The following is a 144,179-nucleotide window of genomic DNA, read 5'->3' on the forward strand; positions in this document are numbered from 1 at the left end:
AGTGGTGAGAGGATGGTTCAGTTGCCTGATAACAGCTGGGAAGAAACTGTCCCTGATCGGGAGGTGTGCATTTTCACACTTCTGTACCTTTTGCACGATGGGAGAGGGGAGAAGAGAGAGTGGCCAGGGTGAGATTGATCCTTGATTATGCTGCTGGCAATTTTAAATCGCAAGCTGCAGTTCTGAGCCCAGCTGAGAATTCCTCATTAACGCCTGAGCTCAGCTCCAAACATGCTGCAGAATCACATGAATCTCCACGTCTGCGGGGATGGTCACAAGGGCACGTGGTAAACAGGGGCTCGTATCCAAGTGCACAGCTGAAGCACGATACACTCCGGCGTTCTGCTGACTCAGCGATTGGGACAGCGAACTTGGCACAATCAAATGCTGAGCAAAGGAACAAGACCTTGCTTCACACACACATTGTTTGCTGCACATGGTGGCGCAGCGCCAGAGACCCGGGTTCGATCCTGACCTCGGCTGCTGTCTGTACGTAGCTCGTACGTTCCCCCCGTGACCGCGTGGGTTTTCTCCGGATGCTCCGGTTTCCACCTACACTCTAAAGACGCACAGGTTGGAATTCATTGCCAAATCAATGGATATTTTTTAGGGAGAGATAGATAGATTCTTGGTTAGTACAGGTGTCAGGGGTTATGGTGAGAAGGCAGGAGAATGAGGTTAAGAGTGAAAGATAGATCAGCCATGATTGAATGGCAGAGTAGACTTGATGGGCTGAATGGCCTAATTTTTCTCCTATCACTAATGATCTTACGTAGTTTAAATGACTGGTGAAATTATAAAACTGTCCCTAGTGTGTAGGGTAGTGTTAGTGTACGGAGATCGCTGGTCAGCGCGTACTCGGGTGGGCTGAAGATCATGTTTCTGCACTGCATCTCTAAACTAAATGAAACACACCCCACCTCAGGAACACATGTCCATTGGCATCAGCTCAGCAGTGAAATCCTCATTCAGTACAGTTTACTTCAGTTTGTTGTCACATGTACCGAGGTACAATGAAAAGCTTTTGTTGCGTGCTAACCAGTCAGCGGAAAGACAATACATGATTACAATCGATCCGTCCACAGTGTACAGATACACGATAAGGGAATAACGTTTAGCGCAAGATGAAGCCAGTAAAGTCCGATCAAAGATAGTACGAGGGTCACCGATGAGGTAGACACAGTGGCTTGCAAAAGTATTCATACCCCTTGAACTTTTCCACATTTTGTCACGTTACAACCACAAACGTAAATGTATTTTATTGGGATTTTATGTGATAGACCAACACAAAGTGGCGCATAATTGTGAAGTGGAAGGAAAATGATACATGGTTTTCAAATTTTTTTACAAATAAAAAACTGAAAAGTGTGGCGTGCAAAAGTATTCAGCCCCCTTTACTCTGATACCCCTAAATAAAATCCACTGCAACCAATTGCCTTCAGAAGTCACCTAATTAGTAAATAGAGTCCACTTGTGTGTAATCTAACCTCAGTATAAATACAGCTGTTCTGTGAAGGCCTCAGAGGTTTGTTAGAGAACATTAGTGAACAAACAGCATCATGAAGCCCAAGGAACACACCAGACAGGTCAGGGATAAAGTTGTGGAGAAGTTTAAAGCAGAGTTATGTTATAAAAAAATATCCCAAGCTTTGAACATCTCACGGAGCACTGTTCAATCCATGTGTGGCATGCAAAAGTATTCAGCCCCCCTGAGTCAATACTTTGTAGAACCACCTTTCGCTGCAATTACAGCTGCAAGTCTTTTGGGGTATGTCTCTACCAGCTTTGCACATCTAGAGACTGAAATTTTTGCCCATTCTTCTTTGCAAAATAGCTCAAGCTCAGTCAGATTGGATGGAGAGCGTCTGTGAACAGTAATTTTCAAGTCTTGCCAGAGATTCTCAATTGGATTTAGGTCTGGACTTTGACTGAGCCATTCTAACACATGAATATGCTTTGATCTAAACCATTCCATTGTAGCTCTGGCTGTATGTTTAGGGTCGTTATCCTGCTGGAAGGTGAACCTCCGCCCCAGTCTCAAGTCTTTTGCAGATTCTAACAGGTTATCTTCCAAGATTGCCCTGTATTTGGCTCCATCCATCTTCCCATCAACTCTGACCAGCTTCCCTGTCCCTGCTGAAGAAAAGCATCCCCACAGCATGACGCTGCCACCACCATGTTTCACAGTGGGGATGGTGTGTTCAGGGTGATGTGCAGTGTTAGTTTTCCGCCACACATAGCGTTTTGCATTTAGGCCAAAAACTTCAATTCTGGTCTCATCTGACCAGAGCACCTTCCTCCACATGTTTGCTGTGTCCCCCACATGGCTTGTGGCAAACTGCAAACGGGACTACTTATGGATTTTTTTCAACAATGGCTTTCTTCTTGCCACTCTTCATTAAAGGCCCGATTTGTGGAGTGCACGACTAATAGTTGTCCTGTGGACAGATTCTCCCACCTGAGTTGTGGATCTCTGCAGCTCCTCCAGAGTTACCATGTTGGCTGCTTCTCTGATCAATGCTCTCCTTGCCCGGCCTGTCAGTTTAGGTGGACGGCCATGTCTTGGTAGGTTTGCAGTTGTGCCATACTCTTTCCATTTTCGGATGATGGATTGAACAGTGCTCCGTGAGATGTTCAAAGCTTGGGATATTTTTTTATAACCTAACCCTGCTTTAACCTTCTCCACAACTTTATCCCTGACCTGTCTGGTGTGTTCCTTGTGCTTCATGATGCTGTTTGTTCACTAATGTTCTCTAACAAACCTCTGAGGCCTTCACAGAACAGCTGTATTTATACTGAGGTTAGATTACACACAAGTGGACTCTATTTACTAATTAGGTGGCTTCTGAAGGCAATTGGTTGCACTGGATTTTATTTAGGGGTATCAGAGTAAAGGGGGCTGAATACCTTTGCACGCCACACTTTTCAGTTTTTTATTTGTAAAAAATTTGAAAACCATGTATCATTTTCCTTCCACTTCATAATTATGCGCCACTTTGTGTTGATCTATCACATAAAATCCCAATAAAATACATTTACGTTTGTGGTTGTAACGTGACAATGTGGAAAAGTTCAAGGGGTATGAATACTTTTGCAAGCCACTGTAGTAGTTCAGGACTGCTTTCTAGTTGTGGTAGGATGGTTCAGTTGCCTGATAACAATCTGAGCCTCAAAAGATTTAATGTATCATCTTAACAAATGTTGGGACACAAACATGTTCTGGTCCCGAAACTGAGTGGGACATTTTCTCCCGACGTATCAGGAAAAAAATGACCGCGAGGATTTTTCGCTGTAATCATTAGGCTCTCTTTTGAATGATTTCGGTCTGAATGCAGTAACTATTTTTTTAATCAAAAAAATTATTCAATTATTAAAAATTATATTTACAATACAATAATACAAACCAGAACCCACTACCATAAATCAAAAACAAACAAATATACAATATAAACTACTATACAACTATGTTACACTGCTTGTCAAGGATACATTCCACCCCCCGTGGTTCCAAGCGGTCCCAGAAATCCCCCAGGGCGCCCGTGGACAGGCGTATTTCCTCTCGAACACCACCCGGGCACGGACGTGACCCCCGGAAAAGGGGCAGGCAGCCGGCTCGGGCAGAACCCTCTTCCGCCTGGCGCTGTGACCCGCAGATGGCCAGATTGGCCAGGCCCAGGAGGAACACAACCAGGACATGTTCAGCCCTACCCGCTCCCCTACGCACAGGGATCTTGGGATGAAAGTGAATGATCTCACTCCCACAGGGCCACGGGCGAGGCGCTGCTGCTGCTACACTCCATGGGCTGCACTACGTCGGGACGGGTGAGGCGGGGCTGGACGCGGCGCTCCGACCCGACAGTCCCCTCGAGCCGAGTAGTAGCAGTAAAATACGGGACAAGGGCGGTCCCGTATGGGATAAACCAATTTAGCCCAATATACGGGATGTCCTGGCTAATACAGGACAGTTGGCAACCCTACCCTCCACATCAAGACCAATCACATTCATAAGCATAATCCATTAATATTTTGCATTAGTTGTCCAATTATACTGGCAATCTTGTAAAAAATCTGAAAATAAATTCAGTACCTTTTGTAAGTCAAGCTGTGCTTCAATGTCCTTCTCTCATTATTCAGAGGCTAACAGTAGATCCTGTGGGAAAAATAGGATTGGATTTAGTTTGTGACCTTAAAGTCAGTCAGGTACAGGTAGAATGATAAGCTCACTTGCTGAGCAGCATCCAGGAGTCAAGATTCAATTGTCATATGTCCCAGACAGAACAACAAGTATATAAAATACTTTGTAGTACCTAGGAATAAAATTAGGCCATTCGGCCCATCAAAACTACTCCGCCATTCAATCATGACTGATCTACCTTTCCCTCTCAACCCCATTCTCCTGCCTTCTCCCCACAACCCTTGACACCTGTACTGATCAAGAATCGGTCAATCTCTGCCTTAAAATAATAAGATTAAACGAGAACTTACCAGTTTGAAGTTTGATCTGTATTTTATGAGGAGTTACGATGAGGGATTACGTGAAGAGCCCGCATGCGCGGCATACTTCAAAGCAGCGGTGTGGAATCACAGATAGACACAGTTATTGAAGTAAACATAGTAAAGACAAGGAGACATCAGTTTATCAGTTTGACCCATATTATTGAGGGTGGGAGCGGAGGGCACGTAATCCCTCATCGTAACTCCTCATAAAATACAGATCAAACTTCAAACTGGTAAGTTCTCGTTTAATCTTACTATTTTACTTCGGAGTCACGTGAGTGACTACGTGAAGACTTCAAAGCTCTGTGATTTCAAACCGTGTAACAGTTATTACTTCACTCATTGCCGAAGTCCTTGAGGGAGGAAGTGTGTTATCGTAATCAACCAATGAATCTGTTTGTAGAAAAACACAATGGTATTTTTTAACAATAACAACAAAGAAATTAAATTGCTCCCCTGGGCTTAAATTAAATATTTGCAGTCTGTAAAATCTTTTCTGCAAATAAAACAGGTTTTGCCAATGGCTTATTATAAAATTTCTGAACGGTCTTTCCCCCGACCATCCTGCTGTAGCCAGGATGTGGTCTATAGGCACGTCCATTCTTTTAGCCGTCGACGTGGATGCTGCCCTGGTGGAATAAAATTTGTACATGTTAGTGTTTATCCCAGCAGCTTTTAGCACCTGCTTGAGCCATCTCGAAATGGTTTGGCTCGTCACCCGACCATAAGGTATTTTATGACTGACCCACAAGGCTTTTCATCTCCCTCGAATATTTTGGTTGTGTCTATGTAGGATAGTAGATGGGTCATGGCACATAACCGTGGTTTTGGCGGGTAAGCCCGGAATTCCACGACTGGATTAGGTGTTCCTGGTCTGCTCTGTTTGATCAGTCCCTGGATAACGACAGAGATCTGGTCTGGAGCTGTGAGCATGCTGTCCAGTCTCAATAGGTGTAGTGACTGGACCCTCTGTGCAGATACAAGTGCCATCAACATGAGTGTTTTGAGCATAGATTGTTCCAGGTTGAGGGATCTGGCTGGTGGCCATCCCCTGAGGTATGTCAGGACCACACTGACATCCCATATATGGGTGTACCTTGGTCTAGGGGGTTAGAGTTGTAAATACCCTTCATTAGTTTGACCACCAGTGGGTGGGACCCCATGGCCTGTTGTCCTGGAGCTGGTTTTAAATAGACAGGCAGGGCACTTCTAGCTGTGTTGATGGCTCTGTAGCTGAGTCCTTCATTGTGGTGAAGGTTCGCCAGGAATTCCAGTACGTTGGTAACTGTAGCGGTTGAGTAGGTGGTCCCTGTATCCAAGCAGTACTTCTCCCATTTTTTGATGCTGGACAAGTACTGTTTTTTAGTGGATGTTCGGAGGGATACTGACATGGTGTCGACGGTTTGTTCTGATAATCCCAGTCCCAGAAGTGGTTTGTGCAGAATCTGCAACCCAGGAGTTTGATTTATTCATGGCACGGGTGGCTTGTGCCCGACACTGGGTGTTAATAACTCTGGGTCACTGGGGAATACCATCGGAGTTTCAACAACCATGTCATGGAGTATTGGGAACCATGGCTGCGTAGGCCAGTTGGGTACTATCAAAATACCTGAAGCAGAGTCCATTTGTATTGTGCGTAGTCCCCGACTGATGAGGCAGAAGGGAGGAAATGCATAGAAGAAGAATTTCCCCAATCCAGCGCGAACGCATCTACCGCTGCTGCCTCAGGGTCTGGTTCCCAAGCGACATACATAGGTACCTGGTGATTTAGCCTTGATGCAAATAAATCGATATCTGGCGTGCCATATTGCTTGATAACTTTTGCAAATTTTTTGGGGTTTAACATCCATTCGATGTTGTCATTAAATTTACGTGACCTGGTGTCTGCCACTGTATTTAGCTTACCTGGCAGGTAAGTTGCTGATAGCCAAATATGTCTTTCGACACACCATTGCCAAATTGTGTTGACCAACTTGTCACATGATACCGATTTTATGCCGCCTATATGGTTAATGTAGGCCACCACCGTAGTATTATCTATTTGTAACCGTACATGCAAGTGATGCATATTTGTGCATATGCTTTTAAACCATAAAAGTCACCCAACATCTCTAGATAATTAATGCCCAGTGTAAGTGGTAATGATGACTCTGGGTTAGTCCATCTGCTACTTGTGCTGGATATAGAGTTAGTTGCTTCCCCAGCCTTGAGCACTGGCATCTGTTTGGATAACTAACGTAGGGTTAGTAATGATAATAGGGATGAAACTATGCCAAACGTTTTTTGCCCACCACTGTAGTTCTGATATTGCTTCAGTGGGTAACTTTATGACACGATCATAATGACCTGTGTGTCGTTTTGGTGCCTGTACCTTTGCTCTTTGTAAGTTTTGACAGTGGAAAGGTCCGAATCATTAAATTGTTGCATGATTGTGCCAATTCAACTGTTTTGTCTCTTGGCAATGTTACAGTCACGTATGTATATATGAAATGTATATACTTAACAAACATATTTAGTGAAGTTAAGTCAATGATGATGCGACATACACCATCTTTTTTGGGTTTAGTGAATATATTTGATACGAATTCCAAGGGTTCATGTTTTCCCATGATATCCTTTGTAATTAGTCTCACCAGTTCAGCTTGTCCCTCTCGTTTCTTTAACTGAGAGGGAAAATACCCTCTGGGGTGAATGTTGAACTGGTGGCAATTTTTCTAGTATGAATTGTATTTTATATCCACTAATGCCATTGAGTATATACTGATCACTCGTGATATACTCCCGTGCTTCTTTAAACAGGTGTAATCTCCTCCCTGTTAGTATTAAGCCCCTATTTTCTATATGCTGGTAGGAACCAGACCCACCTAGCTCCATGGTTATGGGTATTGTTCTGTTTCCTGCCGGTCCAACGAGTCTTGCACGTCGTTTGACGTGGCGGTGATGTTGGGGGGTGGCGCATTTTCCATGGGGTCAGCTCTGAGCCCTGGTCTAAAGAAGACTTCCGGGGATAGAATGCGGACCCCGAGCTTTACACCAGTCCCATATGGTAGACGTCGACTGATGGACGCGATGGGGTGCTGCTGCTTAGGAATGATTGTTTTTGGTTTGCTCGTCCCGGGCCTGCCCTCATGAGATCGAAAGTTTTTTAAGGCCTCTTCCATATCCTTCATATGCTTTGTGAGGTTTTTGCCAAAGAGCAGTGGGTCTGGCTCAGTGGCTGGGGTATGCACAACCCCGCCAATTTAGGATTTTATGGCAGGTTTTATGATTTGTTTACGAAGGTTGTGGTCATCTCCGTATTTGTCCACGGAACGAGCAAACGATGTGATGGCTGACGTCAGGAGCCTGAGGATCCGCTGCAGTTTTCTAAGGCCTCATTGACCACCTCTCCTTTAGGGGCCTGTTGGAGAGGTGGTTAATGCTGGCCGCTGGTTTCGCCTTTAACGGCCTCCTGCACGTGGGGTTGCCACGTAGCGGTCCACCACACCTAGCAGCTCTTCCTGTTCCTGCACCCCTTGCATACTCCCGAGATCTTCAGCCAGCTCTTCTTGACCAGCCCAGTCCTGGTCACGAAAGCTACACTCGGGTAAGGAGGAAGCAATGGACAGTGCAGAAGGCACTGTGGAGGGAGTGCCTGAACTCCCCCTGCGAGAGCGCCCCTTCACGAAGCGCGTCTCGCTGGAGCTCCTGCTCCAGGAGCCGCTCCAAGCTGCTCAGCCGGCTGTCTCTCCCCCGGGCGGGTGGAGAGACGTCCCCATCCGACAAGTCGGAAGCCACCGGCCGGACGCCTCTTCCGTGGCTTTACTTCCAGCGCGGTGTCGGGGATAGCGTAGCGCCGGGTAAGCGGTCCTACCGCCTTGTTGCTGTGCCCCCCCAGATGGGACGCTCCTCCGTGGAGTCGAGCAGGGGACAGGTTTGTTCTAGAGCCTTTCTTCTCTGCCTGAAAGTAGAAGGCTCCCTGTGAAAGAAAAACCCGACCTCAGAGCTTACCTGACGGTCCGTTCTTTCACCCCGTAGCGGGAGCGCCTGAATCCCGATGCGCCGCTGTTGCACTGCTGAACGTAATGCCGCGCATGCGTGCTGAACGGGCTCTTCACGTAGTCACTCACGTGACTCCGAAGTAAAATTATCCACTGACTTGGCCTCCACAGCCATCTGTGGCAAAGAATTCCACAGATTCCCCACCCTCTGACGAAAGTCCTTCTCATCTCCTTTCTAAAGGTGCGTCCTTTTACTCTGAGGCTAAGGCTTCTGGTCCTAGACACATATACACATACATATATACACATTAAAACATACAAATTAAAAATAGTGCAAAAGCCAAAACCAATGCCCCAAAGTCTATTGTAGTTCAGAGCCTATTTGGAGGTTGTAGTGTTCAATAGCCTGATGGCTGTTCCTCAACCTGGACGTTACAGTTTTCAGGCTCCTGTACCTTCTTCCCGATGGCAGGAGTGAAATGAGAGCGTGGACAGGGTAGTGTGGGTCTCTGATGATGCTGGCTGCCTTTTTGAGGCAGCGAATCCTGTAGATCCCTTCGATGGTGGGGAGGTCAGTATCCGTGATGGATTCTTGTGAGAATAAATGCTGGGGGTAATAAGTACAGGGACTGCGGGATGTCGAGGGATACTTAGGATGTGACAGGGCGTCACAGTGGAAGGCCACAGTGGTGCAGCGGTAGAGTCGCTGCCTTACAGCGCTTGCAGCGCCAGAGACCCGGGTTCGATCCTGACTACGGGTGCTGTCTGTACGGAGTCGTCACCCAGATCTATCCAGAGATGCTGCCTGTCCCGCTGAGTTACTCCAGCATTTTGAGTCTATCTTCGGTTTAAACCAGCATCTGCAGTTCCTTCCGACAAAATATCAGGAGAAAAGGAATAGGTGACGTTTCGGGTCAAGACCCTTCTTCAGACTGAGAGACAGGTGAAAGGGGAACGAGAGAAATAGAAGGTAAATCAAACAAATGAATGAAATATATGCAAACAGCAACGATGATCAAGAAGAGGAGGAGCTCACCATGGTTCAAGCAAGCCAACAATTCAGTTTAGTTTCAGTTATTATTGTACAGTGAAAAGTGTTTTTTTTATTGGGTGCTATCCAGTCAATGAAAAGATGAAACATGACTACAATCAAGCACATCCTTGAGGTTAATCACATCCTTCCTGTAGTTTGGTGATGGCAACATAAACAACATTGCAATTGTAGAGTCATAGAGTCCTATAAGGTGGAAACAGGCCCTTCGGCCCAACTTGCCCACACCGACCTACACGTCCCAGCTACACTTGTCCCACCTGCCTGCATTTGGCCCATATCCCTCCAAACCTGTCCGATCCATGTGCATGTTGAATGTTTCTTAAATGTTGCAATAGTCCCTGCCTCAACTACCTCCTTTGGCAGCTTGTTCCATACACCTACCACCCTTTGTGTGAAAAAGATTCCCCTCAGATTCCTGTTAAATCTTTCCCTCTTCATCTTAAACCTATGTCCCCTGGTCCTCGATTCCCCTACTCTGGGCAAGAGACTCTGTTCATTTACCCGATCTATTCCTCTCATGATTTTATACACCTCTATAAGATCACCCCTCATCCTCCTGCGCTCCAAGGAGTCCCAGCCTACTCAACCTCTCCCGATAGCTCAGACCCTCAAGTCCTGGCAACACCCTCCGCTCCAGTGGCTGAGGCGGCGTTCTGGCAGCGCCGGCGGCGACCTGAATCTGGGGCTCGGCCGCGGGCTAGTGGATGACATCGTCGGGAGCTCGCGGGTCACAGGTTGATGCCTGTTTTCCGGAGCTCAAAGGTTCAAAGGTTCAAAGGTTGAATTTATTGTCACATACACCTTTAGGTGTAGTGAAATTCTTTTTGCCAATGCAGCACATAAAAAAGAATACAAACATAGCAATAATAAATAGCTTCAACATAAAAACATAAAAACATCCCCCCACAATGGTTCCCATTATGGGGGAAGGCACAAAGTCCAGCCCCATCCCCAATGTTCACCCATAGTCGGGCCTATTGAGGCCTCCACAGTTGCCTTCACGGAGACCCGATGTTCCAGGCCGTCCTCGCCGGGTGATGGTGTTCCGGCGTCGGGAGAGTCCTCTCAGCGGCATGGGAACCCTGGAACGGCCGCCTCCCTACTCGAGACCGTGGCTTCCGGAGCCGACAAGGCTGCGCCGAATGGAGCTCAACTGGCGATCTCATCACGAGATCCCAGGCTCCCGATGGAAAGTTTCAGCGCCGCCGCCCGTAGCTCCGCGATGTTTTTAACGCCGGTCCCAGCTCACCGGAGTTCCAGCGCGGCGGCCCAGGCAAGGCACCGCCCGCCCCGCAATGGCGCTCCAGCGCTGCACTGCCGTCCTCAGACCCGCAGCTCCGCCGCCGCCGATGCCGGTGCTGCCGCCGCCGCCGCCGATGCCGGTGCCGCCGCCGCCGATGCCGAGGCTCAGGGCGGTCCCCTCGCTCCTCGGACCCGCAGCTCCGCAGCCGCCGCCGATGCCCCGGGCGATCCCCTCAGGAAACGCCCCTCCAGGCCCGCTGGTAGGCCGCAAGGACGGGTCGAAAGTGCAGCCCGGAGAAAAGCTGCATCTCCGACCAGGTAGAGACCCTGAAAATTAGTTTCCCCCTTCCCCCCCCCCCTCCCCCACACATAAAAAAGCTAGAACTCCTCAAAAACAAAACACTAAACGAACTAAAAATAAGAAAAAAGATGAAAAAACAGACAGCTGCAGGCTAGGCAGCCATACCCCCTACAGGTCGGCGCCAACTCCCGTGGCAACAAATGCGTCCGCTGGACTGGAGGGCGGCAGCTTCGACCACCCCCGGGCTGCGGAGCTTGAACCGCGGGACTGACTCACCATCGCCCGGTGGGGTATCGCCTCGGCGCAGAGGGAGAAGAGGAGGGAAGAGCCAGTAACCCTAAGACGTTTCCCTCCATCACAGTGAGGAGGTGTTTAGTGAACTCACTGTGGTGGATGTTAATTTGTGTTTATTGTGTGTTGTTTATTATTACATGTATGGCTGCAGGCAACAACATTTCGTTCAGACCGAAAGGTCTGAATGACAAATAAAGGATTCAATTCAATTCAATTCAATTCAATTCAAATCTTCTCCAACTTGACAATATCTTTGTAACTTGCAATTGAAATTGTGCACAAGAGATCTCGTAGCTCATTTAAAAACTGTGTTATAGTTTCTATCCCCGTACGCAGGTCCTTAAACATGTCATCATCAGAAGTACAATTCAACATCAACGTATGTATCAGAGTTGTTGAATAGGTGACGTTTCAGGTCGAGACCTTTCTTTAGACTGAAGAAGGGTCTCGACCCGAAATGTCACCCAGTCCTTCGCTCCATAGATGCTGCCTCACCTGCTGAGATTCTCCAGCATCTTTATCTACCTCTGTTTTTCCAGCATCTGCAGTCCCTTCTTAAACAGAGTAGTTGAAAGTCACCATCTCAAGAAGCAGTTGAACTGAATCATAGATGTGAATTTAAAGATAATCTAGTTATGTCCACTCATAACTCCTTACTGCACTCTTGCCTATGTCAGGGTGATTAAATCTGAAGACAATCCTTGAAGTGTAGCCTCACCAGATGTTTCACACATCTGCCACATAACATCAATACTTCTATATCAATGCCCTAACCGATGAAGCCCTTCATGCCAAAAGCCTTCTTCACCACCTTGTCTATCTATATACCTAGTCTGAAGAAAACTCACCACCCGAAACTTTTCCTATCCATGTCCTCCAGAGGTGCTGCCTGACCTTCTGAGTGACTCCAGCACTTTGTGGTTTGCTCAAGATACCAGCATCTTGCTTGTGTCAGCTTGTACATCTGGATCTCTCTGTCCTGCAACACTTCCCGGGGCCATGCGCTCACGGCGATGGTCCTACCCTGATTTGACTTCCCAAAATGCAACTCCTTGCACTTACCTGAAGTAAACTCCGTTTGTCATTCCTCAGCCCACTTCCCCGGCCGATCAAAATACTGCTGTAATTCTAAATCATTGATGTAGATGGCAAACAGTATTGGGCGCTGCACTGATCCCTGAGGCACACCACCAGTCTCGGGACCCTAGTCTTTCATTGAACACCTACGCTCGGTCTGCCGAGGCCGACTGGATCTCCCGACTGCCAAACACTTCCTTTCCATTCCCACACTGACCTTTCTGTCCTGGGCCTCCTCTATTGTCAGAGTGAGGCCCAGCGCAAATTGGAGGAACAGCACCTCATATTTCGCTTGAGTAGCTCACACCCCAGCGGTGTGAACATTGACTTCTCTAACTTCAAATAGCCCTTGCTTTCCCTCTCTCTCCATCACCTTCCCCTTCCCAGTTCTCCCACCAGTCTTACTGTCTCCGACTACATTCTATCTCTGTACCGCCCACTCCCCTGCATCAGTCTGAAGAAGGGTCTCGACCCGAAATGTCACCCATTCCTTTTCTCCAGAGATGCTGCCTGTCCCGCTGAGTTACTCCAGCATTTGATATCTATCCAATTTAGTAGCTCTCCCTGAATCCTATGTAGCTACTTTCCAGAACAGCATAACATGCAGAACCTTATCAAAGGCCTTGTTGAAGTCCATAGAGAACAGGTGGAGATACGCAGCAAGTCGAGCGTCATTCGTGGTGAGAAAAAATAGTTCTTGTTGATGAGCTCTCTTCACAATAGTTCTGAATTTCAATGAAAGATGATAATTCTTGACCATTAACACTGATTCCTGCATCTGCTGCCTGACGTTTGAATGTGCGAGGAGGAGAAGGAATATTAGCTGGTTTAGTTTAGTTTAGTTTAACAGAGATACTGTGTGGAAACAGGCCCTTCTGCCCTACTAGTCCATGCTGACCTTCAAACACCCGTTCACATATACTGAGAGAATGGAGCGGCTGGGCTTGTACACTCTGGAGTTTAGAAGGATGAGAGGAAATCTTATTGAAACATATAAGATCATTAAGGGATTGGACACACTAGAGGCAGGAAACATGTTCCCGATGTTGGGGGAGTTCAGAACCAGGGGCCACAGTTTAAGAATAACGGGTAAGCCATTTAGAACGGAGACGAGGAAACACTTTTTCACATAGAGAGTTGTGAGTGTGGAATTCTCTGCCTCAGAGGGCGGTGGAGGCCGGTTCTCTGGATACCTTCAAGGGAGAGCTAGATCGGGCTCTTAAAGATAGCGGAGTCAGGGGATATGGGGGGAAGGCAGGAACGGGGTACTGAGAGGGGATGATCAGCCATGATCACATTAAATGGCGGTTCTGGCTCAAAGGGCTGAATGGCGTACTCCTACTATTGTCTATTGTCTATTGTCACACACTAATTCTAAACACTCCCTACACACTAGGAGCAATTTCTTTGGGAATGTGGGAGGAAACCAGAGCACCCGGAGAAACTCACACGTGCAAACTCCACACAAAGACTGCGCCCGAGGTCAGGATCGAACTCAGGTCCCTGGCGCTGTGAGTCTGCAGCTCTACCCACTGAGCCACTGCACTGCCCTAAGAGAGGGTGCTGAACGGGTGTTGTTAGAGTTTGGGGAAAGTGAATGGAAAAACCATAAAACTTCTGGAAAAGGACATTAATAGGCATTGAGCTCCTTGTAGTTTCTCCATCATTCAAAAAGAGCACGTTTAATCAATGTCTATTCTGGCAAAACATTGCCTGCTTCTCGTTCATTGCACCAGAATCCTTGTCGAGAGCTCTTCAGAACCTTTGGCAATGTATGAGCAAGGGCAGGCATGCATGGGTGATGTTCTAATGGTGGAGATTTTTAAGGCAAAGATAGATAGATTCTCGATTAGTACGGGTGTCTGGGGTTATGGGGTGAAGGCAGGAGAATGGGCTTAGGAGGGAGAGATAGATCAGCCAGGATTGAACGACAGAGTAGACTTGAGGGGCCGAATGGCCTAATTCTACTCCTATTCCTTATGACTTTATGAGATAGAAGCCCTGGTGCTGAAGTCCAAAGCTCGTTCCAGAATCTAACGTAACATAAAAATGGTAGGTGATCTGCTTCAAGTAGTCAGTGGGACGAAGGATGAAGTCAATCGCCAGCAAATGGTATTTCTAGTTAGTCCATAAGACCATGAGAGATAAGAGCTGAATTAGGCCATTCAGCCCATCGAGTCTATTCCGCCATTCAATCATGACTGATCCATCTTTCCCTCTCAATCTCATACTCCTGACTTCTCCTCACAACCTTTGACACCCTTTCTAAGCAAGAACCGTTTTAAAAATACCCAATGACCTGGCCTCCACATGAATTCCACAGCTCCACTGCTTTCTGGCTGAAGAAATTCCTCCTCATTCCCATTTTGAGGGTTTATCTATTCTTTAATCACAGGAAATGGTTATTTATTCAGAAGGCAAGTGGGAGCCAGAAGCCTAGCAATTCCTTGGCCCAGTTCCAGAGAAAACTGTTCAGTGTAGTTGAAAATCAGCGTAGTCTAGAGGAAAGTAATTGATTGCAGAATACTGGTGTCTCAGACCTGTTGGGGAATTGTAATGCTGTCGCTTGGCCAGGAGTTTTGTTCGACCAGCATGGTTTATCCACAATAAAACTCCCCCAAATTATGTCAATGGTGCTGCACCAAATAAAATTAATTGTCAGTGAGATTTATAACATTCATGGTTTGAAAAGTGGTGGTTGTAATTAGCTTATGATAGACACAAAGTGCTGGAGTAACTCAGCGGGACAGGCAGCATCTCTGGAGAGAAAGAATGGGTGATGTTTCGGGTCGAGACCCTTCTTCAGACTGACAATACAACAGCCAATAGACAATAGGTGCAGGAGTAGGCCATTCGGCCCTTCGAGCCAGCACCGTCATTCAATGTGATCATGGCTGATCATCCACAATCAGTACTCCGTTCCTGCCTTCTCCCCATATCTCCTGACTCAGCTATTTTTAAGAGCCCTATCCAGCTCTCTCTTGAAAGCATCCAGAGAACCTGCCTCCACTGCCCTCTGAGGCAGAGAATTCCACAGACTCACCACTCTCTATGAGATAAAGTGATTCCTCGTCTCCGTTCTAAATGGCTTACTCCTTATCCTTAAACTGTGGTCCCTGGTTCTGGACTCCCCCAACATCGGGAACATGTTTCCTGCCTCTAGCGTGTCCCAAGCCCTTAACAATCTTATTTGTTTCAATGAGAAATCTTCTCATCCTTCTGAACTCCAGAGTGTACAAGCCCAGCTGCTCCATTCTCTCAGCATATGACAGTCCCGCCATCCCGGGAATTAACCTTGTAAACCTACTCTTGCACTCCCTCAATAGCAAGAATGTCCTTCCTCAAATTAGGGGACCAAAACTGCACACAATAGTCCAGGTGTGCTCTCACTAGGGCTCTGTACAACTGCAGAAGGACCTCTTTGCTCCTATATTCGATTCCTCTTGTTATAAAGGCCAACATGCCATTCGCTTTCTTCACTGCCTGCTGTACCTGCATGCTTACTTTCATAGACTGATGTACAAGGACCCCCAGATCCCGTTGTACTTCCCCTTTTCCCAACTTGACACCATTTGACTGGTTAGGGATAAGGGAAATGGGAGATATAGACGGTGATGTGGAGAGATAAAGTAGTTTAGTTTAGTTTAGTTTGGTTTAGGGATCCAGCATGGAAACAGGCCCTTCGGCCCACCTGGTTCATGCTGACCGATCACCCATCAACACTAGTTCTATATTATCCCGCTTTCTCATCCACTCTCGACACACTAGATGCAATTTACAGAGGGCCAATTAACCTATAAACCCGCATGCCTTTGAGGGGTGGGAGGAAACCGGAACTCCTGGAGGAAACCCACGCGGTCACAGGGAGAACGTGCAAACTCCACACAGACAGCACCCGTAGTCAGGATCGAACCCGGGTCTCTGGCGCAGTAAGGCAGCAGCTTTACCAGCTGCACCACTGTACCAGTCAGTTGATAATGAGACATCTAACTAAAATGCATTTGGATATTAATATACAATGTTTTTGTGTTTGTAAATTAATCTACAGCAGGTTGCAGACAAAAACAATTCTCCAGCACTCAAAACAATAAAGAACTCTTGCAAATATATGGGAACACCAGAAATAAACACAACATATACCTCTTCACCTTTATCAACCTATTAACTGTATAGGATGGAACTGCAGATGCTAGTTTAAACCGAAGACAGATACAAAAACCTGGAGTAACTCAGTGGGTCAGGCAGCATCTCTGGAGAAAAGGAATAGGTGACGTTTTGGGTCGAGACCCTTCTTCAGGCTGAGAGTCAGGGGAAAGGGAACTGAGAGATATAGACAATGATATAGAGAGATATGGAACAAATTAATGAAAGATATGCAAAAGGTAACGATGATCAGGGAAAGGTGGAGCCCACAATGGTCCATTGTTGGCTGTGGGCCAGGTGTGAACAAGTTATACAGACAGTGAAACTAGCACGACGGCTGGGGGAGGGACAGAGGGAGAGGGGATACAAGGGTTACTTGAAGTTAGAGATATCAATGTTCATACCGCTGGGGTGTAAGCTGCCCAATTGAAACATGAGGTGCTATTCCTCCAATTTGCATTGGGCCTCACTCTAACAGTGGAGAAGGCCCAAGACAGAAAGGTCAGTGTGTGAATGGGAAGGGGAGTTAAAGTGTTTGGCAAGTGGGAGTAAGATCACGTAGGCCAAGGCAGACTGAGCGAAGGTGTTCTTATATAGGTGTACAAAGTTATGAGAGGAATAGATCGGGTAGATGCACTGTTTCTTGCCCAGAATAGGGGGATCGAGAACCAGAGGACATGGATTTAAGATGAGGGGGGAAATGTTTAATAGGAACCTGAGGGGAACTTTTTTTACACAAAGTGGTGGGTGTCAGGAACGAGCTGGTAGTTGAGGCAGGTAGTAACGCAACGTTTAAGCAACATTTGGACAGGTACATGGAGAGAGGATGGTTTAGAGGGATATGGCCCAAACGCAGGGAGGTGGGACTAGTGTAGATGTTACATGTTGGCCCGTTGTGGGCAAGTTGGGCCGAAGGGCCTGATTCCACACTGTATCACTCTATGACTCACGACACTCCTGACAAGAAATGCTGCCAACTGCATGACTGAGACGATGGGCAATGTCTTCCATGAGAAAGAGCAAGGTTTTACCTGTGCGATGTATCTTGCCACAGACGTGCCCTCTGGTTACAGAAACTGCCCGATGACTTTGTTCGGATGAGCGCCACAATGATCGCTAGCTCGCTCCAGGTTCGGAAGCTTCACCAGTTAGTTTATAGTTGGGGCAAAAAAATGTTCTGGAATAACATCACCACAGCAACTGACAGCACAAGCCTGACAGCACTGAATAATTCAACAACAGCCCGCACTGCTGATCAACAAACAATGGTACAGCAACACAATACAAAGTGTATGTGATGTGTGCCTTTGTAAACTCTAAAGCTGCTTTCACATCAGAGGTCGGATTTTCCTGTTTCAGGCAACTGACAGCATTGTTCTTGGATAGACACAAAAAGCTGGAGTAACTCAGCGTGACAGGCAGCATCTCTGGAGAGTTTCTGGTCTAGACCCTTCTACAGTCTCGACCCGAAACGTCACCCATTCCTTCACCCCAGAGATTCTGCCTGTCCCGCAGAGTTACGCCTGCACTTTGTGTCGAACTTCACTAACCCTAGAAACAGGAGCCGGACCTCAAGAGCCAAGAGTATTTTATTGTCATATGTCCCAGATAGAACAATTACATTCTTACTTGCAGCAGCACAACAGAATATGAAATGTAATATGGGATTTTAGTTTTGTTTAGTTTAGAGATACAGCATGGAAACAGGTCCTTCGGCCCACCGGGTCCGCGCTGACCAGCGATCCCCGCACACTTAAGGGCCTGTCCCAGGAGCATGCGACTTCATGTGGCAAGCGCGACCTAACGTGGTCGCTTGAGCCGTACGGCCTCGCGGGGCCGGTCCCACTTCGATCGCCGGAGCTGTATGGAGTTGTGCTGAGCTGGTCCCGACATCGCGCGGGGCTCCGAAAAACTGTTCTAAAATTCCACGAGGCAACGGCCTGCCGGCCCGCAGCCGCCTCGACGCCATACGCACGCGTGAACTTCCCGCGGACTTCGCTCAAACTTCATGTCACTCACTCGACCTCCGCCCGGCCCCCGCTTCCGGTTTGGTCGCGCTCGCCGCATGCAGGTCGCATGCTCGTTGGACAGGCCCTTAACACTATCCTATACACACTAGGGACAATTTTTACATTTACCAAGCCAATTAACCTACAAACCTGTACGTCTTTGGAGTGTGGGAGGAAACAGAAGATCTCGGAGAAAACCAACGCAGGTTACGGGGAGAACGTACAAACTCCGTACAGACAGCGCCCGTAGTCGGGATTGAACCTGGGTCTCCGAAGCTGCATTCGCTGTACTGTAACTCTACCGCTGAGCCACCGTGACCGCACAAATAATCTTCAATAGATCTTCAGATAGACACAAAAAGCTGGAGTAACTCAACAGGACAGGCAGCATCTCTGGAGAAAGGGAATGGACGACGTTTCTGGTCGAGACCCTTCTTCAGAAAATTCTTCAGTATCCCTCCGTTATCATCTCTTCCACAGCCAACAATGAACCATCTTGGCCGCTTTGGTCTAACCTGTTCTGTATCTTTGCATTCCTCTAGTTCCCCTCTCCTCTGACTCTCAGTCTGAAGAAGGGTCTCAACCCGAAACGTCACCCATTCCTTCTCTCCAGAGATGCTGCCTGTCCCGCTGAGTTACTCCAGCTTTTTGTGCCTATCTATGGTTTAAACCTATGGTTCCTTCCTAAACATAGTTCTTGGGATGGAAGGCTGTGTCCTTCCGCACTGCTGCTGAACTTGTTTAAGACTCGCGATGGGGAAGGACAGAGCAGGCATCCCACAGAGTCATAGAGTCGCAGAGACACAGAGACACAGAGACAGAGAGACACAGAGACAGAGAGTCACAGTGTCACAGAGACACAGAGACAGAGAGTCACAGTGTCACAGAGACAGAGACACACAGTCATAGAGTCACGGAGACAGAGTGACAGAGACATAGAAACATAGTGTCATAGAATCATCGAGTCATAGTCATAAGGTCATATCAAGTACTAGGAGCAGAATTAGGCTATTCGGCCCATCAAGTCTACTCTGCCATTCAATCATGGCTGAATTATACAGTCATAGAGACATAGTCATAGTCATATAGTCATATAGTCAGTGTAGACACAAAATGCTGGAGGAACTCAGAGGGTGAGGCAGCGTCTCTGGAGGGAAGGAATGGGCGACGTTTCGGGTCGAGACCCTTCTTCAAACTGATGTCAGGAGAGTGGATGGGACAGAGATCAAATGTAGTCGGAGACAGTAAGACTGGTGGGAGAACTGGGAAGTGGTGGGGAAAGAGAGGAAACGCAGGGACTATTTGAAGTTAGAGAAGTCCGTACATTAAAGCACCCGTGGTCAGGATGGAACCCGGGCCTCTGGTGCTGTAAGGCAACAACTCTACCGCTGCGCCACCATGTCGCCCGTATATTTGTACGAAGAATAATTTCACTGTGTTACCACATTGCAATAAAAGCACCATTAAAGCATTGAAGTACAGGCCCAGTGCTGTCAAACGCACATCATACGTTAACCCAGTCATCCCGGGATCATTCTCACCAACCTCCTCTGGACCCTCTCCAACACCAGCACATCTTGTAGGGCCGAGATGGCCTGTTTCCGTGCTGTAATTGTTATATGGTTATATGGTTATCCATCCTCAGATATGGGGCCCAGAACTGCTGTCTGACCAGCGCCTTGTAAAGCCTCAGCATAACGTCCCTGAGTGGTGTGGCACTGTGCAAGAACTCAACCCCTAATGAAAAACACACCAAGGCTGTTTATAGTTTACCATTCACTCTCTGCACCTGCATCAGAGGTGAACGCTGGCACCTCCAGCTGGAGTTGACAAATCACATTCAGAAAGTCACAGCATTTTAATGAAATGGCAGAAAACTCAATTATAAGTGACAATTCCCAGGACTATTTAACTCCAATTACAGAGAACATCCTTTTAAATGTTACATCAAAAGCCGTGGGGACAGAACATAGAACAGTACAGCACGGGAAGAGGCCCTTCGGCCCACAATGTCTGTGCCAAACACGATGCCAAGTTATACTGACCTCATATGATCCATATTCTCTGCATGTCCACGTGCCTATCTAAAAGCATCACCCTGTCTTAAACACTAGATTTCTGGTAGACAAAAGTGCTGGAGAAACTCAGCGGGTGCAGCAGCATCTATGGAGCGAAGGAAATAGGCAACGTTTCGGGCCAAAACCCTTCTTCAGACTGATGTAGGGTGGGGGGGCTGTTTCTGGTGCTGTTTTTCCGTCACAATTTGCCTTGAAAGCTGATTTACATTGCCTTTTCATAAGACCGTACGATCATAAGACATAAAGCAGAATCAGGCCCATCGTGTCTCCTCCACCATTCAACTCATGGCTTGATCTCTTCACCTCAACCCCATTCTCCTATTTTCTCCCAATAACAGTTAACATCCTTACTAATCATGAGCCTATCAATCTCCACTTCAAAATACCCCGTGACTTGGCCACCACAGTCGTTTGCGGTAATTAATTCCACATTCTGACTGTGAAAGAATTATTCCTCATCTCCATTATAAAGCTACGTCCATTTATTCTGAGGCTGTGCCCTCTGGTCCTAGACTCTCCCACTAGTGGAAACATCCTCTCCACATCCACGCTATCCAGGCCTACCATTGTTCGGTAGACTTCAGTGAGAAACCCCCTCATATCTTCCAAACTCCAGCAAATACAGGCCCAGAGCCACCAAACGCTCATCATATGTTCTCAATCATCCCTGGGATCATTCTCATAAGCCTCCTCTGGACCCTCTCCAACGCCAGCACATCCTTCCTCAGAAATGGGGCCCAAAACTGCTCACAATACTCCAAAGGTGTTCTGGTGAGTGCCTTATAAAGCAGCATTACATCCTGGCTTTTATATTGTAGCCCTCTTGAAATGAATGATAACGTTGTATTTGCCTTCCTGCGTCCTCCTCAGCCTTAGGATATTCCTCTGCTATTGTGCTGATTGATAAAAACAATTGGAGTTTCCAACTTCATCCAAATTCTTCTCTGAATAAGAAATTTGGTAACATTTTCTACCAATTAAAATAGACATTTGACAGTAATGTGAACTAGTGAACTAGATGTACCCAACCTTCAATCGAGAACCTCGTGTCTTGGTGTTGAGACAACAACCTTTCTCTCAATGTCAGCAAGACAGTGATGGACTTCAGGAAGTGAAGCGTTACACACGCCCCAGTTTGCATTGACGGTGCCGAAGTAGAGATGGTTGAAAACTTCTAATTCCCAGGAGTCAATATCACCAACAACTTCTCCTGGACCACCCATACTGAAGCAACGATCAAGAAAGCACACAAACGCCTCTACTTCCTTAGAAGGCTTCGGAAGTTTGGCATGTCCCCTACAACTCTCACCAACTTCATTTACACCTCACGCTGCCTCGGCAAGGCCACCAGCATAATCAAGGACGTGTCGCACCCTGGCCATTCCCTCTTCTCTCCTCTCCCATCGGGCAAAAGGTATAGAAATATGAAAAAACGTGCCTCCAGATTCAGGGACAGTTTCTTCCCAGCTGTTATCAGGTAACTGAACCATCCTACCGCAACCAGAGAGTGGTCCTGAACTACTATCTACCTCATTGATGACCCTCAGACTATCTTTGATCAGACTTTACTGGCTTTACCTTGCACTAAACGTTATTGCCTAATCGTGTATCTGTACACTGCGAATGGCTCGATTGTAATGATGTGTAGTCTTTCCGTTGGCTGGTCAGCACGCAACAAAAGCTGGACCTCGCTACACGTGACAATAAACTAAAACTGAACTAAACTGAAACTGAGTAAAGTGAATAAGTGAACTAGATGTCTCATCTTCAAGAGCTTCTTCAAAATTGTCAACTCATTCTAAAGAACAGAAGCAGAAACATGTTGACAGAGACCACCCCCTGCAGAGAGAGGGTCAAAGACAGAGACACACAGAGAGTCAGGCAGAAGAAGAATGGGAAAACATGTTATATAGTGAGTCAAGAGTTAAGAGTCAAGAGTGATTTTACTTCGGAGTCACGTGAGTGACTACGTGAAGAACCCCGCCAGGACGCATGCGTGTCATATCGCTTTCACGCTTGCGAAACGACAGGCGGGGTGGAGCGTTCCCCCGCAGCGGTAAGTTTGAAACCGCGCCCTGCAGGTAAGTAATTTACTCTGCGGTAGTGTTTGTCCCCGCGCTGTTTTTACACAGGGGGGGGAAGCTGGACAAAATAGTGTCCACAAGTGCTGCGAGTGAAGCTGGCTGAGGAGGACCGCGAAGTTGCGGGAGCCAGCAGCAGCTAAAGGCACAAGCCCCGTAAGTGGGATCAGCTGTGCCGACTTTTGGTCCCGCGCCGGCCAGAACACCACGGCCGGGCGGGAGACTATTCAGAATGGGGCCGTCGACTTTGACAAGTCGAAACGGCAGGAGGCGGGGTGGAACGACGTTCCCCTGTAGCGACAGTTTAAACCTGGACTTGCAGGTAAGTGAAACTGCGGTCTTTATTCTCCCCATACTGTTTCACAGGTGGGGAAACATGGAGAGCTGTGCAAACAACGGCAAGTTTTAAGCCTGGACCTACAGGTAAGTGATACTGCGGTCTTTATTGTTCCCATACTGTTCTACAGGTGGGGGAAACATGCACAAGACAAAGAAGTCGACCAGAGCTGCGACAAAGCTGGCGGGGGAAGACCGCGGAGTTGCGGACGCCAGCAGCGGCCGGCGGCACAGGAATCACTCGTAAGGGAACAGCTGTGCCCGACTTCGCCCCCGCACCGGCCAGATTAAACACTGCGTCTGGGCGGGAAGGCAAGAAGAAAACCAAAAGAGTCGTTGACTGATGAGTCCGACTTTGGGAGAACAGCGACCGTGAGCGCTGGAGCCGGTTGGAGCGGCTTATGGAGCCGAGCTCCAACATGACAGGCTCCGGGAGATGGAGTCTAGTCACTGTGGGCACTATGTAAAACCCACAGCAGCACCTCTTGTAGGGCTGCACAGTGCATCTCCCTCGTCAGAGGGGAGTACTGGGGGGTCAATTCTAGGCTGACCCTGAAGAGGGGGTTTTGACGAACAAAACTACAAGTGTGCAGGAAGGCAAAATCTACTGGTCATGGTGTCCAAATACATACAGCCAGAACACGATGGACACCACTGCAAAAATACTTGGGACCAGGAAACTGCGCATCCCTGAATGTTCCAGTCGTGGAAATAGCATCTGGAAACATGTCGGAGCAGGACTTAGGAAAGCCCTGGGGCTCATAAAGGCGACAACATTAAGGATCTCCTACAGCCAAAGACAGCACCCTTATGCACCCACCAGCAGAACAAGAGAAGCTGGTGAAAGCTCAAAGGCCGGGCATGCGGACTGCAGTCTTTTAGACCATAGCCCAGACCGACCTTTCTGGAAGATGCGCAAATCCCCAAACCAAAAACAAACCCAGACACCGGCGCCTCAACCTCCATGAAGACCACACAGAAGAAGCAAACTTCCACTGGTAACAATGGAGGTAGGTGAGTCTGGTCCCTTACAAATTATAGGAAGAGTGGATAATACACACATTGGTGGGAGATTACACTCTTTTGGATATGGTGTATATTAACTACAGACACTTATATCCTAAGCAGTACCCAGGGATATACCATTGAATTGTGCAAAAGGGGTAATGGGTAAACCCAACACGATTGGCTGGAATACATTGTACAAAATGGGAACTGGTAACTGCTAAAGGACTGATTTCCAAAGGCTACTCCATGGCTAGCATCGACCTAGAAGATGCTTACTATTCAGTGCCTACACGGACTGATCACAAACGTTATTTTAAAAAATTCAACTGGATGGGGCAGCTCTGGCAGTATAGAGCTCTACCAAATACATAATCATATGATCATACTAATTGTGGGCATAACTTTGGAGTTGGCCTAACTAGCTGTAACAGCCACCATACAATTGGGTGAAAACTGAGGTTATCATCCAACCAGTTAAATCTAAACTAACGCCTACCAACATAATGGATTATTTGGGGTTCACTATTGACAACTCAGATGTCGGTGACTTTACCAAAGGACAAGGCTACAGTCTTAACTGAGGCCTGCAACAACCCCACTGACATCAGTGAACCGTCTATCAGATTGGTAGCAAGTATAATTGGCATATAGTGCCTGCCTTTCCAGCCACACAATTTGGGCCTTTGTATTACCAAAAATCTACAAAGGGCAAAATATAAACACTCAAAGTTAATACTGGTCATTTCGACAGACCAATAAGCCACCAATCAAAGCTTATGGAATTAAAATGGTGGAGGGATAACATTCGGCATTGTTCCAACCCTATCGTTATCAGCAAACCCTTAGTGGTGCTACAAACTGATGCCAGTGCGCTTGGTTGGGGTACTACCAATTTCCATCTCCATCTGTGGAGGTAGATGAAAGGCACAGGAGGCATCATTATCACAGACACTGGGCATAAACTACCTGGAAATGTGGGGCGCGTTCTATGGCCTAAAGTCATACTGCTCTGGGATAAATCACCAACGTGTTAGACTACAGAGTGACAATCTGACTAATACAATTTGGTAATGGTGTATCCAGAGAAATATTGGAATATCAGCTACTTACCTACCAGGTAACCCAAAATTCAGTGACAGACATCAGGTCACGCAAATTCAATAAAATAAGACTTAATCACCAGTTACCAAACTGTGTTTCTTGGGAACCAGACCCTGGGACAGCAGGGACAGATGCTTCTCACTGCATTGAGGGGGCAATTGTTTATCTATGCATTCTCTCCTTTTCTGCATCATCAGTCGGGTATTACGAAAAATACAACAAGACTCAGCGTCTGTTAATTGGTAGTGCCGATTGGCCTACTTAACCATGGTTCCCTGTGATACTCAACATGGGGTTTAACCATGCATCACCATCCTGAAACAACCAGATTATTGGTTCATCCCGTAACAGGGGAACCCATCCATGTCAAAAACAACAAACCTATCAATTTGTAGAGTCTAAAGAAACCTCTACTGCAACTGGGACTGGCGGACCGAACATTGAACATTATCTCAGCGGGCCACAGATAGTCCACCAAAAACTATATCTGGTATACATCAGGAAATGGGAGATATATTGTCACAGAAACAACATCACCTACAGTTTGATGAACATAACGTCTGTTCTCGAATTCCTGGCAGGCCTCCATTATGATGAGGGGCTCAGTTACAGTGCCATTAACTGCGCCAGAAGTGCCCTATCAACATATCTATGGCAAGGATCAGAGCGTCATTCTGTTGGGACTCACCCCTGGTAACCAAACTTATGAGGGGAATTTTTAATATCTATCCCCCAAGAACCAGGTACTCTCTAAAATGGGATATGAGTATTGCCCTAACGTTGCTAAGGAATTGGTCTCCAGCGACAGCTCTGTCCCTGCAAAGATTGACGCACAAAACAGTCATGCTGATGGCTTTGGTCACGGCACTAAGGGTACAGTCGTACATAAGTTAAGGCTGGACTATATGACTTCTTCAACAGGAATATAACGTTTCATATTACGAATTAGTCAAACAGAACAGACTCAGGCCTCAAAATAGAATTTAGGGATTACCCTACAGATATCGTCTCTGTATAATAAAATAATTATTGTTCTATATGGAGAACACCAAAAACATCTGAGGCTATGAGATGGCACTACTAATCAGCCACAAACAAACCCACAAAAAAGTGTCGGTTCAAACTATTTCCAGATGGCTGAAACAGGTTTTAACAACAGCTGGGGTGGATACTAACATATTCAAATCTTATTCCACCAGGGCTGCAACTACATCGGCAGCTATGGAGTTGGATGTACCAATGAACCAAATCCTTGAGACAGCAGGATGGATCAGGGGAAAATGTTCCAACTATTCTACCACAAACCAGAAGTTAAACTGGAACTTTGCAGAGCCAATTTTAAGTTCTGTAATATAATTTCACCCCATAAATAGGGGCTATAATTTGTTGTTAACAATTTATCATGGATTTCAATGTTGGATTCATGTCTAAACATGTTAACACAATTCCTCCCACAGTCAATTAAGGCAGATGTGATGCATGGACTCGTTTCCACGGCATGAAATCACAGAGCTTTGAAATCTTCACGTAGTCACTCACGTGACTCCGAAGTAAAATAGTAAGATTAAACGAGAACTTACCAGTTCGAAGTTTGATCGTTATTTTATGAGGAGTACGTTGAGGGAATACGTGCCCTCCGCTCCCACCCTTGATCATATACTCAACTGGTATTTTCTTCTCTAATCTTACTATGTTCAGTCATTACAGTTATCTGTGATTTCACACCGCTGCTTTGAAGAATGACACACATGCGTCCTGGCGGGGTTTTTCACGTATTCCCTCAACGTACTCCTCATAAAATAACGATCAAACTTCGAACTGGTAAGTTCTCGTTTAATCTTACTATTTATTGTCACGTCCCAAACAGAAAGAACAATGACATTCTTACTTGCAGCTGCACAACAGAATATGTAAACATCCATTAATATAATGAATGGGAAAAAAGTTCAGTGCATATATATATATATATACTAGTGTTACCTGCCTATATCTCTCTATCTCTTTATCTATCTCTTTATCTATCTATCTATCTATCTATCTATCTATCTATCTATCTATCTATCTATCTATCTATCTATCTATCTATCTATCTATCTATCTATCTATCTATCTATCTATCTATCTATCTATCTATCTATCTATCTATCTATCTATCTATCTATCTATCTATCTATCTATCTATCTATCTATCTATCTATCTATCTTTCCATCTATCTATCTATCTATCTATCCATCTATCTATCCATCTATCTATCCATCTATCTATCTATCCATCCATCTATCCATCCATCTATCCATCCATCTATCCATCTATCTATCCATCTATCCATCTATCCATCTATCCATCTATCTCTATACACAACTAAAGCTCTGATCTTGTGCTCTTCCGGTTTGCGCGTTTTTTTATTTGCTCAAAAACGGTATGTGATAGGGCTACGATTTTTTGCCAGCTCACTCACCGTTCAACTGTGCTGCGAGTGCACCAAGTTTCGTTCCGATCGGTGGTATAATGGAAAAGCTAGCGGGATTTTAAAATCATAAAAACCGCGCAAGCGCAGATCGCTCTCCTCTCCTGCCAGTCAGCGCCGCGCGGTTTAGTCTCTTCTCCTGTCACACCGCGGGACGGTCCGCCCCTTCATGCGCTATCGCATCTTTACTGGAGCTGAGGATGGCTGGCGGAGGTCTCCAACCGGACACAATTTCAAGTTCAAGTTCAAGTGAGTTTATTGTCATGTGTCCCTGTATAGGACAATGAAATTCTTTCTTTGCTTAAGCACACAGAAAATAGTAGGCATTTACTACAAAACAGATAAATGTGTCCATATACCATGATATAAATATATACACACATGAATAAATAAACTGGTAAAGTGCAAATAACAGAAAGTGGTTATTAATAATCAGAGTTTTGTCCGAGCCAGGTTTAATAGCCTGATGGCTGTGGGGAAGTAGCTATTCCTGAACCTGATCAGAGGGACTGGAAGAGGCCTGGCCCGGCGCGGCGATCTCGCCAAACGGAAGGCGGAGAATCTGATCCCGGCGGAGGAGAACGCCCAGCGCCCACTGTTAGCCCCAAACGCACCGCCATCACAACGCCCAGCAGCTCCAGCCCCTTCCCCTCTGGTCCCCCTCACTGGCACCTGCCCCCGTCCCCATGATACCCCCCTTTCCCCCATGGCTCTTCCCCCGTCTTTTCTCCAAGCTCTTTAAAACCCGGGTGAGGATCACGGGAAGAACATACAAACTCCGAACAGACATACAGATTGAACCCGGGTCTGTGGCGTTGGGAGGCAGCAACTCTACCGCTGTGCCTCCATGCCTTCCTGCACGCTCTCCATTCTCAGCAGCGGGGTGGTGACTCCATAGAGGCGATCAGTGTGACTATCCTGAATACAGTCATAGCTGGAGCTGGCCATGTTAGGGACCGTTCATTCACTCGGACTGATCATTCAAACAACACCAAAGTCAAATAGCGATACCTGATGGAAAATATATGGAGAGTCCTAAGAATGGCTGCTCACAGTTCTTAAAGGTCATTGCACTAATATACTGAACTGCGAGGATTAGCGATGGACTGTAGATGATGGCAGTACCCGTGTCATCCATACCCCTCAAATGAATCAGAAAAATATAATCTGCAACAAACAGCAACCAGTATCCAGCTGGCAGTATCTTGGAAGGCCAGGAGTACATTTCAAATTAACATTAACCTTCCCGATTAAATAGTCTCCTTGACAGTTCAGCAGAGATAATTAATTCATCTATTCCCAGGTCTGCAGATTTAAATTTATTGCTGTATTAATGAGGTTGCCCCGACTATCAGCGGCCTTTGACTTAATTAATTCTGAATACAAGCATGTGCACCCGGGACAATTAAATCTCTCGTTGAATACATGGAGAGGTTTGTTCAATTACAACTGTGCAGAATTCTCCCATCTATCCCGTGGGAGACCCTTGGACTGTCTTTAATCGGAATTTGCTGCATTTTATCTTGCACTGAAAGTTATTCCCTTTATCCTGTATCAATTCTTTGGAGCGCAGAAGGTTAAGGGGGGACTTGATAGAGGTCTTTAAAATGATGAGAGGGATAGACAGAGTTGACGTGGATAAGCTTTTCCCACTGAGAGTAGGGAAGATTCAAACAAGAGGACATGACTTGAGAATTAAGGGACAGAAGTTTAGGGGTAACATAAGGGGGAACTTCTTTACTCAGAGAGTGGTAGCTGTGTGGAATGAGCTTCCAGTGAAGGTGGTGGAGGCAGGTTCGATTTTATCATATAAAAATAAATTGGATAGTTATATGGACGGGAAAGGAATGGAGGGTTATGGTCTGAGTGCAGGTAGATGGGACTAGGGGAGAATACGTGTTCGGTACGGACTAGAAGGGCCGAGATGGCCTGTTTCCATGCTGTAATTGTTATATGGTTAATACACTGTGGACAACTCGATTGTAATCAATGCATAGTCTTTTCGCTGACTGGATAGCACTGGTAGCTGGTGCAGCAGTAGAGTTGCTGCCTTAAGGGCCTGTCCCACGAGCATGCAACCTGCATGCGGCAAGCGCGACCAAACCGGAAGCAGGGGCCGCGTGGAGGTCGAGTGAGTGACATGAAGTTCGAGCGAAGTCCGCGGGAAGTTCGCGCGTGACGTACGGCGTCAAGACGCTGTGTACTGCGTCGAGACGCTGCACACGCCCGTCGAGGCGGTGCGTACAGCCTCAATGCGGCTGCGGGCCGGCAGGCCGTCGCCGCGCGGGATTTATGGACTGTCAGTTTTTCGGAGCCCCGCGCGATGTCGGGACCAGCTCCGCACAACTCCATACGGCTCCGGCGATCAAAGTGGGACCGGCCCCGCGAGGCCGTACGACTCAAGCGACCACGTTAGGTCGCGCTTGCCACATGGAGTTGCATGCTCGTTGGACAGGCCCTTTACAGCATCAGAGACCCGGGATCGATCCTGACCTCTGGTGCTGTCCTGTACAGAGTTTGTAAGTTCTCCCTGTGACCGCGTGGGTTTTCTCCGGGTGCTCTAGTCTCCTACCACCCTCCAAAGACATGCAAGATGGGAGGTTAATTGGCTTTGGTAAGTGTTAACAAAAATTCTCCTGGGTGAGTGTAGGTTAGTGTACAGAGAGTTCGCTGGATGACTTGATTGGACTCATGTTTAGTCTTTCCACTGACTGGATAGCACGCAATAATGTGACAATAAGTGAAACTAAAACTAAAGCCAGATGAACGTGTCCCTGAAATGGATGTGATTTATTAGATCTAAGGCATGTTTCAATGCCAGCATCGTTAATTCTGTATCTATGAGTTGAAAGCACTTGCACTGTAGGAAACCGAAGATCTCGGAAACAACCCACGCGGTCACGGGGAGAACGTGCAAACTCCGTACAGACAGCACCCGTAGTCAGGGTCGAACTCAGGTCTCCGGTGCTGCAAGCGCTGTAAGGTAAGGCAAGGTATTTATTCGGGTCCAAGAGTATAGAGGAAGGCTCGGAATGCAACAGTTGTGACTGGAATAACAAGATTCAGACGAGATGTGAAAACTGAAGCCAAGCATTACAGAGGGTGCCTGTCCCTGCTTCTGTTGGACTGCTCCTGTGTTATATAAACCTGGCCTTGGTTCAGCAACAACAGGGGAGAAGCACGAGGAGGTCAGTGTGTGTTTATGCACCGGTCCATGGGACAAACCAAAGCAAGAGAGCACGATAGCGAGCAGGCGCGGCATGGTGGCGCAGTGGTAGAGTTGCTGCCTCACAGCGCCAGAGACCCGGGTTCAATCCTGACTACGGGTGCCGTCTGTACAGAGTTTGTACATTCTCCCTGTGTGGGTTTTCTCCGGGCGCTCCGGTTTCCTCCCACACTACAAAGACGTATAGGTTTGGAGGTTAATTGGCTGCGGTAAAGATGATAAATCGTCCCCAATGTGTAGGATAGCTGGAGGATCATTGGTCAGCACAAACTCAGTGGGCCATAGGGCCCATTTCCACGCTGTATCTCCAAACTAAATGAAACTAAACTGCCTCAGAATCACTATCCTTTGATCGAGAAGATGAACCAATATTCTTTCCTGACGAGACACGAAAAGCTAGAGTAACTCAGCGGGACAGGCCGCATCTCTGGAGAGAAGGAATGGGTGATGCTTCCACACTAAACACCCCACAGCAGGTTTTTAAATGTCCTATCCAATCCCCCGAGCAATACTTTAGTCAGAGGGTGGTGAATCTGTGGAATTCATCGCCACTGAAGGCTGTGGAAGCCAAATCAATGGATATTTTTAAGGCAGAGATAGATGAGTAGTACGGGTGTCAGAGGTTATGGGGAGAGGGCTGGAGAATGGGGTTAGGAGGGAGAGATAGATCAGCCATGACTGAATGGCAGAGTAGACTTGATGGGCCGAATGGCCTAATTCTACTCCTATTATTTATGACCTTATGGATAGATCAGCCATGTAGACTTGAGCAGACGGAGTAGACTTGATGGGCCGAATGGCCTAATTCTGCTTCTATCACTTATGAATCAGGTTGTCTAGTCATTCTTCTCGTTGCTGTTTATGGGATGTTGTTGTGTACTAAGTGACAGCCTACTGGTGCAGCACCAAAAACCCTGGTTCGATCCTGACCTTGGGTGTTGTTTGCGTGTGAAGTTCGTACGTTCTTGTAACCGAGTGTGTTTGACAATTTGCTCAAGGCATGTATGCGATTTGCCACATTCTCACTGCTGTTTGCTTTAACCAGATTATCCATCCAATCTGTACACAAAAGTGTGGGGAAATTGGCTAACTACTGTTTATTCAAACACGGTGGTAGTATTGTGTGGGAAGGAACTGAAGATGCTGGTTTAAACCGAAGATAGACACAAAAAGCTTCAGTAACTCAACGGGTCAGGCGCATCTCTGGAGAGAAGGAATTAGTGTCGTTTTGGGTCGAGACCCTTCTTCGGTGATTCAGGGGAAAGGAAACGGGAGATATAGACGGTGATATAGAGAGATGTAGAACAAATGAATGAAAGATATGCAAAAAAGTAATGATGATAAAGGAAACAGGCCACTGTTTGCTAGGTGAAACGAGTTACAAGATTACTTTGAATATAGTACAGCAACTTGGATTAGGGAGGGATGGAGAGAGAGGGGATGCAAGGGTTACTTGAAGTTAGAGAAATCAATATTCCCAACCACGGAGACCCGGGTTCGATCCTAACGTCGGGTGCCGTTTACGTGCAGAGTTTGCACATTGCCCCGTGACCACATGGGTTTCCTCCGGGTGCTCCGGTTTCCTCCCACATCCCAAAGATGCGCAGGTTTGTAGGTTAAATGTCCCTCTGTAAATTGTCCCTAGTGCGTAGGATGGGAAAGTAGGATAACATAGAACTCGTGTGAACGGGTCGGAGTAGACTTTGCTTTAGTTTACAAAGGGAAGTGCCAGGTTCAGAATGTTTCCCCGACTCAGGCCCTCATTAACATCCAGTTGCCTCACAACTTTTTTGTTGAGTTTAGTTTAGTTTATTATCGTCACGTACATCAATGTACAGTGAAAGGCTTTTGTTTGTGTCTATCCAGTCAATAAAAGACTACATGTTTACAATCTAGCCGTTCACAGTGTTCAGATAAACAATAAAGGGTTCAACATTTAGTGCAAAATATAGCATTGAAGTCCGACAAAGTTCAAATTGTAAATTTTCCCACATGTATAGGATGGTGCTAGTGTTTGTGGTGATTGCTGGTCAGTGCGGACTTAGTGGGCCGAAGGGCCTGTTTACAGTGTATATCTCTAAAGTTGACAGTCTAAAGATTCAATCTCACAGAGGGACATTTTATAGGTTAATTGGCTTTGGAAAAATTGTAAAATTGTCCTTGGTGTGTAGGATAGCGTTAGCGTACAGGGTGATGTGTGCATGGAGAGACCATTCTCACGATGGGATTGAAAGTCCATTTAACCCACAGTAAACTATATCTTGTATCCAAGGTAGACAAAAGTGCTGGAGAAACTCAGTGGGTGAGGCAGCATCTACGGAACGAAGGAAATAGGCAACGTTTCAGGTCGAAACCCTTCTTCAGAATGAAATGGATATATCTTATATCCATTTCAGATCAAATCAGTACAAACACTGAACAGAGGGTGATGGATTGAAACGGCACACAAACGGGCCCTTCGGCCCAACACATCCCTGCCGACCTTTGTATCCATCTACACCAATTACTTCCCCACATTATGACCATATCCTTCGAAGCCTTGTCTATTTAACTCTCCAAATGCCTCTAAAAAAATCATGATTGCCTTGAATTCCACATCACTCCTTTAATATTCCTTCCTCGTGTTTTTGTTACCCCTCGCCCCATGAGAAACAAGTTCCCATATCTATGCCTGTTGTAATCTAATACACAGTGGCTCAGTGGTAAAGTTGCTGCCTTACAATGACAGAGACCCGAGTTTGATCCTAACTACGGGTGCTGTCTGTACAGAGTTTGTACGTTCTCCCCATGACCGCCTGGGTTTTCTCCGAGATCTTTGATTTCCTCCTACACTCCAAAGACGTGCAGGTTTGCAGGTTCATTGGCTTCTGTAAATCGTAAATTATCCCCAGTGCTGGTGTACGGGGTGATGGCTGGTCGGTGTGGACTCGATGAGCAGAAGGGCCTGTTTCTGCGCTGTATCTCTCAAGTCCAAAATATCTCTAAAGTCCAAAGGCAGATTGGCCTGATTCTGCGTCTATAACTTATGGTTTCCTGGCTTTAACCCATCCTTGGAAGATGAGAACCAAGAGGCAAATGGCCAACACCCCAACCTTTGTCTCGGCCAAAACAGACCTTTAATGTGACGGGGACGGTCCCAGTGATGGTCCTCTCTCTGTAGTTTAGTTTACTTTTAGAGATACAGCGTGGAAACAGGCCTTCAAGCCCACCGAGACCCCGCACTCTAACACTATCCAACACTAACCAGAGACAATTTACAATTACACCACGCCAATTAACTTACAAACCTGTACGTCTTTGGAGTGTGGGAGGAAACCAGAGCTCCCGTAGAAAACCCACGTAGGTCACGGGGAGAATATACAAACTCCGTACAGGCAACACCCATAATCAGGATGGAACCCAGGTCTCAGGCTCCGTGAGGCAGCAACTCTACCGCTGCACCACTGTGCCGCTCAATGGCTTTCATCGTTCTCACACTCCTCAGGGTCCACCAGAGTTTGGGTGGCAGACACATCCCCCAGAAACCGGCTGCCTTATATTACACAAAAATAGGCTTAATGTGAAGGGGAAGAGGACATGGGTTTAAGGTGAAGGGGAAAAGATTTAATAGGAATCTGAGGGGTAACCTTTCCACACAAAGCGTGGCGGGTGTACAGAACGAGCTGTCAGGGGAGGTAGTTGAGGCAGGGACTATCCCAATGTTTAAGAAACAGTTGGACAGGTACATGGATGATCAGCCATGATCACATTGAATGGCGGTGCTGGCTCGAACGGCCAAATGGCCTACTCCTGCGCCTAATGTCTATTGTCTATTGTCTGTTGATAGGACAGGTTTGGAAGGATATGGGCCAAAGGCGGGCAGGTGGGACCAGTGTAGCTGGGACATGTTGGCCAATGTGGGCAAGTTGGGCCGAAAGGCCTGTTTCCATGCTGTGTCACTCGATGTATGACTCCGTGATTCTATGAGGAATCCTTCAGAGAGGAATTGTTTATTCATACTTCCAAATAACATAGTGCATTCATCTTTGACCTTGAGATTAATGATCATAATTTTCAACATGAGTCCTGGGAAAGCAAGAGCAGAGGATGGTGACGTTAGGCTTGGCACTGCTGAACACTGGAACCCTGGAGAATGTTGGAAGGAGATCGCACATAATATGTCTTCAGTATTCCATCTTTAGCAAGTCTCGTTGCATTGGACTGACCTTTTTAGGCACGGCATCAGTGGAAAGCAAATCCTGCCCAGGGCCAAATCTTTTTTTAAACGCAGCAGCTTTCTCATCTGGAGAAACTTGTTGGAATTGCTGAATGGGCCTATTGTTCTCACACAGAGTCGCAGAATTTGGGGATGTGCAAATATTGCAGCCGTTATAAAATATAAAAACCCTGGTAAAGTCGCCGGGCTGAGATATGCGGTGCTGAGCGAGCTCTTTCAGACCCCACGCACGCCTCCCAACCCAAGCCCCATCCAGAGATGCCCGCAGCTATTTCTTTCCCGAAGATAGACGGAAAATGCTGGAGTAACCCAGCGGGACAGGCAGCATCTCTGGAGAGAAGGAATAGTTGACGTTTCGGGTCGAGACCCTTCTTCAGACGCTGACCCGCTGAGTTACTCCGGCATTTTGTGTCTTATCTTCGGTTTAAACCAGCGTCTGCAGTTCCTTCCGACACATGCTATCTCTTTCACCCACCCTTGAATAATTTAACATAGGTTGAGATTTATTATTGTCATGTGTACCATGGTACAGAGAAAAGCCTTGCTGTGCGTCCAATCCTAACAGATCAGATAAGTATTTAGCTTATTGTCACATGTACCGAGGTACAGTGGAAGGCTTTTTGTTGCCTGATAACCAGCCTGTGGAGTCACTGGAAACATGCCAAAACTATGAGCCATTGTTGTCTGGGGAAGAGGTGATAATCAATATGGATGTGAACACTGTAGACGTTTGTAAAGGGTCTGTCCCACTTGGGCGACCTAATCCACGAGTTCTGGCGAGTTTGCCCTCGACTCATACTCGAAGCATGGTCGACACGAGGTCGTGGGAGGTCTTTGTAACTCTCCTTCATGCTCGAGAGTGGTCTACGCATGTACTCGAGGCCTCAGCATTGAAAAATGCCCGCAAGTAAAAAAAGGTCGCCATGGAAAAAATCGATATTTTTTTTACTCGTAGGTTTAGTCGAAGTAGATCAGCATGTTAGTCGTAGGTAATCGAGGGTAGTCGAAGGTAGTCGTAGATAGTCTTCATCATAGTCGAAGGGAGGTCGAAGGGAGGTCGAAGGAAATCGAAGGAGGTCGTCTTCACTCTCCACTATTCGGTGTCCAATTTTCCCGAAGCTAGTCGCAGATAGTCTTCAACATAGTCGTAGGAGGTCTTCAACTTGACATTTTTCAACCTCTCCTAAACTCTTCTAAACTTGCCAATTAGGTCGCCGCAGTGGGACAGCCCCTGAAGAATCATTGGAGTCATGCCGTATTTCCTCAGTCTCCTAAGGAAGTAAGGCATTGGTTTACCTTCTTGGCTGTCACATCAATGTGGTTTGTACACAACAGATCATGGGAAATATTAATGCCAAGGAACTTGAAGCTCTCAACTATTTCGAATGGCTTATCAGTTATCAGATACTTTCAAAATAGAGCTTGATAGGATTCATAAAGATAGTGGAGATAGGGGATATGGGGAGAAGGCAGGAACGGGGTACTGATTGTGGATGATCAGCCATGATCACATTGAATGGTGGTGCTGGCTCGAAGGGCCGAATGGCCTACTCCTGCACCGATTGTCTATTGTCTATTTGTGTAGGAAGGAGCAGCAGATGCTGGTTTATACCGAAGAATCAGAATCAGAATCACACTTTATTCGCCAAGTATGTTTTGCAATATACGAGGAATTTCAGATAGATACAAAATGCTGGAGTAACTCAGCGGGTGAGGCAGCATTTGTGGAGAACGTGGGTAGGTGGCGTTTCAGGCTCTCTGAAGAAGGGTCTCGACCCGAAACATCACCATCCTTTTTTCCCAGAGATGCTGCCTGACCCGCTGAGTTACTCCAGCACTTTGTGTCTGTGCTCAGTTCTTTAATTGTTTCAGACTCAGCACAACCCAGCATAACACATCCAATACTCAAGCTGGAACTGTCCCCTGTGTGAAATCAACTTTCCAACAATCTTTCAGTGTTCTCATGAAAGAAGCCCAGAACTCACAAAGCTTCATTGTTCATCTGACTGTCACTCAGTACAATTATACAATTTACACTTTCAAAACTCTCCTTAACTTTGAAAATTCGAGTCCAATTATATCTCAACCTCTCACTCTGGTTTGAGTTTAGTTTAGTTTAGTTTCCTTTAGGCCCTTCATCCCACTGAGTCATCACCGACAACGATCCCGCACATTAGCACAATCCTACCCACTAGGAACAATATTACAATGATACCAAGACAATTAACCTTCAAACCTGCATATCTTTGGAGTGTGGGAGGAAACCGGAGCACACGGGGAAAACCCACGGTCACGGGGAGAACGTACAAACACCGTACAGACAGCATCCCGAGGTCAGGATCGAACTCGGGTCTCTGGCGCTGTAAGGCAGCAACTCTACCGCTCCGCCACCGTGCCGCCGAGTATGTGACATGCACAAGTGACATTTTCATAGAGTTTTATTCTCAGATATTTATGGCACAGATTTGGTATAGTCTACAAATTCATCCAGACAGCCTCAGAGACGGGATGGTGCATGAGGATAGTGTGGCAGCAATGATAGAATCAGGGAGACTTTAGTTTAGTTTCGAGATACAGCGCGGATACAAGCCCTATGGCCTACTGAGAATTATGGATGCAGCCCAGACCACCACCTACAACAATCTCCCTTCCATTGACTCCATCTATACTTCACGCTCTCGGCAAGGCCAGCAGCACAATCAGGTAGGAAATCGAGAACCTGGTCCAGGTGTCGAGACAACAATCTTTCTCTCAAAGGAAAGACAAAGGAGTTTGTACGTTCTCCCCGTGACCACGTTGGTTTTCTCCGGGATCTCCGGTTTACTCCCACACTACAAAGACATTCAGGTTTGTAGGTCAATAGGCTTAGTATAGTTGTAAGTTGTCCCCAGTGTGTGTAGGATAGCGTTAGTGTGCGGGGATCGCTGGTCGGTGCGGACATGGTGGCCTGAAGGGCCTGTTTCCACGTTGTACCTCTAATCTAACCTAAACTAAACAGGCAGTGAAGCTGCCAGTGCGGAGATTGCAGGCATCGTACTGGGTGTCCGAGGAGCTGCGATAAAGTCATGAAAAGAGCGCATCATTCACCACATCAGTTTGACTGTGTCAGCTGGGCCTCACTGGCTGCCAAGCTCCAAGGCTGAAGCTCATGGGTTCAAGCCCGATGCCTGACACTTGGCACAGAGTCCAAGTCTCACATTCCAAGTGGTGCAAAGAGTGCCTCGTCCGTGCGTTATCACAAGTGGAGTGTTTGTCAGACCTGACCGTTCTCTCAATGCCAGGAACATTTCAAAAGCGATTGAGCCTGCCGTTGAGGAAAAAATAAAGAAGCCTAAGGGAGTTGTTCCTGATCTCCATTATAGGTCGTGTGAAGGAAGGAACTGCAGATGCTAGTTTAAACTGAAGATAGACACAAAATGCTGGAGTAACTCAGCGGGACAGGCAGCATCTCTGGAGAGAAGGAGTGGGTGACGTTTCAGGTCAAGACCCTTCTTCAGACCTATTTCACATTAAAAATTTTGTAAATTGTAAATTGCCCCTAGTGTCAAGTATACGGCCTGAAACGTCACCCATTCATAGGGTCATAGAGGCATAGACTGATGCAGTGCGGAAACAGGCCCTTCGGCCCAACATGTCTCAGCTACACTAGTCCCACCTGCCTGCACTTGGTCCATATCCCTCCAAACATGTCCTATCAATGTACCTTCTCTCCAGAGATGCTGCCTGTCCCACTGAGTTACTCCAGCTTGTTGTATCTATCCATTATTAATTGTTCACACGGCACCAGCACTATAGATGAGAGAGCCGTTATCACATTGCTGCTGCCTGTAGGGGAGTCTAATGCTGCTGGCTTCTGACACCTCATGGGTTAAGAGTGATGAGTGTTTTATTGTCATTTGCACCAACATCTGAACAAAGAGATCATTACTTACAGCAGCTTCACAGGCCTGTAATCATAACACACAGGTAAGGTACAATAAACAAGAACAAATTCAATAAATCACTTTACAATGTGGAGCTACATGTCTTGGAGGGGAGGATGCTCCTCAAACTGTGGAGCATCCTGGACAATACAGTTCACCCCCTCCATGACACACTGGTCAACCTGAGGAGCACCTTCAGCAACAGACTGGTTCCACCAAGATGCAGCACAGAACGCCACAGGAGATCCTTCTTCCCTGTGGCTATCAAACAGCACAACTCCTGCCCCTTCTGTCGAGGGGTAGACTGAGACTGACTCTACTCCCCACACCGCCCATCCCGCCATCCCCCGATATTTGCACATCCCCAATCCTTGACTTCCCACTCATCACTTTAATTTTACGTTTCATGTATCTTGTTGTGTTTTCTGACTGTTGGCCGACCAAGTTCCCTCCTGGGATAAATAAAGTTCTATCGTATCGTATCATAAATATTCCCTTTGGCCCAACGAGTCCACGCCGACCAGCGATCACCCCGTACACGAGCCGTATCCTTGACACTAGGGGCAATTTACAATTTACAGAAAGAAGCCAATTAACCTACAAACCAACACGTCTTGGGAGTGTGGGAGGAAACCGGAGCGCCCGGAGAAAACCCACGAGGTCACGGGGAGAACGTCTACAGATGCGTTGTAGAAAGCATTTTAACGGGATTCATCGCAGCATGGTTTGGGAACGGCCCCATCAAAGACCGCAAGAAATTGCAGAGGATTGTGTACGCAGCCCTGACCATCAATGACACTTCATTGTCACATGCACTTAAACTTAGAGAAATTCTATGTTTTGTGTAAAAAGCACAAAGTACACAAAGAGTTGCCACGATTCTGGCACCGAGTTACAATTAACTTATTAGTCATGGTACGTTTCTCTTCGTTCTCAGCGCCTCCCCCCTCACCCCACTCCACCCTTCCCCCCCATTCCACCCCTCCCACAACCGGGTCTCTCCCTTGTTCTCAGCGGGTCCCTCTTATGAACCAACCTCCCTTCCATTGACTCCATCTACACTTCACGCTGCCTCGGCAAGGCCAGCAGCATAATCAAGGACCAGTCTCACCCCGGTCACTCCCTCTTCTCCCCTCTCCCATCAGACACGAGGTACAGAAGTGTGAAAACACACACCTCCAGATTCAGGGACAGTTTCTTCCCAGCTGTAACCAGACAACAGAACCATCCCTTCACCAACTAGAGAGCGGACCTGAGCTACCATCTACCTCGTTGGAGACCTTCGGACTATCCTTAATCGGACTTTACTGAACTGTATCTTGCACTAAACACTATTCCATTTATCCTGTACAACGTGGACGGCTCGATTGTAATGAATGAATGAATAAGTTTATTGTCCAAGTATATTCACATACAAGGAATTTGCCTTGGTGCTCCACCTGCAAGTGACAACATGATGTACAGTGACAGTTAGGAATGACACATAAAACATTAAACATTAATAATAAAACATTATCGATTATCACGTACAGTCTTTCCGCTGACTGGTTAGCACACAACTAAAACGCTTCTCACTGTACCTCAGTACACGTGACAATGAACTAATCTAAACTAAACGTACAAACTCCGTACAGGCAGCACCCATAGTCAGGATTGAACCAGAGTCTCTGGCGCTGTGAGGCAGCAACTCTACCATTGCGCTGCCCAAAATGATAAATAGATGGCTGTGAAGAGTCCTGGATTGTTTGGAGATGAAACTAGTCTGTAAGCTTGGGTTTTCGGCTCTGAATTACACCAGTCACTCTGGGCTGTGGGTAATATTTGAGTTACAGTTGTGATCTTTACTTTTCTTCACTCACTTGTAATCACAGTAGCAAGTAACTCCAAATACCGTCCCCCAGTGACTTTCTGCGCTCCCCAAAATACGTCCCCAATACAACAATTGGTGCTAGAAACCAAAATTAATGTGTGGTGGGTAAGACTGGCTAAAATCCCACACAATAAAAATGACAATATGATTAGTGATCACATAATAGAAACATAGAAATTAGGTGTAGGCGTAATTCGAGCCAGCACCGCCATTTAATATGAACATGGCTGATCATCCAAATTCAGTACCCCGATCCTGCTTTCTCCCCATATCACTTGATTCCGTTAGCCCTAAGAGCTGAATCTAACTCTCTTGAAAACATCCACTGAATTGGCCTCCACTGCCTTCTGTGGCAGAAAGTTCCACAGATTCACAACTGTGAAAAGGTTTTTCCACATCTCAGTCCTAAATGACCTACCCCTTATTCTTAAACTGGGGCCCCTGGTTCTGGACTCCCCCAACATCGGGAACATTTTTCCTGCATCTAGCGTGTCCAATCCCTTAAGAATTTATGTGTCTATAATAACCACATAATAATCATAGTTATAGCAATAATATATTGTATAGTTTTATTATAAACTGTACAAAAATAAATGCAATGTAATAAACTAAAGATTACAAGTCCAAGACGCGTTTTCCTGGCTTTTATTTAATTTTACTGGAAAAGTCAACATTTGACAGAACAACAAACAGAAAATGCCGGAAACACTCAGCAGATCAGGCAGCATCTTCTTAGTTTAGTTTAGTTTAGTTTAGAGATACAGCGTGGAAACAGGCCCTTCGGCCCACTGAGTCCGTGCCGGCCAGCGATCACCCTGTGCACTAGTTCTACCCTACACACTTGGGACAATTCACAGAAGCCAGTTAACCTACAAACGTGCACGTCTTTGGAGTGTGGGAGGAAACTAAAGGGCCTGTCCCACCAGCATGCGATTGCATGCGTCTAGCGCGACCAAACGTGGTCGCTTGAGGCGTATGGCCTCGCGGGGCCAGTCCCACTTCGAACCGCAGAGGCGTATAGAGTTGTGCGGGGCTGGTCCTGACATCATACTCACCAATCAGCTGGGCAGGAGGCGGGCCGACTGAATTTGGACGTCGCACGGCGTTGAGCGGTGACGTCATCACGCAACGGCACGCCGGGCGGTGACGTCATCGCACAACGCAGCGCGCTAGGCGTACGCCGTCAAGATGCTGCGTACGATGTCAAGATGCTGCGTACGCCGTCAAGACGCTGCGTGCGGCCTCAATGCAGCTGCGGGCCGACAGGCCATTGTCGTGCGGGATTTTCGGACAGTGCAAGATTTTTGGAGCCCCGCACGATGTCAGGACCAGCCCCGCACAATTTCATACGTCTCCGGAGATCTAAGTGGGACCGGCTCCGCGAGGCCGTACGCCTCAAGCGACCACGCGTGGTCGTGCTAGACCCATGCAGTCGCATGCTGGTGGGACAGGCCCTTAAAGCTCCCGGAGAAAACTTACGTGGTCACAGGGAGAACGTACAAGCTCTGTACAGACAGCACCCGTAGTCAGGATCGAACCCGGGTCTCTGGCATTGTAAGGCAGCAACATATACAGATGCTACCCCGGTCTAACAGAAGCTGTTGCTGCCCAACAGAAAATGCTGGAGATGCTTCATCAACAAGGTCTTCAACCAGAAATGTTAACTCAGCAGCTATGGTATTTTTTTGTCCAGATTTCTAACGTTGGCAGGTTTTTTTCCAGTTGTACTGAATACCTGTATACCTGTACTGAACTGTATACAAAAATCAATTTCACTGTATCTTGGCAAATGTGACAAATACAGTATGATTTTACTTAGTGACTACATGTAGAGCCCGCTCAGCACGCATGCACGGCATTGCGTTCAGCAGTGCAACAGCGGCCGCAGCGGGAGTCAGGCGCTCCCGCTGCAGTTTAAAAGACGGACCGTCAGGTAAGTTACTCCGAGGTCGGCTTTTCTTTTGCAAGAAGAGCCTTCTGATTTGTTTTTCAGACATGAAGAAAAGGCTCTCGAAGAAATCTGTGCCCTGCTCGACTCTAACAGAGGAGCGTTCCATCTGTGGGGGGCAGCAGGCGGTAGGACCGCTTATCCGGCGCTCCGCCATCCCCGACACCGGGCCGAGCCCAGTCCCGCTAGCGCCTGAGCAGCGGGCTGGTTGTATAGCCACCAGGAATAGCATCCGGCCGGTGGTTTCCGACTCGTCGGACGGGGACGTCTCACCACCCGTTCGGGGGAGAGACAGTCGCATGAGCTGCATGGAGCAGCTCCTGGAGCAGGTGCTCCAGCAAGACTCGCTGCGTGAGGGGCAGTCTCGCAGGGGGAGATCAGGCACTCCCTCCACAGTGCCTTGTGCACTGGCCATCGCTTCCTCCTCACCCGAGGGCAGCTTTGGCGACCAGGACTGGGCTGGTCAGGAAGAGGGGACGCTGGCTGAAGAAGTCGGGAGTATGCAAGGGGTGCAGGACCAGGAAGAGCTGCTGGGTGTGGTGGACCGCTACGTGGCAGCCCCACGTGCAGGAAGGCCATTAGAGCGTAAACTAGCGGCCAGCATTAACCACCTCTCCAACAGGCCCCTACAGGAGCAGGTGGTTAATGAGGCCTTAGAATTGTACACAGCTCCAGAAAATTGTCCCTCTCAAAGTGCCGGCTGTCAACAGCCAAATCTGGGGGCACGTCCGGACAAATATTCGGAACCAGGAGCTGAAACTGCAGCGGATCCTCAGGCTCCTGACGTCAGCCATCACATCATTTGCTCGTTCTGTGAACAATACGGAGATGACCACTAACCAACTCTCGCGCTGTTGTGCAACACGCAGTTCGAGATAAATAACCTCCATAAAGAAATTATAAGACCTGCCCTAAATCCAAAATCCGCGGGGTTGTGCAAAACCCCAGCCACTGAGCCAGACACACTGCTCTTTGGCAAAGACCTCACGAAAAAAGTAAAGGATATGGAAGAGGCCTCTAAAAAACTTTCGGTCTCATGAGGGCAGACCCCGGGACGAGCAAACCCAAAACAACAATACCCAAGCGGCAGCACCCCATCGCGTCCACCAGTCGACGTCTACCCTATGGGACTGGTGAAAGCTCGGGGACCGCATATCACCACCTGAAGTCTTTTTTAGACCAAGGCCCAGAGCGGACCCCGTGGAAAATGCGCCACCCCCAAACATCACCGCCACATCAGACGACGCGCAAGACTCGCTGGTCTGGGAAGAGACAGAAACACCCATAACCATGGAGGTAGGTGGGTCTGGATCCTACCAGCTTATAGAAAGTAGGGGCGCAATACTAACAGGGGGGAGATTACACCTGTTTAAGGAAGCATGGGAGTCTATCACGAGTGACAAGTATATACTCAATAGCATTAGTGGATACAAAATACAATTTATACTAGAAAAATTGCCACCAGTTCAACATTCACCCCAGAGGGTCTTTTCCCTCTCAGTTAAAGAGAAACGAGAGGGACAAGCTGATCCCTAAGGGTATCATTGAAAAAACAAAACATGAACCCTTGGAATTTGTGTCAAATATATTCACTAAAACTAAAAAAGATGGTGGGTGTCGCATCATCATTGACTTAACTTCACTAAATATGTTTGTTAAGTATGTACATTTCAAAATGGAAATGTTTGTTACTGCCTAACAACTGATTTCCAAAGGATACTTCATGGAAAGCATTGACCTCAAAGATGCTTACTATTCAGTACCCATTCACAAGGATCATCGCAGATACCTGAAATTTATCTGGATGGGGCAACATTGGCAGTTTAAAGCATTACCCAATGGCTTAACATCAGCCCCAAGATTATTCACCAAGATACTAAAACCAGCCCTGGCAATATTAAGAAGACAAAAACATATGGTCATGGCATATCTTGATGATATCTTAATAGTAGGCAAGACCATGGAATTGGCATATCAGCTGTGTCAGCTACCAAACAGTTGTTCGAAACCTTGGGATTTGTCTTACATCCAGATAAATCTAAGTTGAAGCCATCCACAACCATGTACTACTTGGGCTTCACAATTAACTCAGCCCACATGTCTGTAACTTTGCCAAAAGACAAAACAACTGAATTGGCACAATCATGCAACAATTTAATGGTCAATGAGCGACTAACTATTCGACAAGTAGCAAGAGTAATTGGGGAAATGGTAGCAGCATTTACGGCTACACAATTTGGACCTTTGCACTATCAAAACTTACAAAGAGCAAAGGTGCAGGCACTAAAACGACATGCAGGTCATTATGATCGTATCATGAAATTACCCACTGAAGCAATATCAGAACTACAGTGGTGGGCAGAAAACGTTTGGCATAGTTTCAGCCCTATCATCATCATTAACCCTACTTTAGTTATCCAAACAGATGCCAGTGCTCAAGGCTGGGGAGCGACTAACTCCATATCCAGCACAGGTGGTAGATGGACTAACCTAGAGTCATCATTACTACTTACACTGGGCATTAACTATCTAGAGATGTTGGGTGCCTTTTATGGTTTAAAAGCATATGCATCCAATATGCATCGCTTGCATGTACGGTTACAAATAGACAATACTACGGTGGTGGCCTACATTAACCATATGGGCGGCATAAAATCGATATCATGCAACAAATTGGTCAACACCATCTGGCAATGGTGTGTCGAAAGACATATTTGGCTATCAGCAACTTACCTGCCAGGTAAGCTAAATACAGTGGCAGACACCAGGTCACGCAAATTTAATGACAACACCGAATGGGTGTTAAACCCCAAAGTGTTTGCTAAAATTATCAAGCAATATGGCACGGCAGATATCGACCTATTTGCGTCAAGGCTAAATTACCAGGTACCTATGTATGTCGCTTGGGAACCAGACCCTGAGGCAGCAGCGGTAGATGCGTTCGCGCTGGATTGGGGAAATTTCTTCTTCTATGCATTTCCTCCCTTCTGCCTCATCAGCCGTGTACTACGCAAAATACAAATAGACTCTGCTTCAGGTATTTTGATAGTACCCGACTGGCCTACACAGCCATGGTTCCCATTACTCCACGACATCCCTCCGAACATCCACAAGAAAACAGTACTTGTCCAGCATCAAAAAGTGGGAGAAGTACTGCTTGGATACAGGGACCACCTACTCAACCGCTACAGTTACCAACGTACTGGAATTCCTGGCGAACCTTCACCACGATGAAGGACTCAGCTACAGTGCCATCAACACAGCTAGAAGTGCCCTGTCTGTCTATTTAAAACAAGCTCCAGGACAACAGGCCATGGGGTCCCACCCGCTGGTGGTCAAACTAATGAAGGGTATTTACAACTCTAACCCCCCTAGACCAAGGTACACCCATATATGGGATGTCAGTGTGGTCCTGACATACCTCAGGGGATGGCCACCAGCCAGATCCCTCAACCTGGAACAATCTACGCTCAAAACACTCATGTTGATGGCACTTGTATCTGCACAGAGGGTCCAGTCACTACACCTATTGCGACTGGACAACATGATCACAGCTCCAGACCAGATCTCTTTCATTATCCAGGGACTGATCAAACAGAGCAGACCAGGAACACCTAATCCAGTCGTGGAATTCCGGGCTTACCCGCCAGAGCCACGGTTATGTGCCATGACCCACCTACTGTCCTACCTAGACACAACCAAAAATATTCGAGGGTGTGAAAAAGCCTTATGGGTCAGTCATAAAAAACCTTATGGTCGGGTGACGAGCCAAACCATTTCGAGATGGCTCAAGCAGGTGCTATAAGCTGCTGGGATAAACACTAACATGTACAAATCTCACTCCACCAGGGCAGCATCCACGTCGACAGCCAAAAGAATGGACGTGCCTATAGACCACATCCTGGCTACAGCAGGATGGTCGGGGGAAAGAACGTTCAGAACTTTTTATAATAAGCCGTTGGCAAAACCTGCTTTATTTACAGAAAAAAATGTACAGACTGCAAATATTTAATTTAAGGCCAGGGGTGCAATTTAATTTCTTTGTAGTTATTGTTAAAAAATACCGTTGTGTTTTTCTACAAACAGATTCATTGGTTGATTACGATAACACACTTCCTCCCTCAAGGACTTCGGCAGTGAGTGAAGTAAGAACTGTTACACGGTTTGAAATCACAGAGCTTTAAAATATTCACGTAGTCAGTCACGTGACTCCGAAGTAAAATAGTAAGATTAAACGAGAACTTACCAGTTTGAAGTTTGATCTGTATTTTATGAGGAGTTACGATGAGGGATTACGTGCCCTCCGCTCCCACCCTCAATAATATGGGTCAAACTGATAACTGATGTCTCCTTTTCTTTACTATGTTTATTTCAATAACTGTGTCTATCTGTGATTCCACACCGCTGCTTTGAAGTATGCCGCGCATGCGTGCTGAGCGGGCTCTTCACGTAATCCCTCATCGTAACTCCTCATAAAATACAGATCAAACTTCAAACTGGTAAGTTCTTGTTTAATCTTACTATTAATTGATTGATTGATCGATTGATTGATTGTGTGGAGTTTGCACGTTCTCCCTGAGACGGCGTGTCCAGTTTCCTCCCGCATCCTAAAGACGTGTGGGTTTGTCGGTTCATTAGCCTCTGTCATTTGCTCCTTAAGGGTGCGGAGCACTGAATTACACCAGCATTTTGTGTCCTTTTTCATAGCATAAGCACGGGCAGCACAATGGCGCAACGGTAGAGCTACTGCCTTACACAGCCAGAGACCTGGGTTCAATACTGACTACGGGTGCTGTCTGTAGGTTAATTGGCTTGGTATAAATGTAACATTGTCCCTAGTGTGTGTAGGATGGTGTTAATGTACAGGGATCGCTGGTCGGTGCGGACTCGGTGGGCCGAAGGGCCTGTTTCCGCGCTGAATCTCCAAGTAGTGTTCGATTGTGCACAGTCTGTCACTCTTCACAATCTGTTGTTGATGAAGGGTGCGTTCCTTCAGCGGGTGATCTCAGGGTCTGGTGACCATCCAGCAGGTTTATAAACACAGCCTATTGTTGTGACTAAGTTTGGCAGGATGGCTCTCACTGCCATGAGGCATGTGGTCTTTGGAACGAGCACACAGAAGGTGTTTACACAGGAACTTGAATTAGAAACAGGAGTCAGGCACATCATGCTTCACATTTTTTCAACCGCTTGAGAAGAATGTGGCCGATCTTTAACCCCCTCCGTTTTTCCACCTCATCCCTAAATCCAAATTCCTTTGGAAAACGTGGACGGCTGCCGAGAACATTGGAACAGAAGCTGGGCAAAGAGGTCTGGGCTTGGTGTGCCAGTCAGAATGTTCAAAGCCAATCCCGTGCTGACCCAGGCTAATCCAGGCTGGACAAGACCAGACCTTGTTTGATCAAGGCTAAGGTCATAGAAACATAGAAAATAGGTGCAGGAGTAGGCCATTCGGCCCATTCGATCACCATTCAATATGATCATGGCTGATCATCCAACTCAGTATCCTGTACCTGCCTTCTCTCCATACCCCCTGATCCCTTTGGCCACAAGGGCCACACCTAACTCCCTCTTAAATATAGCCAATGAACTGGCCTCAACTACTTTCTGAGGCAGAGAATTCCACAGATTCACTACTCACTGTGTGAAAAAAAAAAATTTCATCTTGGTCCTAAAAGACCTCCCCCTTATCCTTAAACTGTGACCCCTTGTTCTGGACTTCCCCAACATCGGGAACAATCTTCCTGCATCTAGCCTGTCCAACCCCTTAAGAAGGTGGGGCTGATCCAGTCCAAGGCCAAGATGACCCAGGCTAGGCTGCTCCAGGCCAAACCCAGGCTGATCGAGACCAGGTTAACCCAAGACTAAGCCCCCCGGCAGATCCACGCTAAACTCGGGCTGATTCAGGTTGTTCCAGACCAAACCCAGGATGATCCAGGCCAATCACAGGTAGCTCCAGTCCAAATCCAGGCTTACCCAGGCTAACTCCAGATCAAACCCAAGTTATTTCCAGTCCAAACCCAGACTGATCCAGACGAAACTCCCAGATGTTATTCCCAGACCAAAACCACGTTAATCCCAAATCAAGCCCAGGTTAATCCAGAACACGATCAGGCTGATCCAGACCAAGACCATAGACCCGGGTTCGGTCGTGACTACGGTTGCTGTCTGTAAGGAGTTTGTACGCTCTCCCTGTGACCGCGTGGGTTCACTTCGGGTGCTCCGGTTTCCACCCACACCGGTTCTGTTGGTTCATTGGCGTCTTAAAAATTATAAATTGTCCCTCGTGGTAGTGCTAGTGTACGGGATGATCGCTGGTCGGCACGGAATCGGTGGGCCAAAGGGCCTGTATCTGCGCTGTATCTCTGAAGCTTAAAGAGTGGAGCACGGAATACAGAACTCTCTGGAGCCTCACTGAGACCCATCCTATGGTCCAGGCTCATTGCCCTGCGTTTCCAGATCACCACCCTGTGCCTCTTGCACTGAGCACGTCTTGGATACCATTTGGACTCAAGGAACTGCAGATGCTGGTTTACAAAAAAAAGCATTGATGGCCAAGTTTGCGTATGATACGAAGATAGGTAGAGGGGCAGGTAGAGATGAGGATGCAGAAGGACTTGGACAGGTTGGGAGACAGGGCAAAGAAGTGGCAGATGGAACACAGCGTGGCAAAGTGTACGCTTATGCACTTTGCTAACAGAGATAAAGGCGGAGACTGCTTTCTAAATGGAGAGAGGTTTCGGAAATCAGAGGAGCACAGGGACTTTGGTGCAGGTTAATTTGAAGGTTTTAGAGACACAACATGGAAGTAGGCCCTTCAGCCCACCAAGTCCAGGCTGTTCACTAGTACTATGTTATCCCACTTTCCCATGCCTACACACTTGGGGGTATTTACAGAAGCCGATGATACTACAAACATATACTTCTTTGGGATGTGGAAGGAAACCGGAGCACACGGGGAAAACTCACCCAATCCCAGGGAGAACGAGCAAACTCCGCGCAGTCATCACTCATAGTCGGGATTGTTCTGGGGCCTCTAGCGATGCGAGGCAGCAGCTTTACCACTGTGCCAGCCTGAGTTGGTTGTTAGCGGTAGGGAAGGCAAGTGCAATGCAAGCATTCATCTCAAGGGGGCTAGAATATAAAAGCAAAGCTCAGGCTTTATAAGGCCCTGGTCAGGCCACATTTGGAGTTTTGTGAACAGTTTTGGGCCCCATATTTGAGGAAGGATCTGCTGGCTTTGGAGAGCGTCCAGAGGAGGTTTACGAGAATGATTGGGTTAACGTGGGAGGAGCGTTTGAAGTCTCTGGGTCTGCTTACTGGACATTAGAACAAGAAGGGAAACCTCACTGAACCCTGCCGAATAATGAAAGGCCGAGATAGAATGGACGTGGAGAGGATGTTTCCAGTAATGGGAGAGTCTAGAACCAGAGGGCACAGCCTCCGAATAAAAGGACGTAGTTTTAGAAAGATGAGGATAATTTCTTTAGTCAGTGGATGGTGAATCTGTGGAATTCATTGCCACAGACGGCAGTGGAGGCCGTTATTAGGTATTTTTAAAGTGGAGATTGATAGGTTCTTGATTAGTACTGGTGTCAAAGGTTACAGCGAGAAGGCAGGAGAATTGATTTGAAAGGGGAAAATAGATCATCCACGATTGAATGGTGGGAGATTGATGATCAGATCCTTTTTTAAACAGCCAGGAATATTTCAAATGTGCCAGGTAATCCACCTCCATTCATAGAAGCCGAACATTTTAATGACTGTCTTTGAATATGTTTAAAATTTAATATTTTATGAATGGAATCTTTACTTGCAATTTCATGAAGTAATGAAGACAACTTCGACAGCGGCATGGTGGCGCAGTGGTCTATACATCGAGAGAGTGTACAATGTCAGTGTGAGTGGCCCGGTCGTGCAGCAGCCTTACAGCGCTTGCAGCGCCGGAGACCCAAGTTCCATCCTGACTGTCTGTACGGAGTTTGCACGTTCTCCCCGTGACCTGCGTGGGTTTTCTCCGAGATCTTCAGTTTCCTCCCACACTCCAAAGACGTACAGGTTTGTCGGTTAATTGGCTTGGAAAGTGTAAAATTGTCCCTATTGTGATTAGAACAGTGCGAGTGTGTGGGGATCGCTGGTCGGCATGGACTCAGTGGGCTGAAGGGCCAGTTCCGCGCTGTATCTCTAAGCTAAACTAATGCGAATTATTCATAAAGAACTTTAAGCCCCTGTCCCACTTAGAAAACCTGAACGGAAACCTCTGGAGACTTTGCGCCCCACCCAAGGTTTCTGTGCGGTTCCCGGAGGTTGCAGGTGGTTACCGGAGGTTGCAGGTAGTGGAAGCAGGTAGGGAGACTGACAAAAACCTCCGGGAACCGCACGGAAACCTCGGGTGGGGCGCAAAGTCTCCAGAGGTTTCCGTTCAGGTTTCCTGAGTGGGACAGGGGCGTAACTCATACCCAATGCTTATCGACAATATTTTAACTTATTGGTAGCTGAAGAGAAACTATTTATTTCCAAGTTCTTCTTTTGCTCTGCATGTGTTCAGGCCTTGCCGTTAATTTGGGGAAACAAGGAACTGCAGATGGTGGTTTACACAAACGGACACAAAGTGCTGGAGTAACTCAGCGGGTCAGGAAGCATCCCTGGAGAACATGGACAGGTGACATTTCGGGTCGGGACCCTTGTTTGGACTCAGGTTTGTTCGGGGTGGGGGGGGGTAGGATGGAATCGAGGTATGAGGAGGGGTTTAGTGGGGCAAGAGCAGGCGGGAACACTGGATCTGCTGGGGCAGTACTGCCTGTGGATTTTGGGGAGGGGGTCGATAGGTTGGGAGGCTGTGGAGGGTAGATCGCCAGAGGGGGTCAGAAGAGACTGGGCCAGGAGGATGAAGGGAGATAGAATGGGATTAAGATGGAGATGAGTTCAGTGGAGCAGTCTTTACATTTACACCAAGCCAATTAACCTACAAACCCGCACGTCTTTGGAGTGTGGGAGGAAACCGAAGATCTCGGAGAAATATCACGCAGGTCACACAGGGGAGAACGTACAAACTCCGTACAGACAGCACCCGTGGTCAGGATCGAACCCGGGTCTCTGGCGCTGTGAGGCAGCAACTCTATTTTCAGCGGGACCATTTCCTGTTCCTATCTGTGTCCGTACAAGCTGACGTTGATTGATTAGGGTCAGCTCCAGGGGTAGGAGTTCAGTGGAGGTCAGATTCATCGCACTAGGAAGGAGAGGAAGACCTCAGATAAGACTTGCTCTGAGCATGAGCATCAAATCAACTTTTAGTCCTCTCAACAACCCCCATCCATGTCAGCACTAGGCCTTTCGTTAACAAAAAAGTCCAGTCCATCACAGCCCGGTACTGACCTCCCCACCATCGAAGGGATCTACAGGAGTCACTGCCTCAAAAAGGCAGCCAGCATCAACACAGACCCACACCACCCTGGTCACGCTCTCAATTCACTCCTGTAATCGGGAAGAAGGTACAGGAGCCTGAAAACTGTAACGTCCAGGTTCAGGAACAGCTTTTTGACTTAAGAACTTGACTTAAGAAAAGCAGTCAGATAAAAATTGCTTCCAATGCAAAGTAGATGAGGGCAAGAGGCCAACTGTCTGGTTCGAGAAATGAGAGAAACAGCCAAAGGTATGCAGCTACCACATGCCAAAGCAATTCCCAGCCAAGGATGTCTACCTTTGTCCTAATGTGGAAAGCAGAGCAGCAATCTGTGTAATAGAGACCGACAAAACACAGTGAGATTATGTCGATCAGGCTGTAATGTTGAGTGGGACGGAGTGGATGGCCACACTTCCATGAGGGGCTACTTTGGCCAATTTTGCCCTCAGCTCACTGCTCCCACAGAGCAGGCACACACGAGGTAAAAGATGGAGGGTATGTAGCCTTGCTTTCCCACTCTCTCCATCCCCTCCCCTTCCCAGTTCTCCCACCAATCTTACTGTCTAAAGAAGGGCCTCGACTCAATAGACAATAGACAATAGACAATAGGTGCAGGAGTAGGCCATTTGGCCCGTCAATGTGATCATGGCTGATCATCCCCAATCAGTACCCCGTTCCTGCCTTCTCATTCCTTCTCTCCAGAGATGCTGTCTGACCCGCTGAGTTCCTCCAGCATTTTGTTGTCTTTAGACCTGAGACTCTAGAGATACAGTGCGGAAACAGGCCCTTCGGCCAACCGAGTCCGTGCCGACCAGCGATCACCCTGTACACTAGCACTAACCTACACACCTGGGACAATTGACAATTCACAGAAGCTAATTAGCCTGCTAACCTGTACGTCGTTGGAGTGTGGGAAGAAATTGAAGCACTCGGAGAAAACCCATGTGGTCACGGGGAGAACGTACAAACTCCGTACAGACAGCGCCCATAGTCAGGATCAAACCCGGGTCTCTGGCGCTGTGAGGCAGCAACTCTACCGCTGCGCCACCGTGCCGCCCGAAAGAGAAGAACTTGCATTGAGGCCAGGTGACACATTGCCTGCTGGTCCCAGAAGTGGATCTGCTATCATTCATTACAATCGCACCACACTATTAAAACTTTATTTCAGCTGCAGCATTTCTATGCCCTGTACCTGTACACTGTGGATTATAATCATATGTAGACTTTTCGCTGACTGCATAGCACGCAACAAAAAAGCGGTGCTGGCTCGAAGGGCCGAATGGCCTCCTCCTGCACCTATTTTCTATGTTTCTATGTTTCTATCTAAAATTCCACAAATTCACAACTCTCTGGGTGAAAAAGTTTTTCCTCATTTCAGTTCTAAATGGGCTACCCCTTATTCTTAAACTGTGGCCCCTGGTTCTGGACTCCCCCAACACCGGGAACATGTTTCCTGCATCTAGCATGTCCAATCCCTTAATAATTTTACATGTTTCTATAAGATCCCCTCTCATCCTAAATTCCAGTGAATACAAGCCCAGTTGCTCAATTTTTCCATCATATGACAGTCCCGCCATCCCGGGAATTAACCTCGTGAACCAACGCTGCACTCCCTCAATAGCAAGAATGTTCTTCCTCAAATTAGGAGACCAAAACTGCACACATTACTCCAGGTGCGGTCTCACCAGGGCCCTGTACAACTGCAGAAAGACTCCTTTGCTCCTTTACTCAACTCCTCTTGTTATGAAGGCCAACATGCCATTAGCGTTCTTCACTGCCTGCTGTATCTGCAGCTTACTTTCGGCGACTGATGTACAAGGACACCCAGGTCTCGTTGCACTTCCCCTTTTCTTAACCTGACACCATTCATCTGCCTATTGTCACCAGAGTTCTTCGGCTTCCTCCCACACTCCAAAGACGTACAGATTTATAGGTTGATTGGCTTGCTATCAATGTAAATTGTCCCTAGTGGGTGTAGGATAGAGTTAATGTGCGGGGATTGCTGGTCGGTGCGGACTCGGTGTGCTGAAGGGCCTGTTTCCGCGCTGTATCTCTAAACTAAATTTTTGGTTGGAGCTGTCCTCAGAAATATTTCACACTGATGGGTAAAACATGCGACTGTTGCAGAGAGCGGGCAGTGGAGTGGAATTTCAGACAGGGATGGAATTCAACATCTCGATGTTACCTTATTGTGCATCTCACCCCGAGAGCGACGCTACTCCTTTTTTTTACAATTAATAAATGCATTAAATTATGAACAATAACAATATTTACAAAACAGATAGTAAGAACGCACCCTCCATAAAGTACAAACATCTCCTAATATTATTAATGTTAAATATTAAATACTACATTGCAATCCTGATCCAGGATACAGTCCCCCCCCCAACCACCCCCCGCGGTCCCGGAACTCCTCCATGGTGCCCGTGGGCATGGAGTGTTCCTTTTCGAGGGACACCCGGGCACAGATGTAACCCCGGAAACGGGGCAGGCAGTCACCTCGTGCAGAGCCCTCGTCTGCCTGGCACCTTGACCCACGAATGGCCAGCTTGGCCAGGCCCAGGAACAAACATAGCAGGACATCCTCTGCTTCTCCCCACTCCCCTACACACTGGCTGCCCAAGGATGAGGATGGTGGGACTGAAGTGCCTGGTGGTGTAGGTCGGGTGAATGCGCAGAGTAGGAGAATCCAGAATCAGAGGCCATAGATTTAAGGTGAGGCTGGAAAGGTTTATTAGGAACTTGAGGGGTAACTTTTTTTCACAAGGGGTGGTGGGTGTGTATGGAACGAGCTGCCAGAGGAGGTAGCTGAGGCAGGGACTATCACAACGTTTAAGAAACATTTAGACAGGTACATGGATAGGACAGGTTTATAGGGATATGGGCCAAACGCAGGCAGGTGGGACTAGTGTAGATGGGGATTGTTGGTCGGTATGGGCAAGTTGGGCCAAAGGGCCTTCTTGCACGCTGTGTGACTATGATTTTGACTCTTCATGCGCAGATGATTTGCCAATAACCCTCCACGGCACAAAAGTAATTTCTGCTCCACATTTATTGCAGTGAAATGTCCCCAATCCTTAGTTTCCATAGCTATAGAATCTATCGTGACATATGTTTAGAGTTTAGAGTTTAACGGTACAGCGTGTAAGGTTGTAATCTGTCTCTGATGTGTAGGATAGTGCTCGTGTACAAGGTGATCACTCATCAGCACGGGTTCAGTGGGCCGAAGGGCCTGTTTCCACGCTGCATCTCTGAAATCTAAAGAATAAAATCCTTGGCTGCCCAACCTTTCCGTATACCTCAATGTCCAGGCCCTCGAGATCTGGCAACATCCTCGTAAATTTTCTCGACTCTCTTTCCAGCTTCTTGGCACCTTTATAAAGGACCTGTCCCACGAGCGTGCGACTCCATGCGGCAAGCGCGACCTAAAGGGCCGGTCCCACCAGCATGCGCCTGCATGCGGCAAGCGCGACCTAACGTGGTCGCTTGAGCCGTACGGCCTCGCGGGGCAGGTCTCACTTCGATCGCCGGAGCCGAATGGAGTTGTGCGGAGCTGGTCCCGACATCGCGCGAGGCTCCGATAAACTGACAGTGTTCAAAAATTCCGCGCGGCAACGGCCTGCTGGCCCGCAGCCGCATTGAGGCCGTACGTCACGTGCGAACTTCCGGCGGACATCGCTCAAACTTCATGTCACTCACTCGACCTCCGCGCGGCCCCCGCTTCTGGATTGATCGCGCTTGCCGCATGCAGGCGCATGCTGGTGGGACCGGCCCTTTACTACAACAGGGAGACCAAAACTGAGCAAAATAGCTGAAAGACATATTGAGGGGGAGACCTCATTGAAACATACAGAATAGTGAAAGGCTTGGATGGAGTGGATGTGGAGAGGATGTTTCCACTAGTGGGAGAGTCCAGGAGTCCAGGAGTCTAAGTCACAGCATTAGAATTAAAGGCGTTCTTTTAAGCTGGAGATGAAGATACTCTGAACTCTGAACAAACTGGGTTCAATAATGACCAACCCCACTCACCCACTCCATGCCCTGAAGGTGATCAAGAGCAGCATCTTCAGTCAGAGACTGATTGCACCAATGTGCAAAACTGAGAGATATAGGAAGTCCTGTTTACCAGCTGCTATAAGGTTATATAATGCGCATAAATAACTGCACTATTTTTCATTCATTGTATTTTAACTTGTATTTTAACTTGTATTTTAACTTGTATTTTAACTTGTTAAGTATGGAAGCTATTTGAGGAAATGTGTGGTGTTATGTCTGTCTTGAAGCTGCTGTGGCACTGTAATTTCCTGTAAAGGATTATTAAAGGTATAATCAATCAATCAATCAATCAAGATAAATGTCTTTAGTCATAGGGTGGTGAATCTGTGTAATTATTTGCCACAGAAGGCTGTTGAAACAAAGTCAATGGATCTTTTTGATAGATTTTTGATTAGGATGAGCGTCAGAGGTCATGGGGAGAATGGGGTTAGGAGGGAGAGATAGATCAGGCATGATTGAATGGTGGCGTAGACATGATGGGCCGAATGGCCTCATTCTGCTCCTTTCACATGATCTTATGACATTTAGACAGGTGCATGGATAGGAATGGTTTGGAGGGATGCAAGCCAAATGCGGGCAGGTGGGGCTAGGGTAGATGGGGCATCTTGGTTGGCATGGGCACAGCAACATTGGACAGTTTAATTTCACACAGGGGAGAGTTAGAGTTTTGAATGTGTTACACTGGGTTGTGAGAACTGAGCAAAGAAATAATGTGCCCGAGTAACTCAGCGGTCAGGCAGCATCACTGGAGAATATGGATAGGTGACGTTTCATGACAAGACCCTTCCTCAGACAATCTGAAGAAGGGTCTCGACCCAAAATGTCATCAATCCTTTTTCTCCAGAGATGCTGCGTGACTTGCTGCATTTTTTTAACTTAAATTTTTTTTAGAGATAAAACATTGAAGAGACCCTTTGTCCCACCGAATCCACGCTGATGAATGATCACCCGTTCACTAGTTCTATCCTACACATTGGGGACAATTTATAGAAGCCAATTCATCTACAAGCCTGTACGTCTTTGGAAAGTGGGAGGAAGCCGGAGCATCCGGAGAAAACCCGCACGGGTCACGGGGAGAACGTACAAACTCTGTACAGACAGCACCGTAGTCAGGATCGAACCCGGGTCTCTGGTGCTGTGAGGCAGCAATCCTACCACTGTGCCACCGAGCCTCTGGATGAGAAAACTCATGAGCTAAAGGACAATGATGGATGGAGCAAATGGAGCAAATGCAACAGTCATTAACAGTCTGAAGAAGGGTCTCGACCTGAAACATCATGGGTTCCTTCTCTCCAGACATGCCGCCTGGCCCGCTGAGTTACTCCAGCATTTTGTATCTACAAGAGCCACTAAGTTACTCCAGCACTTTGTGTCTGTTTTATTTCGCACTCTAGATGTACTTGCTGCTGTTTGTGGAGATGAGATTTTTCAGCGATGAGTATTTCTCGTGGGGAGGGCAAATTCCCCACTGCGGGAAAACAACTGAAAATATCCCAGGGCCCATTCCTCTTGTGAAGTGAGCAGCTCTGCTGCTGTCTACTTGCAGAGATTAGACTCCATTTACGGTCGTGCCACGGACAAAGCAAACAGCTCCCGCGCTGCAGACCTTAAAAAGTCTATGTGGGCCGGCCGCACAGAGACCAGGGAGCAAGTTATTGGCAGTATCCAGGCAGGCTTCGCAACAACATCGACTCGGGGCTTTCATCACCCTGAATACTCGCTATTACGCTTGTGACTTGTTATGTATCGCAGTGAACTACCCACAGGTGGGATGAAGAATTTGAACATTCCATACCAGTTTCGTTTCCAGTTTTAGCTTCCTGTTTTGCCACAAGCTCGTGCATTTTTTCTGTCCCAGTTTAACAGAGGTTCAGTTGAAATATTTTGCTGCAACTGATACCCAGTAAATAATCTTTCAAACTAAATCGCAGCAAGATGGGATTCAGGCAGTGCAGTGTCGCAGCGGTAGAGTTGCAGCCTCACAGCGCCAGAGACCCAGGGTCAATCCTGACTACAGATGCTGTCTGAGATTGTTAAGGGCTTGGACACACTAGAGGCAGGAAACATGTTCCCGATGTTGGGGGAGTCCAGAACCAGGGGCTACAGTTTAAGAATATTAGCCATTTAGAACGGAGACGAGGAAACACTTTTTCTCACAGAGAGTGGTGAGTCTGTGGAATTCTCTGCCTCAGAGGGCGATGGAGGCAGGTTCTCTGGATGCTTTCAAGAGAGACATGGATAGGGCTCTTAAAAATAGCGGAGTCAGGGGATATGGGGAGAAGGCAGGAGCAGGGTACTGATTGGGGATGATCAGCCATGATCACATTGAATGGCAGTGCTGGCTCGAAGGGCCAAACGGTCTACTCCTGCACCTATTGTCTATTGTCTGTACGGAGTTTGTACGTTCTCCCTGTGACTGTGCGCGTTTTCTCCGGGTGCTCCGGTTTCCTCCCACACTCCCAAGACGTGCAGGTTTGGAGGTTAATTGACGTTGATAAAATTATAAAATTGTCCCTAGTGCGTGGGATAGAACTAGTTTACGGGTGATAGCTGGGCGGCGTGGACACGATGGGCCGAAGGGCCTGTTTGGAAGTTGTGTGAAAAACACTGTATGTTTGTTTGTAGTTTAGTTTAGTTTATTGTTACCTGTGCGGAGGTACAGTACTAAACAGTCTGCGGAAAGACAATACTTGACCATACAAGCTTGCACGCTTTCCCTGTGACCGCGTGGGTTTTCTCCGGGTGCTCCGAATTCCTCCCACATCCCAAAGACGTACAGGTTTGTAGGTTAATTGGCTCCTGTAAATTGTCCATGGTGTGTAGGATAGTACTAGTGTACAGGGTGATCGCTGGTCAGTGCGGAGTCGATGAGCCGAAGGGTCTCTTTCCATACCGTATCTCTCAGCTAACTAAACTAAACAAGAATGTTCCCAATGTTGGGCGAGTCCAGAACCAGGGGCCACAGTCTTAGAATAAAGGGGAGGTCATTTAAGACTGAGGTGAGAAAAAACTTTTTCACCCAGAGAGTTGTGAATTTGTGGAATTCCCTGCCACAGAGGGCAGTGGCGGCCAAGTCACTGGATGGATTTAAGAGAGAGTTAGATAGAGCTCATGGGGCTAGTGGAATCAAGGGATATGGGGAGAAGGCAGGCATGGATTATTGATAGGGGACGATCAGCCATGATTACGGCTCGAACGGCCGAATGGCCTCCTCCTGCACCTATTTTCTATGTTTCTATGTTAGAAGAACCACTGGGATAAGAAAATCTCAAGCACTGATCTGGTATTGGTTAGACTGCTCTAACCCTAGCAATCATCGGACCGGCTGTTATATTCTTTCCCTGTGGTGAAACACACAGTGAATCTGAGGACAACCACAATCACAGCTTTCATTCTTAAAGTGGCCGCATTCACCAACCTATATCATAGTTTAGTTTAGAGATACAGCTCGGAAACAGGCCCTTCGGCCCACTAATCTCATACCAACCAGCATACAATGGCAGAGTTGCTGCCTTACAGAGACCGGGTTCGATCCTGACTACGGGTGCTGTCTGTATCTGTACGGAGTTTGTACGTTCTCCCCGTGACCTGCGTGGGTTTTCACCGAGATGTTCGGTTTCCTCCCACATTCTGAAGACGCGCAGGTTTGTCGGTTAATTGACTTGGTGTATGTGTACTGACCTTGAGATGTGGACTTAGTATGTCTCTAGTATGTGTGTAGGATAGCTTTAATGTGCGGGGATCGCTGGTCGGCACGGTGGGACAAAGGGCCTGTTTCTACGCTGTATCTCTAAACTAAACTAAATCGCCCATTCACACTAGCTCAATGTTATCCCACTTTCTCATCCACTCCCTACACACACGGGGCAATGTACAGGAGCCATAAACTTACAAACCCGCACGTCTTTGGGATGTGGGGTGAAACTGGAGCACCCGGAGAAAACCCAGGTAGTCACAGGGAGAATGTACTAATCTCCACACCGACAGCACCCAAGATCAGGATGGAACCCGCGAGGCAGCAACTCTACCGCTGCGCCACCGTGCCACCCTGAATATGTCATAGGGTGATCTATCCCCCCTCTTCTCTCCTGCCCTCTCCGGTCAGACAGAAGGTACGAAAGCTTGAAACCACGTGTACCCAAGCACAGTGCAATCTATCAGTAGTGACTGCAGTAAACCTGCCCTCACAAAGTTTCTCCAGCTAATTGTGTGTGATCATTGAACCACCATCTGCAGTTCCCAGTTTGGTCTCATTTGCCACCTCCAGTAAACCAGAATGGAGGTACGTTATACTAGATCCTGAATGATTGCCTAAGACCAAATAGAGCAGAAGTCCAGGCTAGGACTTTATTCCTTGTAGCGCAGGAGGATGAGGGCTGATCTTATAGAGGTGTAGAAGATCATGTGAGGAATAGATGGGGTGAATGCACAGTCTTTTACTAAGAGTAGGGGAATCAAGAACCAGACGTGCTGTAGGTTTTAGTTTTAGTTTTTGAGAAACAAGGCCCTTCGGCCCATCGGGTCCGTACCGACCAGTGACCCCCGCACACTAACACTATCCTACACACACTAGGGACAATTTACACGTATACCAAGCCAATTAACCTACAAAACTGTACATCCTTGGAGTGTGGGAGGAAACCGAGGATCTTGGAAAAAACCCATGCGTCACGGGGAGAACGTACAAACTCCATACAGACAGCACAGTGCAGACTCGGGTCTCCAGCGCTGTAAGGCAGCAACTCTACCGCTGCGCCACCGTGCAACCCTTTAACGTGAGGGGAAAAAGATAGGAATCCGAGGGGCAACATCTTGACACAAATGATGGTAGGTGTATGGAATGAGCTGCATGGATGGTGGGCCGAAGGGCCTGTTTCCATGCTGTATCTCTAAACTAAACTCGCTGGTGCTTGTCTTCCTTGGGGAGAGGTTGAGAGGAGTCAGCAAACTCTTTAGATCTCAATCTGTTTGGTTAGGTTTGTTGTACTGTTGGGAGGAATAGTTCACCAATGCTCATTCCGTGCGGGTGATCTAAGCAATGGCTGCTTTCCATTAGATTGTTTCCCTTTGAGTAAGTGAAGACCTTTCTCTGGGGCAAGAGGTCCCACTTATTGTGGGTGGTGGTCTCTCCACAGGAAAGCATGAGATGCTTGGGGTCAAGGTCACGTTGTTGGAATAGTTGAGCCTTTGCTGCACCATCTTCCTTCCTGTTGTCAACAGGAATTATTTACCATCAATCTTCCACAGGCTCAAAATATTCCTGAACTCTTCACCCAACCACCTCCCAGCACTCTGTCAATTGCAAAACAATTTAGTTTAGTTTAGTTTAGAGATACAGTGCGCAGCAGGCCCTTCGGCCCACCGAGTCCGTGCTGACCGGCAACCCTCGCACACTAATACTATCCTGGGTTTTCTCCGGGTGCTCCGGTTTCCTCCCACATCTCAAAGACGTGTGGGATTGTAGGTTAATTGGCCCTCTGTAAATTGCCCCTAGTGTGTAGGGAGTGGATGTAAAAGTGGGATAACAGAACTAGTATGAACGGGCGATTGATGGCGGGTGTGGGCTCAGTGGGCCGAAGGGCCTGTTTCCATGCTGGATCTCTAAACTAAAACGAATAACTAAAATCTCCCCCAAAAATTCAATCAAATTAGTTTTGTTTAGGGACAGCGTGGAAACAGGCCCTTCGCCCACTGAGTCCGTACCGACCAGCAATCCTCGCACACTAACACTATCCTTCACACAATAGGGGCAATTTTACATTCATACCAAGCCAATTAACCTACAAACCTGTACATCGTTGGAGTGTGGGAGGAAACCGAAGATCTCTGAGAAAACCCACGCAGGTCACAGAGAGAACGTACAAACTCCGTACAGACCGTACAGCACCCGTAGTAGGGATCGAACCCGCGTCTCTGGCGCTGAAAGCTGTGTAAGGCAGCAACTCTGTTGCTGCGCCACCGTGCCCGGCCTTTGTTATATTTTGTAATTTGCAAGACTCTCTGTCGAAACAAAGAGCTGCAGATGCTGGTTTATGCCAAACATAGCCACGTAGCGCTGGATGGCCACAGATGTTGAGATCACTCCCTGAATGTACACGCCCTTTATCAGCAACGGTTTGCAAAGGGTGATGAACTGTGTACTAAATCCAACGGCGCATGGAAATCACGTTGTTTTATGTGATAAATAACGATACATAGTTCTGGAGTAACTCAGTGGGTCAGGCAGCATCTCTGGAGAACATGGATAGGTGACGTTTCACAGAGTGCTGGAGTAACTCAGTGGGTCAGGCAGCATCTCTGGAGAACATGGGAGGGGCGAGGGGCGAAGAAATCTGGAAAATTTGTGTAGCCATTGGAAATGGTGCAGATGTAGGGGGAGGGGGGACTGGAGTAAGGTCATCCAGTGTTCAGGGGAGGAAAGTGGGGAAGGGGGTGAGTGGTGGTGGGGGGGGGGGGGGGGGGGAGGTTGTGGGGTCATCGCATAGTTGCTTGCATGTTTGCACTGTGCACAGAGTCTCAAACATTTACAACAGCAAGTTTACTTTAACCATTCTTTGGATGCAAATGACCTGTAACTTCCTGAGCTTATGAACAGTGTTATACCATCATGTTGATTCTTGAATCCTAGACCTTTTTAATCCTGCAACATTATTTACTATATCAAGCGATATTAATTTAGAGAGGGGTGCAGGTTGCTTATTTCTGCAGCTGATCAGGGGGCTTGTTATGAATTATCATTTTACCAAAGCCAATGTGCGTCTTTGGGATGTGCGCAGAAACCGGAGCGCCTGGAGAAAACCCCCGCGGTCACGGGAGAACGTAAAACTCCGTCCAGACAGACTCGAACCCGGGTCCCTCGCGCTGTAAAGTAGCAACACCTCCACCTTAAAGAAGAGTGGGGATGTTGTTCTGGCCAGTGCTCACCTACGCGGTTCTTGTTGTTCTCATGTCCATATGTTCTAGTAGCAGAATTAGTCCATTCGGCCCATCAAGTCTACTCCGCCATTCAATCACGGCTGGTCTATCTCTCCCTCTCAACCCCATTCTCCTGCCTTCTCCCCATAACCCCTGACACCCGTACTAATCAAGTTTCTATCACTCTCCACCTTAATACTCTGGAATTTAGGATGAGAGGGTATTTATTGAAACATGTAAGATTGATGAGGGGTTGGACACGCTAGATGCAGGAAACATGTTCCCGATGTTGAGGGAGTCCAGAACCAGGGGCCACAGTTTAAGAATAAGGGGTAGGCCATTTAGAACGGAGATGAGGAAAAACATTTTTACCCAGAGAGTTGTGAATCTGTGGAATTACCTGCCCCAGAAGGCAGTGGAGGCAGGTTCTCTGGATGCTTTCAAGAGAGAGTTAGATAGAGCTCTTAAAGATAACGGAGTCAGGGGTTGTGAGAAGACAGGAACGGGGTTCTGAATGTGGACGATCAGCCATGATCACATTGAATGGCGGTGCTGGCTTGAAGGGCCGAATGGCCTCCTCCTGCACCAATTGTCTATTGTCTATTAAAAATATCCATTGGCCTCCACAGCAGTGTGTGACAATTAATTCCACAGATTCACCACCCTCTGACTGAAGAAATTCCTCATCTCCTGTCTAAATGTACGTCCTTTTATTCTGAGGCTGCGTCCTCTGATGTGAGACCTCTGAGATCCTGACGATGGGCGCTGTCTGTACTGAGTTTGTACGTTCTCCCTGTGACCACGTGGGTTTTCTCCGGGTGCTCCAGTTTCCTCCCACACTCCAAAGACGTACAGGTTTGTAGGTTAAATGTCTTTGGTAAAGATTGTAAATTGTCCCCAGTGTGTGTGTAGGATAGTGCTAATGTAACGGGTGATTGCCGGTCGGCGCGGACTTGATGGGCTGAAGGGCCTGTTTCCGCGCTGTATCTCTAAACTAAACTAAACTAAAACTATAAACAGTATACAAGAGTCGCCAGATTTTCTAAGTCCAAGTTGCTTACTGGATTGTGTGCCGAGCAAAGCATTTCACTGAACCTTGGTGCATGGGACAATTAAATACTGTTGACCATTGACAACATACAATACCCTCTGCACCAGTCAGCATCCATGGGGAATGGAGATGGTGATTGCAGGAGAATATCTCCAGGCACTGATTTAGTAGGAAAAAACCTTTAGGGTCCCGATCACAAATGTTGTCTGTCCATTTCCATCCACAGATGATTCAATAAGTGAGTTCGGTATTCCGACTGCGCATTCCCAGGTCATAGGTCACTCGCGATAAATGCTCACCGCAACAGTGCCACCGCATGCACACAGACCTGCGCCTCATCCGCAGCCAGGATCGAACCCGCGTCTAGGCGTTGCTGAACCGCCACTGGACCATTCCCATCCCCTCCCGAGTGCCCCACCCCAGTCCGGGGCAGCCGGAGATGTTGGGAGTCAGATGGGAGCGGCGGCCCAGGCTTCCAGCCAGCGCGGAGAAGAAGCGCTAACTCCAGCTCAACTCTGCCTGTCCCGCCGGGTTAACCTACAGCCCTGGACTGAGCGGACACCAGCCCGGAGCAATGGGCTGTAAGCCTGGGCTGCCACTCCCGTCTGTCCAGGGAGACCCGGGTTCGATCCTGGCTGCGGATGAGGCGCAGGTCTGTGTGCGTGCGGCCGCAGGCTTGCCAAGCGTGTTTAACGTGAGTGACCTGTGACAAATCCCATGATTCCTTGCGTTTTTCGGAATACCAAACTCGCTTACGCAATTCATTGTTTCAATTATATTTATTGTCACATGTACATAGTTACAGTGAAGTGCTTTGCTTTTCCATACAACCCGGCAAATTCACACAGCAGACCTCATCTAGGCTGTACATTAGTGTCACCAGGTTACTGACGTCAACAAAGTTACTAAAGTTCACCGAACACTCGAAGAAGGGTCTCAACCTGAAACGTCGCCTGTTCCCTCTCTCCAGAGATGCTGCCTACCCCGCTGAGTTACTCCAGCATTTTGTGTCTATCTAGGATGAGCAGTGATGTGTTTAAGAAGGAACTGCAGATGCTGGAAAATCAAAGGTAGACAAAAGTGCTGGAGAAACTCAGTGGGTGCAGCAGCATCTATGGAGCGAAGGAAATAGGCAACGTTTCGGGCCGAAACCCTTCTTCAGACTGATGTAGGGTGGGGAGAAGAAAGGAAAAAGGAAGAGGAGGAGCCCGAGGGCTGATGGAGAGCTGAGAGGGGGAGGACAGCAATGGCTACCAGAAATTGGAGGTCAATGTTTATGCCGCTAGGGTGCAGACTGCCCAAGCAGTGGTGTCTTATTTCCCCAGTGAAGGAGAATGACTACTGAACAAAGATTTAAACTAGAACACAAAGTGCTGGAGGAACTCAGCAGGTCATGCAGCATCTGGCGATGAAATGGGCAGGCGATGTTTTGAGTCGAGACCCTTCTTCACACCTGAAACGTTGCCTGTCTATTCCTCTATTCCCTCCACAGATGCTGTCTGAGCCGCTGAGTTCCTACAGCTTTTTGTGTTCATCTTCAGTGCTATCTACTGCCTGTTGGCACATGTGGCAGCAGACATCCCCCACCCTCCCCTTGCTGGGACCCTCTTCGTTCTCAGAAGCCCTCCCCCCCCCCCTCCAACAGCTCTCAGACGGCCCCTCTCTCTCAGACGGACTGACCCGCTAAGTTCCTCCAGCACCATGTATTTTACTCAAGACACTTGCTGAAATGTGTGTCATCTCCTCACCCTTTTCAGCAAGCGTTCTGCACTGGCAAATGCTAAACAGTAGTCATGTAAAATGCTGCAAAAATAAATCAAATGATTTAGCCCCATGAAATGTTACATCTTCAAATAGGAGCTGGCTACTAATCAACCTGCAACCATGCTTGTGTACAAATGTAACCAAGCTAAAGATCCCTTTTGTTGCTCATGTTCAAGAACAATTACTTCCAGCACATTTCACAATAAGACAACTTGTTGCCAGTGGCATGAAAGGCCCGCGTGTCTGAATACCGGTCAAACGAGAGTTAATGGCGCTAACCTCAATTTAAAGCACACGCCTGCTGAGCAAGAGCATTCTGGAAGTTCAATCTTGTTGACTTACCTTTCACCGACTGTTTTTCAACGCAATAATTTTTCTTCGACGATCCAAGCTAAACTCTGAAGAATGTTCGAACCGAACAAAAACATTCAGCCCCTCGAGCCATTTGGTCAGGTCGAGGATAAACTACTTCGAGCCCCTTCCCCCTCTCCCCCTCCCCCCACCTCTTTCCCCCCCTCCATTCACCCCCTCCCCCTCCCCCCACCTCTTTCCCCCCCTCCATTCACCCCCTCCCCCTCCCCCCACCTCTTTCCCCCCATCCATTCACCCCCTCCCCCTCCCCCCACCTCTTTCCCCCCCTCCATTCACCCCCTCCCCCTCCCCCCACCTCTTTCCCCCCCTCCATTCACCCCCTCCCCCTAGCCCTTCCCCCCACCCCCCGAGATTTCACAGATAGAATGCACCAGAACAAAGACCATTGCAAAAAGTGGTGAGCACTGCCATTCGGCCCAACTTGTCCACACCGAGCAGCATACCACATCCACACTAATACCATATCCCTCTGAACCCATCCTATCCATACACCCGTCTCATTTTTTCTTAAACACTGCACTAGTCCCTGCCTCATCTACCTCCTCTGGCAGCCCAGTCCATACACCCACCACCCTTAGTGTGAAAACGCTATCCCTCAGATTCCTAATAAATCTTTCCCCTTTCACCTTAAACCCATGTCCTCTGGTTCTCGATTCCCCTACTCTGGGCAAGAGACTCTGTGCGTCTGCCCGATCTATTCCTCTCATGATTTTATACACCTCTATAAGTTCACCCCTCATCCTCCTCACTCCAAGGAATAGAGTCCCAGCCTACTCAACCTCTCCCTATAGCTGAGACCATCGAGCCCTGGCAACATCCTCGTAAATCTTCCTTGTACCCTTTCCAACGTTACAATATCTTTCCTATAACATGGTCCCCAGAACTAAACACAAAACTCCAAACGCAGCCTCAACGACGTCTGATATAACTGCAGCATGACCTCCCAACTTCTATACTCAAAAGGCAGCCGGCATCATCAGAGACCCACACCACCCTGGCAACGCTCTCATTTCATTCCTGTCATCCTGGAAGAAGGAACAGGAGCCTGAAAACTGTAACGTCCAGGTTTAGGGACAGCTTCTTCCCTGCAGCCATCAGGCTATTAAACACTACAACCTCCAGTTTATTGTTCAAAAGGGAACTGCAGATGCTGGAATATCGAAGGTACACAAAATTGCTGGGGAAACTCAGCGGGTGCAGCAGCATCTATGGAGCGAAGGAAATAGGCGACTTCGGGCCGAAACCCTTCTTCAGACTGATGGGGGGTGGGGGGGGGGGGGGGGGGGAGAAAGAAGGAAAAGGGGAGGAGGGGGAGGAGCCCGAGGGTGGGAGGGTGGGAGGAGACAGCTAGAGGGTTAAGGAAGGGGAGGAGACAGCAAGGGCTAGCAAAAGGGAGAATTCTCCAGTTTATTACTGGTTTTACAGAGTACTATGGTTACATATCTGCTGTGCTGCTACAAGTAAGAATTTCATTGTTCCCTTTTAGGTCATAAGGCCCTAAGTGACAGGAGCGGAATTAGGCCATTAGGCCCATCAAGTCTACTCCGCCATTCAATCATGGCTGATCTATCTCTCCCTCCTAACCCCATTTTCCTGCCTTCTCCCCATAACCTCTGACACCCGTACTAATCAAGAATCTATCTATCTCTGCCTTAAAAATATCCACTGGCTTGGCCTCCACAGCCTTCTGTGGCAAATAATTCCACAGATTCACCACCCTCTGACTAAAGACATTTCTCCTCATCTCCTTCCTAAAAGAACCTCCTTTAATTCTGAGGCTCTGACCTCTCGTTCTGGACTCCCCCACTAATGGAAACATCCTCTTCAAATCCACTTTATCCAGGCCTTTCACTGTTCTGTACGTCTCAATTAGGTTTTGGGACATATGACAGTAAAACAGTCTCAACACTTGACTGTTGACCCTTGATATTAAATGATGTGACCCAACAACAAACTGACAATCCCTCTCACACTCAGTGGCTTCTTGTTGTGAATGGTCTTCATTTTATTTTATTTAAACCCTGCCGTGTATAAAGAGACATTCACTGGATTCACATCTCAATATCTTGCCTCTAACTTCCAAGTAACTTGAAATATCTGGATCGAAATCAAAATATGTTACACTGAACACAGAATGGGATTATCATTTATGATTCTCTCTCCATTATGCAATCATCACATACCATTTTGGAGTCATAGTGGGACTAGCCCAGAATGGGCAAGTTGGGTCTGCGACTCGACAACTCTATGAAGTTTTGATAGAGACAAAGTGCTGCAGTAACGCAGCGGGTCAGGCAGCATCTCTGGAGAACATGGATAGGTAACGTTTCGGTCAAGACCCTTCTTCAGATCTGAAATGTCACTTATCCATGTTCTCCAGAGATGTTTTCAAGAGAGAGTTAGATTTAGCTCTTAGGGTAAAGGAATCAAGGGATATGGGGAAAAAGCAGGAACAGGGTACTGATTTTAGATGATCAGCCATGATCATATTGAGCAGTGCTGGCTCGAAGGGCTGAATGGCCTACTCCTGCACCTATTTTTCTATGTTCTATGTTCTACGCTGCCTGTCCCGCTGTGTTACTCCAGGACTTTGTGCCTATATTTGATATAAACCAGCATCGCAGTTCATTTTGTATCAATCTAGGACTTTATGGTTTGTCAATGTTATCCAGGAGATGAACTGTGTTATCTTAGTATGGTCTGACCTAGCAGAGATTGCAGCATATTAGTCTGGAAGAATAGATCGGGTATGTGCACGGTGTCTTTACCCAGAGTAGGGGGATCGAGATGTAATAGTTCACTAAAAAGATAGACAAAGTACAAATTCTTAAGACCATACAAGCTTTAATTTATCGTCTGATGGGTGTGGACCTAGAGACCCAGAGGCAACAGTTTTACCTCCAAATCTCTAGCAGCACACACACAAAGAAATACCAGAAAACTGGGGTTAATATACCTACAGACATAATACCAATTGCATGAGGTAATTAACCAGGAACCATCAGCCACCTCCAAATATGGAGTTGTTTTTCACTCTTTGCCAAAAGCCAGTCATACAAATGGCATCATCTGGCCCCTTCTTATCTGATTAACCTCTTCAACTTACATGAAAAACTTGTAAGAGAGCTGTGAACTATTCAATTTACATAAGAAAAAAACCTTGTCATGATGATTTTGGACATATCCCATCATGCAATACAATTGGCTTTTTACAACAGGAAAGCTTAAATATGACAACAATCGATTAATAACTAACTCTTTCAGAGAAAGGTGAGGGAGGAATGATTTAATAGGAACCTGAGGGGTCATTTTTTTTTAACACGAAGTGTGGTGGGTGTATGGAACGAGCTGCCATTGGAGGTAGTTGAGGCAGGTACTATCATAATGTTTAAGAAACATTTAGATAGGTACATGGATAGGACAGGTTTAGATGTATATGGGCCAAATGCAGGTAGGTGGGACTAGTACAGATGGGGATGTTGGCCGGTGTGGGCGTTGGGTCGAAGGGCCTGTTTCCACGCTGTATCACTCTATGGTTCTATGTGATGCTGCCTGACCCGCTGAGTTACTCCAGCATTTTGTGTCTGTCTCTAAATCACCTCTTATGCCCCTGTCCCACTTAGGAAAACTGAACGGAAAGTTCTGGAGACTTTTGCACCCCACCCAAGGTTTCCGTGCAGTTCCCGGAGGTTTTTGTCAGTTCCCCTACCTGCTTCCACTACCTGCAACCTCCGGCAAGCACCTGCAACCTCCGGGAACCGCACGGAAACCTTGGGTGGGGCGCAAAGTCTCCAGAGGTTTCCGTTCAGGTTTCCTAAACTCCATACAGACAGAACCCATAGTCAGGGTCGAACTCAGGTCTCCGGTGCTGCAAGCTCTGTAAGGCAAGGCAAAGCAATTTATTCGGGGCCAAGAGTATAGAGGAAGGCTCGGAATGCAACAGTTGTGACTGGAATAACAAGATTCAGACGAGATGTGAAAACTGAAGCCAAGCATTACAGAGGGTGCCTGTCCCTGCTTCTGTTGGACTGCTCCTGTGTTATATAAACCTGGCCTTGGTTCAGCAACAACAGGGGGAGAGCACGAGGAGGTCAGTCTGTGTTTATGCACCGGTCCATGGGACAAAGCAAACCAAGAGAACACGATAACGAGCCGGGGCGGCACGGTGGCGCAGCGGTAGAGTTGCTGCCTCACAGCGCCAGAGACCCGGGTTCAATCCTGACTACAGGTGCTGTCTGTACAGAGTTTGTACGTTCTCCCTGTGTGGGTTTACTCCGGGCGCTCCGGTTTCCTCCCACACTACAAAGACGTGTAGGTCCTTAATTTAGTTGGTTACTGTAAATAATCCCTAGTGTGTCGGAACAAGTGTGCGGGTGAAGGGCTGAAGGGCCTGCTTCCACGCTGTGCAGGTCCATCACCGATTATCCGGCAACTGGTGGTCCGGCACCTCCTATAATCCGGTAAAAATTACGAGTGCGTACTTGAAATCACACCCCCCCCTCCCCCCTGAATCCCCCCCTCGAAAATGTGACGCCCAGGCCGGGTGAGGCCGATCTCAATCTCATCGGGACTTCCGTGGGCGATCAGCGGGTGGGATTTGCCCCCTGCGGCCGGCACTCCGAAACTCCGGTACGTCCAGAGCCGGTAGATCTGTTCCCATAGCCGGCTTTACGGGCTGGAGCTCAGCTCCCCAAGGCCATGGCCTCTGTTGGTGTGGCAAAATGGATCACACGGCAAGGTTCTGGAAACAAGGGTGTCAGTAAATCAGTGGTGGACCCCTGTATCTCTAAACTAAAGTAAGCTGAGAGTTTACAGGGAGACGCTGCCTGGTTTAAAATGGGAGAGATGAACAGGAAGCAGGGTTCAGGGAGGAAAGGCCAGTGTATCAGGCCAAGTCAACAGGAAACGTGGCTACTGATGATTGGGAAGAGGCACATGGAGAGTTGATGGAAGATTTGGAGATAGTTGCAAGGCTGCAGGATGTTGCAGTAAGGAGAGATACTGAACTGGGGAAAGACAAATCAACTCATCACTCATTTGTTGAGCAACTTGTATGCACTCAAACCTCCGCGACCACATTCCAACCCTACAAGTTTACTTCAGATTCATGGTACAGCGCAGAAACTAGCCCTGTGGCCCACCAAGTCTGTGCCGGCCAGTGATCACCCTGTACACTTATGCCCCTGTCCCACTTAGGAAACCTGAACGGAAACCTCTGGAGACTTTGCGCCCCACCCAAGGTTTCCGTGCGGTTCCCGGAGGTTGCAGGTGGTTGCCGGAGGTTGCAGGTAGTGGAAGCAGGTAGGGAGACTGACAAAAACCTCCGGGAACCGCACGGAAACCTTGGGTGGGGCGCAAAGTCTCCAGAGGTTTCCGTTCAGGTTTCCTAAGTGGGACAGGGGCATAACACTATATCCTACACACTAGGGACAATTTACAATCTACAAAAGCCAATCAACCTATAAACCTGCACATCTTTGGGTTGTGGGAGGAAACTGGAGCACCCGGAGAAAACCCACGCGGTCACAGGGAGAACGAGCAGACAGCACCCGTAGTCAGGATCGAACCCGGAGTCTCTGGCGCTGTGAGGCAGCAACTCTACCGCTGCGCCACCGTGCTACCCTGTTCCTCTTGTGTGCTCCAGTTTCTTCCCAAACGCAACGACATACAGGTTGGCCGGTTAATTGGCCAGTGTAAATTCCTGTTGCAGTTGGTGGAGAGGCAGGAGAATTGAGGGAAGTTGATGGGGATTTTAAAACATGGGGTACAAGGAATAAATGGAACAGAAGCCACTGCTCCTGAAGCTGGTAGAGACTCGATGGGCCGAATATCCTCCTTCTCTATCATGTCCAATAGGAAAAAACATATTTTCTTTCAATTGACAAAGTGGTGGATGCCTTGGAAGAAAGTTTTGGGTTACAATTAGGTGTCAGTGAACAAGGAACTACTGATGCTAGAAAACTTAAGTAAAACACCAAGTGCTGGATTAACTCAGCGGGCCAGGCAGCATCCCTGGGGAACATGGATCAGCAAAGTTTCGGTTAGGGACCCTCCTGCAGACTGATTGTAGCAGGGCAAGAAACCTGGAAAAGTGGGCATTAGGCAAAGCCTGTCAAAGCTCAGCGGCACGGTGGCACAGCGGTAGAGTTGCTGCCTCACAGCGCCAGAGAACCGGGTTCGATTCCAACTATGGGTGCTGTCTGTACGGAGTTTGTCCGCTCTCCCCGTGACCTAAGTGGGTTTTCTCCGGGTGCTCCAGTTTCCTCCCACACTCCAAAACACACAGGTTTGTAGGTTAATCGGCTTGGTCAATGCTAAACAAAATTGTCCCCAGTGTGTGTAGGATAGTGCTAGTGTGCGGGGATTCCTGGTTCTGGACTCTCCGAACATCGGGAACATGTTTCCTGCCTCGAGCGCGTCCAAACCCTTAATAATCTTATATGTTTCAATAAGAAACCCTCTCATCCTTCTAAATTCCAGAGTATACAAGCCCATCCGCTCCATTCTCTCAGCATATGACAGTCCCGCCATCCCGGGAATTAACCTTGTGAACCTACGCTGCACTCCCTCAATAGCAAGAATGTCCTTCTCAGTTCATAAGTGATAGGAGCTGAATTAGGCCATTCGGCCCATCGAGTCTACTCCACTATTCAATCATCGCTGATCTATCCCTCCCTCCCAACCCCATTCTCCTGCCTTCTCCCCATAATCCCTGAAACTCATACTAATCAAGAATCTATCTATCTCTGCCTTAAAAATATCCATTGACGGCCTCCACAGACTTCTGTGGCAAAATATTCCACAGATTCACCACCCCCTGACTAAAGACATTCCTCCTCATCCCTTTCCTAAAGGAACGTCCTTTAATTCTGTGGCTATGACCTCTAGTCCTAGACTCAACCACCAGTGGAAACATCCTCTCCACATCAACTCCATCCAGGCCTTTCACTATTCGGTAAGTTTCAAAGAGGTGCCCCCTCATCCTTCTAAACTCCCGCGAGTAGAGGCCCAGTGCCGATAAACGTGAGTTGAGACTGTGTGGAATGATCAGTATGGAGGGCTCTTGAATCAGTGGTATATCCTTGGAGCAGATATTAACATCCAGGGCATGTACATAACAGAAAAGGAACTGCAGATGCTGGTTTATACCGAAGATAAATGCAATGATAGGGCAACATGGTGGTGCAGCGGTAGAGTTGTCTGTATGGAATTTGTACATTCTCCCCATGACCATGTGGGTTCTCTCCAGGAACTCCGGTTTCCATCCACAATCCAAAGACATCCAGGTTTGTAGCATAATTGGCTTGGTAAAATTGTAAATGATCACTAGTGTGTAGGATAGTGTTAGTCCGCCGGTCAACATGGACTCGGTGGGCCGAAGGGTCTGTTTCCATGCTGTATCTCTAAACCAAACTAAACTCAACTAAAATGCTGGAGTAACTCAGCGGGTCAAGCAGGATCTTTGGAGAAAAGGAACAGGTGATATTCCGAGACCCTTTTGTCACCTGCAGTTCCTTCTGATGCACCATAGTTTTCATGCTATATCTCTCTATGAGACCTAGAATCATACTGCATGGAAACAGGCCCTTTGGCCCAACCTGCCTATACCAACCAACATGCCCTTTCTATACTAGTCCCACCTGCCCACGCTTGGCCCATAACTCTCGAAACCTGTCCCATCATTGTACCTGTCCAAATGTCTCTTAAGAGGACAACAATTTAAGGTGAAGGGGAAAAGATTTAATAGGAACCTGAGGGATAACTTTTTCTCACTAAGGGTGGTGGGTGTATGGAACAAGCTGCCAGAGGAAGTAGTTGAGGCTGGGACTATCCCAACTTTTAAGAAACAGTTGGACAGGTACATAGATAGGACAGGTTTGGAGGGATATGGGCCAAGTGCAGGCATGTGGGACGAGTGTATATGGGACATGTTGGCCGGTGTGAGCAAGTTGGGTCAAAGATCCTTTCTCCACGCTGTTTCTCTGTCTGACTATAAATGTTATGATAGTCGTTGATACAGACTGCGTGGGCTCACTTCTGATAATATATTGTATATGAAGCTGGAACCAAAGAACTGGTGGTGTTCAGGCCTGAGCCAACATCAGAACCGTTAGACACGGCTTGGGAATGAAATAATATTTATATGAAGCCATTCATTCGTAGGCAGAGAAATATTTTCTTTCTCCCCAATATAAACAATTACAGCCAGTCCATATAAGGATTAAATTATTTACCAGCCAGGCACTAGGTATCCCATCCTCAAAAAATCTCTGCTGACTGGTCTCACTTGCCCTCACTCAGAACGGAGCGAGCTTCCTCAAGATGTTCATCGAGCAGACATCCCATCTCCAAAATTCCCTCACCACCAGCACAGTATGGTCACAGCATGTGGAGGAACGAACTGCAGGTGCTGGTTTAAACCGAAGATAGACACAAAAAGCTGGAGTAACTCAGAGGGACAGGCGGCATCCAGAGAGAAGGAATGGGTGACGTTTCTGGTTGAGACGTCTGAAGAAGGGTCTCGACCCGAAACGTCACCCATTCCTTCTCTCCAGTGATGCTGCCTGTCCCCCTGAGTTACTCCAGCTTTTAGTGTCTACAATCACAACATGTTCAATCTCCAGGTCTCTTCCCAAATCTAGTTGGCTTGGCTTTACTTTCAACTGCCAATGACAAAGGACAATATGGAACATGGAACAGGCCATTCAGCCCACAATGTCTGAGCCGAACATGATGCCAAAACTAGCCCTTATCTGCCTGCACAAAATCCCTATCCCTCCATATCCATTTGTCTATCCAAAAGTCTCTTAAATGCCACTGTTGTATCTGCCTCCACCACCACCCCTGGCAGCATGTTCCAGGCACCCCCAACCCTTGTGTAACAAAAACTTGCCCCGCACATCCCAGTTAAACTTTGCTTCTCACACCTTCAAGCTACAACCTCTAGTATTTCATTTTTTCCATCCTGAGAAAATAAGTTCAGACTATCTACCCTATCTATGCCTCTCACGATTATACACCTCCATCATCTCTCCCCTCAACTGCTGGTGTTCTGGAGAGAACCATCCAAGCCTGTCTAATCCATCTAATGCCCAATGTAGCCTGTGGTTAATATCTTTTAGTTGTTCCTCTGTCTCTAAACATGACAATTAAGCTCTTTCACCTTAAAATGTCACGTCTTCTGCACGTCACATGTTCATTCATCAGGTCCCTTCTACACTTATCGCCTGACCTTCTTTACCTTGTCTTCTAACCTTCGCTGGACCGCATACAAGAACATTCCAACCTCCCACTGTTCGCAAAACCCCCCCTGACCCCCCCCCCCCACCCATGTTCCCACACTGTATGACTCTATAACTCTCAGGGTCCTGATCCAAAACATCACCTATCCATCTATCGTATCTGCCTCCACCACCATCCCTGGCAGCACGTTCCAGTCAACCCCACCTCTGTGTAACAAAAACTTGCCTCACACATCCCAGTGCCCCTCACACCTCGAAAGGACTTAATGCCTTGGAACGCAGGATGGTGAGGGATGATCTCATAGATGGGTCTGTCCCACTTGGGCAACCTAATCCGCGAGTTCCGGCGAGTTTGCCCTCAACTCATACTCGCAGCATGGTCGACACGAGGTCGTAGGAGGTCTTCGTAACTTTCCTTCATGCTCGAGAGTGGTCTCCGCGTACTCGAGGCCTCAGCTAGATCGCGGCGTATTTTTCAATATGTTAAAAAATGCCCCCGAGTAAATAAAGGTCGCCATGGAAAAAATCGATACTTTTTTTACTCGTAGGTTTAGTCGTAGTAGGTCGTAGTAGGTCGGCATGTTAGTCGTAGGTAATCGAGGGTAGTCGAAGGTAGTCGTAGATAGTCTTCAACATAGTCGAAGGGAGGTCGAAGGAGATCGAAGGAGATCGGCTTCACTCTCCACTATTCGGTGTCTAATTTTCCCGAAGTTAGTTGTAGCTAGTCGAAGCTGGTCTTCAACATAGTCGAAGGAGGTCTTCAACATGACATTTTTTTCAAACTCTCCTAAACTCTCCCAAGTAGGACAGCCCCTTAAGATCATAAGAGGAACAGATAGAGTAAATGCCTTTTACCCAGAGTAGATGAATCAACAACCAGATGACTTACCCAGAGGGTTTAAGGTAAGGGGAGGAAAGACTCAATAGGAACCTGAGGAACAACTTTTTCACTCAGAAAATTGTGGGTATATGGAACAATCTGCCAGAGGAGGTAGCTGAGGCAGGGACAAGAACAACATTTAATGGACATTTGGGCAGGTTCAAGGATAGGACAGGTTTAGAGGGATATGGGCCAAATAGAAACATAGAAACATAGAAATTAGGTGCAGGAGTAGGCCATTCGGCCCTTCGAGCCTGCACCGCCATTCAATATGATCATGGCTGATCATCCAACTCTGTATCCCGTACCTGCCTTCTCTCCATACCCTCTGATCCCCTTAGCCACAAGGGCCACATCTAACTACCTCTTAAATATAGCCAATGAACTGGCCTCGACTACCCTCTGTGGCAGAGAGTTCCAGAGATTCACCACTCTCTGTGTGAAAAAAGTTCTTCTCATCTCGGTTTTAAAGGATTTCCCCCTTATCCTTAAGCTGTGACCCCTTGTCCTGTACTTCCCCAACATCGGGAGCAATCTTCCTGCATCCAGCCTGTCCAACCCCTTAAGAATTTTGTAAGTTTCTATAAGATCCCCTCTCAATCTCCTAAATTCTAGAGAGTATAAACCAAGTCTATCCAGTCTTTCTTCATAAGACAGTCCTGACATCCCAGGAATCAGTCTGGTGAACCTTCTCTGCACTCCCTCTATGGCAATAATGTCCTTCCTCAGATTTGGAGACCAAAACTGTACCCAATACTCCAGGTGTGGTCTCACCAAGACCCTGTACAACTGCAGTAGAACCTCCCTGCTCCTATACTCAAATCCTTTTGCTATGAAAGCTAACATACCATTCGCTTTCTTCACTGCCTGCTGCACCTGCATGCCTACTTTCAATGACTGGTGTACCATGACACCCAGGTCTCGCTGCATCTCCCCTTTTCCTAGTCGGCCACCATTTAGATAATAGTCTGCTTTCCTGTTTTTGCCACCAAAATGGATAACTCACATTTATCCACATTATACTGCATCAGCCAAACATTTGCCCACTCACCCAGCCTATCCAAGTCACCTTGCAGTCTCCTAGCATCCTCCTCACAGCTAACACTGCCCCCAGCTTAGTGTAATCCGCAAACTTGGAGATATTGCCTTCAATTCCTTCATCCAGATCATTAATATATATTGTAAATAGCTGGGGTCCCAGCACTGAGCCTTGCGGTACCCCACTAGTCACTGCCTGCCATTGTGAAAAGGACCCGTTTACTCCTACTCTTTGATTCCTGTTTGCCAGCCAGTTCTCTATCCACATCAATACTGAACCCCCAATGCCGTGTGCTTTAAGTTTGTATACTAATCTCTTATGTGGGACCTTGTCGAAAGCCTTCTGGAAGTCCAGATACACCACATCCACTGGTTCTCCCCTATCCACGCTACTAGTTACATCCTCGAAAAATTCTATAAGATTCGTCAGACATGATTTACCTTTCGTAAATCCATGCTGACTTTGTCCAATGATTTCACCACTTTCCAAATGTGCTGCTATCCCATCTTTAATAACTGACTCTAGCAGTTTCCCCACTACCGATGTTAGACTAACTGGTCTGTAATTCCCCGTTTTCTCTCTCCCTCCCTTCTTAAAAAGTGGGGTTACGTTTGCTACCCGCCAATCCTCAGGAACTACTCCAGAATCTAAAGAGTTTTGAAAGATTATTACTAATGCATCCACTATTTCTGGAGCTACTTCCTTAAGTACTCTGGGATGCAGCCTATCTGGTCCTGGGGATTTATCGGCCTTTAATCCATTCAATTTACCCAACACCACTTCCCGGCTAACCTGGATTTCACTCAATTCCTCCAACTCCTTTGACCCCCGGTCCCCTGCTATTTCCGGCAGATTATTTATGTCTTCCTTAGTGAAGACGGAACCAAAGTAGTTATTCAATTGGTCCGCCATATCCTTGTTCCCCAAGATCAACTCACCTGTTTCTGACTGCAAGGGACCTACATTTGTTTTAACTAATCTCTTTCTTTTCACATATCTATAAAAACTTTTGCAGTCAGTTTTTATGTTCCCTGCCAGTTTTCTTTCATAATCTATTTTTCCTATCCTAATTAAGCCCTTTGTCCTCCTCTGCTGGTCTCTGAATTTCTCCCAGTCCTCCGGTATGCTGCTTTTTCTGGCTAATTTGTACGCATCATCCTTCGCTTTGATACTATCCCTGATTTCCCTTGTTATCCACGGATGCACTACCTTCCCTGATTTATTCTTTTGCCAAACTGGGATGAACAATTTTTGTAGTTCATCCATGCAGTCTTTAAATGTCTTCCATTGCATATCCACCGTCAACCCTTTTAGAATTAATTGCCAGTCAATCTTGGCCAATTCACGTCTCATACCCTCAAAGTTACCTTTCTTTAAGTTCAGAACCATTGTTTCTGAATTAACAATGTCACTCTCCATCCTAATGAAGAACTCAACCATATTATGGTCACTCTTGCCCAAGGGGGCACGTACAATAAGACTGCTAACTAACCCTTCCTCATTACTCAATACCCAGTCTAAAATAGCCTGCTCTCTCGTTGGTTCCTCTACATGTTGATTTAGATAACTATCCCGCATACATTCCAAGAAATCCTCTTCCTCAGCACCCCTGCCAATTTGATTCACCCAATCTATATGTAGATTGAAGTCACCCATTATAACTGTTTTGCCTTTGTCACACGCATTTCTAATTTCCTGTTTGATACCATCTCCAACTTCACTACTACTGTTAGGTGGCCTGTACACAACACCCAACAGCGTTTTCTGCCCCTTAGTGCTTCGCAGCTCTACCCATACCGATTCCACATCCTCCAAACTAATGTCCTTCCTTTCCATTGCGTTAATCTCCTCTCTAATCAGCAACGCTACCCCACCTCCTTTTCCTTTCTCTCTATCCTTCCTGAATATTGAATATCCCTGGATGTTCAGCTCCCAGCCTTGGTCACCCTGGAGCCATGTCTCCGTGATCCCAACTATATCATAGTCATTAATAGCTATCTGCACATTCAACTCATCCACCTTATTACGAATGCTCCTTGCATTGAGACACAAAGCCTTCAGGCTTGTTTTTACAACACTCTTACCCCTTATACAATTATGTTGAAAAGTGGCCCTTTCTGATTTTTGCCCTGGTTTTGTCTGCCTGCCACTTTTACTTTTCACCTTGCTACCTATTGCTTCTACCCTCATTTTACACCCCTCTGTCTCTACGCTCACACATTTAAGAAACCCTTTCCCTTTAACTCCATCCTCCACTATCCCATTCGACACCCCACCCCCCTTATTCAGTTTAAAACCACCCGTGTAGCAGTGGCAAACCTGCCTGCCAGAATGCTGGTCCCCCACCTGTTAAGATGCAATCCGTCCCTTTTGTACAGTTCCCCCTTACCCCAAAAAACAGATCCCAGTGATCTAAGAATCTAAATCCCTGCCCCGTGCACCAGTTCCTCAGCCACACGTTCAGGTCCCATATCTCCCTGTTCCTGCTCTCGCCAGCACGAGGAACTGGAAGCAAACCGGAGATAACAACCCTGGAGGTCCTGCTTTTCAGCATTTTTCCGAGCTTTCTAAAGTCACGCTGCAGAATATTCATCCCCTTCTTTCCGACATCGTTTGTGCCGACATGCACTATCACTTCCGGATGTTCACCTTCGCCCTTGAGGATTTTCTGCACTCTGTCCGTGACATCCTGGATCCTGGCACCAGGAAGGCAGCACACCATCCTCGCATCCCGTCTGTTGCCGCAGAAACCCCTGTCCGTACCTCTCACAATGGAGTCTCCCACTACAATGGCGTTGCCTGCCTTAGGCCTTTTTGGTTTTGGCTCAACAGCCCTATTCGCATCACAAGCCAGTCCACCGCCCAGTGTAAACACCTCTTCTGTCCCGACAGCTTCTAAGTGGGTGAACCTGTTCACAAGAGGTACAACACCCGGGGATGTTGGCATTCCATGCTTCCCTCCCGTTCTCACTGTCTCCCACCTTCTCTCTTCCAGTACCTTAGGTGTAAAATGCTGTCCCCCGCATGTTTTGTGAGGTAGGGGACAACCCCCCCATGTTTTGTGACCTAGGTGCTACAGCCAGTCCAAGGTCGGCTCGCTTGCCCCACATTCCAAAGGAGTGTGAGTTTGTAGGTTTAGTGCATTGGTAAATTGTAATTTGTCCCTAGTGTGTCGGACAGTGCTAGTGTACGGGGTGATTACTGGTCGGCGCGGACACGGTGGGCCAAAGGACCCACAGTTCCCAGGTCGGGTCACTTGCCCCACGACTGGCTGCAGTTCCCAGGACACGAAAACAAATTGAAAAAAAACGCCTGCTGCCCGGATGATTTTGGGTTACGTGCCGGATCCGGTCCCTGGGCCGCAGGTTGCCGGCCCCTGTCCCAGATGTCAGGCCTCATTGTGTACCCCTCATGTTTTAAAGGCGATATCCACCCGTGGCTTCATGGTCACCGTTTGAATATTAGCTTTTTTTTTTTTAATTTCAGACTTATTTAATGACAAATTGAAATTGATTAAGTGCTGATGTGAAATTCAAACCCATTTCTGTGGATCAATAATGCAGATAACAGATAGTCTAGAGGTTTAGCACCATGCTTGTCACTTGCTGGTAGTTGCTTCCCCGAGTGTTCATGTGTATTCTGATCTTCTTCCCTAACACAGTAGGGACGGAAGATTTTGTACCCATAGGACTTGGGTGGTACTGTGGCGCAGCGGTAGAGTTGCTGCCTCACAGCGCCAGTGACCCGTGTTCGATCCTGACTACGGGTGCTGTCTGTACGGAGTTTGTACATTCTGCCTGTGACCTGCGTGGGTTTTCTCTGGGTGCTCCGGTTTCCTCCCACACTCCAAAGACGTACAGGTTGTAGGTTAATTGGGGCCGCGGTGTTTGAGCCGCTGGACTGTTTGCTACATCGCCCGGTGGGGTATCGCCTCAGCGCAGAGAGAGAAGAGGAGGGGAGAGACTGCAGCCCTAAGACTTTTGCCTCCATCACAGTGAGAAGGTGCTATGTGGACTCACTGTGGTGGATGTTAATATGTGTTTATTGTTGTTTTTTTATTGTATTGTATGTATGTATGACTGCAGGCACGAAATTTCGTTCAGACTTCCGTCTGAATGACAATAAAGGAAACCCTGTAACCCTGTAATTGGCTTTGGTAAAGATTGTAAATTGTCCCTCGTTGTGTAGGGTAGTGCTGGATATTAATCTGAAGGAGGGTTTACGAGGATGTTGCCAGGACTTGAGAGCCTGAGCAATAGGGAGAGGTTGGGCAGGCTAGGGTTCTATTCCTTGGAGTGCAGGAGGATGAGGGGTGATCCTATAGAGGTGTATAAGATCATAAGAGGAATAGATAAATGCACAGTCCTTTTTATCCAGAGTAGGGGAATCAAGGACCAGAGGACATAGGTTTAAGGTGAGGGGGGGAAAGATTTAATAGGAACCCTAGGGACAATGTTTTAGACACAGAGGGTGGTAGGAATATGGAACGAGCTGCCAGACAAGGTTGCAGAGGCAGGGACAATAATAAGATTTAATAGACATTTGAAGATAGACACAAAATGCTGGAGTAACTCAGGGGGACAGGCAGCATCTCTGGAGAGAAGGAATGGGTGACGTTTCGGGTCGAGACCCTTCTGCAGACTGGAGACATTCTTCTGGACATTTGGACAGGTTCATGGATAGGAAAGGTTTAGAGGGAGATGGACTAAATGTGTGCAAGTGGCATGTTGGTCAGTGTGGACGAATTGGGCTGGAGGACCTGTTTACAAGCTATATGGTGCTGTGACACGATGACTTTAAGGGTCCCGGCCCAAACTATCCATATTCTGCAGAGATGCTGCCTGACCCGCTGAGTTACGCCAGAACTCTGTGTCCTTTTGGACATTAGACAGATGTGTTTGTACAAAACCCAATAGTTTCATGGTAGCGGTTGGGATATTAGCTTATTTATTTTTTATCCTAGAGTTATTTGATGAAGGATTTAAATGTAATAAATGCTGATGTGAAATTCAAACCCATTTCTGTGGATCAATAATGTAGATTGCATTTAGTCTAGAGGTTTACCACGATGTTTATGACCTTTTAGTTTAGTTCAGTGTTAGTGTGCGGGGATCCCAGGTCGGAGCGGACTCGGTAGGCCAAAGAGTCTGATACAGCGCGGAAACAGGCCCTTCGGCCCACCGAGTCCACTCCGACCAGCAATCCCCGCACACTAACACTGCCCTACACACACCAGGGATATTGTTTTAATTTACACCAAGCCAACTAACCTACAAACCTGCGCATCTTTGGAGTGTGGGAGGAAACCGAAGATTTCGGAGAAAACCCAGGCAGGTCACGGGGAGAACGTACAAACTCCATACAGGCAGCACCCGTAGTCGGGATCGAACCTGGTGCTGTGAGGCAGCAACTCTACCGTGCCACCCTCGTGGGTATTATTCCTTGGAACACGGGTGGTAGGTGTTTCCCTGAGCCTGAGGGAGGAGTTTAGTGGGTGGGTAGGGGGGCAGAACAACTCCTCCCACACAACAATGCAACATTAAAACACACCGGCATCAGGAACCTTATTACCAGGTATCAAAACGGATACTCAGGGATATCTGTAAGTAATTAAAAATTAACCATAAAACAATCGTTTAAGCTTCCTTTAAATAATTAAGAACGTTGGCAAAAGCTGAATTAATTTGAGGTATTGTAAATGAGCCTGGAGCAGGCTATAGGCTTCTCCACTCTTTCATTCCCCAATGTATTTTACGACAGAAAATCTGGTCTGAAACATCGCCCAACCATTCCCCTCTACAGATGCTGCCTGACCCGTTGAGTTACTCCAGCACTTTCTGTTTCGCTCAAGATTCCAGCATCTGCAGTTCCTTGAGCCTCGAATCAGATAACATCCTCTTTGATTTTGTCTTCCGTGCCATCGTTTCCTCTTCCTGTGGGGCGGCACGGTGGTGCAGCAGTAGAGTTGCTGCCTCACAGCGCCAGAGACCCGGGTTCGAACCTGACTACGGGTGCTGTCTGTACAGAGTTTATATGTTCTCCCTGTGACCAGGTGGGTTTTCCCTGGGTGCTCCAGTTTTCTCCCACGCTCCAAAGACATGCATGTTTAACGCTCAGTCTGCCTAAACCTACCTGATCTCCCGGTTGCCAAACACTTTAACCCTCCCCTTCCCATTCCCACACTGACCTTTCTGTCTTGGGCCTCCTCCACTGTCAAAGTAAGGCCCAGCGCAAATTGGAGGAACAGCACCTCATATTCCGCTTGGGCAGGCAGCAGCAGTTCAGGAAACAAAACTCGTAAGCCCGAGCAATTCAAATAAAATCAAACCTGCCAAACTAGGCCTGTGACCTGCGTGGGTTTTCTCCGGGTGCTCCGGTTTCCTCCCACACTCCAAAGACGTACAGGTTGTAGGTTAATTGGCTTTGGTAAAGATTGTAAATTGACCCTCGTTGTGTAGGGTAGTGCTGGATCTTAATCTGAAGGAGGGTTTACGAGGATGTTGCCAGGACTTGAGAGCCTGAGCAATAGGGAGAGGTTGGGCAGGCTAGGGTTCTATTCCTTGGAGTGCAGGAGGATGAGGGGTGATCCTATAGAGATGTATAAGATCATAAGAGGAATAGATAAATGCACAGTCCTTTTTATCCAGAGTAGGGGAATCAAGGACCAGAGGACATAGGTTTAAGGTGAGGAGGGGAAAGATTTAATAGGAACCCTAGGGACAATGTTTTAGACACAGAGGGTGGTAGGAATATGGAACGAGCTGCCAGACAAGGTTGCAGAGGCAGGGACAATAATAAGATTTAATAGACATTTGAAGATAGACACAAAATGCTGGAGTAACTCAGGGGGACAGGCAGCATCTCTGGAGAGAAGGAATGGGTGACGTTTCGGGTCGAGACCCTTCTGCAGACTGGAGACATTCTTCTGGACATTTGGACAGGTTCATGGATAGGAAAGGTTTAGAGGGAGATGGACTAAATGTGTGCAAGTGGCATGTTGGTCAGTGTGGACGAATTGGGCTGGAGGACCTGTTTACAAGCTATATGGTGCTGTGACACGATGACTTTAAGGGTCCCGGCCCAAACTATCCATGTTCTCCAGAGATGCTGCCTGACCCGCTGAGTTACGCCAGAACTCTGTGTCCTTTTGGACATTAGACAGATGTGTTTGTACAAAACCCAATAGTTTCATGGTCGGAGCGGACTCGGTAGGCCGAAGAGTCTGATACAGCGCGGAAACAGGCCCTTCGGCCCACCGAGTCCACTCCGACCAGCAATCCCCGCACACTAACACTGCCCTACACACACCAGGGATATTTTTTTAATTTATACCAAGCCAACTAACCTACAAACCTGCGCATCTTTGGAGTGTGGGAGGAAACCGAAGATTTCGGAGAAAACCCAGGCAGGTCACGGGGAGAACGTACAAACTCCATACAGGCAGCACCCGTAGTCGGGATCGAACCTGGTGCTGTGAGGCAGCAACTCTACCGTGCCACCCTCGTGGGTATTATTCCTTGGAACACGGGTGGTAGGTGTTTCCCTGAGCCTGAGGGAGGAGTTTAGTGGGTGGGTAGGGGGGCAGAACAACCCCTCCCACACAACAATGCAACATTAAAACACACCGGCATCAGGAACCTTATTACCAGGTATCAAAACGGATACTCAGGGATATCTGTAAGTAATTAAAAATTAACCATAAAACAATCGTTTAAGCTTCCTTTAAATAATTAAGAACGTTGGCAAAAGCTGAATTAATTTGAGGTATTGTAAATGAGCCTAAAGCAGGCTATAGGCTTCTCCACTCTCTCATTCCCCAATGTATTTTACGACAGAAAATCTGGTCTGAAACATCGCCCAACCATTCCCCTCTACAGATGCTGCCTGACCCGTTGAGTTACTCCAGCACTTTCTGTTTCGCTCAAGATTCCAGCATCTGCAGTTCCTTGAGCCTCGAATCAGATAACATCCTCTTTGATTTTGTCTTCCGTGCCATCGTTTCCTCTTCCTGTGGGGCGGCACGGTGGCGCAGCGGTAGAGTTGCTGCCTCACAGCGCCAGAGACCCGGGTTCGAACCTGACTACGGGTGCTGTCTGTACAGAGTTTATATGTTCTCCCTGTGACCAGGTGGGCTTTCCCTGGGTGCTCCAGTTTTCTCCCACACTCCAAAGACATGCATGTTTAACGCTCAGTCCGCCTAAACCTACCTGATCTCCCGGTTGCCAAACACTTTAACCCTCCCCTTCCCATTCCCACACTGACCTTTCTGTCTTGGGCCTCCTCCACTGTCAAAGTAAGGCCCAGCGCAAATTGGAGGAACAGCACCTCATATTCCGCTTGGGCAGGCAGCAGCAGTTCAGGAAACAAAATTTGTAAGCCCGAGCAATTCAAATAAAATCAAACCTGCCAAACTAGGTTAGCAGGGTGAGGGAAACAAACATGCATTTTAAATTTGAAAATTCTCAAACAAATTTTACATAAAATGCCCAACCCTTTGGCTGTTTACAGTGTTAAATGCAGCTCTGAGAAGACAAACAAAAGGGATATCTTGTACATAGAACAGTCCAGCACACCAACAGGCCCTTCGGCCCACAATGTCCATGTCGAACATAATGCCTAGTTAAACTCATCTCCTCTGCCTGCCTGTGATGCATACCCCTCCACTCCCTGCAACTCCATGCGCCTACCCAAAAGCCTCTTAAACACCACTGTCATATCAGCCTCCACCATCACCCCTGGCAGCACGTTCCAGGCACCCACCACCCTCCGCATAAAAAACTTTGCCCTGCGCACCTCCTTAGAAAAGAGATGAGGAGGAATTACTTTAGCCAGAGGGTGGTGAATCTGTGGAATTCATTGCCACGGAGGCAGTGGAGGCCAAATCTTTGGGTATTTTTAAAGCGGGGATTTTGACAGGTTTTTTGTTTGGTAAGGATGTCACAGGTTACGGGGAGAAGGCAGGAGAATGTGGATGAGAGGGAAAGATAGGCCAACCACAATTGAATGGCGGAGTAGACTCGATGGGCTGAATGGCCTAATTCTGCTCCTATGACATGAACATATGAACACCCCCCTTAAACCTTGCCCCTCTCGCCTTCAAGCTATGCGCTCTAGTCTTTAACATTTCTACCACAAGAAAATAAAACGTTCTGACTGTCTACCCTATCCATGCCTACACTTGCTGATTGCAACTAATACAATTTACATTACAATCTACGACCCTCAGGAAATCAGTTAAGGGCCTGTCCCACTTTCACGACCTAATTCACGACCTCTGCCGAGTTTGCCCTTCGCAGCATGGTCGTCACAAGGTCAAAGGAGGTCGTAGGTAGGTCGTAGCAGGCCGTGATGCTAGTCGTAGGTACTCGTGGCATCAAGTAGGCCGGGGCGTTTTTTTCTAGCCTGATGAAAAATGTCCACTAGTGAAAAAGGTGGAGAATTAGGTGGTGAAAGTGGGACAGGCCCTTAAACCTTAGTGAGGGAAGAATTCCATTCATCTATCAAACAAGATCTGCATTGAATTCCAAAGACTGAAATTCTTTCTGAAAAACACCTCCAGTCAGCCCTGCCTCATCCCTCCACACATTTATGTTTCACGCCATCCCATTTCTAATTGTCCACGAAAGTTAGAATTTCTATCTGTTGCTGGTCGGAGTCATGATGAAATGTTGTTAACCATGTAGGGTGAAATGTAGAAACAAGGAACTGCAGATGCTGGTTTACACAAAAGGACATAAAGTGGTGGGATCTCGTAGGACGTCACAGTCATAGAGTGATACAGTGTGGAAACAGGCCCTTCGGCCCAACTTGCCCACACTGACCGCCATGCCCCATCTACACTAGTCCCACCTGCCTGCATTTGGCCCATGTCCCTCCAAGCACGTCCTATCCATGTACCTATCTAAATGTTTCTCAAATGGTGTTATAGTCCCTGCCTCAACTACCTCCTCTGGCAGTTTGTTCCATACACCTACCACCATTTGTGTGAAAAAGTTACCCCTCAGGTTCTTATTAAATCTTTTCCCCCTCACCATAAATCTATGTGGTTGTTGATTCCCGTATTCTTGGCAAGAGACTCTGGGCGTCTACCCGATCTATTCCTCTCATCATTTTGCACGGAGGTGACGGGAATGTCGGAGGGTAATATGTTGGATGCGAAGGTTGGTGGGGAAAGGTGAGGACCGGGAACGGGGTACTGATTATGGATGATCAACCATGTTCACATTGAATGGTGGTGCTGGCTCGAAGGGCCAAATGGCCTAAACCTGCACCTATTGTCTATTTGCCCAGGAAAACTCGTCTATGTTGCATCTAGAGTGTGGGGGAGCGAGAGCAGAACTACGGAATACAATGGAAACAAGTGTGAGGGACCCATCTACAACAGACCTCGTTCACTGCAGAATGAGGACATCTCAGATGTTACAACTCTGCCATTTTACAGTCCCCTCACATTATGTTACATTGTATAGGGCGACACGGTGGCGCAGCGGTAGAGTTGCTGCCTTACAGCACCAGAGACCCAGGTTTGATCCTGACTACGGGCGCTGTCATCCGAAGTTTCTGCGTTCTCTCCGTGACCGCGTGGGTTTTCCCCGGGGACTCCGGTTTCCTCCCACACTCCAAAATGACGTAGGTTCATTGGCTGCGTTAGAAATTATAAATTGTTCCTTGTGTGTAGGATAGAGTTGGTGTATGGGGTGATAGCTGGTCAGCATGCACTCGGTGGACCGAAGGGCCTGTTTCCATGCTGTACCTCTCTAAACTAAACTAAACTATACTATAGTTATAAATTGTCCCTTGTGTGTAAAATAGTTAGTGTCGGTGCTGGGACCGCAGCTATTTACAATACACATCAATGATTTGGATGAAGGGATTCAAAGTAACATTAACAAATTTGCAGATGACACAAATCTGGGTGGCAGTGTGAACTATGCGGAGGATGCTATGAGAATGCAGGGTGACTTGGACAGGTTGGGTGAGTGGGCAGATGCATGGCAGATGAGGTTTAATGTGGATAAATGTGAGGTTATCCACTTTGGTAGCAAAAACAGGAAGGTAGATTACTATCTAAATGGCGTCAAATTGGGAAAAGGGGAAGTACAACGGATCTGGGGGTCAGGAAGGCAGATTATTATCCGAATGGTCTTAGATGAGGAGAAGGGGAGGTGCAATGAGACCTGGGTGTGCTTGTACATCAGTCACTGAAAGTAAGCATGCAGTGAAGAAAACTAATCTGCCTTAATTGCGAGAGGATTTGAGTTTAGGAGCAAAGAGGTCCTTCTGCAGTTGTACAGGGCCCTGGTGAGACCACACATGGAGTATTGGGTGCAATTTTCGTCTCCTAATTTGAGGAAGGACATTCTTGCTATTGAGGGAGTGCAGCATAGGTTCACCAGGTTAATTCCTGGGATGGCAGGGCTGACATATGATGAAAGAATGGGTCGACTGGGCTTGTATTTGCTGGAATTTAGAAGGATGAGAGGTAATCTTATAGAAACATATACAATTCTTAGGGAATTGGACAGGCTAGATGCATGAAAAATGTTCCCGATGTTGGGTGAGTCCAGAACCAGGGGTCACAGTTTAAGAATAAGGGATAGGCTATTTAGGACCCAGAGAGTTGTGAATCTGTGGAATTCTCTGCCACAGAAGGCAGTACTGGCCAATTCACTGAAGAGTGGCCAATTCAACTAAAGAGCGGTCTTGAGCTGCTATTTACCTTATTGATGCAACTCGGACTATCTTTAATTGGGCTTTACTCGAGTTTATCTTGCACTAAACATTATTCACTGTATACTGTGGACAGCTCAATTGTAATCATGTATAGTCTTTCCACTGACTGGGTAGCACGCAACAAAAAAGCTTTTCACTGTACCTCGGCACACGTGACAATAAATTTAACTGAACCAAACTAAACTAAATAAAGGCAATAAAGATAAGAAACTGCAGATGCTGCAGGAAATCTGAAATAATAACCAAAAGTGCTGGAAAAACTCAGCAGGTCAGGCAGCATCTGTGGTGAAAGAGCCAGTTAATGTTTCAAACTGGTCCTGCTTCAAAGGTAGGATGGATTTGATATCCTCTTGGATCCACATCCTTTGATATCTTTGTAATACACAGGGGCGGCACGGTGGCGCAGCAGTAGTTGCTGCCCTACAGTGCCAGAGACCCGGGTTCCATCCTGACTCCGGGTGCTCCAGTTTCCTCCCACACTCCAAAGCAATGCAGGTTTGTAGGTTAATTGGATTCTGTAAATTAAGCCTAGTGCGTAGGATTGTGCTTGTGTGTGGGGATCGCTGGTCAGTGCAGACTCCGTGGGCTGAAGGGCCTGTTTCCATGCTGTCTCTAAACAAAACTAATTTGATTAAGTTTTTTGGGGAGATTTTAGTTATTCGTTTTAGTTTGGAGATCCAGCATGGAAACAGGCCCTTCGGCCCACTGAGCCATCACCCACCACCAATCGCCCATTCACACTAGTTCTATGTTATCCCACTTTTACATCCACTCCCGACACACTAGGGGCAATTTACAGAGGGCCAATTAACCTACAATCCCACACGTCTTTAGGATGTGGGAGGAAACCAGAGCACCTGGAGAAAACCCACGTGGTCGCCCACAGGGAGAAAGTGCTAACTCCAAACATAGACAGCACCCCAGGCAGGATTGAACCTGGATAATTAAACTGATGAAGATAAGGAGGTATCAGTTGTTTATATGAACTTTAGTAAAGGCGTTTGACAAGGTCCTGCATGTTAGGGTGGTGCAGAAGGTTGAGGAGAATAGTAACTGGCAAATCGGATCCAAAATGAGCTTGATGATGGAAGACAGGATGTAGTGATGGAAAGATTCTTGACATTGAACAACTGTCACCATTATCTTACTAACATGGTTAGTTCTTTTGAGGAAGTGACAAAGGAGACTGATGAAGGTAGGGCGATGGATGTTGTATACATGGATTTCAGTAAAGGGCCTGTCCCACAAGCATGCGACCTGCATGCGGCAAGCGGGACCAAACCGGAAGCGGGAGCCGCACGGAGGTCGAGTGATCCCCGTACAGGGCCAGTCCCACCAGCATGCGGCGAGCACGACCAATCCGGAAGCGGGGGCCGCGCGGAAGTCGAGTGAGTGACGTGAAGTTCGAGTGAAGTCCGCGGGAAGTTCGCGCGTGACGTACAGCTTCAAGACGCTACGTACGGCGTTGAGATGCTGCGCACGCCCGTCGAGGCGGTGCGTATGGCGTCGAGGTGGCTGCGTGCCGGCAGGCCATTGCTGCGCGGAATTTTTGAACACGGACAGTTTTTCGGAGCCCCGCGCGATGTCGGGACCAGCTCCGCACAACTCCATACGGCTCCGGCGATCGAAGTGGGACCGGCCCCGCGATGCCATACGGCTCAAGCGACCACGTTAGGTTGCGCTTGCCGCATGCAGGTGCATGCTCGTGGGACAGGCCCTTAAGACTTTTGATAAGGTCCCTCATCTTAAGCAGATCCAGATTAAATGCACATGATTCATGGTGACTTGGGGGGTCTAGATTCAGAACTGCGGCCGGCACGGTGGGATAGCGGTAGAGCTACTGCCTTACAGCGCCAGAAACCCGGGTTTGATCTCATTTTGTGTCTCTCTTCAGTGTAAACCAGCATCTGCTGTTCCTTCCTACACACTCATCATCGCGTTCAGTGTTCCTCCCACACCCAGAGTCATTGCAGCCCCTAATTCCAGCTTACAGAGACTTGGCCCTGATTATCCACTGCCTTGCCCTGACAAATGGCTGACACCCACCCCATGGGCAATCTACTTTAGACTTTAGAGATACAGCGCAGAAACAGGCCCTTCAGCCCACCGAGTCCGTGCCGACCAGCGATCACCCGTACACTAAGCAGTCACGGTGGCGTAGCAGTAGAGTTGCTGCCTTACAGCGAATGCAGCACCGGAGACCCGGGTTCGATCCTGATTATGGATGCTGTCTGTACGGAGTTTGTACGTTCTCCCCGTGACCTACGTGGGTTTTCTCCAATATATTCGGATTCCTCCCTCTGGAGTGACGTACAGATTTGTAGGTTAGTTGGCTTGGTATAAATGTAAATTGTCCCTAGTGTGTGGAGGGTAGTGTTAGTGTGCGGGGATCGCTGGTCGGTGCGGACTCGGTGGGTCGAAGGGCCTGTTTCTGTATATCTACACTAAACTAAACTAAACTGGCTGATGCATATGGCAGGGTTGTGCTGGAAGGAAGATACTCAGACTGGAGGTCTGTGACCAGTGGAGATTTCCGCAGGGATCTGTGCTGGGACCTCTGCTGTTTGTGAAATATGTAAATGACTTGCACATAAATACAGGTGGACTGGTAAGTTTGCTGATGACACCAAGATTGGAGGAGTTGCAGACAGTTAGGAAGGCTGTCAGAAGATAGAGTGGGATATTGATCAGCTGCAGAAATGGGCAGAGAAATGGCAGATGGAGTTTAACCTGAGAAAGAATGAGGTGTTGCACTTTGGGAGGTTGAGTGAAAGATGAGAGTATACATTTAGTGGCAAGACCTTTAACAGCATTGATGAGCAAGGGGATCGTGGAGTGCAAGTTCATAGCTCACTGAAGTTGGCAGTGCAAGTGTGTAGGGTGGTAACTAAGGTGTATGGTATGTGTGCCTCCATTGCTGGAAGAGTCTGGAAGTCGTGATGCAAATCTATAGGACTTTGGTCAGGCCTCAATTGGAATATTGCATGCACTTCTAGTCACCTCATTACAGGAAGGATGTGGTGGCTTTGGAGAGGGTGCAGAGGATGTTTACCACAATGCTGTCTGGATTAGACTCCTTCAGATACAGGGAGAGGTTGGATAGACTTGGATTGATTTCTCTAGAACGTCTGAGGTTGAGGGTAGATTTGATAGAAGTGTATAAAATTATGAGAGGCATAGATGGGGTAGACAGTCAGAACCATTTTCTCCCAGGGAGGAAATGTTCAACACTAGAGGGTGTAGCGATAAGGTGAGAGGGGGAAATATTAATGGAGATGTGCGGGGCTAGCTGTTTAACACAGAGGGGGCTGGAACATGCTGCAAGAAGTAGTGGTGGAGGCAGATACGAAGTGGCGGCGCTGTTAACAGCTGCGGCTCGCCTGCAGTCCGTCTGTCTTTACTTTTTTCTGTTGTTTTTTTTGTCTTGTTTTGGCTAAGTTTTAGTTTGTTGGGTTGTGTTAGAGAGGGTGAAACATGTTCTCTGTCTCTTCCTTCGGGGGAATGCGACTTGTTCGTGTCGTATCCCCCTTCTCTGCCTCCGTCTGCGCTGAGGCCTAATGGCGGAGCTGGCGGCCTCCATCCTGTGACCGACCCCGAGGCTCCGGAGGCAGAGCCAGCCAGGACTCACCAACGAGAGGCTGGCCGTCTTCGGGGCTAAGGCAGCGGTGGCCCGACTTGCTGGTGCGGCTTTCTGGCTTTCGGCGGCGGCCTGGAGCTGATGCAGCGGGGCTCGGAGCTGGGGCGGCGCACCGGAGCGGAGACTGCGGGACCCGGAGCGGCGACTGCGGGACCCGGAGCTGGGGCGGCGGCCTGGAGCTGGGGAGGCGGCCCGGAGCGGATACTGCGGGACCCGGAGCGGATACTGCGGGACCCGGAGCGGCGACTACGGGACCCGGAGCTGGGGCGGAGGCCTGGAGCGGGGGCGGCGGCCTGGAGCGGGGACGGCGGCCCGGAGCTGGGGCGGCGGCCCGGAGCTGATGCTGTGGCGGGCCGTCTCGGAGCGGAGACGGCGTTCCGGCTTTCAGCGGCGGGACATCACCGCGGAGGTCCGCTGGACTGGAGGATGGCATCTCCGGCCTGGATCAATCGCCTCAGCGCAGTGTGAGAACAAGGAGGGAAGAGACAGAGACTAAGACTTTGCCTCCATCACAGTGAGGATGTGCTTGGTGAACTCACTGTGGTGGATGTTTAATTTGTGTTTATTGTATGTTTTGTTATTATTGGTTCTGTGTATGACTGCAGGCAACATAATTTTGTTCAGACCGAAAGGTCTGAATTACAATAAAGGAATCTAATAATCTAATTCTAGTGGTGTTTAAGATGGTTTTAGATAGGCACATGGAAGTGCAGCGAATGGAGGGATATGGATATGGATCACGTGCAGAGTTTAACTTGGCATCATGTTCGACACGGACATTGTGGGCCGAAGGGCCCGTTCCTGTACTGTACAGTTCTATGTTCTATCTATGTTCTAATTAGAATCGTAGCAATTGGAGCCCATTAAATCCTCATCTCTGCTCCTGCCCACCCATCTCATAATGTTCTACTCACCTCCGTGGAACAAGAAGGAAGAAAGGAATGTGACAGGTAGGTGTGCCTGTGTGTTCCGTGCAATGATTAATCCATCCAGTCTTTATTCCACAAAACGACATCCTTCTGCAAATCACATTCACGGAAGTGGAATTCATTGCCACAGACGGCTGTGGAGGCCAAGTCAATGGATATTTTTAAGGTGGAGATTGATAGATTCTTGATTAGTACGGGTGTCAGGGGTTATGGGGAGAAGGCAGGAGAATGGGGTTGAGAGGGAAAGATAGATCAGCCATGATTGAATGGCGGGGTAGACGCGATGGGCCGAGTGGCCTAATTCTGCTCCTATAACCAATGAAGTTATGAACTTAGAAGGAACAAGCCAGCCAGATAACAAAGGCAGGAGCTTGTCTTTAGACGAGTTACATACATGGTGAATGGAATCAAGGTTTTAGACTATTTCACCAACATTTTCTGTTGGTGTTCAATCTTGTTGCAAGATGGAAGAGAATGGATAGGTGGAATTGTGTAGGAAGGAACTGCAGGTGCCGGTTCAAACCGCAGATAGACACAAAAAATCTGGAGTAACTCAGCAGGGCGGGCAGCATCTCTGGAGAGAAGGAATAGGCGACGTTTCAGGTCGAGACCCTTCTTCAGACAGAGAGTCAGGGGAAAGGGAAACGAGGGATAGAGACGGTACTTTGGACAAATGAATGAAAGATGTGCAAAAAGCAGCGATGATCCTGGAAAGGTGGAGCCCACAATGGTCCATTGTTGGCTGTTGGGTCGGTGACAGCGAGTTGTGCAGACAATGAAACGCAACAGGACAACAGTGAAACAAGTACGACGACTATGGTGGTGGAGGGACGGAGAGAGAGAGAGGATGCAAGAGCTACTTGAAGTGAGATAAATCAATACTCATACCGCTGGGGTTGTAAGCTGCTCAAGCGAAATATGCGGAGACATTGTTGCACGACTTGAGAAGGGCAAACTGACCACCAAAGGGGTGGGAAGCCACGTTAAGAGACCAACTGCACATACAAACATTGAACATAGAACAGGACAGCACAGGAACAGGCCCTTCGGCCCACAATGTTTGTTCCAAACATGATCCATATTCTTCCATTCCCTGCACTTCCATCCGTCTAAACCTATCCCATCCATGTTCCTGTCCAAATGCCTTTTAAATGGTGTTATTGTACCTGCCTCAACTAACACCTCTGGTAGCTCATTCCGTAAACCCACCACCGGGTGTGATAGTTACCCCTCAGGTTCCAAGTAAATGTTGCCACTCTCACCCTAAAGCTATACCCTCTGGTTCTTGGTTCCCCTACTGTTGGTGAAATATTCTGTGCATCTACCCTATCTATTCACCTCATGATCTTATACACCTCTGTAAGATCGCCCCTGACCTTGGGAGGTTGTGTGGGTCTTTGACGATATTGGCTGCCATTTTGAGGCAGTGCCTCTTGTCGATCCCATTGATGGTGTGGAGATCAGTATCTGTGCTGTACCGTGCAGCGTCTACTACTAAATACACAAATCCATGGTTCCGTTAGGTAAGAAGGGTCTCGACCCAAAACGTCACCTATTCCTTTTCGCCAGAGATGCTGTCTAACCCGCTGAGTTACTCCAGCTTTTTGTGTCTATCCATGGTCCTGTTCTTTATTCTACTAGCTACAGCCTCAATGAACCACAGTAATCATTAGGCACTTTTTCCTTTCATAAACCCATGGTGAATTTCTGCAATCCTTGACCTTCAACTACTTAATAAATAACCTGACATTGAATCATCTTTGGAGAACTAACCGAGCTAGGAATCCTTAATATCAAGGAAATAAATTGAGCTATTATCTTGCTGAAATGTCATCGAGCACTGTGATCACGTGAAGAAGCTGTCCAAAGAAAAGAAAATCATCCTCACACAAATTCATTTTAAGCTCACTGTAGGTTGCCTTGAACACACTTGTGACACTCTGACCAAGGCTTCCTTTAGGAACAAGATCCTAAAGGAATCCACAGTCCATCGACTCCACAGTCAAAAAGGCACAACAGAGGATGTACTTCCTGCGGCAGCTGAGGAAGCACAATCTGCCACAGGCAATGATGGTCCAATTCTACACGGCCATCGTAGAGTCTGTTCTCACCTTCTCCATCATGGTCTGGTTTGGCTCAGCCACCAAGCACGACACCTGGAGGCTGCAGCGAATCGTCCGATCAGCAGAGAAGATTATTGGCTGCAACCTTCCCTCCGTTGATGAACTGTACACTGCAAGGGCCAGGAAGCGAGCGGGCAAGATCATCTCTGACCCCTCTCACCCTGGCCACAAACTCTTTGAATCACTTCCCTGTGGAAGGCGACTCCGGATTGTCAAAGCTGCCACAGCCAGACATAAAAACAGTTTTTATCCACGAGTAGTTGCTCTACTCAACAGCCAAAAATCTGTAGCCTCCCTTTGATCTGGTATTTTGTTGGTTCACATGCTTGATCAATGGTGTTTTATCATTAATGTTTTATTATTATTAATATTTAGTGTTTTCTGAGTATTTCGTAACTGTCACTGTTTGTCATGTTGTTACTTGTGGGCGGAGCACCAAGGCAAATTCCTTGTATGTGAATACTTGGCCAATAAACTTATTTACTTAAGATACGGCTTTGAACTTGATCAATACCTCCTGACCAACTAGAGTATCATCACGTGCCCACCTGGACCGTTCAGTAATCCTCCATCGCTCACAGAACACTGTTCAGTTTTAGTTTAGAAGAAGGGTCTCAACCCGAAACATCACCCATCCTTTTCCTCCAGAGATGCTGCCTGACCCGCTGTGTTACTCCAGCACTTTTTAGTTGTGTGTTTTAATTTTGGGTTTAGAGATACAGAGCGGGAACAGGCCCTAGGGCCCACCTAGTCCGCGCCTATCCGACACGCACTGGGAACAATTTACAATGATACCAAGCCAAATAGCCTGTAAACCCGCACGTCTTTGGAGTGTGGGAGGAAACCAGAGCTCCCGGAGAAACCCACGGGGGTCACGGGGAGAACGTACAAACTCTGCGTAGATAAGCACCCGTAGTCAGGATCGAACCCGGGTCTCTGGCGCTGTGAGGTAGAAAATCTCTACCGCTGCACCACCGTGCCGCCCATTTTATGCCCTTAGACTTTGTGTCTTTCTTTGGTGTCAACCAGCATCTGCAGTTCCTTCCTACACATGGAGCATCCCTTTATTACTAGGCCATATGGATGCCCCAAGGCCTTGTTTTGGCACAGTCGCTTGCGATCGGGATCCTTTGATGTGGAGCTGATGTCAACTGATCGAGACACAGTACAAGAATAAGGTGTAGGCCATTTAGGACTGAGATGAAGAAATACGTTTTCATCCAGAGAGTTGTGAATCTGTGGAAATCTCTGCCACAGAAGGCAGAGGAAGCCAATTCACTGGATGTTTTCAAAAGAGAGTTACATTTAGCTCTTTGGGCTAATGGAATCAAGGGTTATGGGGAGAAAGCAGGAACGGGGTACTGAATTTGGATGATCAGCCATGATCATATTGAATGGCAGTGCTGGCTCGAAGGGCCGAATGGCCTACTCCTGCACCTATATTGTATGTTTCGATGTCTTTCGACTTTGTGTCTGTCTTTGGTGTCAACCAGCATCTGCAGTTCATTCCTACACATGGAGCATCCCTTCATTACTAGGCCGTATGGCTGCCCCAACGTCTCGTTTCAGCACAATAGCTTGCGAACGGGAGCCTTTGATATGGAGCTGATGCCAGCTGATCTAGATATTGGCTCCGTATCCAACAGAATGTATAAAGCCTCACTAATGACTAATGCCCGGCATCGTGGCCCCACTACAATGGGCTGCTTCATCTCCACCTTCACAACAAAGGTAGGTTAAAATAACCCCGACAATAGCGCAAAGAACAGGACACGGGAGCCAGCACAGGGCGCTGTATGCCAACCAGCGTTGCCCTGGCTACACAATAACATGAGCCCACGGAAAGAAGCCTCTTGTCCTCGCCTTTTTGTCTCAGGTTTTAATATGAATAGCCCAGCCCTCTCGAACAATGCGGCCCAAACCCTGAGCTGATAGAGTATCACTGTGTGATCCGACCATTCCCTAGGGAATAGGTTGTGTCTCTCCCTGCCACAGGTATCTCCAAATGTTCTCAGCATCTGATTGAACCCAGTCACTGCCAGGCAGCTGGTGGTTATGTGGGTTAGCCATTAAATTAAACATCCTGTCACCTTGCCATGAGTCATTTGGAGTGCTTGCTGCATATGCCATCTGCTAGACTTTAGAGATACAGCGCGGAAACAGGAGAGAATTGGTCGGCTTATTTGGGTGAAAAAATATGAAGTAAAAGCATTTAGTTTAGTGTAGAGAAACAGGCCCTTGGGCCCACCTGGCCCGCGTCGACCAGCGATCCCCGCACATTAACGCTGTCCTACACACACAAGGGACAATTTACAATTTTTACCAAAGCCAATTAACATTCAAACTTACACGTCTTTGGAGTGTGTGAGGACACTGGAGCACCTGGAGAAAATCCACGCAGGTCTCGGGGAGAACGTGCAAACTCCGTACAGACAGCTCCCGTAGTTAGATGGAACCCGGGTCTCCGGCGCATACAGCACATAACCCTCGGACATTCTCGCCACCTCCAATGGGATCCCACCACTAGCCACATCTTCCCATCTCCACCCATTCCTGCTTTCCGCAGAGACCGTTCCCTCCGCAACTCCCTGGTCAATTCATCCCTTCCCTCCCAAACCACCCCCTTCCTAGGTACCTTCCCCTGCAACCGCAGGAGATGCAACACCTGTCCCTTTACCTCCCCGCTCGACTCCATCCAAGGACCCCGACAGTCTTTCCAGGTGAGGCAGAGGTTCACTTGCACCTCCTCCAACCTCATCTACTGTATCCGCTGTTCCAGGTGTGGATTTCTGTATATTGGCGAGACCAAGCGCAGGCTCGGTGATGGTGATCATTTCGCTGAACACCTCTGCTCAGTCCGCCTAAACATACCTGATCTCCAGGTTGCCAAACACTTTAGCTCCCCCTGACCTTCCTGTCCTGGGCCTCCACTGTCAGAGTGAGGCCCAGCGCAAATTGGAGGAACCGCACCTCATATTTCGCTTGGGCAGCTTGCACCCCAGCAGTATGAACACTGACTTCTCCAACTTCAAGTGGTGTTTAGTTGTTGTGCCTTCCGCAATCTTGGATTTGTCTCTCTGCTCTCCCCCTAATAATACTTGTGTTTGACTTGATTGGATTCATGTCCGGTATTATCTGATTTAATCGGACGGCACAAACAAGGTTTTTCACTGTACCTCGGTGCACGTGACAATAATGCATCCCTACCAAAGTCAACACCAACCCTCCGGAGCGATCAGCCGCTGTCGGTGTGGGCAATGGCATCCACCAAAACATGGCAGAAGCTGACAAGAGTTGAGGGTGGACTTACCTGATGGATTGACCGATGTGCCGGAAGGAACTGCAGATGCTGGTTTAAGCCCGAAGATAGACACAAAATGCTGGAGTAACACTACGGGACAGGCAGCATCTCTTGGAGGGAAGGAATGTGTGGCGTTCCGGGTCGAGACCCTTCTTCAGACGATGTGTGTCCTTCCCGATAGACCAGGAGAATGGGAAAGAATGCGGGCACTCCCAACCCGTGGTGCCTTGATGCACGAGCTTGTCCTCACACCTCCGCGCCCCTGGTTGTGGTCACCGGGGCAAAGTTCCTGGAGGAGAAGCCCTGTGTTGAAGGGGGAGCGCGGGTAACACGTTCAACCCAGTTCACGGCTCAGTTGAACTGAGCCCAAACTAATGGCTTCAAATATTCATCAGCTGCCACTAATTACTGAGATGGGTCCCTGGTGTGGATTTCCGGCAGAGTTTCATGCAGGGTGGTTTAGTGTCTGTGGCAGGTGTATCACGTAACCATGTACACGATGAATAATGCCTTCTCTCCACCAACTTAGTTTTGGTTTTAGAGATACAGCGCGGAAACAGGCCCTTCTGCCCACCGACTGACCAGCGATCCCCGCACACTAACACAATCCTACACATACTAGGGACAATTTACAATCACAATAATACTTTATAAACCAAGTATGATTTTCAACACAAGAGGAATTTCATTTGCCAAGTCAAGGGGCTGTCCCACTGTAAGAGCTCTCCCGAGTTTAAAAAAAAAAACTCGTGGTAAGCACGTAAAATGTACGTAGCGGGTACGCCGGAGCTCGGGGACGTCTCTTAGCGGCTCGTAACGCTAACGGCAGGTACTCGGGAAACGCGGTAAGCGCGTGAAGACTCGTGAAACATGTTGAAACATGTTGAAACAAGTTGAAAAATGTCCACGAGAGCCCCGAGTACCTACAAGCGGCTATTACCGTAATTCTCCGACTTCGAATCAGGGCAAACTCGGGAGAACTCTTGAATAAACTCGTACAGTGGGACAAGCCCATCAGTCATACAAATAAACAGCAACGGAACACACAAACCACATTTTAACATAAACATCCACCACAGTGACTCCTCCGCATTCCTCCACTGTGATGGAAGGTGAAAAAAAAGTTCAGTCTCTTCCATTATCGCTCCCGCGGTTCGGGAGCCTCGAGCCCTCCGTTGACGGGATGATCTTGACTCCCGTAGCCGGGAGCGGGCCCTCTGTGTTGAGGCAATCAGCTCCTGCATTGGGGGTGATGTTAGCTCCCCCGTGCTGGACAATCGAACCTGACGGGGAGGCAGGTCAAACCTTCCACAACGTTGGAGCTGCCGACATCCACGGCCTCTCCCGAGACTGCGAGCTCCCGATGTATAGTCCACAGGCCGCGGTTGGAGTGATCCCAGGCAAGGGATCGACTCCGATGTAAGTCTCAAGTCTCAAGGTCAGTACACATACACCAAGCCAATTAACCTACAAATCTGTACGTCTTTGGAGTGTGGGAGGAAACCGAAGATCTCGGAGAAACCCACACGGGTCACGGGGAGAATGTACAAACTCAGTACAGACAGCACAGGTAGTCAGGATTGAACCAGGGTCTCAGAGGTTATGAGGAGAAGGCACTGCAAGCGCTGTAAGGCAGCAACTCTACAACTGCGCCACCGTGCCGCACAATTGTTTTAAAATTGAACAGGACACAAAGTACTGGAGTAACTCAGCGGCTCAGGCAGCTAGTTACTCCAACACTTTGTGTCTGTGTGTTGTCCACACAGATATTTTCTTCACCTTGGTGCAAGTGAGAAAACAAAGAAAGCTAGAAGAGAGCACTTTTACTTTAGAGATACAGCGCAGAAACAGGCCCTTCGGCCCACTGAGTCCTTGCCAACCAGCGACCCCCACACATTAACACTATTGTGCCAGGGACCCCGGTTCGATCCTGACTACAGATGCTGTCTGCATGGAGTTTGTACGTCCTCCCTATGACCGCATTGGTTTTCTCCGGGTGCTCCTGTTTCCTCCCACATCCCAAAGACATGAGAGTTTGGTCTCTGTAAATTGCCCCCGGTGTGAAGGGAATGGATGAGAAAGTGGGATAACATAGAACTAGTATGAATGGGCTTAATGGTTAGCATGGACTTGATGGGCTGAAGGGCCTTTTTACAAGCTATATCACAAAGCTAAACACAAGGATATTCTAGTATTTTTGTTTTGGAGATACAGTGCAGAAACAGGCCCTTCGGCCCACTGAGGCCGTGCCAATCATTGATCCCCGGGCACGATGCACTAGTGACAATTCACAATCTTCACAGAAGCCAATTAACCTTCAAACGTGTACATCTTTGGAGTGTGGGATAAAACCAGGGCGGTGGTGCAGCGGTAGAGTTGCTGCCTCACAGCGAATGCCGCGCCAGAGACCCGGGTTCGATATCGAGTACGGGTGCTGTCTGTACGGAGTTTGCACGTTTTCCCCGTGACCTGCGTGGGTTTTCTCCGAGATCTTTGGTCTCATCCCACACTCCAAAGACGTACAGGTTTGTAGGTTATTTGGCTTGGTATAAATGTAAATTGTCCCTAGTGTGTGGAGGATAGTGTTAATGTGCGGGGATCGCTGGTCGGCGCGGACCCGGTGGGCCAAAGGGCCTGTTTCCGCGCTGAATCTCTAAACTAAACTAAACTGAACCTGGTGAAAATCCACGCAGTCACGGGGAGAATGTACAAACTTCATACAGACAGCATCCGTAGGCAGGATTGAACCTGGGTCAACACAACCGCTGCATTGCCGTGCAGCCCTGTCTGACCCACTGAGATACTCCAGCATTTTGTGTCTATCTTTGGTTTAAACCAGCACCTGCAGTTCCTTCCTAAACATTATTCACACACTGTTTGCTGTTCCCAACCCCAACCCACACCAGTAGATCATCCACAATCCTGAGTGCGTCCATTATGTTTAATGATCTCTTGTGTGGCACCTTTCAAAGGCCTTCTGAAAGTCCAATACACCACAATGTAATTTCAATTATGTATTTTTCAGTTTAGAGCTACATCATATCAACAGCCCCGTCGGCCCACCGAGGCCACGCCAATCATCGATCACCCGTCCACACTAGTTCTATGTTATCCCACTTTCTCATCCACTCCCTACACACTAGGGACAATTTACAGAGGGACAATTAACCTGCAAAACCGCACGTCTTTAGGATGTGGGAGGAAACCGGAGCACCTGGAGGTAACCCACGCAGTCACAGGGAGAACATGCAACCTCCACATAGAGAGCACCAATACCACAGAGACAACGCCTTAAAAGAACCCAATATACGTGGCTTATCTTAGTATCTTGAGAACTTTGGCCGATTTCCCTTCAGTCTGAATTATAAAAAATATATAGCGTTAGTCTGCAATCTCATAGAGTGTCATCAAGTCATAACTGCAGGGAAACAGGCCCTTCGGCCCTACTTGCTCATGCTGACCAACATGCCCCATCTGCACTGGTCCCACCTGCCTGCATTTGGTCCATATCCTTCTAAACCTTTCTTATCCAAGTATCCAAGATACTTGTACACTCTGGAGTTTAGAAGAATGAGAGGGGGTCTCATTGAAACATATAAGATTGTTAAGGGTTTGGACACACTAGAGGCAGGAAACGTGTTCCCGATGTTGGGGGAGACCAGAACCAGGGTCCACAGTTTAAGAATAAGGAGTAAGCCATTCAAAACGGAGACGAGGAAACACTTTTTCTCACAGAGAGTGGTGAGTCTGTGGAATTCTCTGCCTCAGAGGGCGGTGGAGGCAGGTTCTCTGGATGCTTTCAAGAGAGAGCTAGATAGGGCTCTTAAAGATAGCGGAGTCAGGGGATATGGGGAGAAGGCAGGAACGGGGTACTGATTGGGGATGATCAGCCATGATCACATTGAATGGCAGTGCTGGCTCGAAGGGCCGAATGGCCTAATCCTGCACCTATTGTCTATTATCTATTGTCTACCTGTCCAAATGTGCTTGAAATCTCTTCCACTAATTTAATCCTTGGATCCAGGCGGCACTCTAGTGAGTTCACACTACATGTCCGTCAAGCCCAATATCTGCTTTCTAACTTTAGTTTTAGAGATACAGCACGGAAACAGGCCCTTCAGCCCACCGTGTCCATGCCGACCAGCGATCCCCACACAATAACACTTATCCTACACACACGACAGACAATTTACATTTATAACAAGCCAATTAATCTACAGACCTGTACGTCTTTGGAGTAAACCGAAGATCTTGGAGAAAACCCACGCAGGTCACGGGGAGAAGGTACAAACTCCATACAGGCAAGCACCTGTTGTCAGGATCGAACCTGGATCTCTGGTAGTGTAAGGTAGTCGCTCTACTGCTGCGCCACCGTGCTGCCCCACGAGATTGTCAAACTTGGCTTGCCCCAGAAATTAATTTACCTGACATCTACAGTCAAGAGATACTGGGTGCTAATATTACTGAGCAAAAATGCTGACTGTGCTAGTGTCACATAGTCATAGAGTGATACAGCGTGGAAACAGTCCCTTCGGCCCAACGTGCCCACACCGCCCAACATGTCACATCTACACTAGTCCCACCTGCCTGCATTTGGCCCAAATCCTTCTAAACCTGCCCTATCCATGTACCTGTTTCATAAATGTTGCGATAGTCCCTGCCTCAACTACCTCCTCTGGCAGCTCATTCCATACATACACCTGTGAAAACGTTACCCCTGAGATTCCTATTAAATCTTTCCCCCCTCACCTTGAACCTATGTTCTCTGGTTTTCGATACCCCACTCTGGGAAGGAGACTCTTTGCATCACCCGATCTATTCCTCTCATCGTTTTATACACTATATGATCACCCCTCATCCTCCATAGAGTCCCAACCTGCTCAACCTCCCTATAGCTCTGTCCTCGAGTCCTGCCAACATCCGCATAAATCTTCTCTACACCCTATGTGGCTTGACAACATCTTTCCTATAACATGGTGCCCAGAACTGAACACAATACCCAAAATGCAACCTCACCAACATCTGCAACATGACCTCCCAACTTCTATGCTCAAAATTGTATTTTATAAATCATCTGTCCAAGGACCCCGACAGTCCTTTCAGGTGAGACAGAGGTTCACTTGCACCTCCTCCAACCTCATCTACTGTATCCGTTATTCAAGATGTGGACTCTTATACATCGGCGAGACCAAATGTAGACTGGGCGATCATTTCGCTGAACACCTTCGCTCAGTCCGCCTGGACCTACCTGATCTCCCGCTTGCCAATTCCCCTTCCCATTCACACATTGACCTTTCTGTCCTGGGCCTCCTCCACTGTCAGAATGAGGCCAAATGCAAATTGGAGAATGAGGCCAAACAGCACCTTATATTTCGCTTTGGCAGCTTACACCCCAGCGGTATGAACATTAATTTCTCTAATAGCCCTGTCCCACGGTGCGAGTTCATTCCCGGAGCTCTCCCGAGTTAAAAAAAATCAAACTCGTGGTAAGCACGGAGAATGAACGTAGCGGGTATGTCGGAGCTCGGGGACGTCTCTTAGCGGCTCGTAACGCTAACGGCAGGTACTTGGGAAGACTCGCTAACGGCAGGTAAGCACGGGAAGACTCGTGAAGATTTTTCAACATGATTAAAAATGTCCACGAGAGCCCCGAGTACTGACGAGCGGCCATTACCGTAAATCCCTGAATTCGAATCAGGGCAAACTCGGGTGAACTCTTGGAATGAACTCGTACCGTGGGACAGGGCTTTAACTCCTCGAACTCCAAGTAACCCTTGCATCCCCTATCTCTTCGTCCCTCCTCCACCCAAGACATTGTACAAGTTTCAGTCATCTTGTTGAGTCTCATTGTCTGTAGCTCGTTTTCACCAAGCCCACAGCTAACAACGGCCTGTTTCCTTTATCATGGTCATATTTTTGCACATCTTTAATTTGTTTGTTCTATATCTCTCTAAATCACCATCTATTTCTCTCGTTTACCTTTCCCCTGACTCAGGCCGAAGAAGGGTTTCGACCTGAAACGTCACCAATTCCTTTTCTCCAGAGAAGCTTTCTGACCCGCCGAGTTACTCCAGCTTTTTGTGTCGATCTTCGGTTTAAACCCGCATCTGCAGTTCCTTCATACACAATCTCTGCCTGCAGTCAGACTTCAATCCAGATTACAAAGTTTCCAACATTTGGATCAAGTTTCTGGTCCTCTCCTCCCCAGACAAAGTGAATCATTTCTTATTATATTCAAGTTGAGAACTTTGATCATATTACCCATAGTCTTCTCAATTACAAAATATGTCGCATTCGTTTCTGCAATCTCTTCTTGTAGTTTAATCCTTGTGTCCACATCACATTGTGGCAAGACCACACTGCATATTTGCCAAAGCTGATATCTGCTTTCAAAATGATGATAATGCCTAGAGAGTCAAACTTGGCTTGTTTCCGATATTCATTAGTCTATCAGCATCACAAGGATGTATCTACTATAGTAGACAAAATTGCTGGAGAAACTCAGCGGGTGCAGCAGCATCTATGGAGTGAAGGAAAGAGGCAACGTTTCAGGCCGAAACCCTTCTTCAGGCTGATGCAGGGTGGGGGAGGGGGGGGGGGCGGGAAGAAGAAAGGAAGAGGAGGAGCCAGGGGGCTGAGGGAGAGCTGAGAAGGGGAGGAGACAGCAAGGGCTACCGGAAATTGGAGAAGTCAATGTTCATGCCACTAGGGTGCAGACTGCCCAAGCGGAATATGAGGTGCTACTCCTCCAGTTTCCGGTGGTGCTCACTCTGGCCATGGAGGAGGCCCAGGACAGAAAGGTCAGATTCGGAATGGGAGGGGGAGTTGAAGTGCTGAGCCACCGGGAGATCAGGCTGGTTAATGCGGACCGAGCGGAGGTGTTTGGCGAAACGATCGCCAAGCTTATGCTTGGTCTCACCGATGTAGATCAGCTGACACCTAGAGCAGTGGATGCAATAGATGAGGTTGGAGGAGGTGCAAGTGAACCTCTGTCGCACCTGGAACGACTGCTTGGGTCATTGAATGGAGTCGAGGGGGGAAGTAAAGCAACAAGTGTAGCATCTCTTGCGGTTGCAAGGGAAAGTGCCCGGGGAGGGGGTGGTACGGGTGGGAAGGGAAGAATTGACCAGGGATCTACTATATCCTCATGTTGGGTCCACCAGCGGCACAGTGGCGCACAGGTAGTTGCTGCCTCACAGCGCCAGAGACCCCGGTTCGATCCTGACTACAGGTGCTGCCTGCACAGAGTTTGTACATTCTCCGCGTGGGTTTTCTCCGGGTGCTCCGGTTTCCTCCCACATTCCAAAGACATGCGGGTTTGTAGGTGAATTGGTTTCTGTAACTGCCCCTGGTGTGTCGGATACTGATCATGTATGGGTCTATAGCTACAGTATATGATGAGATCAGCAAAGTTTACAGGAGATGCAAATTTTTTCACCACCCCCACCACCCACACACGCAAAGACTGGTGAGTGTCTGGATCTAGCGGTAGTGGTGGCGGCACATAGGGTAGTGGCGTTTAAGAGGCTTTTAGGTCAGCACATGGATATGCAGGGATTACAGGGATATTGATCAAGTGCTGGCAGAGGAGATTAGTTTCATTTGGCATCAAGTTCAGAACAAGCATTATGGGGCCAAGGGCCTGTTCCTGTACTATACTTTAGTTTAGTTTAGATATACAGCATGGAAACAGGCTCGTCAGCCCACCGAGTCCACACCGACCATCCATCACCCCACAAGCACATTCCATGTTGGCCCACTTCCACAACCTGCACACTAGGGGCAAGTTACAGTGATCGATTAACCTACAAACCCACACATCTTTGGAATGTGGTCACAGGGGGAACGTGCAAACTCCACACAGACAGCACCCCCAGGTCAGGATCGAACCCGGGTCTCTGGAGCTGTGAGACGGCAACTTTACTGCTTGCCCATGCTCCATGTGCCTGCATTTGACTAATGCCCCTAAATCGTTCCCACCCTTGTACCTTGTCCAAAATGATTCTAGAATGATAGGGAGAGTACTCACGAACCATTCCCAGTCTTAAAGTTACCGCACCCTCCTCACTGGTTCACCAGCAGCCCTGCCCCATGGAGAAGGCAAAGAGAACCTCGACAGTAGACAATGCAGTGACCATGTCTAACAGCAGAGTCACACAAACGTAGCCTGCTCAGTGGTCCCAGCACGGAAGCAGGCCCTTCGGCCCACCGAGTCCATGCTGACCACCGATCACCCGCAGTTCCAAGTTATCCCACTTTCTCATCCACTCCCCACACACTAGGGGCAATTTACAAAGACAGATTGATCTAGACCCGCACGTCTTTGGGATGTGGGAGGAGACGGCCCGTGATGAGGGGGGAGGGGGGGGCAGATTCTGCAGATCCTTCACTGGACCTCTTCAGCAACAGAGAGGGGTGGGAGGAAAACATCCCAAACCACCCGTGATGCTGAGAATCGCACATGGTGCTACTGCCGTTATCTATCCTGGTCCTTATCTAACTGGTGTACATTTCCTACCCCCATGCCAACCTACCAGAGACCCCATCTCCCCCCAAAATCCATTGTAACTTCAGGCCATGCATAAAGGCCAATGTTATCATTGCAGGTAGACACTAAGTGCTGGAGTATCTCAGCGGGTCAGGCAGCATCTCTGGAGAAAAGCAATAGGTGACGATTCGGGTCGAGCACCTTGTTGAGACTGAGAGTCAGGGGAGAGGGAAGGTAGAGGCATGAGAAGGTACAAAGGACAGTTGAATGAAAGGAATGCAAACGGACAAATCAAAGTCAGCAACGATGCTCAAGGAAAGGTGGAGCCCACAATGGTCCATTGTTGGTTGTGGGGAAGGTAATAACGAGTGGATACAAACAATGAAGCTAGTATGACGACGAGGGTGCGGGAAGAGACGGAGAGAGAGGGAAGGCAAGGGGTTACTTGAAATTAGAGAAATCAATGTTCATACCGCTGCGGTGTAAGCAGCCCAAACAAAATATGAGGTGGTGTTCCTCCAATTTGCATTGGGCCTCACTCTGACAGTGGAGGAGGCCCAGGATATTAAGGTCAGTGTGGGAATGGGAGTGGGGTTAAAGTGTTTGGCAACTGGGAGATCATGTAGGTCAAGGCGGACTGAGCGGAAGTGTTCAGCGAAACGATCGCTCAGTCTGCGCCTGGTCTCGGTTCTAGTCTGTACTTTCTATGGCTTGTTACTGAAGGTAAACATGTACTCTTGGGATTACACCATCCCCAGACAACAATCAGCCTATCAGGGAACCACCCTGCCTAATGTCATCGCATGTGTCCTGGTCTTTTCTTGCTTCCAGTTCCTCCCCCCTACAATCAGTTAGAAGAAGGGTCACGACCAAAAATGTCACCTATCCCTATTCTCCAGAGATGCTGCCAGACCCGCCTAGTTACTCCAGTGGCATGTCGTCTTTTGTAAACCAGCATCTGCAGTTCCTTATTTATCCAGTCTGAAGAAGGGTTCTGACCCGAAAGGTCACCTATCCATATTCTCCAGAGATGATGCCTAATCCACTGAGTTACTCCAGCACTGTGTTTATTACTGAAGAAAGTACAGTTGCGTGCAGTTTTGGTCCCCTAATTTGAGGAAGGACATTCTTGCTATTGAGGTAGTGCAGCGTAGGTTTACAAGGTTAATTCCCGGGATGGCGGGACTGTCATATGCTGAGAGAATGGAACAGCTGGGCTTGTACACTCTGGAGTTGAGAAGGATGAGAGGGGATCTCATTGAAACATCTAAGATTGTTAAGGGCTTGGACAGGCTAGAGGCAGGAAACATGTTCTCGATATTGGGGGAGTCCAGAACCTGGGGCCACCATTTAAGAATAAGGGGTAAGCCATTTAGAACGGAGACGAGGAAACCTTTTCTCACAGAGAGTTGTGAGTCTGTGGAATTCTCTGCCTCAGAGGGCAGTGGAGGCAGGTTCTCTGGATGCTTTCAAGAGAGAGCTAGATAGAGCTCTTAAAAATAGCAGAGTCAAGGGATATGGGGAGAAGGCAGGAACGGGGTACTGATTGTGGATGATCAGCCATGATCACATTGAATGGCGGTGCTGGCTCAAAGGGCCAAATGGCCTACTCCTGCACCTATTGTCTATTGTCTACTCAACCTCTCCCAATAGCTCACACCCTCTTGTCCTGGCAACACCCACATAAATCTTCTCTGCACCCTTTCCAGCTTGACAACATCTTTCCTGTAACATGGTGACCAGAACTGAATACAATGCTCTAAATGCAACCTCACCAACATTTTATACAACTGCAAAATGACCTCCCAGCCTCTCGAACCAATATTGTGAGTGATCAAGGCCAATGTGCCAAAAGCCTTTGGACCACCCTATCTAATACCTGTGATACCGCTATGCCCCTGCACTCCGAGATCCCTCTGCTCTACAACACTACACACAGCCCTACCATTCACTGTGTGGGTCCTGCCCATGTTAGACTTCCCAAAATGCAACACCTCACATTTCTCTGTATTAAATTCCATCCACCATTCCTCTGCCCACCTGGCCAATCGATCAAGAACCTGCTGCAATTGTTCACAACCATCTTCACTATCTATAATATCACCCACTTTAGTGTCCCCTGCAAACTTGCTCACCATGTCATGTACGTTCTCATCCAAATCATTGATATAGGGTGGTGCAGCGGTAGAGTTGCTGCCTCACAGCACCAGAGACCCGCGTTCGATCCTGACTACGGGTGCTGTCTGTACAGAGTTTGTATGTTCTCCCCGTGACCTGCGTGGGTTTTCTCTGAGATCTTTGGTTTTCCTCCCACACTCCAAAGACATACAGGTTTGTAGGTTAATTGGCTTGGTATTAATGTAGAATTGTGTGTAGGATAGTGTTAATGTGCGGGGATCGCTGGTCGGTGGACTAGATGGGACATGTTGGTCGGTGTGGGCAAGTAGGGCCGAAGGGCCTGTTTCCGCACTGTATCTCTAAACTAAACAGATGACAGATGGCAATGGGCCCAACGCCGAACCCTGAGGCACACCATTAGTCCTTTACCATCGTAATTTTTTGCATATCTTTCATTCATTGTTCTTTATCTTTCCACATCAACATCTATATCTCTCGTTTCCCTTATCCCTAACCAGTCTGAAGCAGTGCCTCGACCTGATACATAGAAAATAGAAAATAAGTGCAGGAGTAGGCCATTCGGCCCTTCGAGCCTGCACCCATCACCCATTCCTTCTCTCCAGAGATGCTGTCAATGGGCTTGTATTCACTGGAATTTAGAAGGATGAGAAGGTATCTCATAGAAACATATAACATTCTTTAGGATTGGACAGGCTAGATGTAGGAAAAATGTTCCTGATGTTGACGGAGTCCAGAACCAGGGGGTCACGGTTTAAGAATAAAGGATTTAGAACTGAGATGAGGTAAACTTTTTCACCCTGAGATTTGTGAATCTGGGGAATTCTCTGCCACAGAAGGCAGTGGAGGCTGATTCACTGGATGTTTTCAAGAGAGAGTTAGATTTAGCTCTTCGGGCCAAAGGAATCAAGGGATATGGGGGGGAAAGCCGGATTTTGGATGATCAGCCATGATCGTATTGAATGGCAGTGCTGGCTCGAAGGGCCGAATGGCCTACTCCTGCACCTATTTTTCGATGATTCGATGTTTCTCCAGCTTTTTGCGTGCATCTTCACTGTACTCTGGCTGGTGATGCCCCACTAGTCCGCTGGTTCAGTGCAGTGTTGACTTGGTCATTGCATAATCCGCAGTGATCGAGCGAGCGAGTGAGTGAGTGAGTGAATGCTGGAGGTGTCCCCCCCCCCCTTGCTGCTCAAACATCAACACACACTGCAACGCACACTCCATTCACTGCCCAAGTCAGAACCCTAGAGACACACTGTATACATACACACACACACAGCATTTAGCCATAGAAGCCACGAATAATCTGCATGCTGGCTGCCAGCGTTAACACATCAAATACCACACTCACATATGCTATTTTATCTACAACATATAAAATAATTATCTCAGTCTGGAGAAGGGTCTCGACCCGAAACGTCACCTATTGCTTTCCCGCTAGAGATGCTGCGTGACCCGCTCAGCTACTCCAGCATTGTTGTGCCTATCTTCATTCTCCGACCCCAGTTGAACGTGGAGGCACTTTGCAACAGCAAGAGTAGTATTTCCGTGATGTGCTGCTCGTCATTGCGATAAGATGGTGCATCGGCTGAATAAGCATTGCAGGGAACGGGGAAATCGGGAGCAGAATAGCCCGAAAGAAAGCTAAACAAAACACATGCTGTTCCTACCTGCTGAAGTGCGAGGGAGGAGGGTGCATCTGAATGGAGCAGTAGCAGCAGCAGCAGCTCCACTGCCTACTCTCTCTCTCTCTCTCTCTCTCTCTCTGTGTGAGCGGGCATGTATAAAGGGGGCCTTCGCTAGCGCACGGCGGACACAGCCAATCCTTCGATGTATCCTCCTCCCACTCATCACCCTGTATGAGTGGAATGGTCCAGTGTTCTCTCTGCTTGCAGCTTCCCACAGCATGTTATCCACCCCCTCCCCAGTACACAAAGCCCAGTGTCACATGCAAGGGAAACCTACACTGTGTCACTCGAGACTTTAGACTTGAACATTCAGCGCAGACACACAGGCCCTTCTGCCCTCCGAGCCCGTGCTGACCAGGCCAGCCATCGCCCATACACTGGTCCTGTACGATGCATATCGATACCACACTATAGACTTTATTTTTCCTAGGAAGGAAATTGATTTTCCAACAGTCATTAAAAAAAGCACAAAATGCACAAAACACAAAACACAAGTGCTTTATTGTCATATGTCCAAGAAAGAACGATGAAATTCTTACTTGCAGGGTGGAAATGTTCAAGACTAGAGGGCATAGCTTTTAGGAGAGAGGGGCAAAGCTAAAAGGAGATGTGCTTAGTTTAGAGATAGAGTTTGGTAACAGGCCCTTCGGCCCACCGAGACCATGCCGACCAATGATCACCCGTACAACCTACATACTAGGAACAATATACGGAAGCCAATTAACCAACAAACTTGTACATCTTTGGAGTGTGGTTGGAAGCCAGAGTACCCGGAGAAAACCCACGCAGGTCACAGGGAGAACATACAAACTCCGTACAGACAGCACCCGTGGCCAGGATCGAACCGGGGTCTCCGGTGCTGTGAGGCAGCAACTGTACCGCTGCAACACTGTGCCACACCGGAGGCCATTCAGCCCTTCGAGCCTATCCTGTACAATTGCTTCTAATACAATCGGGCAGCACAGTGGTGCAGCAGTGACCTCAACAACAGATCCTGCACCACCACACTCTTCCTGCTGCTCCCCTTAATACCTCTCACCTGCCAAGCCTTCCCTCTATTTGGGACCGCACGGTGGCGCAGCGGTAGAGCCGCTGTCTTACAGTGCCGGAGTCCCGGGTTCGATCCTGACTACAGGTGCTGTTTGTACCTTCTCCCTGTGACTGCGTGGGTTTCCTCCGGGTGCTCCGGTTTCCTCCCACACTCCAAAAACGTGTGGATTTGTAGACTAATTGGCCTCTGTAAATGACACCTAGTGGATGGGAGAGTGGGATAACATAGAACTAATGTGAAAAGGTGATCAATGGGCGGCGTGGACTTGATGGGCCGAAGGGCCTGTTTCCATGTTGTATCTTTCAATCGATCAATATTTTGCCCACTCACTTCACCTATCAATATCTCCATATACTGTGTAGGAAAGAACTGCAGATGCTGGTTTAAATCGAACATGGACACAAAATGCTGGAATAACTCAGCGGGACATGAAGCATCTCTGGATAGAAGGAATAGATGACGTTTCGGGTCGAGAACCTAGAGACTTCAGTATGAAGAAGGGTCTCGACCTGAAAAGTCACCCATTCCTTCTATCCAGAGATGCTTCTTGCCCCGCTGAGTTACTCCAGCATTTTGTGTCTGTCAGCCATATACTATCCTCTGCATTCTCTGACCAAATAATTCTGCCTCTCTGAGGAATGTACTTTTGAAAATAATTGATCTCAGAACAAAATAAGGAACTAAAAAGCAAGTAGAACATGTCTTTCCAAAATAAAGAACTAATCAAGTTTAGTTTAGTTTAGTTTAGTTTAGAGATCCAGTGCGAAAGCAGGCCCTTCGGCCCACTGAGTCTGTGCCGACCAGTGATCCCCATACATGAACACTACACTAAACACACTAGGGACAATTTACATTTATACCAAGCCAATTAGCCTACAAACCTGTACGTCTTTGGAGTGTGGGAGGAAACCGGAGATCCCGGACAAAGTCCACTTGGTAATGGGGAGAGAACGTGCAAACTCCGGTTAGACAGCAACCGTAGTCAGGCTGGAACCCGGGTCTCTGAGCCGCTATGAGGCAGCAGCTCTAACACAAGTGGGAGATAAGTACACCTTTTCCACAGTTTAAGAATAAGGAGTAAGCCATTTAGAACGGAGACGAGGAAACACTTTTTCTCACAGACAGTGGTGAGTCTGTGGAATTCTCTGCCTCAGAGGGCGGTGGAGGCCAGTTCTCTGGATGCTTTCAAGAGAGAGCTAGATAGGGCTCTTAAAAATAGCGGAGTCAGGGGATATGGGGAGAAGGCAGGAACGGGGTACTGATTGGGGATGATCAGCCATGATCACATTGAATGGCGGTGCTGGCTTGAAGGGCCGAATGGCCTACTCCTACACCTATTGTCTATTGCCTTTTGTGTCAGTGGAACTCGCAATAATTTTGGTTGCTGAGAGAAACAAGAACTGACAACGTGTTTTCAGTGAGTTGTAAGTGCAAGAAAAGAATTAAATGAGGTCACTCAGCGAGCAAACTAACCCAAGCCTGCGGTCGTACATTGTGGTATCATTGTAACCATTTTCAATCATTCATTCATCACATTTTCCAAATGCATTTTTAAACCTTCCCATCAAAGTCATGCCATACAACCAGGGAATCCCAGTCACTATTTCAGCCCACTGATGCTTGATTTTTTCTGCAGTCCTCTTCCTGAGCTCCTCACACCCAAAGTGTAGGAAGGAACTGCAGATGCTGGTTTACACGGAAGATAGACACAAAAAGCAGGAGCAACTCTGGGGGACAGGCAGCCTCTCTGGAGAAAAGGAATGGGTGACGTTATGGGTCGAGACCCTTCCACGGATATTCGGGTCGAGACCCTTCATCTGAAGACAGGTCGAGACCCGAAACGCCACCTATTCCCTCTCTCCAGAGATACTGCCTGTCACGCTGAGTTACTCCAGCATTTTGTGTCCTCTCTTTATTCTGCACTGGTGAATAATGAATGAGATAAGACTGATATTCTCTCTCATCCATGTAGAAAGAAACTAGTGAGGCTGGTTTACAGAGAGGATGAACACAAAAAGCTGGAGTAACTCAGCGGATCAGGCAACATCTCCAGAGAAAAGGAATACTTTACTATAGTTTACTTTAGAGATATAGCATGAAAACAGGCCCTTCGGCCCACTGAGTCCGTGCCGACCAGTGATCCCCCCACACTAGTTCTGTCCAACACACTTGGGACAATTTACAAAAGCCAACTAACCTACAAACCTGCATGTTTTTGGAATGTGGGAGGAGGCCAGAGCACCCGGAGAAAACCCACGCGGTCACAGGGAGACCATGCAAACTCTGTACAGACAGGATCCATAGTCAGGATCGAAACTGGGTCTATTTTTTTTAGTTTGGGGGTACAGAGCCGATACGGCCCCTTTAGCCCACCATGTCAGTACCGTCCAGCGATCCGCGCACACACAAACACTATCCTACACACTCGGGATCATTTGCCATCTTTTACCGAAGCCAATTAACCGACAAGCCTGTATGTGTTTATGTGTTTAGAATGTGGGAGGAAACCGGAGCACCCGGAGAAAACCCACACGGTCACAGGGAGGCCGTGCAAACTCCATACAGGCAGCACCTGGAGTCAGGATTGAACCTGGGTCTCTGGCGCTGTGAGGCAGCAACTCTACCGCTGCGCCACCGTGTAATAATTGGATTGTCACGTTAAGGGAAAGACTTGGCAAAGCAAACCGTGATTGGAAAAACAAACATGGTTTAATGAAGAAATCATTTGTTGAGAAACTTTCTCTGGGCATACAATTCTCAGGATGCTCAGGTACAAGAAGCTTGGAAGAATGTGGGCTCCCATCATATTGGATCTGTAAGGAGATGTCCACATGCTTCCATTGTTGGAAGAATGAGAGAACTAAGGGGGGGTGGCACGGTGGTGCAGCGGTAGAGTTGATTCCTTAAAGCGCCAGAGGCCCGGGTTCGATCCTGACTACGGGTGCTGTCTGTACAGAGTTTGAACATTCTCCCTGTGACCGCGTGGATTTTCTCCGTGTGCTCTGGTTTCCCCCACACTCAAAGACATGCAGGTTTGTAGATCATTTGGCTTGTTACGATTGTAAATTGTCAATAGTGTTATAGGGTAGTGTAAGTGTGCGGGGAGCACTGATCAGCATGGACTCGGTGAGCCAAAGGTCCTGTTTCCCTGCTGTATCTCTAGACTAAAACAAAAAATAGCAAACCACTCTGCACCCTTTCCAGCTTGACAACATCTCTCTCTGAATGATTGAATTGAAATGAATTGAAAACTTATTTGTCACACGTGACAAGTCACAGTCAAGCCTTTGCTTGCGTGCCCAAGGTATGCAAATAGTCGGCCATAAAGGGTGCTTACAAAATTACAAGTTCCCCCCCCACCCCCCACCCCATGCCAGGTCCCCGTTTGTTCTCACCCCCCTCCCCATGGCGGCCCACCCACGCTGGAAGTTGGTAAGCAGCATCTTTGGAGACATGCAGAATTCCCTCTGTTCCCTCAGGAAATAGAGGCATCGGTGTGCCTTCCCCACGGTCACTTCAACGTGATTGGTCCTCAACAGATGATCGGTATTATTGATGCCAAGGAACTTGGAGCTCTCAACCATTGACACTTGGGCCCCATCGATACTGTTTGGAGCAGGTGCTCCCATCATGCTTCCTGAAGTCGACACGCACCACAGGTAATTCTGGAACCACCTGTCGGCTTATATTTCAAGCGGGTTAGAGTAGGAACACACAGACGTGTGAAAACCAACGCACACCTCCAGATTCAGGGACAGTTTCTTCCCAGCTGTTATCAGGCAACTGAACCACCCCACCACAACCAGATAGAAGTCCCGATCTACTATCTACCTCACTGGTGACCCTCGGACTACCTTTGATCGGGCTTTACCTTACACTAAACGTTATTCCCTTATCATGTATCTGTACACTGTAAATGGCTCAGTTGTAATCATGCATTGTCTTTCCACTGACTGGTTAGCACGCAACAAAAGCTTTTCACTGTACCTCAGTACACGTGACAATAAACGAAACTGAACTGAACTGAAAAGTATTATCTAGACCACATGTAGAGTAATATTGATACATTTGGTCCTGGGTGGGCAAGCACGCACATTGTGGGCCGAAGGGCCTGGTCCTGTGCTGCGCTGTTATATGTTCTATTGAAAGAAAAGATGCATATTTAATTTCTACGGGTTCATAAGGTCATAAGGAATAGGAGTAGAATTAGGCCATTCGGCCCATCAAGTTTACTCCACCATTCAATCATGGCTGAGCTATCTCTCCCTCCTAACCCCATTCTCCTGCCTTCTCCAAATAAGCTCTGAAACCTGTGCGGGTTATGGAGAAGATATTTTAGAAAAGAGGATGGGGAGGGTTCAATCAGCCTTGACCCTATAAATGGCAGAGGCCTGAGGGGCCAAATGGCCTTAACCATTCCTGGCCTTATAGACAATAGACAATAGACAATAGGTGCAGGAGTAGGCCATTTGGCCCTTCGAGCCAGCACCGCCATTCAATGTGATCATGGCTGATCATCCCCAATCAGTACCCCGTTCCTGCCTTCTCCCCATATCCCCTGACTCCGCTATCTTTAAGAGCCCTATCTAGCTCTCTCTTGAAAGCATCCAGAGAACTGAGGCAGAGAATTCCACAGACTCACCACTCTCTGTGAGATGATGTGGCTTTGAACAACAGCACTAAACATATGTAATAAAACCATCAATCATCATTCTTCTCATCTCCTGCCTTTCACTCTGATGATAGACACCACTTTAAACTTACTTAACAATAGGAATAGATCAGGTAGATGCACAGATTCTCTTGCCCAGAGTAGGTGAATCGAGGACCAGAGGACACAGGTTTAAGGTGAAAGGGAAAAGAGTCAATAGGAATCTGAGGGGTAACTTTTTCACACAGTATGGAACGAGCTGCCAGAGGAGGTAGTTGAGGCAGGGACTATCGCAACGTTCAAGAAACAGTTAGACAGGTACATGGATAGGACAGGTTTGGAGGGATATGGGCCAAACACAGGCAGGTGGGACTAGTGTAGATGGGACGTGTTGGCCGGTGTGGGCAAGCTGGGCCGAAGGGCCTGTTTCCACACTGTATCACTCTATGACTGCGGTCAGAGAGAGGGTGGTGACAGGGTCTTCAGCCCAACTTTCCCACTTGTTGACGAAAATTCAGCATCAACCAGGTTTTATCAACAGATGGGAAAGTGAACCACTTTCAGAATCTGATGTAATTATATAAAGATCTACAGCCGGAGATAAATAGAGAAGGGAAGTTCATCTCCTTGTTTTAATGTAATTTATCCACAAAGCAAATCAAATTCTGTGGTCAACAAATACAGAGGCCAACAGGAAATGGAGTCTGGATACTCAAAGGAGTCGTTTCTTGTCAGGTAGCCTTTTGTTAACTGTATGTGTTCTCTCTCGCACTGTTGTGCTGGTATAGGCGGATTAATGCCACTGACACTGGAAACAGACGGAAGTACACTTGTACGGTCTGGATAATACGGAGGTGGAGCTGGCTCATTCACAGGCAGGATATGTTGTCTGTTACGCCTGTAGGTGCCACCATCGGCACTGACCAGATATCAGCTTGGTTCAAAAGCAGTTCCAGATATTACTGGTCTTTGTCAGTCTGTAAACGAACCACCTGCCCCTTGGTTAACGGTGGCAGCCGCCTACTTGTTTTGTCAAACCATTGTTTTTGAATGTCACGCTTTTGTTGTATCCTGAACTGGACTCACTGATCGTGGACCCACCTGATCCACCACAGGCACCGTGGCTCAGGTCTGCCTGCCTCGACAATAAACGTTGAGCAGGTGAACCCAAACTGGGGTCGCGGGAGATGTTGCGTAAGTTGAGTCGATCCAGGAACACGTCGGAATTAGCTCTGTACGAATGTTCCTTGAGCTGTTTGGCACTCTTGACAGCCCGCTCAGCTAGTCCATTCGACGGTGGATATTCAGGGCTGCTGGTGATGTGACGAAAATTCCAGCGTGCAGCAAATTCCTTGAAGTGTTGGCTGGTAAATTGACTGCCGTTATCAGATAGCAGTTCACCCGGAGATCCGTAGACGGAAAAATGGCGAGATAGCTTCGAGACCACCTGCTAAGAAAATCAATGTCAAACCATCCTGAATACGTAGAGTTGCTACCTTACAGCGCCAGAAACCCGGGTTCGATCCCGACTACGGGTGCTGTCTGTACAGAGTTTGTACGTTCTCCCCATGACTTGTGTGAGTTTTCTCTGAGAACTTCAGTTTCCTCCCACACACCAAAGGCGTACAGGTTTGTAGGTTGATTTGCTTGATATAAATGTAAAAATTGCTCCTAGTACAGTGTTGATGTGCAGGGATCGCTGGTCGGTGCAGACTTGGTGGACCGAAGGGCCTGTTTCTGCATTGTATCTCTAAACTAAACTAAACTACACTAGAACAAGTTGAAATCCATGGTAGATTAACCAGTTGCTAACCACTGGGAATGCCTTTCCCATTCCCATTCCAACCTTCCTGTCCTGGGCCTCCTCTACTAACTGACTGAGGCCACATGCAAACTGGAGGAACAGCACCTCATATTCCACTTGGATAGCTTACAACCCAACATATGAACAATGGGATTTCCAATTTTAAGTATCACCACCCCTTTCACCCCCCACCCTCCCCCCATCCAACTTTTTCTTATGCCCCCTCCCCCAACCGAGCGTCACCCATTATCCTCAATCTCCCCCCGCCCTCCCCCCTCGCCCCTTCCCACACACCCATGTCCTCTTCCAGGTACATCCCACCTTCTGGTTTTATTTCACTTCTCTCCTGATCAGACACACCTTTGTCTCTTTTTCATCTCCAACCTTTGTCTACCCATTTGCCTATTTAACCCATCTCATTTGTATCCACCTATCATTAGCCATGCTTTGTACCATCCCTGTCTTTTTCTTACCATCTATCCAGAGATGCTGCCTGTCCCGCTGAGTTACGCTCAGTCCGCCTAAACCTACCTGATCTCCCGGCTGCCAAACACTTCAACTCCCCCTCCCATTCCCACACTGACCTTTCTGTCCTGGGCCTCCTCCATTGTCAGAGTGAGGCCCAGCGCAAATTGGAGGAACAGCACCTCGTATTTTGCTTGGGCAGCAAACACCACAGCGTTAAGAACATTCACTTCTCTAACTTCAATTAACCCTTGCTTTCCCTTTCTCACCATCCCACCGCTCCCCCCTTCCCAGTTCTCCGACCCGTCTGACTGTCCTTGATTACATTATATCTCTGTTTGCTTTGTTGTTTAACTTCTCCGAGCTAACAATGATTTATTTTACATTTTCCCTGATCTCAATCCCCTTTGATTCATTTTCACGCCTTACACTTCCTTTTCACTGAATCTCCCTCTCCCCTAACTCAGTCTGAAGAAGGGTTTCGACCCGAAACGTCACCCATTCCTTCTCTCCAGAGATGGTGCCTGTCCCGCTGAGTTACTCCAGCATTTTGTGTCTCTCTTCTGATTAAACCAGCATCTGCGGTTCCTTCCTACATACAGCAACACTACTGCCCCAATCCTTTCTACTGTAATCCAACTGTGTTAACTGACAACTAGTAGTCAGTACAGGGAGACTGAACGTACGGGGAACTCCGGGTCATGTAAAGGTCAAATCACACTGCCGCTCAACCCCACGGATTAATTATCCCCGAGTAAATCATTCACTTAATGGCTTCTCGAGTGGCTAATAGTGGTCTGTTATTAGAACTGCCTGTGACTCAGGAGTCGAGGGTCTGAGTCACCTCGAAAGGGAGAGGTTGAGCAGGCTAGGACTCTACTCCTTGAAGGGCAGGAGGATGAGGGGTTTTGGCGAGACGAGTCAGTTGAGTCTTCTTGTCGTGTCCATCATGTTCCAAATGTTGACATCGCTGTCATCGTCCATCATGAAAAGGATGCGAGCTTCCGTCGACAATCAGTGGAAGCCATCACTTGTTGCAATAGATGACGTGGTAGCAGAATTAGCTCGGGATGCTTCCAGTTTCCAGCCCCACCACGTGGACGCTTCTGCTATGGGGCCGTCGGTTGAATAAAATAGATTTCTTTATTTGAAACGGCAAACAAAGTGTAGAACTCGACCGCGTTCTGGGTCAGCCAAATATCTCGAAGCTCCTTCGACACGGGTGGAGCTTGACCAACTGTCGATCCAAAAGCCCGCAAAAACACACCCGCGATCACGTGACGGGCAAGCCAATAGCGAGGGTTCGTATTGCCCCAAGCCACCACTAGGTGCCGTTACAGGGTGATCTTATAGAGGTGTACAAAATCATGAGAGGAATAGATCGGGTAGATGCACAGAGTCTCTTGCCCAGAGTACGGGAATCGAGGACCAGAAGACATAGGTTTAAGGTGAAGGGGAAAAGATTTAATAGGAACCTGAGGGGTAACTTTTTCAGACAAAGAATGGTGGGTGTATGGAATGAGCTGCCGGAGGAGGTAGTTGAGGCTAGGACTATCGTAATGTTTATTAAACAGATAGGGCAGGTGTGGTGCCGTACGATGGCTGCCTCGCCAACGGCCTGTCTCCTCTTTTTCTTCATTTGTTGTTTTTAGCCCGTTGTTAAATGTATGTTTTAGTGTATCTTTGGTTTTGTATTATATGGGGGGTGGGGAGGGTGGGGGGGGGAACTTTTTAAAATCTCTTTCCTCGACGGAGATGCGACTTTTTTCGTATTGTATCTCCGGCCTAACATCGTGGAGCTGGCGGTCCCTTTGCTGGGGATCAACTTCGGGAGCTCCAACCGTGCGAGCTTCGACCGCCTCGACTGCGGACGGTTCGACTGCCCCGACCGCGGGAGAAAAGAAGGGAATAAGATAATACGTTATTGCCTTCCATGACAGTGCACTGTGGTGGATGTTTATGGTAATTTTTATGCAGTTGTATGTCTTCTTGCTTTTTTGGTTTGAATGTACGGCAAATTAAATTCCTTGTATGTTTTTACATATTTGGCTAATAAATTAATTACAATGACAATTACAATATTAGAGGGATGTGGGCCAAATGCAGGCAGGTGGGACTAGTGTAGATGGGGCATGTTGGCCGGTGTGGGCAAGTTGGGCCGAAGGGTCTGTTTCCACGCTGTATGAGTCTATGACTGTGACACTATAAAACAAACACAATGTCATCCTAAATTCATAAGTGATAGGAGCAGAATTAGGCCATTTAGCCCATCAAGTCTGCTCCGACATTCAATCATGGCTGATCTATCTTCCCCTCTCAACCCCACTCTCCTGCCTTCTCCCCGTAACCCGACACCCGTACAAATCAAGAATCTCTGCCTTAAAAATATCCACTGACTTGGCCTCCACAGCCGTCCGTGGCGATATAGAATCTTCAGTATAGACCTGGTCATGTCTACCCCACGACAGAAGGGGGAGGAGTTGTACAGTTTGATAGCCACAGGGAAGAAGGATCTCCTGTGGCGTTCTGTGCTGCATCTTGGTGGAACCAGTCTGTTGCTGAAGGTGCTTCTCAGGTTGACCAGTGTGTCATGGAGGGGGTGAGCTGCATTGTCCAGGATGCTCCACAGTTTGAGGAAGAAGATGGCACTAGCTACCACTGATTGGTAGAACATCTGCAGCATCTTACTGCAGATGTTGACGGAGCGGAGCCTTCTCAGAAAGTACAGACTCTGTCCCTTCTTGTACAGGGCCTCAGCGTTCCTGGACCTGTCCAGTTTACTGTCCAGGTACACTCCCAGGTATTTGTACTCCCTGGTAAACTGCACATCCACACCATTGATGGAGACAGGGGACAGGGGTTTTCCTCTCCTCCTATCTAACGTCCACCACCAACTCCTTAATCTTGCCTGTGTTGAGCTGCAGGTGATTCAGCCTGGGCGGCGCTGACCAACATCGAGGAGTCCTGGGATCCTTTGCCGAGGGCCGCCAGCGTTGAATCTCCGACCAGCGCGGCCTGTGGACTTCGGGAGCCACGAACTCCGGTAGAAAGTGGCCAATTCAGATGTCCAAGCCGTTGAGGTGGTTCTCCCGTTCCGACGTCAGAGTTCCATCATCCCGGCGTGAGGGCCTGAACATCGGGCCGCCCGTGGCGGTGACTGCGAGGAGCTCGGGAGTCCCCCGACCACGGGTGAACAACGGAGGACAACGGAGGAGGATGACTGAATTTTAGAGCCTTCCCTCACAGTGGGAAACTTTGATCCCGCTGTGTGGGGATGTCTGTGTTAAAGTCTATCGTGTTCTGTGCTCTTTATTATTCGTATGGCTGTATGGTGACAACATTTTTCACTGTATCAATTGGTACATGTGACAAATAAATGTATCCAGGTACAGCAGGCAGTGAAGAAAGCTGGCCTTTATAACAAGAGGAATCGAATATAGGAGCAAAGAGGTCCTTCTGCAGTTGTACAGAGCCCTAGTGAGACCACACCTGGAGTATTGTGTGCAGTTTTGGTCCCCTAATTTGAGGAAGGACATTTTTGCTATTGAGGGAGTGCAGCGTAGGTTTACAAGGTTAATTCCCGGGATGGCAGGACTGTCATATGCTGAGAGAGTGGAGCAGCTGGGCTTATACACTCTGGAGTTTAGAAGGATGAGAGGGATTCTCATTGAAACATATAAGATTGTTAAGGGCTTGGACACACTAGAGGCAGGAAACATGTTCCCGATGTTGGGGGAGCCCAGAACCAGGGGCCACAGTTTAAGAATAAGGAGTAAGCCATTTAGAACGGAGACGAGGAAACACTTTTTCTCACAGAGAGTGGTGAGTGTGGAATTCTCTGCTTCAGAGGGCGGTGGATGCAGGTTCTCTGGATGCTTTCAAGAGAGAGCTAGATAGGGCTCTCTTTCGAAAGCCGAGTCAGGGGATATGGGGAGAAGGCAGGAACGGGATACTGATTGGGGATGATCAGCCATGATCATATTGAATGGCGGTACTGGCTCGAAGGGCCAAATGGCCTGCTCCTGCACCTATTGTCTATTGTCTATTATCTTGTATCTTGTATCTTGTACCACTCAACAAAGTCGTTGACTACATCTCTGTTTCAGCTTCCCTCCACTCACTGATGCAGCCCACAATTGCAGACTCACCTGAAAACTCCTGCAGGTGGCAGTAGTCCGAGTTGTAACTGAAGTCCGAGGTGTAGATGGTGAACAGGAAGGGAGAGAGGACCATCCATGCGGGTTTGTAGTTTAATTGCCGGATGTACATAGGGATAAATTCCAAATCCAGCTAAAGAATTTGACCAAGAGGAAAGAAAATGAGAACAAACTAATTGGGAATAAAACAGGCCATGACGGTTCATTAAGTATATAAAGGGAGAGAGAGATTCCAGTAAACACGAGGCCCCCTGGAGAACAAGGCAGTGGCAATAGTTATTAGGAATAATGCCCCTGTCCCACTAGGAAACCTGAACGGAAACCTCTGGAGACTTTGCGCCCCACCCAAGGTTTGTGTGCGGTTCCCGGAGGTTTTTGTCAGTCTCCCTACCTGCTTCCACTACCTGCACCCTCCGGCAACCACCTGCAACCTCCGGGAACCGCACGGAAAGCTTGGGTGGGGCGCAAAGTCTCCAGAGGTTTCCGTTCAGGTTTCCTAAGTGGGACAGGGGCATACGGAAGTCGATAAGATGTTTAATATCAGTTGTGTTTAGTTTTATTGTCACGTGAACCGAGGTACAGTGAAAATCTTTTGTTGCGTGCTAACCAGTCAGCGGAAAGACTACACATGATTACTATCGAGCCGTTTAACATTTAGTGCAAGGTAAAGCCAGTAAGGTCCGATCAAAGATTGTCTGAGGGTCCCCGATGAGGTAGATTGTAGTTCAGGACTGCTATCCTGGTGAAAGTTAATATCTAGCATCAGTCGTTCCAGTGTAAAATACCACAAAGATCCTCTTATACTCACTGATGACGGGGAAGAATTAAGAACCATCACTGGAGAACTGATATTAAGCTAACTAATGGGACTAAAAGATAGGGAGTCTCCTGGCCCAGAAGACTTGCAATTTAAAGTAGTGGTTGCCAAGATAACGGATACATTAGTTGTAATCCTCCAATAATCCTTGAATTCTGGACAAGTGCCAGAGTGTTGGAAAACAGTTGATGTAACCCTTTTATTTAACAAAGGAGGGAGGCAAACAAGTAGAAAACTATAGGGTGAATATTTTTTTAGGTGATAGGAGCAGAATTATGCCATTCGGCCCACCGACTGCCATTCAATCATGGCTGATCTAATATTTCCCTCCTAACCCCATTCTCCTGCCTTCTCCCCATAACCCCTGACACCGTACTAATCCGCTTTCCGAGCCCTCACCCCCTCATCTTTACTATGGACCTTCAGTCACTCTACACCTCCATCCCCCACCAGGATGGCCTGAAAGCCCTCCCTTTCTTCCTCGACCGCAGAACCATCCAATTTCCCTCAACTCACACTCTACTCCGCCTAGCGGAGCTGGTCCTCACCCTCAACAACTTCTCCTTTGATTCCTTCCACTTCCTCCAAGTCCAAGGCGTTGCTATGGGCACCCGCATGGGTCCCAGCTATACCTGCCTCTTTGTAGGGTACGTTGAACAATCCCTGTTCCAGGTCTACACTGGCCCTATCCCCAAACTCTATCTCCGTTACATTGATGACTGCATCGGTGCTACCTCCTGCACCCGTGCAGAACTCATGGATTTCATCAACTTCACCACCAAATTTCATCCTGCACTCAAATTCACTTGGACCATCTCCGACACCTCCCTCCCCTTTCTTGATCTCACCGTCTCCATCACAGGAGATAGACTATTGACTGACGTCTATTACAAACCCACTGACTCCCAAAACTATCTCGACTACACTTCTTCCCACCCTGCTTCCTGTAAAGATTCTATGCCCTACTCCCAATGTTTCTGTTTACACCGCATCTGCGCCCAAGATGAGGTGTTCCGTACAAGAACATCCGAGATGTCCTCATTCTTTCGGGCACGGGGGTTCTCCTCTCCCATCATAGATGAGGCCCTCACTCATGTCTCCTCGGTGCCACGCAGCTCTGCCCTTGCTCCCCCTCCCCCTAGTCGCAACAGAAACAGAGTTCCCCCTAGTACTTACCTTCCACCTCATCAGCAGTCGCAAACAACACATAATCCTACAAAATATCTGCCACCTCCAACGGGATCCCACCACTAGTCACATGTATGTTTTTAATGTTCCTCTGTGCGTTTTGTATGGGGGGTTGAGGGGGAAACCGCTTTGGCCGCCTCCTCCATGGAGAGGCGACTTTTTCCAGGTAGGCTCCCCCGTGGCCTAACAACAAGGATCGGCGCGACCTTTCCCGGAGAGGTGCCCGGGGCTTCAGTGGCGGGCGCAGCGTGGACTCTCGGCGTGGAGCGGGCGAGCCCTCGCTGGGGCTCTCCGGAGTGGAGCGCTCCGTTTCGCTGGCCCTCGGCAGCCGGCAGCCTGAAGCTGCGGTCTGCAGAGCTCCAGCTGGCGTGGCGTCTGCAGCCCGGGATCTCACGTTGGGGACCCGGGGAGTAGAAGAAGCTTCCACCGCCGGCCCGTGGCCAACTTCTACAGCGGGCGCGGTGGCGACTTACCATCAGGAGCGGGGTCCCTCGCCAGGGATCCCTGGAGAGGAGCTCCAGATCGCCGGCCCTGCAGTCTGTGGTGCTTCTGGCTGCGGCGCAAACTTTAAATCTACGACCACCGGCCTGCGGCCTACACCAGCCTGAAGCCGCGGTCTCCGGTGGGGAGGAGCCGATTCTGGACTTACCTTGACTTTTACCTTGTCCTTTTACCATCTGGACGCTCACAGCGACAGGTGCGGAGGGTTGAGGTCCCGACCACGGGGGAAAATAGAGGAGGACTGGCTAATTTTCGCGCCTCCAACCACATTGATGAATGCTGTGGTGGATGTTTGTGTTCATTTTTTATTGTGTATTGTGTGTTTTTTATCATTGTATCGCTGCAGACAAATTCATTTCACTTGCACTTTATGTGCAATGTGACGAATAAAACCGTATTGTATTATAATTTCCCATCTCCACCACTTTCCGCCATCCGCCGAGTCCGTTCCCTCCGCAACTCCCTGGTTAACTCATCCCTTCCCACCCAAACCACCCCTTCCCCAGGTACCTTCCCCTGCAACCGCAGAAGATGCAACACCTGTCTTTGTACTTCCTCCCTCGACTCTGTCCAGGGTCCCCGACAGTCCTTTCATGTTAGACAGAGGTTCACTTGCACCTCCTCCAACCTCATCTACTGTATCCGTTGTTTAAGATGTGGACTCTTATACATCGGCGAGACCAAACGTAGACTGGCCGATCATTACACTGTTTCCTTTACACTGTTTCCGTTACGTTTTTGCATATCTTTCATTCATTGTTCTTTATCTTTTGTTTCCCTTATCCCTAACCAGTCTGAAGAAGGATCTCGACCCGAAACATCACCCATTCCTTCTCTCCAGAGAAGCTGCCTGTCCCGCTGAGTTACTCCAGCTTTTTGTGTCTATCTTCGGTTTAAACCAGCATCTGCAGTTCCTTCTTACACTAATCAATAATTTAACTATCTCTGCCTTAAGATATCCATTAACTTGGCCTCCACAGCCTTCTATAGCAATGAATTCCACTGATTCACCTCCCTTTCAAGCATCTGTTGTTGGTAAAATGTAAGATTCAATTAAAGATAATAGCAGAGAAGGAGAAGAAGTGCTGGAGTAACTCAGCAGGTCAGGCAGCATCTCTGGAGAACATGGATAAGCAACGTTTCAGCCAGGACCCATCTTCCTAAATATTTAAAAGCTTCAACTTTAGTTATGAATATTGATTTCTCTCACTTCAGGTAGCCCCGGCATTCTCTCTCTCTCTATCCATCCCCCACCCAAGTCCCACCAGCTTCTCGTTCTCACCCAACAAACAGCTAACAATGGTCTGTTTCCTTTGTCATCGTTACTTTTTCATTCATTGTTCTTTATCTCTCTCGTTTCCCTTTCCCCTGACTAGTCTGAAGAAGGGCCTCGACCCGAAACGTCACCCCTTCCTTCTCTCCAGAGATGCTGCCTGACCCGTTGAGTTACTCCAGCTTATTGGTGTCTATCTTTAGTTTTGTTTAGAGGCCCTTCGGCCCACCGAGTCCGTGTTGACCATAGATCGCCCGCTCTCACTCGTTCTATGTTATCTCACTTTCGCATCCTACACACTCGGGGCAATCTACAGAAGGCAATTAACCTACAAACCTGCGTGTGTTTGGAGTGTGGGAGGAAACAGAATTAGACCCACGCAGTCACAGGGAGAACGTGCAAACTCCGCACAGGCAACGCCCATTGTCAGGATCGAATGTGGGTCTCTGGCACTTAATTTTACTTATGTTATGTACAAAACAGACACTCCAGATTAAAAAAATAAACCCAGTTAACTTCTACCCTGTGTAGTTAATTCTCCTGAGCTTTATACAGCTTTTGATATTCATGACACACCCGTATAATTTCAGAAGGTGGTTAGTTCAATCATATCAGATGCTTTCACTCGAGGGAAACAGCTGCGGAGTTTGTCCTCAGATTGTCCTTCAGACTGCAACAGGGGAACTGTTGAAGTCAGCTCAAAACAATGGAGCAACTCAAGACAACAACTCGATAGAAGATGTGTAGGAAGGAACTGCAGATGCTGGTTTACATCAAAGTGCTGGAGTAACTCAGCAGGTCAGGCAACATCTCTGGAGAAAAGGAATAGGTAACGTTTCGGGTCACGACCCTTCTTCAGACTGAGAGTCATAAGGTCATAAGGTCATAAGTGATAGGCCCCATTCGCCCCATTCAGTCTACTCTGCCATTCAATCATGGCTGATCTATCTCTCCCCCCAAATCCAATTCTCCTCCCCATAACCCCTGACACCCGTACTAATCAAAATCTATCTATCTCTGCCTTGAAAATATCCACTGACTTGGCCTCCACAGCCTTCTGTGGCAAAGAATTCCACAAATTCACCACCCTCTGACTAAAGAAATTCCTCCTCATTTCCTTCCTAACTCTGAGGCTATGACCTCTGGTCCTAGACTCTCCCACTAGTGGAAACATCCTCTCCACATCCACTCTATCCAGGCCTTTCACTATTCTGTACGTTTCAATGATGTCCCCCCTCATTCATCTAAACTCCAGCGAGTACAGGCCCAGTGTCGACAAACGCTCATCATATGTTAACCCACTCATTCCTGGGATCATTCTTGTAAACCTCCTCTGGACCCTCTCCAGAGCCAACACACCCTTCCTCAGATATGGTGCCCAAAATTGCTCACAATATTCCAAATGCGGTCTGACCAGCGCTTTATAGAGCCTCAACATTACATCCTTCAGGGGAGAGGGAAACTAGAGGTATGAAAATGTACACAAAACAAATGAATGAAAGGTTAGAAAAGAACAAATCAAAGGCAGCGTGGATGATCAAGGAGCCCACAATGGTCCATTGTTAGCTGTGGAGCAGGTGAAAACGAAGGGAAATTTGTGAAACTAGGCAGGGTGATAACGTTCCTTTGATGGGCTCTCCTCATTGATCCTTCAAGTGATAGATACGAGAAGGAGACACCCAATAATATTTGGTAAAATGCCGTCAGCAAACTTACCCTGGGAATTAAACGCTCGCCCAACATCTAGTGCGGCAAAGAAAGAAACAAAAAGCTGGAGTAACTCAGCAGGATAGGCACCTTCTATGGAGAGAAGGAATGGCTGACGTTTTAGGTCGAGACCCTTCTTCAGACTGGTTAGGGATAAGGGAAACGAGAGATATAGACGGTGATGTGGAGAGATAAAGAACAATGAATGAAAGATATGCAAAACAGTAACATGATAAAGGAAACAGGCCATTGTTAGCTGTTTATTGGGTGAGAATGAGAAGCTGGTGCGACTTGGGTGGGGTAGGGATAGAGAGAGAGGGAATGCCGGGGCTACCTGAAGTGAGAGAAATCAAAATCCATACCACTGGGCTGTAAGCTGCCCCAGCAAAACAAAATTGAGATGCTGTTCCTCCAATTTGCATTTAGCCTCACTCTGATGGAGGAGACCGAGGACAGGGAGGTCTGTGTGGAATGGGAAGGAGAATTAAAGTGTTTAGCAACCGGGAGATGAGGCGGGCTGAGCGAAGGTCTTTCGCAAAACGATCGCCCAGCCTGTGTTTGGTCTCGTCTAATTCTCATTCTCAGAAAACCCTTTGAAGTGCGGCTCTGCCTGTCGGGGTGACAACTATCTAAATTGTTTAACCTAAACCAGCTTATTAAGACAGGATAATGAGTACCTGCGGGATGTGACATTCTATCTCCTACAGTATTATCCTGATTAGATAACTGTGCTGCTTAATAGCCTGGTACAACGCACGTTCATTACCTTTAGTCCAAGTCATTGTTTTACTGGATGCAAAAATCTGTTGCTGATTTGAAATATTAATGGGAAACACTGCCAATACTGTGGTGAAGCAGGAAAGGCCAGGGTGTTAAGTCAATGGCCCACTAGAAATGTGCAGGGATGATCCCCGCACACTGACACTACCCTACACACACTAGGGACAATTTGGAAATTATACCGAACCGATTTACCTACAAACCTGTACGTTTTTGGAGTGTGGGAGGAAACTGAAGATCTCGGAGAAAACCCACGTAGGTCACGGGGAGAACGTACAAACTCCGTACGGACAGCACCCGTAGTCAGGATTGAACCCGCGTCTCCGGAGCTGTAAGGCAGCAACTCTACCGCTGCACCACCGTGCCTCCCCTGCACTTTCTACGCAGATGTTGTCAGACTCACCAGAACTTCCAGCACCGTCTGGTTTATATCAGGCATTGAATCTGTTCCGTAGTTTGGAATCTTGTGGTTATCTCTCTGGCCCAGGAGAGGTCTCTCTAATGCCTCCATTATAACACTACCTCCTTCCTTGCCCTCACTGCCCAGTGGTTGAGAGGTGGTATTGTGGTGTGGCCATCTCTTCAGGAAGACGGTGAGAGGGAACGTATAGGAAGGAACTGCAGATTCTGGTTTACACAGAAGATAGAAACAAAGTGCTGGAGTAACTCAGCGGGACAGGCAGCATCTCTGGAGAAAAGGAATAGGTGATGCTTCGGGTTGAGACCCTTCTTCAGACTGAGTCGGGGAGAGGGAGTCTAGAGATATGGTAGGGTCAGATGCAAAAACGACAGATCAAGTCATATGAATATGAGGAAATGTAGAATGGTTTCTGAAGAAGGGTTTCGGCCCGAAACGTCGCCTATTTCCTTCGCTCCATAGATGCTGCTGCACCCGCTGAGTTTCTCCAGTAATTTTGTGTACCTTAGAATGGTTCATTGTTGTGTGAGGGGAAGGGGCTAACGAGGCATACAATATGTCATGTTTAATCAGGAGGACAGTCGAACTAGGCTCTCCAGAGATGCTGCCTGTCCCGTTGAGTTACTCCAGCATTTTGTGTCTACCTTCGATTTAAACCGGCATCTGCAGTTCTTTCCTGCACATAGGGATGGAGGCAGAGGGAAAACATGGGTCACTTGAAGTTAGAGAATTCAATGTTCATATCGCTGGGTTATAAGTGGCCCAAGGGCCTCACTCTGACAATGGAGGAGGCCCAGGACAGAAAGGCAGTTCTTCCCGACACGTGACTGATTGTATGTTGCGTTGTCACCTTCACCACAGCTAACAATATCATGAATTTTGGTTATAGCAGACGGAATCTGTTCTAACCGAGGCGTCCATTCATATTGGGCAGGTCAGGACTGGCACTTGGGCTTTGGACTCTGTGATGTCTGCAATCTCCTTCAGAAAACATTGACATTTTATAAGGTTAGAACGTCTGGTAATAGTTAAACAACCTTAGAAATGGAGATTTATTGTGTAGGAAGGAACTGCAGATGCTGGTTTATACCGAAGATAGACACAAAATACTGGTGCTTAGGAAGGAACTGCAGATGCTGGAAAATCGAAGGTAGACAAAAGTGCTGGAGAAACCCAGCGGGTGCAGCAGCATCTATGGAGCGAAGGAAATAGGCAACGTTTCGGGCCGAAACATTGCCTATATCCTTCGCTCCATAGATGCTACTGCACCCGCTGACTTTCTCCAGTACTTTTGTCCACAAAATACTGGAGTAGCTCAGCAGGACAGTCAGCATCTCTGGTGAAAAAGAAGAGGTGACATTTTGAGCTTGATGAAGGGTCTCGACCCGAAACGTCACCTATTCTTTTTCTCCACAGATGCAGCCTGACCCATTGAGTTACTCCAGCTATTTGTGCTATCTTTGCTGTGTAGGCACAAATGCTGGATTAACTCAGCAGGTCAGGCAACATCTCTGGTGAAAAAGGAAGGGTGACGTTTGGGGTCGGGACCTTTGTTCAAGCCCCTCCTTATAAACTGAAGAAGGGTCCCGACCCGAAACGTCTCCTGATCTTTCTCTCCACGGATGCTGCCTGACCCGTTGAGTTACTCCAGCACGTTGTGTCTATTTTTCAGTATGAACCAGCATCTGCAGTTCCTTCCTATGAGGTTTATGCCCCTGTCCTACTTAGGAAACCTGAACGGAAACCTCTGGAGACTTTGTGCCCCACCCAAGGTTTCCGTGCGGTTCCTGGAGGTTGCAGGTGGTTGCCGGAGGTTGCAGGTAGTGGAAGCAGGTAGGGAGACTGACAAAAACCTCCGGGAACCGCACGGAAAACTTGGGTGGGGCGCAAAGTCTCCAGTTCAGGTTTCCGTTCAGGTTTCCTAAGTGGGACAGGGGCATTACTGAGAGACTGTCGGTAAACTCCGGCACCAGAATCTCAGAAATCCGCTCAGGGGGAATGGAGAGGTGCCGCAGACCAAGGCTCAGGGCCAGTGAACGGCTCGCTACACGTGGTGTTCATAGCTCATGTTCATAAATGATAGGAGCAGAATTAGGCCATTCGGCCCATCATGTCTACTCCGCCATTCAATCATGCCTGATTGAACCCTCTTCCTCCTAACCCCATTCTCCTGCCTTTTCCCCATAATAGCACGCGACAAAAAGCGTTACACTGTACCTCTAGACAATAATCTACTAAACTAAACTAAACTACAATCAACAATAACAGACCCCCCTCCCCATATAGTCAGTCACAGTGAGGGATATCTGTCAGTCTGAAGAAGGGTTTCGGCCCAAAACGTTGCCTATTTCCATCGCTCCATAGATGCTGCCGAACCCACTGAGTTTCTCCAGCAATTTTGTCTACGAGGGATATCTGTACTTAGTACCTCACCTACACCCCCAGACTCCGAGCACAAATTCCCTACTTTATTCTCCAGCAGTCCAACCTTCTACCCAGCTACCCTTTTATTTTAATTTAGGCACAAAAAGCTTTGGAATTATCTCCAAACAGACTCACAAACGGCAATATGTGGCTCCCTTTCACCCTTCTCTAGTGGGCGACTAGAAGGGCAATGGGTGTACAGAACAAGAACAGGCCCTTCGGCCCACAATGTCCGTGCTGGACATGATGCCAAGTTAAACTAATCTCACCTGCCTGCGGGTGATCCATATCCCTCCATTCTCTGCATATCCATGTTCCTCTCTAGTGCTTCTTAGACACCACTATCTTACCTGCCTCCAACAGCACTATACTTCCATATGCATAAAAACGTGCCCAGTCCATAGGGTGGCACGGTGGCGCAGCGGTAGAGTTGCTGCCTACAGCGGCCGATTCCCGGGATCGATCGTGACTACGGGTGCTGTCTGTACGCAGTTTGCACGTTCTCCCTGTGACCGTGTGTGTTTTCTCCGGGTGCTCCGGTTTCCCCCACACTCCAAATACATACAGGTTTGTGGGTTCATTGGCTTCAGTAGAATTTGTAAATTGCGCTTAGCGTGTGTGTAGGGTAGTGCTAGTGTACGGGGTGATCACTGGTCAGCGTGGATTCAGTGGGCCAGAAAGTCTGTTTCCGTGCTGTATCTCTGAAGTCTAAAGTCTACATCTCCTTCCAACTATGGCCCTTTCACCTTAATGGCCCTGTCCCACGGTGCGAGTTCATTCCAAGAGCTCTCCCGAGTTTAAAAAAAAACAAACTCGTGGTAAGCACGGAGAATGAACATAGCGGGTACGTCAGAGCTCAGGGACGTCTCTTAGCGGCTCACAACGCTAACGGCAGGTACTCGGGAAGACTCGCTAACGGCAGGTAAGTACGGGAAGACTCGTGAAGATTTTTCAACATGTTGAAAAATGTCCACGAGAGCCCCGAGTACCGACGAGCGGCCATTACCGTAAATCTCCGAGTTCGAATCAGAGCAAACTCGGGAGAGCTCTTGGAATGAACTCATACCGTGGGACAGGGTAAAGCTATGCCTTCTAGTCTGGGACATTTCCACCCTGAAGGAAAAAGGTTTTGGCTTCCACGTTATTCACTGTATTTCTAGACTTTGTGCAGTCTACGTAATCCATTTTGTTGATTAATGGTGTTTCTGGATAATTTTAACTTAATTTAAAAAAGTTATGGTATGTTAGACTTAGTATTGAGATGTCTGATCTGCACCACAGAAGTTTGCAAAATCATGCGTTGATAATTTTATGAAACTGAACCAAAAAAAACCCACTTAGTGCTGGAGGAACTCGGCAGGTCAGGCAGCATCTGGTGAGTTGGGCAGAAGAAGCGTTCCCAATCAAACAGTTGCCTGTCCATTCCCTCCACAGTTGCTGCCTGACCCATTGAGTGTAGACTTTAGAGATACAGTGCGGAAACAGGCCCTTCAGCCCACCAAGTCTGGGCCGACCAGCCATCACCGCGTACACTAGCACTATCCCACACACTAGCGAAAATAGACAATTTTACCAAAGCTAATTAACCTATAAACCTGCATGTCTTCGATGTGTGGGAGAAAACCAGAGCACTCAGAGAAAACCCACGTGGTCACGGGGAGAAGGTAAAACTCTGTACAGACAGCGCCCGCAGTCAGGATCGAATCCGGGTCTCTTGCTCTGTAAGGCACCAACTCCACTGCTGCGCCACAATGCAACCTAATTTTGTTCCGAGTTCCTCCAGCACTTTGTGTTTTGCTCAAGATTCCTGCATCTGCAGTTCTTTGTGTCTCCTTTTTTTTTTTTTTTAAACACTTTATTTTTGGACTGTCTTTAGGAAATTAAAAGTTGTTGAATCATTGGAAAAACCACCTGCTCATCAACATTCTTTAGAAGTTAATCTGCCAGTTTGGTTGTGATTGCAGTACAAAGCCTTAACACAGTCCATCAAAGGCTCACAGCTGGACATGGGCGGCAATTGCTGCTTCAGATGCAACATGGAGCCCACAATGGTCCATTGTTGGCTGTGGAGAAGGTGATAACAGTTTCACTTCATATCCCTTTGTTATCACCTTCTCCACAGCCAACAATGGACCATTGTGGGCTCCATGTTGCATCTGAAGCAGCAATTGCCGCCCATGTCCAGCTGTGAGCCTTTGATGGACTGTGTTAGGGTGGGGGAGGGACTAGGGTGGGGGAGGGACGGAGAGAGAGGGGATGCAAGGGTTACTTGAAATTAGAGAGGTTAACGTTCATACCGCTGGGGTGTTTGCTGCCCAAGCAAAATATGAGGTGCTGTTCCTCCAATTTGCACTGGGCCTCACTCTGACAGTGGAGGAGGCCCAGGACAGAAAGGTCAGTGTGGGAATGGGAGGGGGAGTTAAAGTGTTTGGCAACCTCATTTTGCTTCAGCCCATCGAGTCAATGCTATCCATCGATCACCCGTTCACACTAGTTCGATGTTATCTCACTTTCCCATCCACTCCCTACACACTAGGGGGCAATCTTACAAGAGGGCCAATGAACTTACAAACCCGCACGTCTTTGAGATGTGGGAGGAAACTGGAACACCTGGAGAAAACGCACGTGGTCACGGGGAGAACGTACAAACTCCACTCAGACAGCGCCCGTAGTCAGGATGGAACCCGGGACTCTGGCGCTGTGAGCCAGCGGCTCTATCCGCTGCACCACCGTGCCGTCCCAAAGGGAGGGGAGCCTTGTGAACAGCCTTGGTATTGAGGGGGGGGGTGGGAGGAGGAGTGTGGGGGGGTGGAGGAGCGCTGGTTGACACTGAACGAGTGCGGTTTGGTGCCTCGCACATGGGAACCAACAGGAGCATTTTGAGGTAGCTCTAATGGAAACATAGAAACATAGAAAATAGGTGCAGGAGTAGGCCATTCGGCCCATTAAGCCAGCACTGCCATGCAATATGATCATGGCTGATCATCCAGAATCAGTACCCCGTTCCTGCTTTCTCCCCATATCCCTCGATTCCATTAACCCTAGGAGCTAAATCTAACTCTCTCTTGAAAACATCTAGTGAATTGGCCTCCACTGCCCTCTGTGGCAGAGAATTCCACAGATTCACAACTCTCTGGGAGAAGAAGTATTTCCTCATCTCAGTCCTAAATGGCCTACCCCTTATTCTTAAACTGTGACCCCTGGTTCTGGACTCCCCCAACACTGGGAATTTTGTTCCTACATCTAGCCTGTCCAATCCCTTAAGAATTTAAGGTTAAGGTGCATGTACAAGATCTCTGACATGTTGAGTGTTGGGAGGGAGCCGTCAATGAATGAAGCTGAGCAGATGCCAGAAAGCAGCTTCCAGCCTGACTATTATAATCAAATCATGTCTGACATATTCAATTTCAGAAATTAGCTGTCATTATTAATAAACTGCCAGGCTAAAGTTTAGCGAATCTACAGTAACCTAAACATACGGTTTTCTAAGTTAGCGAGTAGTTGCTGAAACACAGGCCGTACACACCCTCGCCATCTCCGTGAGCTGAGCGGCACAGTGGTGCAGTGGGTGGAGTTGGTGCCTCACCGCGCCAGAGACCCGGGTTCGATCCAGACCTCGGCTGCTGTCTGTCTGTGTGTGGATTTTGCTCCTTCTCCCTGTGACCGCCTGGGTTTCCGTCCGGTTTCCGCTGCTCCGGTTTCCTCCCACGTCCCAAAGACGTGCGGGAATGTAGGTTGATTGGCCCTCTGTAAAATCGTTCCCTAGTGTGTAGGGTGGGCCGAAGGGCCATTTTCCATGCTGTTTCGCTAAACTAAACCAAACTAAACTAGATTGGTTAGGGGTTAGGAGGGGGAGATAGATCAGCCATGATTGAATGGCGGAGTAGACTTGAAGGGCCGAATGGCCTAATTCTGCTCCTGTCACTTAAGACCATATAACCGTATGGTTGTGAGGCTCAGTTGCAGTGAGCTTGGAGGCAGTAACAGCTGCATGTACACAGCAAGCTTCGGGGGAACAGGAAACTTAATGTATTTACGGTTAATCGGGCCTGGCAGTAATTATTTGGCCAACACACTGGGGAACTACTGAGCCTATTATTAAAATACAGCCTGTAATATTTGATATTCATCTGTACTGGCAGCATGGTCTGGGTTTTATATTATAACACAAAAGATGGCATCCATCCCAATTCAACACCTCAACCGTAGACTTTAGACTTTAGAGTTACAGTGCAGAAACGGACGCTTTGGCCCACTGAGTTCGTGCCGACCAGCGATCACCTGCACACTAACACTATCCTACACACGAGGGATAATTTACAATTTTTTTTACCAAAGCCAATTAACCTACAATAGAGTGTGGGAGGAAACCAAATCACCTGGTGAAAACCCAAACAGTCACATGGAGAACGTATAAACTCCGTACAGACAGCTCCTGTAGTCAGGATCGAACCCAGGTCTCGGGCGCTGTGAGGCAGCAACTCTACCGCTGCGCCACCGTGCCGCCTCCAAACCACCAAAATCTCCGATTAGATCGGATATGATAATACCAGGAAAAGGAGAGAATCTCGGGGGCAGGAGCAAGGAGCAAAGAAACGGGGCAGAAGTAGACACAGAATGCTGGAGTAGCTCAGTGGGTCAGGTAGCAGCTCTGGAGAAAATGGGCAGGTAATGCTTTGGGTGAGTCGGTACTGTACGTGCACAATGGACCAAATGGCCTTCTGTTTAGGTAGATGCTATGATAATAGCATGGAATGGTGGGATATGGATCGCGTGCAGGCAGATGAGATTCGTTTATCTTGACCAGCACAGACATTGTGACCTGTTCGTGAGCTGTACTGATTTTATTCTATTATATAATTTGAGTATGTTCTATGATGCATTATTAACTAAGCATGATCCCACCAAGCTAAATATAGATATTTAGTTTAGAAGGATGAGGGGGAACTTCATTGAAACGTACCAAATAGTGAAAGGCCTGGATAGAGTGGATGTGGAGATGATGTTTCCACTAGTGGGAGAGTCTAGGACCAGAGGACACAGCCTCAGAATAAAAGGACGTACCTTTAGAAAGGAGATGAGGAGGAATTTCTTTAGCCACAGGGTGGTGAATCTGTGGAATTCATTGCCACAGACGGCTGATATTTTTAAGGCGGAGATTGATAGATTCTTGATTAGTACGGGTGTCAGGGGTTATGGGGAGACGGCAGGAGAGAATGGGGTTGTGAGGGAGAGATAGATCAGCCATGATTGAATGGCGGAGTAAAGGCGATGGGCCGAATGGCCTAATTCTGCTGCTAGAACATATGAATTTCTGATCTTGAGAATCAATGCAAAGTCCTTTCCACTTTCTCTTGTCGGGCAGTTATTTGGCATTGAGGATGATATGCTTCCACTCTTGTCCTGGAGTTCTCAGATGGTTATTGAGCCCAGTGAGGCTCTTCCCTGGGGGGGGGGGGAGGGGGAAGTGGGTGATATGCAAGGGGGGGGGGGGGTGGGGGTGGGGGGGGAATGGGAGGATAGTTTGCCATTAGTTTAGTTTAGTTTAGTTTAGATATACAGCAGGGAAACAGGCCCTTCGGCCCACCGGGTCTGCGCCGACCAGCGATCCCTGCACATTTACACTATCCTATGCGAGGGACAATATTTTACATTTATACCAAGCCAATTAACCTACAAACCTGCACGTCTTTGAAGTGTGGGAGGAAATCGAAGTTCTCGGGGAAAACCCACGTACAAACTCCGTAAGGGGCAGCACCCGTAGTCAGGGTCGAACCACAAGTCAGCAAAAAGACAACACATGATTACAATTGAGACGTCCACAGTGCACAGATACAGGAAAAAGGGAATAACGTTTAGTGCAAGTTAACGATGATGATTAATGATATTCCAAGGTTCTCCACAGAGATAGATTGTAGGTCAGGACCGCTCCCTAGTTACGGTAGCCAACTGCCCCGTATTAGCCCGTATATTGGGCTAAATTGGTTTGTCCCGTACGGGACCGCCCTTGTCCCGTATTTGACTGCCCCTACTCGGGTCGAGGGGACTGTCGTGTCGGCGCACCGCATCCGGCCCCGCCTCTTCTGTCCCCGCCTCACCCGTCTCGACGTAGTGCATCCCATGGAGTGCAGCAGCAGCAGCTCCTCGCCCGTGGCCCCGTCGGTCGGCAGCCCAGCCAGCTGTCCGACCTTCGGGCCTTCGCTTACCGCCGACACCACCACCCCTCCTTCTCACGGCCGATCATCGGTTCATGAGTTGGATGGGGTGCCAGACTTTGCTCGCGACATCACAAATTCTTCAGCTGGCCCGCTAGCTGGGCTTTGTGTGCAGTCCAGCACCCGGGCCAACTCATCATTCACCCAGCCATGGCCAAGTAGGTCAACGAATTGCCGTCGGGAATTTGCCCTGTTTTTTGACCTTTTGTCCCTTATTGGGGAGTGAGAAAGATGGCAACCCGCTCTCTAGTTGGTGATGGGATGGTTCAGTTGCTGGATAACAGCTAGGAAGAAACTTTCCCTGAATTTAGTTTAGTTTAGTTTAGAGATACAGGGCAGAAACAGGCCCTTTGGCCCACCAGGCCCGCACCAACCTGCAATCATCGCACATTAACATTATCCGACACACACTCGGGACAATTTTTACATTTTATACCAGGCCAATGAACCCTCAAACCTGTTCATCTTTGGAGTTTGGGGGGAAACGGAAGATCACGGAGAAAACCCATGCGGGTCACGGGGAGAACGTACAAACTTTGTGCAGACAGCACGTATAGTCAGGATCGAACCCGGGCCTCTGGCGCTGTGAGGCAGTAACTCTACCACTGCGCCACCGATCTGGAGGTGTGCGTTTTCTCACTTCTGTGCCTCTTGCCTGATGGGAGAGGGGAGAAGAGGGAGTGAGCATAGAAACATAGAAAATAGGTGCAGGAGGAGGCCATTCGGCCCTTCGAGCCTTCATTGTGATCATGGCTGATCGTCCCCTATCAATAACCCGTGCCTGCCTTCTCCCCATATCCCTTGACTCCACTAGCCCCTAGAGCGGGGTGATACTGGTCCTTGATTATGTTACTGCAGGGCTCTCGCTTAACATTTTTTACCTGTTGCCAGCCAGGCAACCTTGGCAGCTTTTTAGGTTGCCAAATGACATTTTAGGTGGTCATTTAAGAAGGCTTGCATGACGCGTGCTCGGACGAAGTGCGTAGTTACCAGTCGGAATTATGCTCAATGAAGCATTCACATATTATTTCTGCTTCAAATAAAGTCACAAATTAACATATTCACCAATCAAGACATGATATATACCACAATGACGCAGCAAAATTATAATACGGTATCTCAACTCTTTATACACATTGCAATTAATGCAATTTTTATTATTTCTTTCCACTTCCAAACAAAAATGTGGTTGGATTATTCAGCGTATGATCAACCTGTGTCAATAAATCCTGGACCTTGATAACATATATGCTTAACCATGCACACTACAGATTGATGCAAGCATGTTTTCTGTGAAGGACCGAAAATTATCATGACATGGCCATAGCATGGGTCGTTATTGCTATTGGCACAGAAACACTCTGGCTTCCCACATAATTTATCCACAACAAAATATACAGGTTGCAAGGAATTTTCTAAAGGCATTTTATGATAATAGCTGACAAAACTGACTATACCCATCTGACAGGTTAAACATTACACTAACTAACAAGAGATGGCCAAAGGACATAAATGCAGCAAATGTTTGGTAATATATTTAAAGGTGTCAAGACGCCAAATTACCAGACATTCAGATTAGATGTATGTGGCAATGAAGATACCCAGTTTGTAAGCACCATTTAAAAAAAAATTGTTGATAAATGCTTTTTCCATCATTCCCACTTCAGAATTAACGTTAAAATTTCAACTGAAATATCTCCTGACCAAATTTGTGACGTATATGACTGACTGTAGAAGTAAAACCTGGATAAATCCAACGTATAGTTGTGAATGTTGCTCATAAAATAACTACAGTACTGATACTCCATATTAACAGCATTGATTTGCCATTAAAATGAATTCTGTAATAACGTGTCAGTGACAATCGAACACTGCGGTTTTAATGTTTCACGTGTTCAAAATTTAATTAACCCATCTTTATGGATTAAAACAAATAACATTGGGAATTAAAACATATTTGATTGCATTCCGTTATCAAATATAGTCAATGTTAGCTCTGAAGACATTTCCAGCACAATAAGGTCGGGAGGAAGGGGGGGGGGGGGTGTATGAATCAGTGCAGGATGGATAGATGGTGGGGAGGGGGGGGGGTGTATGAATCGGTGTGGATTGGATGGATTGAGGCAGGGGAATTAGTGAGTGTTGGTTGGAGTAGGTAAAATTATGAGGGGACAGCGCGGGGGATGTCAGTGGGGTTGAATGGGGGGGGGGTTCTGTGCAGGGTGGATAGGGGAAGCAGTGCAGGATGAAGGGGTGGGCAGTGCAGGATGAAGGGGTGGGCAGTGCAGGATGAAGGGGTGAGCAGTGCAGGATGGATGGGAAGGGGTCAGTACAGGATGAATTGGGGGACCAGTGTAGGATTGATGGGGAGTGGCAGGAGAATGAATGTGAGATGGCTAGGGAGATCAGTGCAGGATGAATAGATGGGGTGGGGGGGGGGGGGGGAGTGGGATGCACAGGGGATGTCAGTGAGGACTGAATAGAGGCAGGAATGGGGATCAGTGCGGGATGGGGAGGAGGGGTCTCAGGATAAGGGGAGTGGAGGGGGGCGGATGAGAGAGAAAGAGAGATAGAAAGAGAGAGGAAGGGGCAGAGGAGGTGGGAAGGAAGGCCAGCGCTCCTCGGACAACACCTGTCAGGCACGGAAATCGCAACCAAAATATGGAGGGGACCGCGGACAGAATATCTTGGCGGCCGCGCGCGCATGCGCACACTCACACACATGCGCACACTCACACACACGCACGCGCGAGGCTTCGGAGGCTTCTGTGAACGTTAATTTCAGCTCAATCCAGCGCTAAATGCAGCTGAACTGCCTGTCTCGCCTACAGCCCCGTCTCAATCCAGACATGGCTGTTGGTTAACCTGGCGGGACAGGCAGAGTGAGCTGGGTTTTGCGCTGTCTGTGGGCCTGGGGGCGCCGCGCCCGTCTGACTCCCGACGCCTCTGGCCACCCCCGGGTGTGGGGGGGGGGGCTCTCGGGTGGGGACGGGGACGGGGATGGTCCAGTGGCGGTTCGGCAACGATTGCAGCGCTGGAGACCGGGATCGGTCCTGGCTGCGGTGCGGGGCTGCCGAGAGTGTTTTGGCACGTCTCCCTCCTCCAATCACCCACCCCTACTCTACTTCCGCCTCTGAACGACACCTCCCTCCTCCAAGGGTCTGTTTTGAAAGCGCCGTTGGCGGAGTGGCAGCAGCTGCCGCTAACAGGCCGGGTGGGGCGCGGGGCGGGGTGCGGGAGGAGGAGATGGAGCCGTCGCCGTCGCCGTTGCTGCTGCTGTGCGGGGCCCGACATTTGCTCTGACCCTCCGTCACGCTACACTTAGCATCTTTCCCACAACCGTCGCCGACACAAAACGTCACGTTCCTTTTCTCCAGAGATGCTGCCGGACCCGCGGTTTTTTGTGTCTATCTTCTGTATAAACCAAGTTGCCAAGCCGGGCAAAATGACTCGCCGTTTAGGTTGCCCGGCGGCACTTTGAGTGGTCATTGGCACCCGGGCAACCGTTAATTTCGAGCCCTGTACTGGCTTTGCCATATTGTTGATGTTAGTGGGGGAAATGAATAATACTTCAAGCGCTGATTTTACTTGGAAGTCCCTCCGGCCCGTGTAGATAATTGCTTGTCTTCATGGTAATTTGGTCCATTTTGTGTCGTCTCATGCTGTTTATAGTTCTAAACTTTCTCTGAACTCTCTGTGTTGGTGCAGCACACAATGGTTGCATTTAAATCACACTGATATTGATCTTTTGTAGGCAATTCCCATAGCCTGGGTCCCTTGCAGCAGCTGTCACAGCAAGATTAAGTGGCGTGCTTGAAAGGCCTGGAGTCCAGGAAGAGCTGCCTGTCCCCAGTGTCTTTGATGAAGGCAAGAAGCTGGAGTAACTCAGCGGGCCAGACAGCGTCTCTGGAGAAAAGAAATAGGTGACGTTTCGGGTCGAGACCCTTCTTCAGACTGAGAGTCAGGGGAGAGGGAAACGAGAGACACCAGACAGTGAGTGCAAGAAGGAACTGCAGATGCTGGTTTACACTGAAGATAGTCACAAAATGCTGGAGTAACTCGGCGGGACAGGCATCGTCTCTGGAGAGAAAGATCAATAAAGTATTCTATGCTTGGTGAAATCTTACAGGAAGTCAATAAAGACAAATATCTCGGTGTCTTTATACAAAATAAGCGGGATAAGCAGTCACATTCTGCTGCAAACACAGTCACGAAGTTTCTCACCTTCGTCCAGAGAAACTTCCACCATTGTTCTAAAACTGTCAAAAAACATTTGTACCAAACCATAGTCCAGCCGCACTTGGAGCACGCCCCTGCTGCTTGGAGCCCCGGTACCAAGAAAAATAAAGATGTTCTTCAAAATGTTCAATGAAGAGCAGCCTGGCTTCAGACGACTATCCAGTGTAACCAAAGTGCTCACCGACTTAAACTGGGACTTCCTTGAAACCAGACGGCAGATGCTCAGACTGACCGCCCTTCACAAGGTCATCAACCAGGGCATCGACCTCGACGCTGTCTTATACAACAAAATCCAGAAGAAGCCGCAACAAGCAACTTGTGGTTCAACAACACACATCTACATCCAGTCATTGTTTCCTGACGCAATTTCCCTCTGGAATGCCCTCCCACAATCCTCTGTCGACGTGCCCACCTACGCAACTTTCAAGACCTCCTTCCAGGCCCACAGGCTGCACAGTCCCCACTGGACCTGACCCATCCTCGTCAACTTCCAGTATAGCCCCCTGGTGGACTCTTCGGGAGTGATGACCACAAGATGCAAGGAATGGATGACGTTTTGGGTCGAGACCCTTCTTCAGACCTTCAGACGATGATATTGAGAGATGTAGACTAAATGAATGAAAGATATGGAAAAAATTAGTGATGATAAAAGAAACAGGCCATTGTTAGCTGTGGGCGAGGTGAAAATTAGTTACAGACAATGAGACTGAACAAGACGGCTTTGAAGCAAGTACAACGACTTGTGTGGGGGAGGGGTGGAGAGAGAGTGGGGATTTAAGGGTTAATTGCAGTTAGAGAAGTCAATATTCATACCGCTGGGGTATAAGCTGCCCAAGAGAAATATGAGGTGCTGTTACTCCAATTTGCGCTGGGCCTC

At 47.9% G+C, this 144,179-nt stretch overlaps 1 long non-coding RNA gene across 1 annotated transcript; it reads left to right on the plus strand.

Annotated features, from left to right (window-relative positions):
- Positions 1-4,084: 4,084 nt before the first annotated feature.
- On the plus strand, positions 4,085-111,688 carry LOC116966485. Its single transcript, XR_004410035.1, has 3 exons — positions 4,085-4,152; positions 101,653-101,659; positions 111,604-111,688. It is a non-coding gene; the product is annotated as an uncharacterized LOC116966485 (long non-coding RNA).
- The last annotated feature ends 32,491 nt before the right edge of the window (positions 111,689-144,179 follow it).

This window comes from Amblyraja radiata, chromosome 37, assembly GCF_010909765.2.
Source record: "Amblyraja radiata isolate CabotCenter1 chromosome 37, sAmbRad1.1.pri, whole genome shotgun sequence".
Classification (NCBI taxonomy): domain Eukaryota; kingdom Metazoa; phylum Chordata; class Chondrichthyes; order Rajiformes; family Rajidae; genus Amblyraja; species Amblyraja radiata.